General features: G+C 40.0%; 5 protein-coding genes, 1 non-coding gene and 1 pseudogene across 13 annotated transcripts; 6 read left to right on the top strand and 1 right to left on the bottom strand.

The window, feature by feature from the left end:
• The first annotated feature begins 11354 nt into the window (after window positions 1-11354).
• SDR16C5 (short chain dehydrogenase/reductase family 16C member 5) lies at window positions 11355-25304 on the top strand. The gene is made up of 6 exons (XM_016207715.2): window positions 11355-11693; window positions 15881-16012; window positions 18338-18437; window positions 20460-20604; window positions 21401-21526; window positions 24492-25304. Exons 1-6 carry the CDS (start codon window positions 11361-11363, stop codon window positions 24580-24582), a joined length of 927 nt encoding a protein of 308 aa, XP_016063201.2. The 5' UTR covers window positions 11355-11360; the 3' UTR covers window positions 24583-25304.
• A 31814-nt stretch (window positions 25305-57118) lies between these two features.
• Window positions 57119-62484, bottom strand: CHCHD7 (coiled-coil-helix-coiled-coil-helix domain containing 7). Of its 2 annotated transcripts, none has more exons than XM_016207728.2 (4): window positions 62298-62484; window positions 59930-59999; window positions 58006-58104; window positions 57119-57361 (listed from the first exon to the last, which is right to left on the bottom strand). In XM_016207728.2, the coding sequence occupies exons 2-4, from the start codon at window positions 59981-59983 to the stop codon at window positions 57257-57259; spliced, it is 258 nt and encodes an 85-aa protein (XP_016063214.1). In that variant the 5' UTR covers window positions 59984-59999; window positions 62298-62484; the 3' UTR covers window positions 57119-57256. The 2 variants fall into 2 exon arrangements, with proteins under 2 accessions (XP_016063214.1, XP_016063215.1); XM_016207729.2 differs by having other exon boundaries at window positions 57176-57361; window positions 58006-58148.
• Window positions 62485-63322: 838 nt separating this feature from the next.
• Window positions 63323-129194, top strand: PLAG1 (PLAG1 zinc finger). Of its 7 annotated transcripts, none has more exons than XM_016207733.2 (4): window positions 63323-63457; window positions 96801-96899; window positions 99720-100078; window positions 100597-107194. In XM_016207733.2, the coding sequence occupies exons 3-4, from the start codon at window positions 99837-99839 to the stop codon at window positions 101852-101854; spliced, it is 1500 nt and encodes a 499-aa protein (XP_016063219.1). In that variant the 5' UTR covers window positions 63323-63457; window positions 96801-96899; window positions 99720-99836; the 3' UTR covers window positions 101855-107194. The 7 variants fall into 7 exon arrangements, 4 of the variants coding, with proteins under 4 accessions (XP_016063219.1, XP_087681511.1, XP_016063216.1 ...); XM_087825385.1 differs by having other exon boundaries at window positions 89240-96899; XM_016207730.2 differs by lacking the exon at window positions 63323-63457 and adding an exon at window positions 88326-89344.
• A 194-nt stretch (window positions 129195-129388) lies between these two features.
• On the top strand, window positions 129389-130521 carry MOS (MOS proto-oncogene, serine/threonine kinase). Its single transcript, XM_087825168.1, has one exon. It carries the CDS (start codon window positions 129413-129415, stop codon window positions 130478-130480), a length of 1068 nt encoding a protein of 355 aa, XP_087681294.1. The 5' UTR covers window positions 129389-129412; the 3' UTR covers window positions 130481-130521.
• Window positions 130522-134451: 3930 nt separating this feature from the next.
• Window positions 134452-135869, top strand: LOC107533159 (DNA-directed RNA polymerase II subunit RPB3 pseudogene; annotated as a pseudogene).
• A 6575-nt stretch (window positions 135870-142444) lies between these two features.
• RPS20 (ribosomal protein S20) lies at window positions 142445-143910 on the top strand. Its single transcript, XM_016207716.2, has 4 exons — window positions 142445-142581; window positions 142811-142910; window positions 143197-143270; window positions 143692-143910. Exons 1-4 carry the CDS (start codon window positions 142579-142581, stop codon window positions 143872-143874), a joined length of 360 nt encoding a protein of 119 aa, XP_016063202.1. The 5' UTR covers window positions 142445-142578; the 3' UTR covers window positions 143875-143910.
• On the top strand, window positions 143064-143129 carry LOC148091344 (small nucleolar RNA U54). Its single transcript, XR_015715828.1, has one exon. It is a non-coding gene; the product is annotated as a small nucleolar RNA U54 (small nucleolar RNA).
• Window positions 143911-144179: the final 269 nt, after the last annotated feature.

Here is a 144179-nt window from a genome sequence, read left to right as displayed (position 1 = left end):
AAAATACTGGAGAGGAATCAAAGAAAATGGTAAGGAAAATGCACACTAATTAATTAAAATCAACATTTTATAATACCAATTATTAATAATATTCATCATTGTATTATTAAATATTATAATGATTAAAAATAATAATGATTACTTAAAATAGTCTTAAAAATGAAGAGCTGTATCCAGAAGTCACCCCAGGTTCAAATTCAACTCTCAACTTACCAACTTGCTGACCTTCATGCATGTCATTAAAATTAGGTTGGCCTAAACCATTAAGTGTTCTTTCACATTAAAGCTAATTTCCAACCATGACTCTACCATAGTTGATAAATGGATATTCCCTCTATTTTTCGCTTTGTTTCTAGCTAGGTGAAACAGGTTTTACAAGTTTTGCAAATTAATAACTATTATCAAATTTATTAATTAAAAATTAATAACTACTGATTATAAAATACTAAAGTGGTAGTTAAAAAAGCAATACAAAAATATTAAAGAAAAGTTGATATGTCAAACTAATGAGCCAAAACAAAGTTAAACTTACTATTATAAAAAAAAAATCTGACTTTAATTTGAAAATGAGAGTGTTCACACGCATTCCAGTGCAAATCTCACTTCTAAATTCTCATTCTAATATAGAATGAGGGCATGAAACCTGAATGGAGCCTATCACCTGGTGAAAGAAGGCCCTTACAGCGTGCATTGTGGCTGGCTCTGTGCTCATGATTCACCTCAGGAGCTATCCATTTCAGAGTCCAATCATTACCCAAGAGGTTTCCACCGAAGGGTAAAACATGAGTAAGAGTCAGAAAGGTGAGAGGTACTCCCACTTTGTGTACAATAGGACAAAGTTGATTATGGGGAAAGGTGAGAAAGAGGAACCAGCAGGCCACAGGCCAGTTTCTGACGGATAGTTTTGGGAAAGAGTGCATGTGGGGTTTAAAGTCTTGGAACATATTCCCTTAAAATTGTCCCACTCTGTGTACCTCCTCAAAGGTCTTCATGTATACCAAACTTGAAAACGGGAATATTCTGAATACAGTAGTCCCCACCTTACCCACGGGGGATATGTTCACCACCCTCAGTGGATGCCTGAGCCTGCAAGTAGCACTAAACCCTATATATACTGTTTTTTTCCTATGTATACATTCCTATGATAAAGTTTTATTTATAAATTAGGCACAGTAAGAGATTAATAATAACATAATAAAATAGAACAATTATACAAAGTAATGTGAATGTAGTCTCTCTCTCTTTCAAAATCTTATTGTGCTATATTCACCCTTCTTGTGACAATTGAGATGATACAATACTTTATTAAGTTGAGAATTTTCGCTTTTCCTCTTTGGCAAAGCTGAATTGCCAGCATCACTACTCTTGCACTTTGGGGCCATTTTTAAGTAAAATAAGGGACAAGCACAAGCACTATGATACCAAAACAGTGTATCTGATAACTGAGAGGGCTACTAAGTGACGAATGGGCAGGAACTGTACACAGCATAAAAGGGGTGATTCACATCCTGGCAGGATAGAGCAAGATAACTCCAGATTTCCTCATGCTACTCAGAACCGCAGGCAATTTAAAACTTATAGATTGTTTATTTCTAGAATTTTCCACTTAATATTTTCAAACCACAGTTGGCCATAGGTAACTGAAAATAGGAAGCAAAACCATGGACAAGATGGGACGACAGTGTTATTTCAAAACTCAAAAAAAAGGAGGCTTTTAAGAATGAAGATGATGACTTCCATTTCTGATTATACGGGGGACTAGAAGTTCAGAGAAAGTTTTCCAGTGTGGATCAAAAAATTCAGGATTTAAAAATTTTTTAATCTTTTAAAATAATTGTCAGAACTGCTCAGAAAAGGACATAGATAATAACAAAGTAAAAATCCTGAGTGTTAAACCTATCTTGTGCTGGTGTTTGTCAGGAGGTTGGGGAGAAAGATGTATCTGCCTATCCTAGGTGCTCTTACACTGGGCAGAATAGACAAAAACATGAGGCCTGTAAAAGCCACGAGGGTGGGCTGGGAAACATCCACATGAACCCAAAGTCCCAGAAAGGTTACACTGCCTGAGGGGTGAACTGGGGAGAGAGGAGTGTGCCCTAGAGACGGACTGTGTTTGGGACGAGAGTTTAACCCATCTGTGTTAACTCCACTTCCCAGTAAATTCAAGCCAAACTGTTAGTTTAAAATCTCCCAGGAGAACTTACTGGGGTGACGGAATGTACCCCAATAATGCACAACTTATGGTACAACTCTGTAAATTTATTAAATAAAATATAAACTGTACGCTCAAAATGGATGAATTTTATAGCATGTAAATTACACCCAGTAAAACTTTATCTAGTGGGAGGTGAGGGGCAGATGGCCTGTCTCGTTCCTCATTCTGATCACATATCCCTTAGCAACTTTTTTTCTAGCTAATACAGATAGTTAATGCCCTTTGCTAGTAGGATTTCCAATGATCAAAGATAGAATCAAAGGAAAAAAGAAATCCAAAAGGAGAAAGGCAAAATAAAAAGAGGACCTGTGCTATGAGACACTGGCTGTGTATGAATTGTCTTCCAAATGAGTTAAGCAAGCCTGGCATAACAAACCAGGTCAAACCATGGCACTCACGCTATGATTACTCAGAAATGTTTTTTAAAAAGTTGTTAGAGGTGATAATGATCTTGGAATTAAGAGAGGAATAAAAACAAACTTATTACAACATGTCCTTTGGTCCTGTTCCTTGAGAGGGGACTGAGGAGTGTTTGGCTGAGTGACCAGCCCCCTGAGAAATGCTGTACACAGGAATTCCAGTCATGTGCCCAGTGCTATCGCTGCCTTCCCTGGGTCTTACCTTTCTGAAACTTTTGAGTTTCTTTGGTTTATGGTTACTTTGCCCAACAAGGTGGCAGCACAACTGTGGCCTGCCTCCTTCAACTCTTGCATAATTTATTCTTATGTACTGTTTCTCCTACCTTCAGGGAAGTCAGGTATGTTTGTTTCCTCCTGTCACAGCTGACACTGCTTTCCTCCCATCACGGGACAAATAAACGTAGCTTTAAATGCATTCTGTTCTCTGAGAATTTTATAGCCCCTACCAAAATCAAGACACTACTCCAAAATAATACATTTCAGTAAACCTAATACATTTTGAATGTTTTGTAAAGTAATCCCCAAAGACAATATGTTCTTTAAATAAGTGTTTTTAAAACAGAAAGTATGTACATTTCAATCACTATTTTGGGTTTTTTTTATTATTATCTAATAATGCATGACATTAATAAAAAGCCAGTATACAGAAACATCTCTCATAACACAGGAAGCCTCCCTTCATGCACCTCACTCAATTCTGTTGCCCTCCAGGGGTAACCACTGGGAACAGTGTGGTGTGTATGCATCAGATCCATTCCTCTCTGCATTTCCGTCTGTATTTCCCCCCCACACAGATGCACACACAAACAATATAAACATAAATTTAACTTCAATGAAGTAATTCTGTACTATTTTTCACTTAACACACCCTGGAGACCTTTCCCTGTCAGTAAATATAATTCTAAATTCGTCCTTTTTGTGAACTTCATAAAATTCTGTTATATAACTACAACATGGTTAATGGAATAAATGTGCATTTAAGTAGTTTCCATTTTTTTAATTTTTTATTTTTGGCATTGCAGAAAAGCTCCAATGAGAATTCTCTCTGCACAAATGTCAATATTCCTATGCTGGAGCCCTAGATATGAAAGAGCAGAGTCAAAAGGCTCGATGGCTACAGCCCAATTGCCTTCCCTGAAGGATACACCTATTTACACCCCCACTCACAATGCTTGAGAACACCTGTGTTCCCACACCTCCGCCACTCCTGGGTTTATATCTAACTTTTTAATATCTCAGTACCGATGGGTAAGAAAACAAATATCTGCCTGTTCAATTTGTATTTACCTGAAAACCAGTGAAATTTAGCACCTTTTCAGTCATTCGTGTTTATTTGCCTATGAGTTGCCTGTGCATTTCTTCACCCATTCTTCCTATGGCCTCATTCAAACTGGTTTATAGAAATGCCATAAATTATGGGTAATTGCCGATTTCAATTCTTTAGTGAAGATATTTCTTCCTAGTCTGTTGTTCATCATTTTACTTTGCTTATGCTTTTTTTTTTTTTCTTTTTGCTGTATAGAAGTTGACATCTTTATGTAGTCAAATGAATAATTGCTTGGGGGGTCCTTGACTAGCTCCAAATTACAAAATAATTTTCCTACATTTTATTTCAATACTTCCATTGTTTTGTCTTTTTATGTCAAGACTCTTACTCCATCTAGATGCCCCATGTCCTATTTCCACTCCTTGTGTTTGTTTACTGAATTGGAGTTACTCTGGGCTTCTGTCGGGAAGATTGACCTATTTCTGTAGTGCCTTCCGGGGGTGTGTTTTGGGTTAAGGTATCTTTTGCTCTGGTTTCTGGAAATGGGATCCATCTGCTTACCAACCTCTAGTCATTCCTCACTGGTAGTCCCTTTCTTTCTAGCACTATTATGTTTTTATTCACATTTTTATATCTTCTCTTTCGTTTCAGTGGAATTTTGGAAAAAATAGGATATAAATGCATATGCTCAGCCTGCCATCTTAAGTGGAAATGTCTTTGTGGGTTCTAAAAAATATTTTTTATGAAATAAAAATATGTACATAATAGACAATTTGGAAAATACAAAAAGGCAAAGAAAAATCAACCAAAATTCTACTATTCGATAATTAAAAATGCTAAAATGTTGGTGAATTCACTTCCAGCATTTCTACTGCAAGTAAATAAAATTGTCATAAAAATGTAGTATCATATTATATAGTTAGTTTTATACTATGCTTTTTAAACTCACATTATTTGCAGAGTATTTTCCTATATCCTTGAAAAACACAATTTCATAAAAAATGGTTGTAGAGCACTATCTGCACATATTTCTTAGACATTAACAATCAATTTATTTTTATTAATATACTTATTTCCAGAAAGAGTAATACATTTCCATGATTTGAAACAGTGAAAAAAAATCTCCTTTCCAAGCTCTGACTCCTGGTGACCAGTTTCCCTTCCTGAAGTCAACACGATCCCTAATTATGCTGCAAAGACAAAGTCTCGGAGGTGGAATTGGGCGAGAGGGCATATATCTTTATAGCTCCTGATAAATACTTGCTCCCTGGGAATGTATAATTTACACCATCCCTGTATGAAGCCATCCTCTTTCTTTTAACATTTATCAGTTTGGAAGGCAAGAAATGTTTTCTCCAACTAAAAATGAAGTTTGAGCATCTGTTTCATAATTCACTAGCCCATTCTGCATCTTCCATCATAAATTAATTGTCTATTCCTAGCCTTTACCACAAAGGACCCTTTAAAAATACTTTCTTAGCTTCCAGGATCATGGCCAATCCACTGAGTTCCCCCCATGTCAAGTTAAAGTGAGGCCTTCTCAAGCAACAGGATTCTAGTTCAGTTCCCTTAATCATATCATCAGTGAAACCCCACTGCTTTCCACTCATACTTTGTTTTAATGAGATTTCTAATAATGCTCAAGATTTCTTTCTTGAGGTCTGCTCTGAACTTCTGACCAGAAAGTAGACTGACAGCCCAGGATTTTGCTCAGAGGAGCCATGAAGGTGATATAAGGCTGGTGTTCTCCAGTGTCCTCCCATCTGATTCTTGTAGGCAGGTTGTACAGCCCGGAGTCTATTACCCAACTTTTCTGTGCCTTAGTCACTTTCACTCCCAGGTGTTGCTCACCTCCACACCTTGGCCCATGCTGCCTCTGAGGTCTGGAAGGCTCTTCCAGCCCAGCCAAGTGGGCCAGGTGCCCCTCTTCTATGCACAGGAGCACCTGGGGTGCATGGCTATCATCTGCACATGTGCAGTTCATGAATGTTTCCTCTTCCCGCCCCCAAACTCTCTAGCTCCCCAGAGCCATGCACAGAGCCCTACAGAGCAGCACAGCACATGCCTGCCACTGGGTGATTATTGCTGATCTGAAACCAGTGCACACACGCCTGCCCCACTCGCTGTCCAACAGCATAGCTTCTCAAACGCTTTCCACAGCTGGCCGCAGCTCACCACTGCCTACAGAATACAAGTAACCTCCTAAACACCCAAACGACATTCAGAGGCCCCCTGCACCTATTTTTCCAGGCTTAGACAACCTACGTGCTTCTTCTCACAGCAAAATAAAGAACAAAGTGCAGTCCTCACAGAGCCAGGCCTGGCCAACACTGCTCTCCTCTGAGCCTTCATCACTTTTCACTTTTATGCATCTTCCCTACCCCTGGGTGAGTTCCAAATGCAATCTTGTCCGGACTCCCCGTTTTTTCTTCCATACCCCATAATTTGACATTTCTGTTCGTGATGCCACTCATCAAACTCCACCCTCTATTACAAGCATTCAGTGTCTTATGAGGTATGCTTATATTAGATGATTAGCTAATGTTAAGTGGTTTTTATCTTTCTTTTCTTGGCGGATGTGGCATTGCTGCATTTTCTGGATCACTGTACACAGAGAAGATGAATAACTACTGATTGGATGGGAGTGCACTGTTGACTTTTTCTCTTCTTCTCACCTTCACCTTGTTAAAACAAGTTTTTCCCTCCCTCTCCCTCTCCCCTCCCCCTTCTCCCTCTCCCCCTCTCCCTCTCCCTTCCCCTCCCCTCCCCCCTTTCCCCTCCCCTCCTGCTAGCACCCCACGGCTGCCCGCAGCTCTCCCACGCCCACACTGCTTACCACAGCGGGACCAAGGAGGCTGTTAATCTTGACCCCAGGTGGAAGAGCCGGAAGCTGCTGGAGAGCCCCCGCACGCTGCGCAGCCAAGACCAGCCCCACCCGCGCACCGACTCCGCACCTGCCTCCTACGTGTTCTCTGACACAACCGCTCCCAGCTTCGGTGCTGCGAGTGGAAACACCTGGGGCCCTTCCCACTCAGAAATTCTGATTTAATAATCCAGGGGGCAGCCTGTATCTTTATTGATTTCAGAGAGAGGAAGGGAGAGGGGGAGAGAGAGAGAAACATCAAGGACGAGAGGGTCACTGATCGGCTGCCTCCTGACCGCACGGCCCCTGCTGGGGGTGGAGCGCGCACCCCGCGCGAGCCCCGCCGGGGGCTGGAACCGCGCCCTCCTGGCTCCCTGGCGACGCTCACGCTCCGGGCCACGCGCAGGAGGCGCCTGCCCACCGGGATTTTTAAATGCCCAGGGGTGCTTACGTTTGAACTGCTGGAGCGCGCATCTGGTCCTGGCGACCTAACTTCCAGCTTCTAAATCTGGCAGCTGGGGAAAAGGAAAGGAGCGCTGCCCACTTGGCACTGGGTCCCCAGACGGGCCCCACCCCTTGCGCGGCGCGGCGCGGCCGCCCCACCTTCCCAAGTGGCCTGGAGCAGGTGTGGGGACAAACCCTGAGCCTCGTCGGGCCGCGAAGCAGTGCCGGGGTGCCAGCGGCCAACCAGGCGGCTTCTCCGCGGGTGACGAGGGCAGCGTGTCCGGGGTGAGTGGGCGAAGTCCGGGGCCAGGGGTGGGCACGACCTCCGGGAGCGGCCGCTCGTGGAGACCCGAGCGCCAGGGGGCGTCAGCGCTGGGCGGGGGGCGCCGAGGGAGCGGGGGCGAGGCCGAGGAGCGGCGCCCCGAGAGCGCGCAGGCGGCTCGGTCCCGGAGCCCCGGCGGGCGCGGCGGCCCGAGCCCGGGGCGGGGAGCGGCTGGCCTCCCGCCCCAGCGCGGAGCAGGGGCTGATGACTCCCTGGCCTCCTCTCCGGTGCATTCTGCCCAGGTCCCCTGCTCCGGGCTGCTGAGTGCGTCTACCTCTCCCTCCCCGACGCCCCAGTCCTTCCCCCTACCCCTCACTGCCCCCTGCCAGGACCAACTTGCCCGGGCCGGGGAAGCGTACGTCACCGGTTTATATTGATTGCACCAGGTTGGTTCAGCTTTAGGACTAGGAGGCTAGGACATGGGATGGAGACGTCAAAGAAATCTTCAACCTGATTCCATTTAAATTTTCTTTTAAAATATGTTTGTATGGATTTTGAGAGAGAGAGAGAGAGAGAGAGAGAGAGAGAGGAGAGAGGAAGGGACAGGGAGAGGGAGAAACACCAATCGTCCGTTGGCCGCCTCTGGCGCGCCCCCTACCGGGGATGGAGCCTGAAAACCCACCGGGCCTGTGCCCACTGGGAATCCAACTGGGGACCTTTCAGTGCCCAGGACGACGCCCAGCCAGCTGAGCCACTCCGTCCAGGGCCAGCCTGAGTAAATTTAATATGCTGTCATTTCCTAAGTAAGGCAGAGTCTTTACACTAAAATGGAACTTTACATTTGCTTTCGTTTGTAAGTATACTTACTATAACCATCTTTAACTGGCATAGCCAGGGAGCATTAACTTATACGCCAGCAGTAACACTAGCTGATATTTATTTTGCTGTCGTATGTGCCTAGCAAGGCCTGTAACCGGGCAGCCCCTGAAATCCAGCCCAAATCCTCTTGCCCCACCCCACCCCACCCTATGCACTTGGAGATGGCTGGGGAAGTTGGGCAATGAGGATCTCTTTTTTCCCCGAAAGTTTCATATGTGGTAGCATTGACCATATAACCATATAGCACTCCTTAATATTTTACCTTCATTGACTCATTTAATTCCCACAGCTTCCCTATTTCACAAGGAATGGTACGTGCTGGTAGCATCCCCTATTTAGAGGCGGAAACTGAGGCACAGGAGGTGAAATAATTTTTGCAAAGGTTGCAGAGAAGTGATTGGCAAATCCAGAATTCCAACCCAAACTTTAATCTCTAAACTCATTACCTGTGCAGATCCCCAACAGACACCCTAAACCCCAAAGAAGTATGACACCCTCAGGATGTCATACTCTTAAGAAACTAGTAAGCCTCTGCCAGGACACGGACAAACAGTGAACCTGTTTTAGGTCTTGTACTGAAGACCTACACACACATTGAGACTGGAGTACTGGAGCCTAGAACCCCTGGCAGTAAGAACTATGATGTCACCCAAGTCAGTGGTAAGACTCCTAGCCACCTGCCTCATGAGAGAAGTAGACCTTTGTCCTTCTGGCTTGGACTTATATAGCACTGATCCTAAAGGGCGCATGGTCACCTGGTGTTGGCCTCCTCATGGAAGGAGTATTGGCAGTGCCCAGACTGCTACCTGGGGAGGGTGCCCAGAGTATCACAGTACTGTGAGAAGTCTAACCCTCATCCTTACAGGTCTGCAGGTCCGCCCCCTACTGGGGATGGAGCCTGAAAACCCACCGGGCCTGTGCCCACTGGGAATCCAACTGGGGACCTTTCAGTGCCCAGGACGACGCCCAATGCTCCACTATTTAAAGTAAGAGTCCAAATATCACTGTTCACCCTTCAGGGCACATTCTTTCCAAGTCCTGGAGGGCCTGGGATGCTCAAGCAATTATCCAAGCTACTCTGTGAAAATAAATTTGAACAAAGATGCCAGAGAGTTTAAAGGCCATTTCATCCCAAGTATGGTAAAAACCCAGTGCTCCACAGCAGAAAACACTCTTTGTTTAACCAGAATGTCCATGCCTCCTACTCCAGCGTTCTTAGTCCCTGGACAGTACTGCACACACAGGTCAAGCCTATCTTAAGGTTCTTCTGTCCCTCTACGGGGCAAGGTACTCCCAGATCTGTCTACCTCTCACCATTCATCATATTGATATCCCCTCAGATGTTGATTCCCAGCAAATCTCTCCTGTTGCTTCCGACCTTGACCATAATTTAAATTACATCTCCTTTCTATTCTCTATAGCTCCCTGCACTTTTCTTTATAATACCATGGCTTGGCATGATGTATTTATTAATTTAATACTTGTCTTTTCAACTAAATCCTTAGCTCACCAGGCCCGAGAATATGGGAGGCTGCTATCCCTTCAACCCTGGTGCCCAGCATCAATGCTCAATAAACATAATCAGGGCTCAATAAACTGGCCGTGCACTAGCTAGCACAGGGACCTTGGAGAAACCGCATACAAATTCTTTCTGATCCTCATCTGAAGAATGAGCCAAGAAACAGCAGTGTAGGTCACAACAATTTCCGAAGGATCTGACCATGCCCCAAGCCCTCCTATAGATGAATCTATCCACCCATAGTCATTAATAGTAACTGGTCTGTCCTCAACCAGACTGCAAAGTGAGGACCTGTTGTTCTTTAATGAATATCGCCAGCCCTCCTCTGTGTCTCTCAATTGGACACCCCACTCAGGGAAACCTCCCACCCTCGTTACAGTATGCCCCCTGATGAACATGTCTTCTCCTCCTGGGAGAAATAAGACCTTCCCTTTTTTCTCAGCAGGTTGTCAGTAAAGCATGTTATAAACTCATTCCACTGAAGTATGAGTAACTGATAATAGCATATAGCATGGAGCCCAGTCTGAGCTTGTCAAGAGATTTGTTAATCATTCGCCTTGTTGGTGAGCAGCACCAGGAATCAGAGAAACACAGTAACATTTGTAAAGCACTGTGAGCCAGCATGTGGTCAAGCACATCACATATATTCTTATATTCTGCAAAACCACTCTGTGTTACAGAACCAGCAAGTAGAGATGAGGAGACCTCGGTGCAGAGGGGCTGTGGAGCCTACCCCAGGTTTCACAGTCATGCAGGGGCAGGACAGGACAGGACAGGACAAGACAGGAACGCAGACCTGTCTCTCACTGATACCTGACAATCACAGGTGCCATTGGTAAGTGATATGGCACAGGGGCTCAGAGCTGGGGAAAGGGTATCCAGAGCTGACAGTGAACTCGTCAGAAATGGTTTAGAACATCTAATTACTCTTCTTAAAATACATTTTGCAAATAGGATTTTACATTTTTCTCTTGAATCTCAGATTTGAAATAGTGACAGATAATTAAACAACAGTGCAAAGAAGAAAGCACAAACCTAAAAGGAGACAGAAAGAAAACCAAAGGCATAGCCGTTGTCATGAACATTATGGTATGGTCAAGACTTTGAACATAAATCAGCCAACAGGACTCACGATTATTAGGAAGAAAGATTAACTCTGAGAAATAATGAATGCCTTCTTTGGGTTAAATTCGGGCATGGTTACAGTTCCTGGTTAATGAACATTTGTCACCTGCAAAGTTTAGCAGACACGCAGATATGTGCTGATCTTGAGCTTGGTGCTGTGCATGAAAGTTGGCCAAGATACAGTCCTGGGGGGAGGTCCCTTCTTCTCCCTAAGGTCAGAGTCTGCAACCAGGAGCGATGTTTCAATCACGTTCCTCAGTTTCTTTCACTGTCCCAGGAAGTGTGAGCTCCTTGTGGTTGGCAAACTCGGAGCAGACACCTAGGTTTTTACACGAGTCTGCCTTTTTTTATAGGTGTCAGTCAGAATATGGCCCCCAACCTGAACTCAGCGAAGAATGCATTCGTTTTCTTGGGAAAATCAGTGTTTATTCTTCTGGAGACTATGATTTTCACCTTAATCTCCAAGCCACGGAAGAGCGTTGCGGGTGAAATCGTGCTCATAACGGGCGCCGGGAGCGGGATCGGAAGGCTCTTGGCCCTGATGTTTGCCCGCCTGGGAGCCGTGCTCGTGCTCTGGGACATCAACCAGGACAGGAACGAGGAGACGTGCAGCATGGCACGCGACGCCGGGGCCACGCGGGCCTGTGCCTACACCTGTGACTGCAGCCGAAGGGAGGACGTGTATAGAGTGGCCCACCAGGTAAATACTGGGTCCTTACTCTTGGCTCTGGGGAGGAAGAACTCTGTAGTTTCTTTATCTGTTTCCCTTTCTCGGTGCCAATTTTCCTGTCTCCAACATTCCTTTAATTTAAAATTTTTAGGGGAATTGGGAGTTTTGAGTTCTCACTGTATGCAGTACACCACGCTAAGCACCCTGTACGTATTGTATCATAATCCTGTAAAGTAAGGCCTGTTAGTATCCCTATTTCACAAATGAGAAAACCAAGACTTAGGGCAGGTAAATAGCTTACCTAAGAAACAGCTAATAAGCAAAGCTACAGCTGGGTCATGAGTCTGTGGACTCCTGAGTAGGTACTCTAACCACCACTCCAAACTGACTGTGCTGGCCCCTATCATAATATAAGGTAGGTGAGAGCAGCCTTCTTTGAGGATAAAGAAACTGAGGCAGAGATATTACCTATTCAGGGTCTCAGAGCCAGTGCATGGCTAAGCCAGGATATAAGCCTAAAATCAGTCTAATTTTAAATCCAGCTATTTCCACTCCACCACAATGCCTTTCATTTGAAAGTGTATGTCTCTTAAGTTGTCATGAGAAATCAGAATATTTTGTAAAGACTGTTAACCTCAGTCATTCCTTTGGTTATGATAGAGATGCTCGTACAAAGAACGCTTTTGGGGAACCAAAGCTCCAATATGCCAATGGTAAGGGTTTTCTTATTTCGTAGAGGCACATACTTGTTTGCTGGCTGTCTCCTTTCCTTATTAAGGATTTCTCTGCCTTCATGTTGGCACAAGTATTCCATACATGACTTTCCAGGGCCACTTTTTTTGTGTGGCTCCCGGAGTTCCCCCATTTAGTGAGAAGGGAGAAACCAGACCAACTGTGACAAGCAGGCAACCACATTGGAAAGTTCTTGCACAGCTTCTCTGCTCTAACTGAAATCTCCTGCCACTTCCCACCTCACTTCCTAGTGGAAAGGTTTGCAGGTCACTGGCCAGTGAGTTTTTAACTTTTGTCTTTACATTTTACACATCTTTTCTACCATCTCCAATCAGACGCTGCCCAGAACAATCTGGAGATCCAGACTTGACAAACTAGCATGGGCTCACACTGGGACCACCTTGCAAGGTACAGTTGTGTCTTTGCCTGAGCCAACCTCACACATTCAGCTTTTTGCATTTGAAGTACCAATCACCTGGCAGGTTGACTTAGACTGACTACAAACAACTTCTCTGGCCATTCTTAAGCAATAACTGGCTCATATTCAAACACTGAACACCTTCAGATACGGAGCAAGCTAATATGAGGTGCTCCACAAATAATTAGTTCCCTCTTCATATCCATAATTTAGTTCTGCCCAAGATGCTCAGCATCAGAAATGGTCAAACATGGCACATTACTAGCCCTTTGTTCAATTTTTCTTACTTCTGGGTCTTGCAGACAATTAATTATATGCTCTTCTGAATTCAGGAGAAACAAACTACTTTCCACCCTTATAAACCAAGCATTTACTCTTCTTATTCTGGATAGAGGGATGGTACCAGAGAATTTTTAAGAAGTACGCTATGGAGGAGTAATTGAGGTGAAAATTGTTGGAGTAGTAGGCAGTGTTTTATCTCCACTGAGACCCCAATAACCTTGAAAGCTTGTGCCCCTAGCTCATAGTTAGCACTGAAAGTCCAACCTTGATACCTGCCATCCTGGATGAGAGGTCATTTTGAACAATAAACACAAGACCAAGCTGGAGCTATGTAGTCACTTATCCTTAATGTGGCATGTGGATATATATTTACCTATATATTTAATGACTGTGATCTCTTGGACAAGCCAAATCATAATCAGTTTTGCTGGGCATACCTCTAATTGACTGCACTGGTTCAACAGAAAAAAACACCACCTTATTACAGGCATACCTCTAAGATATTGAGGATACAGTTCCAGACCACCGCAATAAAGCGAGTTGGTGGAGGGTCTTGCCTTATTTGTAAAAATGAGGTAAGTTTGTATCTGTAGTGTCTATGAAAATTTTTTAAGGTTTATTACTGATTCCTGATATCCAAGATCAAACTTCAGGATTGCTTCATCTTTTAAACCACATGGCCACTGGTAGAAGTAGACTTTGACCTGTTGCCCACTATGACTCATAAATAGTGGTGGGAACAGTCAAATTGGCCACCCGGGGCAGTGTGGAGTTGACACAGCCTTCCTGTGGGTTCTTGTTGTCGCAGTGTGGATGTTCATAGGTGGGCACAGCTTATGTGCAGGTCTTCCTAGAGGTGTCACCCAGGTCTGGATAGACTGTTGTCACATTCTTACAACAAGGGGAACAATGAATGCAAATAGCAGAAAGAAAGAAAACTAGTAAAACTAGAATCTGTTGCATTTTCCCTTAGATGTTACCCCCCAAGCCCCTTATAAAACAACACAATACCAACAAACTTACTCTCATCCCAGGATGACAGTTTATTGTGTTATGATTAGTCAGCAGTATTAACTAGGTTGTTAAGTCACACACAGTTAAACCTGATCCCTTTTCTCCCTAGCATAGCAGAGGCTGAATACTTGTGATACCTTTTCATGCTTAAAGGAAAAAAAATAGACTTGGGAGCAAGATAATCTTATATATGAAATAGATAAATCAATAGGGAAGAAGATTATTCACATGAAAAATCCTGTCACAAGTGCTTAGTCTAGTACATTTCAAAGCTTGTGTCCCTAGCTTTTTTTATGAATCATAAATATACAATTTTTATATACTGCAAAGATGTGAACCATGGCTAACAAAACCCCCAGTGCCTACTTTGAAATTAAAATCTGATGTTTTTCTCATCAAGTGTTTGATAACATGCTCTATTCATCTGAGAGGTGGGGGTGGAACACACGTCCCTGTTTACTTCTCTTAGATGTAACTTCTAGCTTTGCCATTCTCACTCTGAGCTCAGACATCAGCCTCTAATGCTAGTGCTGTCTCCCAGTCCACACACCTCTCCAGCTTTTGATTCTGCCTCAGGTAGGGCTTACCTCATGGTTTCTAGCCTTGCTGTTCAGTTTGGATTTGACAACATATATCTACCCACTCTCCAAATCAGACTTTGTTAGACTGTTTCAAGTGCTTTTATCTGAAAACTCTAACATAGAATGAGATTTCCTTCATCTCTATTTCACTCTGAATTTTCCCTAGACTACAGACCTAGTTGACTAGTAAATGCCTAACACATGTCATCCTCATTGCTGGGACCCATCCTCCCCTGTACCACACTGCACTGTCCACCCAGGCAGGTGCATACACATGCACACACACATGCAGGTGTGCACATATGTACACACACAGAGCTAGAGATGTAGGTGGTACTACTGTGAGCCTCCCATGCAGCACATGGCAACTGCAACCAGTGGTTTCCTCGGATTTGGGGGACAGGCCCCTGGTGTGTGATATAAATTACAGTAATGAAATTCAAAACACAAAGAGGAGCAAAGGGACAGCACTGTCTCCTGTCATCAATCCTGGCAAATCTTGTGCTCATGTCTGACACAACAGCCAGGGCTACACACTAAAGATGTGCTCTAAGGGGAAGGCTCCAGTGTCCCACCCAGAATTTTTATTTCTTAAATAAAAGTTACTGAATATCTACAGAGTTATAGCGGCCAATAGGACCTATTCTGTTCCTCCCTTCAAAGATCTTATGCCTAAAAATTTGGGGAGGGAGAAGAAAACCAGCCAATTGATGAAAACAGGACAGACAGGTTCTGAACTATGCTGTGTGTTTAAAGCATGGATAGGAGTATCACACTTCTTCCATTTACTCCCTACGCCACCCCATCTCCATGTCTGCTAGGGCTTAATTTATATGACATGACTATAACGGCGTATGTCCTATCACATTGATTAAAATGATATGCTGCTTAGAGCATAGAACAAAGTTACTATTCACCAAGTATAAGAGTAGCTCTAAATGTAGAAGGAAAGCAGCATTGCAGTGTTGGAACTATCATAAGGAGGGGAGGAATCCGAAGAAAAACATCAGACTTGGATCGCCGATACACTGTACACTCAGCAAAGGAAATAAAACGTACTTTGTTTTCAGACTGCATAGACTCAGTCTGTGTTAACAAGGATAAGAGGTGTATAAAACTGGGGGAAAGTAAAACCTAGGTCACATAAGAAATTACTACATTGATGGTGTTGCTCTTGTTACTCAATGCAGGTTAAAAAAGAAGTTGGTGACGTTTCCATCCTAATCAACAATGCCAGCATCGTAACAGGCAAAAAGTTCCTCGACTGCCCAGATGAGCTTATGGAAAAGAGTCTCGATGTGAATTTCAAAGCGCATTTATGGGTAATTATATTTTTCTTCTCATAATAAAGATTAGCCTCTAAATAAAGCTCAGGCTTCTCAATTTTAGATTATCCTGGTCCGCCTAGTCATCTCCTAATCCAACTCAACCCACACCTCCTAGAGGTCCTGCCCAGGGATCCTACAAAGACACACTGTCCTCATGGCACTAATATGGTTTATTCATTGCCAGGCACTATCATAGGCACCTTGGGTATGAGCCTTAAAACAGCTCAGTGAGATAAGGAGTCACAGAAGTTAAAAAGTTTGCTCAAGCCTGGCCGGGCGTGGCTCAGCCGTTGAGCGCCGGCCTAGGATCCAGGCGATCGAGGTTCGATTCCTGGTTAGGGCACATGCCTGGTTGCGGGCTCGATCAATGACTCTCTCATCACTGATGTTTCTGTCTCTCTCTCTCTCCTTTCCTCTCTCTAAAATCAATAAAGATATATTTTTAAAAAAAAAAGTTTGCTCAAGGCTACACAGCAAGTGACAGCACTTAGACATGACCAGGGCGACCTTATCATTGGCCTAAGCTGGAACCCTTTGAAAGTGAAAGGGGGCATTCTTAATAAGCATTAATCAGGTCTGTTCTGGGCCAACCAAGACATTCGGTCACCTGACTCAGTACCTGGTGACTACATGCTGTGGGCATTAAGGGACACAGCCATGTGCCCACTTGCAGACATTTCGTTTTCCTGGCCGTTGCTGAGCCCGGCCATGCTGGGCCTCTCCGGGCCACGCTCCCTCGTCTGCCTCTCCCAGCCCTTGAGCTCATTTCCCTCCCACCCGCTCACAGCTCGCCCTTCCCTGGGCCAGCTGTGCTCCGGGAGTGCGATTCATGAGATCCCCTCCATTCTCCTCACACCTCTCCATGTGGACTTTCCGCCCAACTCTCCTTTCACAGTCTTCAAATGTTTTCTGGAGTCTGTAGGTTCTCTGTCCCCTCATTTCACCAAAAATGTCATGGTGTTGGCAGTACTCTTGGTGTTCTCTTTGGTCTTCAGGAAAAAGATGGAAAGATTCAGAACTAAGTGGCCACCATGCTCCTTCAAGAACTACTGCAAGTGATTTATGCTGTCTTGTTGCAAATGCCCCTCTGCTTCATTAGAATGAAGCTGGAACATACCGTCGGAATGAAGACAATCTCCTTGAAAGTCTCCACTCCCGTGGCTTTCGTGTTCTTTTCCCACCGCTCGGCCTCCCTGGTCTCTTTCATGGCCTCCTCTATCTCTTCTTTCTCTCACTCTTCTTCTAGACGTTCCTGAAATACTGATGTTTCCCTGGCCCCTGCCCTCCCCTCACATCCCCTCGCTCTGTATACTTTTTCCGGGCAAGTCCAAGTACATTCTTTGAGTACTTGCACAGAGTAGACACTTACTTGCCAGAGGGAGAGAGAGCTCATGGTGACAAGGCTCCTGAGGGGAGTGTCCCTGGGGAGAAGCCAGGGTGTTTCACTATGCTGCTTGTTTTGATTTTCTCTCTGCGTGTGTTAGGTTCCCTCTGTAACTCTTTATGATGCAGACAAAAGTTGGTTGACTTTTATAAGAGATCCCTTTTCTCATATTTATTCATATTAGGAAACAAATATGAACTATAAATGTATGAAATAATATGCAGTTATCCATATTTGGTTAATTATGTCTCTGTTGCAGAATACATCTTCTCCCAAAGCTCATTGCTCTCCTTTATCTTCTTTCTCCAAATCCCACATCAAAGGTAAAGGAGCTCTGTAGTCCTCAAACACAGCATACAACATCCCCCTCTTCCTAACAGATATTCTCTTTTATGACAGGGAATAAAATTAAGAAACCATTATTCAAAGAAGTAGAGATAAATTTAAAAACTAAGTGATATTTTTCAACTGACGCCAACAGCAGGATGTCCTGTGAACACTCTTCAGAAAAATTTGAAATTTAAATATGATCCCGGAGGGAAAGAAGGCAATGTAAATCTAAATAATCTCATTCTTGATTATAATCTAAATAATCAGATCTTTGTCTTTTTGGATTGTGGCTGCCACAACTAAGATTCTCCTGTACTGCTTCAATTATTGTCTTAATACTGTGGTTTTTTAAGTCAAATATGAGTAAAAATAAGTCTGAATAAATTATTTGTAATAATATTGGTATGCCATGAGGAAAATGTTGGTTTAATAGGTTAAACAAGTTAAGATGGTTACTTTCCAGATGTTTAAGTTTTTATATCCCAGTGCCTTCAGGTATTTTTATGAGCTTAAAAAAAATTTTTTAATCACAATGACCACATAAACATCTGAAAAAGTGTAAAATGTGGTATAAAATATTAAAAGTTTTACTTTGTTCTTCTTAGACTTATAAAGCCTTTCTACCTGCTATGATTGCTAATGCCCATGGACATTTGGTTTGCATTTCAAGTTCAGCTGGATTAATCGGAGTAAATGGGATGGCAGGTAAGAAAAGTGTGGTATTTCACATTTGCACATTTTTTCTAACTTTAACTTACATAATATCTCTGAGTAACCAGCATTGACTTGATGCACCAATAATAAAGATAATAAATTAAGAAGTCTATTCAATAAGAAAAGTGGGTGAGAACTACATATTGCATCAAAACTGCCATCAGATATACTTACCGGAAGTTGAAGTATGCCCTTGGAATCATTAGGTCTTATGCAATCCCCTGGGTTTAAGAAAAAACAGAGACCTTGTTGAATGTTTTTACACAAGTGATTAGCAAAGTCACCATCCCTCCCAAGTTCCTCTGGCACTGTCATCAGAATGGTAAAGGTGACCACTCTGCCTTCTGAAGTCTCCCCCTGCTGTCAGTTTGGAGATAATTTCTCCACCCCAAGAAACTTAAACTTCACCTCTTTGTTTTCCCACTGGTTGGAAGACTTGCAGGAAGTGGTTGTCATTTTCACCTCTCTTGCAACTGACTTCACATTAGCAGTGGGGAGGGGGCAAAGAGATACACCAGGATCCTCAGTGAAGGTGGCCCAACTCAGGAGCTGGGAGCAGCAGAAATCTCCTCCTTCCCTAGCAGGGCATCCCCTGGAGCAACATTCTGAGTACTGGTTGACACAGATCCCTGAGATTTGGGCATGAGAAACCCTAGCTAGCTGCAACTTTGCCATGCTTACCCATTGGGCACTTCCTTATGCTTCTGAGCTAAGCAGCATAGTTCAAGATTCACAATCCTAGTCTAAGCACAGTTCATCTCAGTTATGTGAATAGGTTTTTCAGAACCACAAGTCACTCAAAATATTACAGGTCTGTACATATCTCCCTGTACCTTGGACCTCCCTTCTTCTGTCATTCTCAGAAATCATCACATATTAGTATTACTTCTCTCTTATGTGTCTGATAAATGATGAAACTCTGAAATAATACAGGTATATTTACAGCTCCTATTAACCCTTTCTCTGACACTGTATATCTTCAGATGGATTCTTCCACCCCCAGCTGACCTTAGAAACAAGTGTAAGCCTTTTGTAACTCCCCTGCATCAGAACCACCAAGGGTGTTATTTATAATGCAGATTCTCTGGTCCTGGGCCATATCTGCTCATCCTAATCTCAGGGGTTGAGGGACTCAGTGAGCTGCAGTTATACCAGATGATTCAGATGATTCTAGAAGCTGGTCAGGGTTTCTCCCCCCTCCCTCCTTCTATGGGCTTAGCCGCCCTCTTGGACAGCAGTGGGCCTGACAGCACCATGCCTGACAGTTATACCCTGGTTCTTGCCAGTTGTGGTAGCTGCTTCTCAACAGGGCAAGTACATATACCTCGCTTGACTGTGTGAGGCAAAGGGAGGGAGAAGCACACCTAAATGCTTTTCTACTCCAAACTTTTCCAAATTCAGTGAACTGAAAATTCAGGTGTTTACTTGAAGTGAGAGTGATTGAAGACAGCAAGCTCAAAACTGACATAAATGCCACTTTCCACTTTCCCTGCATTTTCAAGATATTTAAGAGGTTGAATTTTAAGCTACAGAGGCCTTTGTTTTTCTTTTGGAAGTGGAAGAAAGAGTTATAGTTGGAAGAAAATTCAATCTGAGTATCATGACCCATGCCGCCCTCTCTTACCTAGCCTACATCACTTACTGTATTTCCTCTTTTGTGTGTCTTCCTGCCCTAGCTGAGTTGAAGTTCTTTGGGACAGGGACTGGAAACACACACCATGTGCCCCATATAACAGCTAGCATGTGTCTGACCATTCATTAATGTGGAAGTCAAGTCTAGCAGGGCGACTATAGGAGGCTCCCAGCAGCAGCCATTGGGTCGTTATCAACTGAACTTTATGCGACCTTGTCTCTCCCCACTCACCCCACACACCTCCCAGTGGGAATGGACCAAGATCACACAAAATAAGAACTATGACATTGTTATCCAATTCTCTGCTAGTGTTATGAGGAGACCTTAATGTAATGCCATTTTTAAAACTTCAGAATATCCATCAGCATTGTCTTTTTCAGATTATTGCACAAGTAAATTTGCAGCCTGCGGATTTGCGGAATCTATTTTTGTAGAACTATTTGCCCAGAAAATAAAGGGTATTAAAACCACCATCGTATGCCCATATTTTATAAGTACTGTAATGTTTGAAGGTTGTACTACTGGGTAAGTATGTGCTATAATTTCAAAGAAACTGCATTTTAAAAAATGATCGGCTATCTATTTGATTTTTTTTCTATCTGTTTTTTATTTTTATTTTTATTTTTTATTTTTATTTCACCTGAGGACATGCTTAAAGAGGGAACTGAGCCAGCAACCTTTCCGTGCACAGGATGACAGTCAACCAACTGAGCCTCTCTGGCTGGGTTTTTCTAACTGTGTTTTAAACTTGTTTAAAAAGATGTTTCTTTAGGATTCAGTCTGATTTATAAATGGTTTCAGAATTTCTTATTTCCTCAAATGTGTTTGTATTTCAGATGTTGAGTTTAATGTGAATGGTTTATCAAAGCTGTGTCCCACTCGTAGCCACTTTGTAGCCTGGATCTGCTCCTTTGTCTACCCAGGACTCAACATTCCCTTTCTGCCATCCAACTCCCTCCTCCCCTCATCCCTGATTCCACAGAAGAACTGGAAATCATTGCAGGGACACAAGGGCCCCATTCTGCATCTCATGGAGATGACAGGAAATTAGTTTTCAAAGACTTGCTTTATACTAGTAGACCATTTGTTTAATATGGTTTTACATGTATGCATATTGTACATCAGTGTATTAATCAGAATCATTTTCTATTTCAAATTCTAATTATTATTATGTTGATAATCAGGGAATAAATATAGAAGTAGATCAAATCTGGAAGGGAAAGAAGCAAATGAATGATAATGTCTTACAGCCTTTTTCTTAATTTGTAAGAATTGTTTTTATTAATTTGTTCATTTTTGTTTTTGTTTTTTTACCTCCTAGCTGTCCTTTTCTGTTACCAATTATAGAACCAGAATATGCAGCCAGGAAGATAGTAGATGCTATCCTGCAAGAAAAGGTGTACTTGTATATACCAAAGTTTCTGTACATTGCTATGTTTTTAAAAAGGTAACTATCAGCTTCTATGACTTCTCTAATGTACCAACCAACAACTTTTCCAAATCCTACCAGGAGAAGTGACTAAAAAAATATCTGTTAATGAATTCTGATTCCTTCCTTGTGCCCATTTGCTGACATAATCTCAAATGTGCATAGTTGCAGTGCCTCCCAGGGATCTAGAAAATGGAGCTGGATCCTGCCAGGTTAGCATTATTGTCAAAAAGAAGTGGATTCATGCATGTGGAAAGAAAAAAGGCCATGAAGCTAGAAGTCAGGAGAACTGAGACTTAGTTCTGGTTTGGCTACTAACTTCTGTTTGACCTTGAAGGAGTCATTAATGTTTTTGTTCCTCAATTTCCTCACAATATCACTGTAAGGATCAAGTAAGATATTATGGAAACTCTTTAAATATCAGCAAACCTATTTATTTGGAAGGCAATTTATTTGGGAAGGTATCACACGATTCTAACATCACAAATTCCCAACTGCAACAAAAATCAGAAAAATGTGTGTGACCTATGGTTCTTTTATGGAAACACTTTTTTAAAAATAAAAAGCCTAGGTGAGTATAAAGTTTTCATTTTAAAGGAAGGAGCTGCCATGATTTAGAGAGAGATTTCTGAGGACAAATAGAAAATCCTTTGAAGACTTGGAATTTAAATTGGCACCACTCTATTTGAATTCAAATTTCTAATGCCAGAGATTCTATGAATACCTAAGTAGCATTAGGAAAAAATGCACATCTATTGTTGCCTCTATCTTCTCATCTTTTAAAGACAAAAGTTGAAAGCTTTTTAAATCCTTTTTTTACAGGTTTCCATTTTTCTTCACTGGGGGTATGTATGTGCGGGCATCCTAAGGACACAAAATGTATATCTGAATGTGTCATCCCTGCTAACAATTAGTTTCCCAGCCCTCAGAATAAGCATCAGTCAACCTAGGTTAATGATTCTCAACCCTGGCTGCTTTATCTGGGAGACTTGTAAAACATACCTATATCTAGTCCCTTCTCCTCTAACTGAATCAGAATCTTTGTGGGTGAGGCCTGGGTTATAATTTTGTAAAAGCCATATGGCCTGACACTGGCTTCTCCAGTCTCCTCTGCTACCACCCTCCCTCAGTCCTTGGTATTGGAAACAGCCCCAGGCATTTGCACGTGCTATGCCCCCTCTTAGCTTAAGCATTCCTTCCCTGGCCTCCCAGAATATCCCAGATGGCTCCAATGCACACTCTCCTAGCACCTGACCCCGGCCTCCTTAGAACATCTCACAGCTGCATTGACCACGTATTTTTGAGATTCTTGGATGATCATCTGCCTCCCCACTGGGCTGTGGGTTCCTAAGATCAGAGGCTATTTGGTTTCTGCTCACTGTTTTGTACCTTCAGCTCCAGGGAAGGGCCTGACAAGAAAGAGATTCCTTGCCTGCATAAGCAAAAGTCTTTTCTCTTTAGCTAATTGTATCCACTTTGTACAATTAACCAAAAATCATTCTTACACCCCTTTACTTCATCAGGCTTCACCTAGCACAGGACTGGTGACTGATATGGCTGCTAAAGTCGTGTGGGACAGGGCAAAGGGTCTTTGACAAGGAGATTGAAATCTGGAGTTATAATCCTGCCATGTACTAAGCCTGTGACTCTGAACTTGACCTTTATTCTCCAGGTCCAATTTCATTTATGATGTAGAAATCCATGCTTGTAAGCTTGTGAATGAGTGAATATAATGACTCTATTGGGTAGTGTGCATGTTCACAGTGCAGTGGCTACACTTGCCTAATAGAGGTTAGAAATGCGAATTGTAAAGAACATGAGACTTCATTTTTCTAATTTTTTAAATAATTATAGAGTTGCTATTTACTTTGATAGGCCCCAGTTGAGGGTGATCTGCATAGTTCCTGAGAAGGCTTTGAAAACATTAAATTAAGTGAAGGGATCACATCACACACTCCTTCCAATACTCATCCCACAAGCATTAGAGAGTGCCTAGAGTGTGCCATGCATCCATGCTTTGCTGACCACCCTAGGATTGGGGGTGACAGCAAAGAACAAGAGAGACAAGAGTCCTTGCTCTTGTGGAAATTACCTTCCTAGGGGGTCAGGAGCAGGGAACAAACAAAACATAATAAAGTAAAAGAAAAGGTATGCTGGGTGGTCATAAGAGCTACAAAGAAATACAAAGCAGGAAAAGGAACTCCCAGAGTGGAATGAGCAAGGGTACAGGCTGAGATTTAATTTTCAGTATGGTACTCAGGGGAGATCTCTTGGAAAAGGTAACATTTACCAGAGACCTGAAGCTGGGGAGGACAGGAACCACCTGGATTTCTTGGGGTGCCCCCAGAGGAACAGCGAGCACAGGTCCTTTACTTTACGCCCCCCCCCTTACTACAAGCCTCAGGTGTACTGTGCCTGCTCTGTTTCCTGTGCCTCTCCTTGCTCTGCAGTGTGAACATCAGAATCCACGTGGTCAGAGTGCTCTGTCAGGAGGGGCACTTGGGGTGGAGATGATGAACGGTCTTAGTTGGGTCTTGCCAAAGACCTGAGAAGCTATTGCATCTAATCTTCACAGTCATCCCAGAAAGAAAGACCATGACCTCATTTTACATGGGAAGAAACTGAGGCTCACATGCTAACTAACTTGCCTGAGATGACATTGTAAATGACAACTAGGTTTCAAGCCAGGTCATCAGACTCCACAAGACATCACTGCTTCCTGCCAATCATTACATAGTGTAGGGAAGCTTTGGAAATGGACATGAGAAGTGAGTTGAATCATGTAAATAAAACAAGGAGAGATATAGAGACCCTGGGCTGGTGTCCTCCCACATGGTAGACTAGCCCAGGGTGACTCTGAGGCATGCACATCAATTGTGCATGTGCGAATTCATCTGCAACAGGTTGGTGGCGCTGCTTTTCAGCTGCACGGGTAAAGATGCTCTTATGAATGATAACTGAGAACATTTACTCTTCTCTTTAGTATCCTTCCCGTTAAGTTGACAATGCTCATAAATGAATATCTGGGCTCCCTCGATATAATGGATAACTTCATTGAAAAAAAGAAGAGCTAAAGACCAACTCTATGGCTGATGTCATCTGATACTTAACACTACATATTGCTTATTTCAGGGAAGACGGGGATTTTTGTCTGATGGAATATATCTGGAGACTATAAGTACCATTCTTGTTCTTCTATCTGGATTAGTATTTTCAACCAATACTTTTGAAATAATGTTGCTATCTGCTTTTTTGTTGATTTTTTTTTAATTAATAAAAAGAGCTCATTTTTGTCATCCTTGCTGGCCATAAAAGGAAGGAAGAGAGAGAGAACCACCCACATGATGAGTGTTTAACTGGAGTGTCCTCTTTCCAGAGGACACAGAGCTCTGGATTTCCTGTCACCTTGCTCTCAGCCTTAGCCTTTTTGAACCTCTGTGTGCCCCCTGCTGTAGAAAAAGCCAGCCTCCTGTGTCCATCTATCCAAAGAAGCCACACAAATGCTTACTTGTACATGGCCTGGATGCTCACAGAGTAAGTGCCAATCCTACTGAAGGCACATCAGGTGCCACTGTGAGGGAGCCTTACTGTCCATTCCCTGAAATCGCTAGTAGACTGTGACCCTACATCCAACTCTGAATGGGATCACATTTTTTTCCTAAAAAGAAATCAAAGAAAATGACATTCTACTGAATTAGATGAACTGCTACATATTAATCCAGAAAACACACTCATGTAGTTAATTTCAGGTGTTTAGTATTTCACGTTGAGAGTCATGTTGAGTTGTTTATCCCCACAATGGACAGTTTTATGCATTGGTAGTGATCAGTGCTGCCTCCATTTCAGATCAATTGTATTCTTACAGTTTAATCAACTAGCCAACTGCTCTCAAGCCTTGGAGATTCACCATAAAAGGAAGATTAAGAAAAATGTGTTAGCCCAGCTGGGTGTGGCTCAGCGGCTGAGCATTGACCAAGGATCCAGGAGATCGGGGTTCGATTCCCGGTCAGGGCACATGCCCGGGTTGCGGGCTAGGCAGCCGATCAATGACTCTCTCATCATTGATGTTGCTCTCTCTCTCCCTCCTTTCCTCTCTCTGAAATCCATAAAGATATATTTTTTAAAAAAAGAAAAATGTGTTAATTACCGTACCCTGGAACTCCTTCCCAGGCTGGGCGGGGCACCTGCCTTCCCAAAGAAACAGTAGCCTTTGTCTCTTACCTTCTTTTGTGTGGGGAGCAGGAAAGGATGAGAGGTATCTTGGAAGACCCTGTGAGAGTCAAAAGAAAAGAGTTTAAAAATCTTGAGGGTAAGTGGCTCTTAAGGGGTAACAGGAATGTGGAGTCTGGAATTCACTGTGGACTGGTTTGTCTTGAGCTGTCTGTATGGTTCTGACAACTCTGCCCTTATATTTCCTTTCCATTCAGAATTTTTTTTAAAAAAAACTTGTTATGATAATAAAAATGATAGCTAATATTTATTGTGCCTGGCACAAAGCTAAGCACTTTATACACGATTTCATTAAACAAGAATATTACATCATTACTCAAAGAATAATAAAGCTATTTGGTATATGCCTAAGAATAAGAGGCATCTTATTTCACAAGAGTGATATCCTACTCAACTGTAGATGTGTACTAAGAAGATCAAAAGGCCCTCTGACTAACCAACTGATGTTCCAAATCCTTGGTTAACAAGCTTAATTAACAGAGAGGCACAATATTGCTCCTATATTACAATTCCAAAAGCGTATATTGTAGGGGCCTGTCTATTTTGTTGAAGAATAAAGTAGAGACTCTTAGGGGATTTAGTAGAACAAAGGTCTAGGCGTAGTGGGCATCCACCACTCATAACAGCATTAACAGCAATTAATTCTAATTGGAGAGCCTCTTGGCTAGACTACTACAAAGTCCCAAAATTCAATTGTGGTTTTATAGTACCCATAAAATTGTATAAACAAATTCAGATTTACTTGAAGTACTCATATGAGAAGAGACCACATGTAAATTAGAGGATTCTAAAAGGTAATAAATAACAAGGAGATTTAATACCACTGAGAGCAAGTGTTCTCGGCATGTGTCTCATACAATTTCCCATCCAAAATTTAACCCTAGTGATACCAAGATTAAGAGTCTAAGTAAGCCTTAAGAAAGGGAAGGCTAAAGAACAAGGGCTATATGCCAGGATTGGGCACTCCACCCTCCAGAACGGCATCATATAGCATCCTGTGGTCACCATGCTGCTCAAGAACTAAGATGACTTCTTAGTACTGGAAGGAGTTTGGCTGGGTAAAAATGTGTGACCATGCTCTTCCTTTTTTGTTTGTTTAGTTGGTTGGTTAGTTTTTACATTGTGATGCTATATTCGTCAGCTCCAGCTACCATTACAAGTTACCACAGACTGGGCAACTTAAACAACAGAAATGTATTTTCTCACAGTTCTGGAGGCTGGAAGTCCAACATCAAGGTGCCAGCTGATTCAGTTTCTGGAGAGAGCTCATGGCAGATGGCCCTCTTCCCACTGTCTTCACATGGCCTTTCCTCAGTGTGTGGGCATAGAGAGAGAGATCTGACTCTTCCCTTTTCTATGAGGCCACTAATCCCATCATGAGGACCCCATTCTCCTGATCTAATCTAACCCTAATTACTTCCCCAAGGCTCTTCCTCCAAATACCATCACACTGAGGTGCAGGGCTTCAATATACTAATTTAGGGTAGGGGGCTACAAACTTTCCATCCATACTGATGCCAAGAGAGAAAAGGAAATCCAGGCCACAGATGATCCATATACTCTGCAGTGTCCTAATGCTGAGGTGGCCACAGTTTTTCAAATAAAATAGTTTAGAATCCTGCAGGTAGGACAAATTGGAGAGGCTTGAAAAAAAACCTAATTCCAACTACTAAGAGTCAGCACTTGATAGAAACATGATGGAATTTGGACCACCAAGCAAAAGCTGATGTGAAGCAAGATGCCCCGTGCAAAATGAAGAGAGACAATGGCAGTCTAAGCATCTGCAACATTTCCAGGCAGTGACCTATTTGGGGTTTATCCAAGTGTCTCCCAGTATCACTTTCCTTCGAAGCTGCTGAACAGTTTCCCTTTGCTGTCAGTGAATAGGCCACAACTGGACCACTGAAGAGACCTTGGGGGTCTGTAGCCTGGGTTCCTTTGTTTATATATATAAGCTTGCTATCGAATTGGAAAGCAATCCAATAACAAGTGCCCCAGTCATTGGTGCTCGTCCCTTGGGAAGGCTGCTTGCACGGTGGTAATGGTAAAGTCTGTCACCTGTGCCCATGCGGTACACAGGCACCAAGATGTCCTTACTGTGGATCAGCACTAACTAAAGCTGTGATGACAGGGGTAAGAAAGCTCCGCTCAGCGTCACCAGTTATTGCTTCAAGGCCTAGAACCTCACTGGTTTCCCTCACATTGGTCTTGATCATTGCATTTTACAAAAGCTACCGCTGAACTCACACTGGCCCTCCATGCAAAGCCAGGTAGACCTGTCACCGCTTGGCTCCTCCTTTTTCCCGTCGTGGCCTTTCAGACCTCCTTCTCAAGCCCACCACAGTCTCTTCATCTACGCGTTCCCAAGGCTAACCTTCTCTTCTTCCTCGCCAAAAAACTGAAGCTGAAAAATATAAACTCCCTCAGTTCCCCAAACCAATATCTTCAAAGTACTTATTTCTGCCTCCACCTGCCTTCTTTTTCTCAGCCTCAGGAGAAGCAGTGAACCTGCTCAGACCAATCCTGCACCTGTGCCCCCCACTCAGGGCCTCCCCGGCCCCTTCAGAGGCCTGCTCTCCCATATCTCAATCTCTCCACCATGAGCTGCTCCCTGCATCCTATAAGCATACTACAGACCATATGAAACTTAAAAATGATAAAAATAAACTTTACAAAAACCTCCATCCCACTCTGGCAACAACTCTCCTCTCCATGAGTAACAGCACTTCAAGTGCAGCCTGGATTACATAATGTGTCCATTTCCTCACCTCACATTGGCTCCTAAGCCACCTGGCTTCCACATCCATCACACCACAGCAATTTTTATGAAAATGTCCCTGGGATTTCATTTTTCATCTTAATTTACTGCTCATGACTGCTATTATTAACCTCTCTGCCCTTGGTCCTGGTGTCATCTGCCTACCGGCCTCTCCTTAAATTATTGGTGTTCTTAAACATTCTCTCCTCAGATTTCTCACTTCTTAGGTTCTTTTGGGGGCTCCCAATGATGCCATGGCTCTTTTTCCATGCCCCTGCCAAGGTGTCCAAGCCAGAAACCCAGGTATAAAGCTCTACTTCTGCTCTCACTTCATCTCTCACCTGCCCTCCCATTAGTAATCAAGTCCAGTCCACTCAGCCTCTCAACCATCACGAGCAGGTTTTCCTCACCGTGCCCGCTGCGCTGCCTTAGTTCAGGTTCTTGTCATCTGTTGCCGGCCTCTGCAATGGTTTCCTAGCTGGTCTTTCTGCATCGAGGCTTGTTCACTCTACCATCGAGAATTACATCCAGCTGGGATATCTGAAAACCCCAATATAACAAGTGCTTAGAGAAAGCGGAAGTGTATTTCTCTCTGAGGTTTAAAAAAGCTGTGATACACACAGGAGTGGGCAAAGTGGGTTTACAGTTATGAGTACACAAAACAGAGTTTATTCTTATATTATTATTTATTAATTATTGTATTATTTTCCATATGAACAACTGTAAACCTACTTTTGCCCACCCCTGTATATATAATGGAATATTACTCAGCCAAAAATGAGAATGAAATTTTACCATTTTTAAGAGCATGGATGAACCTAGAGGGTGTTATGCTAAGTGAAATAAGTCAGTCCAAGAAAGACAAATACTATATGATTTCACTTATATGTGGAATCTAAAGAGTAATATAAATGAACAAATAAAACCGAAACAGACTCACAGATACAGAGAACAAACTGATGGTTGCCAGAGGGGAGGTAGAAAAGGTGAAGGGACTGAGAAGTACAGATTGGTAGTTACAAATAGTCATGGGGATGTGAAGTACAGCATAGGAAATATAGTCAATAATACTGTAATAACTATGTATGGTGCCGGGTGGGTACTGGAAATATCAGGGGGAATACTTTGTAAAGTATATAATTGTCCAACCACTATGCTATAGGCCCGAAGCTAAATATAGTCAATAATACTGTAATAACTATGTATGGTGCCGGGTGGGTACTGGAAATATCAGGGGGAATACTTTGTAAAGTATATAATTGTCCAACCACTATGCTATAGGCCCGAAGTTGAATGTAAACTGTAATTGAAAATTTTTCATTAAAAAAAAAATAAATTTAAAAAATAAAAATAAAAAGCCTGGAGGTAGCTGTGCAGGCTAATAGGGGTGCCACAGTGTCAGCAACCCAAGCTCCTCTGTGCATTTGCGATGAGTGGCTTACAGCCCAAACACCAGTCTCTACTATGTCCCCTATCTACACTCTGACCTTCAATTTCTACTTTGTGTCAATTCACTGGCCCTGGTAAAACTTGAAATCTCTTTATGTCACATTTTTATTGATGTTTTTAACCTCAACATTTTTAACCTGTTAAGGGTATTTTAATATTTCACTCTGAGAAGTAGAAGTCTTTAGAGCTATGGATTTTTATAGAATAAATATTCTTTTAATTCTTTGTAGGCTAAAAAATTTGCCTAACTGCCTCTGAGAGTGTTAGAAAAAAGGAAAAGCATGATGCTCCACTTTGAATTTCTACCTATGCTACTGTTTAGTATACACTGTGTAGGCCGTTTATGTGGATATAATTTTAGATAAACTTTGGACCCTGGCTCTTTTCTCCTACTGTTTCTATTTGTTTTTTCTTTCCTCCTTACTTTCTCCTTTCTAACCTCTCTGTCTCTCTATTTCTTTCTTTCAGCGTTATATACTGAGTGTCCGTTATGTTTCAGTCACTTGGCAAAGTACCACGTGCTAGGTATATGAATATATGTCATAGGCTGATAAACTGAACATTATCTTGATGTCTTGAAATTTTGGCAGAAGCCACAAAGCTGAGAATATGGGTGGTATTTTTATGTTAAAAAAGAAAAAAAGAGTGCTAGACTTACCTATGCAAGACTAGTTAATAGAGAACAACTTCAGGTTTCAGGCTTCGTCTTCCAAACTTCAGGTTTCATCTCACACGTGAAGTCATTATTTCCATCTTTAACAACAAAAATCTGGATAAACTTGGCTTATCGGGGTGATCTCTTCATAAGTTATGTAAATGTCAGATCACTATGTTGTACACCTAAAACCAATAAAATATTGTATATGAACTGTAATGGAAGTTTTTAAGATTATTAAATAAACAACTTTTCATTGACCCATCAGAGAACTGAGGGCAAACTGCGCTCCCACAATCTGGAGATACAAGATCATTAAAGGGACACAGTAAAGATCTGCTTACCTGGAGCAGAAGCCACCAGAGCTATAAACTGTCAGGAACACTTAAATGGCAAGTTTTGACAAATTGCTAGAGGCTGAGTATCATTTACCCTAAGAGTGAGAAACTCTTGGGATCCAAGTCCTCGAAGGGACCCCACACTTCAGTGGGCTTTACCTCCAGAAATCCCAGCAGATTCTCACAGCAAAGCTCTAAGGAAGATCCCTCCTGGCTCTGGCAAAAAGGAACCATTGAGAAATAAGCTCAGAGCCTTCCCTGTACAAGTGCCTTCTCTCCAGGACAAAGGATTTTTGCCAAAGTTTTATTCCAACTGGGGGAAAACCAATCCTCTCTACCCTATTGTCTCACCTAAGGAGAAAAAGGGCCCATCCCCATGGGTCAAGGGTTCAAGGAAATATATCGGGAATACTGCAGCCAGGTAAGAGAAAATGGGCAGGGAAAAATCTACACCCCTGGACAAACATTTCTGAGGGCTATAGCTCTGAGAAGCAGGTCCACTAGAAGACTATGTTTTAATCAGAAGTTTATAGCATGTGACCCTTCTCTCAACACCTTATCACACACCAACACAACTCCAGTAGAACAAGAGTGGATTACAGGCTCTCTCTCTCTAAAGAAATACTCAAAACCCAAAGACAGTAGGGAAGTCAGAAACAAGGGCCCTGGTGGGACAGAGAGCCTCTGACACAGCTACGGCAAACATAAATATAGCTCAGCTCCTAGCCAAATTAACATCAATTCTCACACCAACAGCCTATTTACCCCAGTTCCTATATCCCAATGAAACATGTTGTTTTTGACAAAAGATTGCAAAGCATGCCAACAAGAAAAATAAACATAGTCTAAAGAGGCAGTCATTATCAGAAACAGACTCACATATGAAAACAAAAAGGGGGCTATGTAATAAATCTGACAAAGTTTGGTGACCAAAAGTAACCTTATAGGATGATCTCTGATCATAGATTCCTAACTGGGCAGGAGACGGTGGGTAGTCACACCCAGGCCTACAACTTCTTTAGTTAAAGGTTTATCTTTGCCTTAAGTAGATTCTATCCATTGTTCTTGTGAATTTAGATTAGTTAACACAGCTTTGAAATGCCTCTTTCTCAGGCCTTTGAGGGTATAACTACCCTTAAGAGAGCACATAATTTTATTAACTATCCTACAACCCAATCATAGAGATTTCCCTGTCCTGCCTTCTTCCACCTTCATTCAATCTTTCTTAAGTTTCCTCCTTAATTCCAAATGTATAAAACAGACTGCAAAACTATAATGTGCTAAAGCATTTGAGATCTTGCTCCCAGCATGTCATCAGTTTGGCCCAAGTAAACTCAAGTAAACTCTTATAAAAATTCTCTACAGTTCTGACATTCTTACATCAACAGATATGACATAGATGTTCAAATTATCAGGCAGAGAATTTAAAATAACTATGATTAACATATTAAGAGCTCTAATGGAAAAAATATAAGGTGTCCCAAAAAATGTATGCACACACTTATTAAAATACATTTCATTTTCAAAATTGAGCTATCAGCTGTAAAAGTGTATACATTTTTGGGGACACCCTATAGATAACATGCACAGACAAATGGGTAATTGTGATATTGTGATTTATATTAAGAAATATATGTTGCCTGGCCAGCATGGCTCAGTGGCTCAGCATCCATCTATAAACCAGAAGGTCACGGTTCAATTCCTGGTCAGGGTACATTCCTGGGTTGCAGGCTTGATACCCAGTAGGGGGCATGCAAGAGGCAGCCAATCAATAACTCTCTGTCATCATTGATGTTTCTCTCTCTCTCCCTTCCACTCTCTGAAATCAATAAAAAAAGAAAAAGAAAAAAGAAATATACGTTCATAAGAGAGGACGTTCGGAAAGCCCCTATGGAAGGGGTTGGCTGTCAGGGGAACCAACCCTAATTAGAGGGTTGGAACTTTAAGCTCCACCTCCCAACCCAAGGGGAGGCAAAGAGAAGCTGAAGGTGAATCAGTCACCAATGGCCAATGATGCAATCAACCCTGCCTTTATAATGAAACCTCCATAAAAAAACAAAAGGACAGGCTTCAGAGAGCTTTCATGTTGGTGAATGCATCCACATGTCTAGAGGGTGGTGTAGCTCAGTTCCATGGGGACAGAAGCTCCTGCACTCAAGACACTGTTGGACTCTACCTTATGTGCCTCTTTATCTGGACATACACTGGAATCTTTTATAATATCCTTTTTAATAGACCTCTAAGTTGATGCAATTGTTTCTCTGAGTTCTGTAAGCCATTCTAACAAATTAATCAAACTGGAAGAAAGGTTTATGGGAACCTTTAATTTTTATCTAGTTGGTCAAAATCACACAGAACAACCTGCACTTGTAATTGGCATCCAAAGTGGGGAAAGCCTTGTGGGTCTGGGCCCTTAACATGTGAGATCTGATGCTGTCTCCAGGTAGATAGTGTCAGAATGGAGACAAATTGTAGGACATCCAGTAATTGTCTGCTGAGAACTGAAAATAGCTTGATGTGGGAGATAGGGGGAATCTCAAACATCTGGTGTGAGACGTGTTGCACGGTAATAGTGTGAGAGTAAAGGAGAAACACAGAGGAATGTTTCTTTCCAACTCAATTGATGGTGTTGGAAAACACACATCAGAGTAATGTAAACAGAGAGACAAACTCCAAGAAATAATCAAAAGAAATACAACAAAAAAACCACACCATAACAGAAATGAAGAATGCCTTTGATGAGCTCATCAGTAGACTAGACACAGCCAAGGAAAGAATCAATGAGGTTGAAAATAGATCAATAGAAACTTCCCAAATTGGAATGCAAAGAGAGAAAAAGAATGGGGGGGGGGGGACCCAGAACATCCAAGAATAGTCTAGCAATTCCAAAAGGTGTATCTTATGTTTAATTGAAATACCAGAAGGAAAAGAAAATCAGTAGAAAGGAGAAAAAATATTTGAAGTAATAATGGTTGAGAACTTTCCAAAATTAATGGCAAACATCAAACTACAGACTCAGGAAGTTCAGAGGAGAGCAAGCAAGATAAATTGCAAACACACACACACGAATATGATATTAAAACTGCAAAACATCAAAGACAAAAAGAAAAATCCTTTAAAAAGGCAAAAAATACCTTACATAAAGAGGAACAAAGATAAGAATTTCATGGGGCCTTTCATCAAAGACTGTGAGAAAGAAGAGAAGTTAAATATTTAAAGTATTGAAGGAAAAAAATATATCAACCTAGAACTCTATATCTAGCAAAATTATCCCTCAAAAGTAACAGAGAAATAAAGACCATCACAGGAAACAAAAACTGAAGAAATTCATCACTAGGAGACCTACTCTGTGAGCAAGAAATGTTAAAATAAAAACTTTTTCAGAGACAAAAATTATATATAGGTCTGAAACTTGAATCTACATAAAGAAAGAGTGTTGAGAATAAACAAAGGTAAAGTAAAACCTCTTATTTTTATTATTTTTAACTGGCCCAAAAGATAACTGTGTTTAAAATAATAATGACAATAATGTCTTGTATAAAAACCATAACATATACATAAGTTAAATGAATACCAGCAATATTACAAAGAACAGAATTTGGTAATACTGTAACATGGAAGTAATGGTAGTATTTACCCTATGAAGTCGCTATTAAATAAGTTAACATATCGTCAGTGAACATTTTTTAAGCCTGTTATTTGGTAAATCATCTTCTTTATCACCCGCACTGACACCTGGCCCCCGGTTAAAAAATTCCTTTCACCTCACTGATATTTATTTCTCTTTGTTTTCTTTCTCACCTTTCTTTACCACCTCTGAAGTGTAGTGATCCCCAGCATTTCTTCCTTATGTCACTGTGCTTTCATTCCTGCCACCCTCCTTGGTTAGATAGTCAAGTCTATTTCATAAAACAAAAATATCAGCCCCTCTTATTCTTTTAGCAACCACAAATACGCCCATGGCTCCCCTATCAGCATTGGAGGTGATGCTCTTGCCCCTAAGCTCTTTTCCAAAAGTCTGATGGGCCTCTCCACTAACCCATCCCTGCAAATAAAACAACCCTCCTCCCCTTGTATTCTCTGTGTCAGCTGGTGGAACCACTAGCCACCTAGGCACCCTAAAATTAATTCTTCATTCCCTTTCAGCAGGACTGAATTTCCCAATGTTAGGCATATCTAGTTGGTGTTCAAGGCACCAGCAACTGAGAGGCATCTAAAAAAATATTTGAAAAAAGTTTAATATTTGGAATTGCACACACACACAAAAACGTACTACAGGAAAAAATTTAAAAACAGAACTTGGCTGAATTTTCTTATACTCATTATATGGTCCATTATAGCTTTTAAAAAATGTGTGTAATGAGGCACCATAATCATTTCTAATACTTAGCGTCCCTAAGGATCTCAACCTAGTCCTGTCCTTCTCTTTTTATCCCTATTAATCACCACGTCCTGACAATCTGTCATTCTAAATATCTCTGGCATCCCCACTGTCCCACCCCCCCCCCCAACCCTTGTCCTTAACTGCCACCACCCTAGGTCAGCCTCTTCTCCTCTCACCTGGAAGTTTACAAGAGCTTTCTTTGTTATCTCCCTGGCCCCTGTCATGCCATCCTTCCCACAGGGCCCCTGGAGTGGCTCCTCTCAAAAGCAATTCCAACGCCATCTCTGTCCCTTGCAAACAAACAATGAAACAAAAAATAAATAAATAAAACCTCTTTAATGAATGGCACCACACTGACAACCGGGCCCAGCACCTAAGCATGACTCTCAAGGTTTCCCCGATTTATTCTGGTGTTTCTCAAACATGGCTTTCTGACCACGTCACCAGAGTCATTTGAAAATTCCTATATTTCCTGGGAGGGGCCCAGGAGCTCCATATTTAACAAGCGTCTCAAATGTAAAATGTGGAGACTGCTGTCTCCCTCCCGAGCTCGCTTGTCATCATTCACTCCCTCACCAGCAAAAGCAGGGTTTCCCACTCCTGGGAGCTCGTTAAAATCACCAGAAAAAAATTTTTAGACACCAGTGCCCAGGCATCTCCAGATGAATTAAAGAGGACTATCCAGAAATGAAGCCCAGGAATTGGCACTTTTTTAGAAGGTGCCCAAGTGAATCTAATATGCAGCCAGGATTGAGAACTATTAGTAGCACGAAGGGTGAGCTGCTCGGAAAAGTCACTACACACCTCTGATATGTCTCACCTCCATTCCTTTGCTCATAATACTCCCACCTGGAATGAAGCTCAGCCCTGATCTCTGCTGAACTAATTTTAATTTATCCCTTAAGGCTTGGCTTAGGTAATCTAATTCCGAGGACCTCTCCCACACTCCCGCCCGTAGGCTAGATGTGGTCCACTTTCTCTGGGCTCCCATGGCATTGAGTACATATCTCTAACATTATATGAAGTATAATTGTGTACATAACACAATTGTTTCTCTCTGTTTTCTCCCAGTAAGTTTTGAGTTCTTTAAAGGCAAAAACCATAACTCATGCATCTTCTGCATCCTTTGAGCTTAGCAGGGCCTAGCATATAGTAGATACTAATGAATGATTGTTGACTGAATGATAAATGAATGAAAAAGTGAATGACTCAATCTTCTTGTTAAAAGTAGTAGATGGGCCCTGGCTGACATGGTTCAGTGGTTAAAACGTCGGCCTGTCCACTGGAGGGCATCGAGTTTGATTCCCGGTCACAGGCCTGAACCTGGGTTGCAGGCCCCATCCCCACCCTAGCCGGGGTATGTGTGGGAGGCAACCAATCGATGTGTCTCCATCACATCGCTGTTTCTCTCTCTCTCTCCTCCCCTCCCCCCTCCCTTCCATTCTTTCTAAAATCAATGAAAAAAATATCCTCACTCCTTGGGTGAGGATTTAAAAAAAAAATAGTATATGGGTCACCTGGCTAGAGTAAGAGGCCTAAGGTAAAGTTAAAATGTTGGAAAGAGCGCAATATTTGGGACTATGGTTGTAAATCAGCAAGAGATAAATGAAAAATTGAATTTTGCAAATACATTGAAGTAAAATATAGGAGTCAATTTCTTACTGTAGTTAAATATTGAGTTAACCATGAAATCCATTCTATGTGCCAGGCAGTGTAGGTGCCACAGGGCTGTATGCATATAATTAACCAAGACCCAAAGAGGATTTAGTAAGCGTTGTAATGGATTGTCAGCCCTTTACACCTTAGTGTAAATAAAAGCTTTGAAGGTAGGAGAAGGGTGCCATCTACTGAGAAAATGCAGCATAGCAGAGAAGTGAAAGCGGAGATTTCTCATTTTTCAATTGTTCCTAGAAATTGTCCTATCTAATTTCGTGCTCTGTCCACTGCATATTTTATCAAGTATTTTTCTAGATTATTTTAAACACATTAATATTTAAAGAAACTTTACATCTCCTCAATAAATATTCCATGCCCATTTTTAAATACATCATACTTTATTCACTTTTTTTCCCTTAAAACTTGTACTGTTTTTTCCTAAACATCTTTAATTAAAATTTTAAAAATAAAAATCAGTGGATAGCACAGCTCCAAAGACCATACTATTATTCATACACAAACAAAAAACCTACCACTTGTTTCATTAATAAACTCAGGGGGTAAATAATTTGCAATTCACATTGTGTAGCCAGTGAAATCACCTAGATGACAAACGAGAGAGGACACCTGAAGCCCACTCTTTAGTTCCCATGGGCATTGGATGGATAACACTGTTAATGGCTTAAGATATTTTCTCAAGATCTTTCCTTGTATACAAGAGACTCTGCTACCATCCAGGTAGGAGGCTGAACCAAACAGAGTTGGTTCCGTGACATTCCTGCTGAGATCCCCTGGATATTCAAACATAGGTAGAAATAGCATTTATTGAATAGTTTCTGTATGCTGGTCACCAGCTCTTTGCCTTATAGATGGAGTATAATTTAATCAAAATATTCATATGAGATAGATTTTATATTGACTTTAATGATGAAGAAAAAGAGACTCAAAGAAACTGGAACACAACTAACCTGAGCTCACTCATCTACTAAATAGTTGAAATTTCGAGGCCAATCTTTTTTACTCTCAAGGTTAATTTTTCCTCATGTGCCCAGGCTGTGTTGCAAGGGGAAAGTAGGCAATCCAGCCAAGAAAAAGAGTTGTGGGTAGCATCAAAATAGAAACTAATTCTTAGGTTGGGGATAAAGAGTGAAATGCATTTCCCATGAATCTGAATTTTTAGCAATGTCTACAGGGGGTGTTTCTCGAAAAGTTTGACGGGAATACAAACCACTCACAGTGTCCCCATGAAAAAAGGGTGCTGCATGTTCAGTTGGATTTGGGAAGTGCTGCATTCTGTATTTCCTCTTAATGAGTCAAAAAGTTCATTTGTATGTTAATTACAGAGCCCTGAGAGGTAAAGAACTATGTTTAAACTGGTTTGTCCAACATTTCATGCAGAATTTTCCTTGCAGCACATCTAACATCCCAGTGAACACCAGTTAGAAAACGCTGCCCTGGCCAGTGGGGAGTCACCAATGGATTTTAAGCAAGACAGTGACATGGTTAGATTTGTATTTTTGACCCAAGATTCTTGAAGGTGGGGTTTGGGACTGGGAGAGACCCAATATGAAGGTCAGCTGGAACCTGAAATAGGATATTTGGGGTACTAGGGATTGAGAGAGAGGGGAAAAAATGGAAAAATATTTAGGAAGTTAAACTAATGACTTGGAGATGCATTCAATGCAGGAGAGAATTAATAATAAATAATTCACAGATTTCTAGCTTGAGTGACTGGATAGGTGTTGTACCATGAGAAAGAGAAATTGGTTTAACATTTTAAACTCAGTGCTTTCCAAATGTAGTTGTTCCTAACTTTTTTTTTTAGATATCCAGTGGAACTGATGTCCTGCAGACCACACTTTCAGAAATACTTCCGCGGGGGCCTTATGCAGCAGAAAGGGTTGCAAACTACAGCTCTCAGGTCAACGCCTGTCCACCGCCTGTTCTGTAAACGAACATGGCTACACTCCTCATCTCTTCACATGTCATTAATTGCTGCTTTCATGCAACAGAGGTCGAATGGGCTGCAGAGCCTAAAACGTTTACTATCTGGCCCTTTACAGAGAAGTTTGCAAAAACGTTGATCCAGTGAACTATTAAGCACATGGTAGATGCAGAATGATATTCACTGCAACCCGCGAATGTCTAGGCCAATACGTCTGCAGCCCACGTTTCCTCAGGCTGCACCGGCTGATGAGCACAAAGGGTCACAGCGCAGAAACCCACCGTGTCCTTCCCTGGTTCAGCCTCTACCCCGCTTGCAGAAACTGAGGAACCCAGGCCCAGCACAAACCTACCAAAGCCTGTGTGCACTTGCATCTGCCAGCTCAGCCAGCGCCGGCCCTGACACTGCCTCCCATGGCCCCGGCTGCCACTCCCCAGAGCGGGCCGCTGGCACCACCTTGGTGGCCATCAGCTGGCGCGTGTGGGTCAGTTCGGAAGACGTCCAGCGGCAAGTGACAGAGATTCCCGCGATACAGGGGTTTGGTGTTTCCTAAAACACACTCAGAGATACAGACAAGACATCTAGCAGTGGGTGTCCAGGGCTGGTCCCGAGCAGGAAAGATAAAGGGGGTGGAAGGGCAAGGAGCTGAGGGAACGCTCCAGGCAAAAAGTCTTTTTCAACTGCTTTCCTGGTGGCCCAACCTGCTGACATCTCATTATCCGGGACTAGCTCGCCTGGCAGCCCCTTGCTGCCCGGGACCCCGGGAAGGAAAGCGTGTGAGCTTCCCAGCCCATTTGCCAGGGAGAGGAAAGGACATTGGGGATGGCTTTCGAAGCAGTCAAGCTGCAGCATGTGACTCAGTGCCTTTGCTCTGTCCCGTTCTCCCCGACACACTCCCGCCACTGTTCGTTTGAGTGAAGACGATGCCCCCACATCGATGCTGGCCGTGCTCACCAGCTCAAGGACTTGCGGCAGCAGTGGCCTGTGTGCATGTCACACCCCCGTCCTCATCACAGCGGGCACGGGGAAGAGCCTGCTGTGCAACATTCTGAGCAATCCCACCTTCCTATACCGGCTTTACCAGGCCCCCCCTTCTTATTCTAAAGCTTGAAGAAACTTGCAAGTTGAAGGCCTCTTCAAGAAAAGTCTTTCTGATGCCCTCCTCAGCATCTCATGTTCGTTAGTCTCTGGGAGGCCTTCCAGACATCTCCAGACGTGGCTGAATCTATAGGGTGTGTACAGCTTGGGATCCCACTCTGGGATCCTCACAAATCAAAAAGGCAAAGCGAGAGTGGGTGGAAATAGGTTTTCAGGCATACCAGTGCCCAGGGCTCTTAAGCAGGGCTACAGAGGGAGAGTTTATGGAGTAACTACCACTTGCCACAAGCTTAAAATCTATATTTTATTTATGAAATATTAAATTTATTTTTTCCAGATTGGCCCAGCCACCTCAGAAATATGGCTGCCTTAATTACAGGCAAATTTAAGGGCCCCTAGTTGAGGGCTCACCCCAAATATTTTTGCATCCTGCTCCCGGCTACTTGACATTTTTTTCATAAGATGTGAATGTTTCTCTTCACAATTAGAAATAAGACCAAACAAAATGTCCATTTGACAGGTAATATTTTATTGCATTTCACACACAGGTGTGGAAGCAATGATTCAGAGTGCAGGCTCTAGATAGGCCAATGATCCAACATGGGCTCTGCTACAATTAAATATGTTTTCTCACCTGTACAATGGAATAATAATTCTCTCTATCTCATGTTGGGTTTTCCAGGTTTAAATAAAGTAACATTAACGAAGCACTTAGTGAGCCTTGGATCTAGGAAGGACTCAGTATTAACTTGTTTTTGCTCTTGGTCTTGGGCTCATGGGAAAAGGAGAGATACGAAGGGCACCAAGTTATCTAAGGGGCGGAGAGACGTATTCCACAGAGGACAAAAGAACAGCAAAAGAATAGAGAAGTTCCTGTGCCACGTAATGGACAAAACAGGCCAAACTGCGATTTTGCACATTAGCAGGTGGCCCAGCCCAGGGCCCGCGGGCAGGAAGTCTGTGACTCGCCGGGGGAGGCAGTGCAGCGTTTTGCCACCAGATGGCAGCATAGAGCCGCTGCCATTTTCACCGTTGGGCAGCATTGCGGCTTCAGCATCCTGAGCTACACCGTGCGATGCTCCAAAGAACTGAGTTCACAGCAGCGGGACAGGAATTCCCCCAGACTCCCTCTACTGTGGCATCTAAGCCCCGAGCACTGGTCTCCCTGAAATCCTATTGCCATCCACTTTTGCTCCCTTCAGCTTTTCTTCTTGCCATTCTTGGGAATGTAGAATAACTAGTAAATCTGATTTACTTCAAAAGAGAATCATTCTACACCCAAAGCAAAGAATTTCAGGGCCCACTCTGCAGCAAGCATTTAGTTGTTCTTTCTGAGCTTATAGTGGTTCATGTATGGCTAAAACTTTCAGTAAAACAAAACACCTTTGCCATGCTTAACAGCACCACCAGTGATAGGCAAATCACATTTTGAAATTCAAGTGCTTTTTCACAGAAAAGTCAAACATTATTCCAACGTCTTTTTTTTTAATTGAGGTAACATTGGTTAATAACATTATATAAGTTTCAGATGTATGACATTATAATTCCATATCTGCTCTCTGGTGGAATAGAATTAGGTAATTTAAGACTGGTCATTGTAGAATGAGATGATAAATTACTTAATAAAAAGTCGATCATGACTCATACAAGCTATGGAGGAATGACACATCTTCAAATGCTGTAATTAAATAGAATCTGAAACCCAATTCTAGCAGTGAGTAAGATGTCCTTCCTTTATACTTTGAATAGCTTGGGAAGTAAAATAGTCAGTTTTTTAGGTTACTAGATCAATGGCTTTCAAAGCCTGCTCTGCAAGTCTAGGCTAGAGATCAGAGCATTTCACAGTGAGGAGGAAGTGTTGATGAACAAGTCCAACTATTTACTTAGTACACAGGATAGTAAAGACCAGGCTAGTTGAGTGACTTGTGAAAGGTCACACAGAAAGTTGGTTCACTCGAAAACATCTGACTGGTGTCTCACTGCTCTGCATCTTCATCTGTGAAACACTTGTAACCAGTTGGTATTGGGCTGGTCTCTGGTCTCTTACAGACGCCATGGTCATACTTCACTTCTGGAATTGATTCACACCCTTCATCACTATTCATGCTTCTGAGGCTGCCTGTCAGCTTAGGTGGGTCATGTACAAGGAGGCCTTTTGCAGTATTGGAGTCATTCCACCTCCCCGATGTGGGTCCCTCTCTAAAGTGGACCTAGTGGGTACAATCACAGGCAACTCTTCAGACACAATCATTCAGGTGTTTTTTATTTGCAATGGCAATGGGAGAGCCAGCTACATACTTCTCCAAGGGTTTCTATCTCCACCAAAGTGTCCTCTAGGAATTTGGAAAGTTAGAAGAATGCCATTGCATTACAGACCTCATATATGTTCTGAATTCCAACTAACGTGTCAAAGAAGAAAGCCAACCCACTTATAGGAACACTCAACAGCATGTCCCTTCTCTGGATCTGCCTTTAGAGAGAAGATAAAGTTGAGGGAAAACTCTGTGATAGAAGATAATTCCCTTCATCATGGCTATTGTTAATAATAAAGATGGCCTTTGTCACTTGATATGGTGATGGTGGTTTCCATTTACCATGTGATGAAGCAAAACAAACAAACATCATGTCTTGTGTCAGCCTTGCAGGGAGTCTTCTACAGCACCTCTGGTGTAACCCCAGATCCTGCCAAGGCTAGAGGAGAGAGACGTTTTTGCAGCTCACCTCACTCTCCCCAAAGCCTTGGGATCCAGAGAGAGAGCAGCAGAACCTGCTATCACACATCCTCTTGCAATATTTTCTCATGAAAACAGAAATAACATTTTTTATCAGGAAGAAAGGGTCTTCAGGACAAGCAAGAGTGTAATTCCTTGAATCTCGCATTCTCAGTCCTCTACAGTGTCCATGAAAACCTCCCCAATTATCTGGAGGGGTTTTTTTGTTTGTTTGTTTTAAGTATGACTCTCCACCTTTCCAGATCTCTCTGGCTCTTTTGTAATCCATAATATTTCAGAAGAATAAAAATAATTCCTCATCAACTCAAAAGTTTGAGAATTCCTGACCTAGAAACTTGGATTTAGAGGGCCATAAGGTCTACTATTCTTGTCTAGAGAATCTAGATCTACAATTTAATTTGCGAGATGGTTCCTAGGAAGAGGGGTTGGAATCGTGGGGTTCAATTTCCCCCTTTTGGAAATCAGACTTTCTGAATCAGAATCTCTGGTCTTTAACTTACTAGCCATGGGAACTTGGGAGAATCATTTCACCTCTTCAAATTTCATAGATCACTTGTGAAAACAAGTTTGAGAACAACCTTAATAATTAACAACACGTTTCAGCAGTCATCATCATCATCATCATCATCATTAGCAGTTGCTGGGAAGGCAATGTCATGTTCTTTTAGGCTTGTGGGTTCTGAAATTACGTTGTTTAAGTTAAAATCCTGGCTCCGGGGTTGGAGGGGGAGAGATTAACCAAAGAATTTATATGCATAACCCAAGGACACAAACAAAGCTGTGGTGAGGCACTGGGGAGGAGAGTGGGGCGGGGTGGAAAGGGTCAGTGGGGAGAAAAAGGGACAACTGTAATATTTTGAACAATAAAAAAATAATAATTAACAAAAAATTTAAAAATCCTGGCTCCACTTTATTTTCTTTTAATTTTATTTGTTGATTTGAGAGAGAGAAACACTGATTTGTTGTTCCATTTCTTTATGCATTCATTGGTTGCTTCTTGTATGTGCCTGACCGGGATCGAACTGCAACGTTGGCAAATCACGACAACACTCCAACCAACCAAGCTACCTGGCCAGGGCGACTCCATTTTATGTTAATTGTATGACTACAGCAAATTATTTAACCTCAAGTCACAGGTTTTTCTTCTTTAGTATGAAGGTGAAAGTTGTCAAGAGAAAGAAAAGCAATGTACCCACAGAAAGTGCATGGCGCAGTGCTTCATGAGTAGTAAGCATTTTAAAAATATTAGTTATTGTTATTATTAATGGAAAAGTAGCACCGGCAGTGGTAGTAATATTGCTTTATTTGGTAGACAACTTGTAATTATTAATATTGGAATATCTCTGAAAATGTTCTTGGCAGAATTAATGTTTCCATCTTTGGCCGGAGCTACATTACAAATACCCATCTTCTCTGAGCAGTACAAGGACCTTTGAAAGAATGTTCTGGATGAACTGGGAGTGCACAGCATCCAGTAATATTCTAGACGGGAAAACATTTTGTTTTCCCTCCTGAGCTGTTACGTTTGATTTATTAAAAACCTTTCTTGGGCTACTTTAATAGTTGGGATACTAATAACAACAACAATTCCTGCCAATATTTCTAAAAATATAAAAATTTTCACTGGTCTAATATTATGAGTATTTTAAGCATTTACCTCTCAAGAGGTACTATTATATAATAGAAGTGCACTGGATTTTAAGTTGAAACAAAACCAGGCATTTGTATGTTAAATGCTCCTCCGTCTACTTACTTGCTTGAGAATATTGTGGTCCTGGACCATCACTGAGTATTTTTTCACCCATCTCCTCATCTATGAAAATAAGAGCCTTAGTAGCTACCCTGCCTGTCTTCCAAGGTTGTTATTGGAGATCAGAGGAGGAAAAACTTGGATTGAATTATAATTGACGTCGTTGTACAAATTTAAGTTCTCATTTCAAAATCTGAGCTCACTCACCCGCACAAACACTAGTTCTTGGGTTTTGCTTGTACTAACTGAAAACAACGTATTTGGTTGGCCCATTTACCCATCAGCCTGAATATGGCTCCCACGAAGGAGGGGCAGGCAATTTCAGAATGAGCTTTAAGGTCTTCGGGCACAGATCTGTCTTCTCTGGACATAGGAAATCTGTGCTTCAGCTGCAGGAGCCTTGCACACACTCCTGTAAGGAATTTTACCAGGCCTTCTCAGAGCTGTGCACGTGCCAAAACACATATTGACATGATAAACCACAATGGATTTGAGTGTTTAAAGTCAAAAATACACTTTTAAAAATAAGTACTTCAGTTGGCTGATTGAGCAATAATACCTGGATGCCGAGCTGAATTTGTTTAGAATAAACCACAGAGTAAACTTTTTCTTAACATTTTGCACTGAAGCAGGAAAAACCAAAGGGGGAAAACACAATTCTGTGGACCGCTTTCTCATTTCTACATTATGGAACAATTGCAACCAGTAGCAGAGTTGTAGGGCTATGCCAACAAACTCTGACAGTCTCTAAAAATGTTTAGGTTTCAATTAAAATTAAATATGCTCCCTGTGCCCCTGACTCGATCTGCTTCTTTCTGTCTTCCACTTGTCCCCTGCACCTCCTGTAATCCCCTTTCTGCTATCCAGGAAATCTGCTGCCAAGGAATGGCCCAAACTTGAAAAAAAAATTGCAAATAAAAGTCAGGTGCCTATTTTTCACTGGTTATGTGCAGTTTCTATTACACTTTCCAGTTGGCTCCATTGTTTGTTTGTTTCTTAAGATTGTTTTATTCATTGTTTTAGAGAAAGAAGAAGGGAGAGGGAGAGAGAGAGAGAGAAACATCACTGTGAGAGCGAAGTATGGATTGGCTGCCTCCTGATGAAGGCAGCTACCAGGCACGTGCCCTGACTGCGAATCCAACCGGTGACCTTTCGGTGCACGGGACAATGTCCGGCTACCTGAGCCACACCGGCCAGGCCTCCGTTGTTTTAATTCGGGTGGAATATTATGAGTTATTCTGACATGAGCGGCTTCTCCTGTGAGTGGGATGTCTGGGGTGTAGAGGTGATTTAGCCTCAGTCCTTCAGTTCACTGGGGGAACCTCACTGCAGTCAGCATATTCCGAGAAGTGATACATTATTCTTTTATGAGATTTCAAGTGCTGACTTGAAGCATTGGAGGGGGAAAGCCTGTTTCACTTGGGGGTTCATTCAGAGAGTTCTTGTTCATACCACATCCTCCAGTACGAAGACATTCAGCGTGATCACACCGAGCGTGGCCGTGGGAAGGTCCCAGAATTTGCCATGAGGGCCTTTGCTCCTTCAGGCCTCACGAACCAGCTCTCTAGTCTGGTGGGAATCGGAGAGGAGCACCCACTATGGCACAAATGTGTAGCGGTAGATCACAGGGTCACAGATTCTCCCTGTGACTTAGAGACACCCTCCACTTCTTGCTGAGGCCTGTGCTCATCAGGGCTGCTTGCCGCTGTCAGAGGTGAAGGTCCAGTAAACAATGCGTTTAGCATAGCATGGCCTGTGGCAGTCAGGACAATAGGCGGCTCGTCTCCTAAAAGGGGAAAAGGTGTTTCTTCCTTTTACCTGAGACGACATTGCTCCAACCTCAACTGAGTATATTGGTCATTTTATACCAGCCCCCCATCACAGATCTGGGCTTGACCACGAGTGCACAGTGCAATGTCCTGGAGGAAGGTGAGAAACGGAGGCAATCATCTAGGTGCTTGGCATCACGTCAGCAAACAACTAATTGAATTTTTCACTAAGGATCTTAGAATCCCCTGAGGGAAGGGATATTTCCTTACGATTGTTTAGCATTCTATAGATTCAAAATGGAAAATGTTTTTTAATTCCAAAACTTCACGCACAGCCTTTGTTTATTTTATGTATTGCAAGAGCAGCTACTCCCTCCTTGGGGCTTTAAAGTTCATTGAACTTACCCATTGCCCTGCCTTACTGTCCTTTGCTGCCTGGACCCTGGAAAACTTTGTCACTACCTTTTACAGGTGCATTCTCATGAACTCAGTAAATATGATTTCCAAGTTCTTTAAATGCTCTCACAGTGACACTCATATGACCTCTTTTAATTCCTCATTCCAAATCCCAGGAGACATTCATTAGAAAAGCAATCTCAGAGACAATAGCAAGAAGCAAAGTCACCCACGTGGTAGCCAGAACTAACGCCAGGAAGGAATAAGTTTATTGCCCCTGACCCTTGCCATACTCAGTATTATCCATAATTTCTCCCTTCCCTTACCCAGCGTCCCACTTTTTCTCACCTTCAGCTGCTCTTCTCTTGCCTTAAGGGTCTTTTTGTTCACAGCACTGTAACTTCCTAATATGCTGTCTAGTTCACTTATTGTGCTTATTGAAAATCATCTCTCTATATAATTATATAAGTCTTACGAGGTCAGGGATCTTTTCCTATTTTGTTCAGTAATGAATCTCAAGTTCCAAGGACAGTGTAGTACACAGTAGGTGCTCGATAAATATTTGCTGCACAAATGAGTGAATGCTGAAAGACAGGTACTTCTCTAATGCTCAGGTCATAAAGCACACCCTGCTGACTGCTACATCTCGTCCTTACTTACTTTCCTCATCTTCAGGTGCAAAAGTTTGGCAAAAATCTTAAACTTTTCCATGCCTTTTTTTAAAAATTCTTTTTCTCTAACTTCCTCCTACTTTCCCTATTGCAGAGCTTTTATTTAATCTAAACACTCATCTCTTTTGTCTACTCTGACCCATATTCTTCAGTGACCCATGTTTCAATATTTAATGCATTCTTTCCTTTGGTTATTCAGCCCGTCTAAGCAAATCCATCCCATCATTTGTTTTATTGTTTAGAGACATATTCAGAGCCTCAGAGCCACAGACGTTTCAGAAGAAAGGTCTCTATTCAAATTAACATAATGCTCTGGCTATCTTTGTAGATATGCTACTGTTCTCTTGAAGACTGAGTTGCCAAACCATACAATCTTATGCAGCTGACCCTCTCCCTTAGCAATACCCAGATAGCAAAATTACTATAATTAGTCTTATAATCACGCAGTACTAACGAATTCTTACCCAAAATTAGGATGCTATTTTCAGAATATGAGGAGTTCAACCACATGGAAATAGGTAGAATTGCTCCATTATGCCAACAAGTAAAAAGAAAGTATAAGATCCCTGATTTTCAAAATTATTTCAATGTATATTTCATGAGTATCATTTTACTTTTCCTGATCCTCATAAGGTAGGAAGAGAGTACACCCAAGTGCCTAAAAGATTTCACTTTAAGTGGCTATTATTTCCATAAGCCAAATATATATGTTAACACGAGGGGGAAATGCTGTATTTTCCAACAATCAAATATTAACATTTATGCTTTGGTGTTTGAAACTTAAATAATAATACTTTTTTTAAAAAGGCAGGAAAAGAGAATAAAAATGGTTAATATTTATTATTGCTTCCTATGGTCCAGTCACTATGCTAAGCTTTTTACAGACATCATCTTACTCAATGTCCACAACCACCCTCCGAGGTTGGCATTTTAGTTGCAGAACTTAAGACATTCAGGTCTAAGTAATTTATCCCAAGTCCACAATTGGAAAGAAGTGGGGATATAAATCTAGCGAGTACAAAGCAGAGCTCATATGTTCAACCACCAACCTGCACACCTCCCATACTATACCTTATTTTCTCAGCTTTTCATATCTTCCCCCTAATGCCCCTCCACCACCAAAATTATAAATAAATACAAAGATTTTTAAAAAGAGATATAAGTAACGGGGACAAACACTACTCTAACCTCTCTTGTGCTAGATATGGGGGAGTCCTAAGGCTATGAAGGACCGGAGATGTGCACCCTGGGGCAAGCAGGACTGAGGAACGATGAACCAGTCTGGGCTTGGTGGTGGTTGTCGTCGTTTGGTTTGGTTTCTCCCAAGAGGTAGAGAAATGCAGTCTGCTGGGGTTGTGAAAGACATTCTTTAAAAGTGGGAATTATATGCAGAAGCTGTCAAAGGTTTGGAATGCTGTTCTACAAGATGACATGTACATTTCAAGTAAAAGAAACAGGGAGACAAGATGACACTGTAATTGCCAAGTATAAGAACTATAAATTGAAAACACCCCCAATTCACTTCACAACTCCCCGAGTGTTTAAGGAACTTATGTATCTGTCAGGAAACACTTCAATACAACAAAATCACAAAACCAACCTTCTTAGCCAAGAAAAAAAATCCACTCTGCAGATCCCCCAGCCTTTTGCTTTCTTCTTTCTTCTTGTGTTTTTAATGTCAAAGAGCACTGTCATCTCTCGCTAACGCCGCGTCTCACTATTGCTTCAAGAGCAGGGGACGGGGCGGGGTTGACAGGGCACAGAATCAAACATTTTGAAAGGCTCGGTAGAGTCAATGAAAACGCTTGGTAGAGAATCAGTCAACGGTGCTGGGTGCTTGTAAATTCCCTCCTAGAGTATAAATTCACTCATTCGTTTTTACATCCCCTGCAGAAGCCTTTTATTTGTGTAAGGGCTTAATAAGTACTAAATGGTCGAATATTTCGTAATTTGAATAATAGCCACAGTTAGGAGCTGTAAAGGAAATGAAAGACACGGAGGAGGCAGATTCGCCACAGGAAGGGGAGTGGGTTGGGGACCAGCGTGGCAGCTGGGCACAGTGGCCTGAGCCTCTGCCTTGCTTCTGGGAGCCAAGGAGGGTACTGACTTCACAGGGTAGGAGTGACTTTTAAATATGACCTTGCTTTTGATAATACCTTGTAAACTGCAACGTGCTGTGCAAACGTGAAGTATCATAATGGTCTCTGCTTTTGCGAGCCAGTGGGGGACATGACAGATGAGACCTATTGTAGGCGATGCAGGGACAAATGACGGGCGCCAGCAAATAATCAGGGACAGAGTGCGCTAAGCGGCACCTAGGCTAATGCACAGGGAAGGTGGGAAGAGGGGGAGCCTTGTGTAAGTCTGAAGGGTTACCTCGGGGTTAGGAGTAGAGTGGGGTAGAGCTGACCACACCGATTTCACTGGGGGTGAGAAGAGGCTAGAGGTGGTTCCTGAAGGGAATGAAGGACAGCTGTTGAAGAGAAGGAAGGACAGGGCTCCGACTTTAGGTATGTATTAGAGTGGTGGGATATGAGTGAATAAAATTATAAGGAGGGAACATTCTGAACCAAATTATATACTGAAACTGTAAAAGTGAAGCAATGAAATAAAATAACAATCAGTTTGGCTTTTCGTAACCTCTTTTAGCAGAGGTGTTGTTTGGGAGGATTTTTAGCAGGGATTTTAAGGGAGGGGGTCAAGTGAGAAAGTTGTAGTAGTTGATGTTATAGCTCTACCAGAATAGACCAAGAATTAGCTGAGGCTTTCACTTAACACAAGTAAGTTCAATATCTATATAGATGTATTGTCTATATTAATAAAATCTACTTGCATGACACACGTGAAACCTTTTTTGGGTTTCACAAACACCTATAGGATAGTTAGGGCATTCTAATACATTTTTTAAAAATATGTTTTTGTTGATTTCAGAGAGAGAAAGGGAGAGGGAGAGATAGAAACATCAATGATGAGAGAGAGTCATTGATCCCCTGCCTCCTGCATACCCCTTACTGGGGATGGAGCCTGCAACCCGGGCATGTGCCCTAACCCGGAATCAAACAGTGACCTCCTGGTTCATGAGTCAACACTCAACCACTGAGCCACACCAGCTGGCTAGTTAGGGTATTTTTAAAAATACACATTTCACAGTAGAAAAAGCTCTAAAGTATTAAGCAATTTACTCAAGACCATACAGGCAGTAAGCATCATAGCCAGAACTCAACCCCAGATATGTTAGCTCCAAATGCAATACTATGTCCACACCATGTCATGTTTTACTTCTGTGCATTAGGTGGGATTTTTTGGTTTAGGTTCTGACACTGGAACTTGTATTTTCATGCTACATGATCTTTTATTCTTCAGTGCTCACTGCCATCCATAGCCAGCATCCGGCACCCATTGACCCACTCCTTCCTTTTCTCTTTCGACATCCTTTATCAGTTCCTCTCTCTTCCCTTTGCCTAAACATTTTTGCAACTTGCCCCCACCCCCATCCTGCCAATAATGGAGTACGATGCTCTGGAATGACCCTTATTTTTTTTTAGTTCCTTTGGGAGGACTATGAAAACTGGTGGAGGAATCTGAGTTGGTCCCAAACCTATTTGTGATCTGTAAACATAGTGATAGAACAGAAAAACTGAGCCCAGAGACCTAAGTCCCTTCTGGAGACTGGTGAAAGTTTTTGTAGGCAAACAAATTTTTAAATGTCATTTAAGAGTTTTCCTAGAAAAAAAGTAAGTGTCCAGAAGCAGACTTTGCATTTTGTTGTGCAATAGCTCCATCCAGTTGTCGGAGGAAGAGCCCAGCCGCCCGGGGAGAAAGCCAACCCGCTTCTGGAGCCTGAAGGCAGCAGGCAGCCCCGCTTCAGAGCTCACACTGACCATTTGGCAGTCTCAAGGCTGCCAGGCGCTGTCTGACACAACCAGCGACAACAGAAACCTTTCATAATATTGGAACGTGTCAATGAAGATTATTACTGCATTTATAACTGAAAAGCAAAAACGAATCCACCTTTTTTTAGTTTCCTTTTCAGAAGAAAGCATTGGACACTTAAGTGGCATTTCTCTCCTTCTGCAAAATTAAAACAGAAGGTGAAAATTTAAAAGAATGTTTAGGTGACTTCATTTGCCTAATTTTACCACATCCAATTACCAGCTATGCCACAATAGAACCAAAGGGGAGTGAAGAGGTGAGATCGATTCTGATTGGGGATACTGGAAACCCTTCCAAGGGATTACATGTGAGTTGAGCCTGAAAGGATATGTGAGATTTTAACTGTAGCATGTGAGGGACAGCCATTCAGGTCGAGAAGATAGGGTGTGTTCAGGGAATGGTGAGTATGGCAGCAAGACACTGTGATTAGAAGGGATATAGTCAGATATTTTCATGTCTGTCTCCCTCTCTGAAATCTAAGGTCCTTGAGGGCAGAGCCTGGGTCTTGTATCCAAAACCAAACCCCTTCCCAACCTCCTCAAGCCTGCACCCTTTGTAAATGTCCCCAGATCTTAGAGGTCCCTGTACACCAAGGGAAGGAACTGGGATGTTATCCTTAGTTAATGGGCAGGTCCTGGGAATTTAAGCAGGGAAATTACTGTATTTGCATTTTTAAAAGATGCCCCTGGCTGCAGTATAAAGCACTGGAGTGGGGCAAGAATTTATAGGGAAACATTTTAATCAGTTGCAGTGATGAGGGATCATTGTAATAACCTCTCTGCCTCAATGCCTCCAGAATAATCCTGCTTAACACAAAGTGGATTTGACCCTCTCCATCTCAAAACCCTTCAAAACTTTCCTTTATGTTTAGAATAAAGTTTAAAGTCCCTTCATCATGTGAACCTATTCTACCTGTCTAGATTTTCTTTCTCGAGACCTCCCTTCATATACTCTGGTTGCAGTCAGTACAACTGTACACAGGAATACACCTGTGTACGTGTCCCTTGGTGTTAATTAAGGCTACTCATCCGATTGGCAGTTTGCTCTTGGTCTCACTGTGGTGCTTACTTCATTCTCCCATGCAGCCCAGGGAAGTTCTTTAAGAGCCAGGTGACTTATTCATTCATGCTCCTCCACGCCAGTTAGCCTAGCACCTTGCAAATATTTGTTAAGCAGAACTGAACTTTAATCGCAGTACTTGGATTCATTTAACATTTATTAAGCACCAGAAATCATAAACAAAAAGACTGATCCATTTAATTACAGTAAAATGTAAAACACTGTATAGAAATAAAAGTTAAAAGACAAACCAAAAATATATAAAGAATACATCTAACAAAGAGGTAATTTTCTTAATATACCAAGAGTCCCTCAAATTATTCACACCAACCGTCTTATCAAAAAAATGAGCAAAGGGAATAAAACATTCATTCCTTTTCACACACATCAATTGTAGGGATGAAAGAGTTTTGAAGTACATCAGTGGGACTGAGGGTGTGAAAAGACACACAGGCTTTGCTGATGGGATTAAAAATTGTGTGCTCCAAATGAGGGGGTGGGAGTGCTTTTTCAGTATCTGCAAAATTTCATAGGCAGAAACCTTGAACCTAAAAACTGTACTCTTAGAAATTTATCATATAGATAAAAACAGGAGCAAAGAGCCATACACAAAGATGCTTGTGGCAGTTTTGTTTCTAATAGCAAACCCATCACGGGAAGACTGTGCTCAATGATAGCATATCTAAGCAATGGAGAACTGTAGCCATTGAAAGAACACAATCTATAATCAACGATGGAGAATTATTCCAAACTATACCACTAAGTGAAAAAAGCAAGATACCTCCTGCTCATGCACTATGATGGTCCTTTTGTGCAAAACCAGCAAATATGCATACAGACATGTCTGTATATGCATGGAAAACCTTGAAAACTCAACATTGGCTGCTTCTGGGCAGATTTACTTACATTGTGTACCCTTTTGCATTGTTCGAACCTGCATGTTCTCTGTGTGTCCAATTTTAAAAGCCATCCCTCCCCAAACACATACACACTTGTTGAACATTTATTTCACAGTAAAAGCACACCAGAGATTATGGATATAACCGCAAACACATTGTCTATTTCCTCCAGCTTTCAAAGGATACAGTGATTCTCACAGTGTGCACACTCCCCCAGCATGTGGAGAATCTGCGAGATGCTTTCTACAGCAGTGAGATGCACATGAGCACGGTAAAATGTCTTTACCTATTTTGTTAGGTGACAGTTAAAATCAAAGGCTTGCCTAACTCCAAAATTTTTCTCAGCACTCACTAACATCCTGACACAATTAATTTATCAGGTTAATTAGCTTCACCTCTCCCAAAGTAGAATCTTGAAGCGAGAAATACAATAGTGGCCAATTTAACATTGTTAACAAGGCAAACCCCTGGGACTCTGCCCCTCCACAGAGATTAAACAAGATCTTGAACAACCTGGTTACAAGAAGGGTATACTGAAATTATCAGGGTATGTGTGAAGATGCAAACAAGGAATTAGGGAATTACTGTAGACTAATTAAAATTTGACAGCTTTGCCTGGGTGGAGCCTTATTATGATTATACAGTAAGGGTTTGCTGATCAAAAATACCCAAACAGTTTGTCATTAAAAGCACTTTATAGAAAACACATTTATAGAAAACAATCATCAAAGAGCTTTGCATCACTACAAAGCTACAGTATTCAAGACAGTGTGGTGTTGGAATAAGGATAGACATATCTATCAATGGAATAGAACTGAAAGTCCAGAAATAAACTCTCACAATCAATTGATTTCCAACAGGAGTGCCAAGACAATTCAATAGGGGAAAATCAGTCTTCTCAACAAAAGGTGCTGGGACAACTGGATAGCCACATACAAAAGAATGAAATTGAACTTCTACTTCATACCATATACAAAAATTAATTCAAAATGGATCAGACCTAAACATAAGAGCCAAAACCCACAAACCTCTTAGAAGAAAACATATGTGTAAATCTTTGTAACCTTGAACCAGACAATGCTTTCTTAGATGTGACACCAAAAGCAACAAAAGGAAAAAATGGGACTTCATCAGAATTAAAAGCCTTTGTGTTTCAAACTCACAGAATGGGAGGGGAAAAACCCTGCAAATCATGTATCTGATAAGAGACTTTTATCTAAAATACATAGGGAACTCCTTCAACTCAATAATGAAGATACACAACCCAATTTAAAAATGGGCAAAGGATCTGAATGAACATTTCTCCAAAGAATATGTACAAGTGGCCAATATGCACATGAAAAGATGTTCAACATTGTTAGCCATGAGGGAAATGCAAATCAAAACCACAGTGAGATAGATACCAGTTCACACCCAATTAAAGACAGATAATAAGTGTTAATGAGGATGTGGAGAAATTGGAACTCTCATAAACTGTAAAATGGTGCTGCCACTTTGAGAAATACTTCGCTAGTTCTTCAAAAGGTTAAATATAGTTACCATATGATCCAGCAATTCAACTCCCAGGCACATATGCAAAAAGAAATGAATGCCCACACAAAAACTTGTACACAAATGTTCAAGAAACAGCATGGCCCACATTCAGCCAAACAGTGGAAACTATTCAAGTAACCATCAACACACAAATCAGTAAATAAAATGTGGTATATCCATGCAATGACATGTTACTAAGTAATAATAAGGTACCGATGCATGCAACGTGAATGAGCCTGGAAAAGAGGCTACCTGAAAGAGGCCAGTCACAAAAGACCACATGTTGTATGATCCCATTTATGTAAGTGTCCAGAACAGGCAATTCTAGAGAAAGCAAGCAGGTAAGCAGTTGCCTTAGTTTTAGGGAGGTGGGGAGGAAAGGTGGTCTTAGGAGGAAATGAAGAATGTATGCTAATGAGTATACGGTTTCCTTCTGCGATGATAAATATTCTAAAACCATTGCGATGAAGGCTGCACATTGCCAATGTATTACAAACCACTGTATTGTACACTTTAGGTGATTTATATGTGAATTGTATCTCAGTGCAGTTGCTATTTTTAAAAAGAGTTATGCCAGGATAAATAGCTACAAGATGAATGTTGATGTTGGTGTGCATATTTAAAGAGATGACATTAAAATTCCAAACCCTTAAACAAGCATGCTTAAAAGTACTGAAATGCGCCCTAGCCAGTTGCTAAGTGGTTAGAGCGTCGGCCTGTGCACTGAAGGGCCCCAGGTCTGATTCCAGCCAAGGGCACATACCTCTGTTGCAGGCTCCGTCCCCAGCCCAGCTGGTGCTCAAGCGGGAGGCAACCAATCACTGTGTCTCTCACATCGATGTTTCTCTCTCTCCCCCCCCTCCCCCTTCCACTCTCTGAAAAGGCAATGGAAAAAATATCCTCAGGTGAGGATTAAAAAAAACAAAGTACTGAAATGCTTCTCACACAAGTATGTATTAATTTCTTGTCAGGTAATCCATTTTTAGGGCAATCAATACAAATCAAAGAATTTCTGAAACAACCCAGAAATTCAAATAGAATTTTACGCAAAATGACACCACATTTTATTCAGATAGAATCACATTTACCAATCAAGGTCCTGTGGCTTAAAAACATCTGAGCTAAGTTTTGGACTAAGACCAATGAGATGGCTAGTTTGTCGTCAGCAGCCATTAAAATTATGCTCTTGATGATCATGGGCCACCTGAAGAACAGGGACTCAGGGACACAAACTATTTGTTGTTGATTTTCTATGATTGTCTTTTATAAAACTATTCTTTCAATGAAACTAACTGGATTTTAAAAGGTGGTGGGTATGAGAGCAGCTATATAATCCACCCCAGTCACCATACTGAATATTGCTTTGTTGTTTTATCTTTATTGTTGAAGGTATTACAGATGTCCCCCTTTTTCCCCCATTAACACCCTCCCCTGCCCCCACTTTCACTGCACAATTGTTCGTGTCCATGGGTTATGCATATGTGCATGTAAATTCTTTGGTTACTATCCCCTTACCCTCTCTTCCCTCTGAGATTCCTGTCTGTTCCATGTTTCCATGTCTCTGGATCTATTTTGTTCATTAGTTTATTTTGTTCATTAGATTCCACATATCAGAGGGATTATGTGATACTTGTCTTTCTCTGGTTTATGTTTTTATATCATAAAGTGAAGTTGAGCTCTAGCTTCATCCCTGTGTTGCATTCACCTGATGAACTCCATACCCTTCCCTGCCCGTCTCATCCTCAAAATAAAAATCCTAATTCTAAGAGAATCACGTTTTCCCCCATTACCATAGTTCAAGAATACTTTGCCTTCAGAAGGTTATCCAATATTTATGGATTTTAGTCATAGAGTCCTTTAACCATGCCTTTCCTTAAAGAAAGAAAACCAGTTCTTTTGCATGCCATTTACCTAAGGCAACCTTCCCACAGCCCTGCTTCCTGCCTAGTGAATGTATTAACCTAATTAAACAAGATAACTGAGTGAAGTAAAGGCAGGGATCTTAGTGATGAGCCTCAGATTTGAGGCCCATCACACATCTGCCTTCAACTTCAGTCTTCTCTGCCATTACTTCTCCACCCACTTTAAACTCGAGGTGGAACAGTCAGACAGACAGCTCTCTGAATCTGTCTCAAGCTTTCCTTCCATCATGTTGTCGCTCCCATGAAATCCTTCCTTTCACCTCCATTAAGTCCACTTCTTCATACTTTCCTTTTCTTGTCAGGCCCAGAGGAAAAGCCCAGCTCCTCACGTACCCTTCTCTAACACTTCCCTCAGTAACACTCCAGGCAGTATTGTGAGCTCTGACACGCACGGTCAGCAGTGGCACTTAGAGCAAACACAAAAGACACAGTGTCCATTTAATTTTGTCTCCCCTTGTAGAATATAAGATATGTCCAGGTAAGGCTTAAATGGTCTTAAAAGACTACAGTAATCATTTATTAAAAATATTTATCTTCTTTTATGTTAAATAATCAATTTTAATGCAAACATTCAATAGGGCATCTTTCCCATTGCTCCCAAGATTTCATCTCTTTCTGCTGCTGTTGGCATAGGTGGCTTCACTCCATTCTGTCTTCTCTGCATCATGATAGAATTCTGCATGTAGGTATAAAAAAAAAGAGAAGAAACCAAACCAGTCATGTATTAAATGCTAATCATTTTTCAGTAATTTGATATTGCTTCCTCAAAAATGAAATTCTAAAAACCAAGTTTTAAAAAACGATGAAAAAAACAATTGAGCACAGTCCATCAATGAAACAATTGGCTAATTTAGCAGAGAGAAATGAAGCAGCTGGATCCAGTGATCAGAGAAACAGAAATTACATACCAATGTCTTAAGAAAAACGGGACCATTTAAACTATTCTAGGTGCGGTGGGAGAGGAGGCAGAAGTGGAAGCCTAATATGTGTAATGACAGGACAAGCTATCCATTTTGTTCATCTCCAAGAGAAATAAAATTATAACAAGGTTATTGTTTTAGGGCTGCAGATACTTATACACCTAGGAAGACCCCCCTCTATTAGAACTGAATCTTTACACCTTAGAGTAGGATGAGGCAACTAAGAAGAGCTCTCAAGGATTGTTTAGGGCTAAAATAACACACTGAGCAATCAAGTTGAAAATTAAGTTTCCCTGCAGCCATCCCAAAGGAAGGATTGTGGGTACTGATTAATTTCGGGCTTCAGTTTCAAGCCTAAGAGATGAGTTAATACTACCTCATCTCACCAAGCTAGACTTACCCAGAATTTCCGGCAGTTCTTGTACTTCAAGAAGTAATTGGAACACCTTTCCCTGTCATAGTTATTTTCATCCATACATCTGGTAGAAGCATCAGATTCCTTAAATATGTAAGATAGGCATCATGTAAGAGGTGGGATGGGATCTAAAAAAAACCAAACAAACCAAAAAACTGCTGAAGATGTTTCCCCACAAAGCAACTGTCCCAAGCATTCATTCTGCTCAGGGCAGACATCTTCCTTTTCATAGTCTGGGTCAGTTTTTTGAATACCTAATCACAGGGATTTGAGCCAAAGCACTGACTGAGATCATTTAACCCATAACCATTTAACAAAGAAGCTATGGGAAGGTGCAATGTGCAGAAAATCACTGTTGCAGAGCTAGAATCAAAATCATTTCCCAACTCAGAGTGTAGCTCTCTCGCTTTTCCAAGTTCTGACTTTGACTTGAATGTTTGATGCTAAGGCTAATTTTGAGATCCTAAGTAAATTGCTAATAACTAGTCTACATCAAGGCAACTTAAATTAACACCATTCATCTCTGTATTTTTGCTATCATTCACTTAATTACTCAAGTATATACACTATTGTGTAAGCAATTTTAACAGATATCATTAAGATTACTTCAAAACTAAAGTGAGAAACACAGGGCTATGAGTTCAAAGGAGGGTACCTGCCATTTGGGAATGAAATTTAAGCTGGCTGAACTAGAAGTAGATAAGATAACAAACTTCAAAGTAAAAGGTATGATTCTGAGAGGTTACCACCTAAAGGAAAGCTTTAACTAAATGGGAAAGTAATTTGCTTCATAGATCTTAGAAACAATTTCTGTCTAAAGACTTAATACGGCAGTCTAAAACATATAATATACAGTCAAATCTAAATTTCTATGCCAAATAATGAATGTGTATATTTGGAAAATCTATATAGGATTAGGGAATATCATTTTCACAGCACCAGTCTGATGATTACATAATTCAAGGGTGACAAAGCCAGAAGTAAGTATTGCTAGTCATAATAAATGCCAATAAAGCTTACTATTCAACAAAACACTTTGTTTATATATCTTTGTGAAAACCTTTAGACTTTAAATAGACTAATTTCATATCTGCCCCTTACTCTCAACCAGGTAGTCTCAAGGACATGATGAAATTATTGCTATTAAAACATAAATTTTAGTGACAATTTAAAAATATCATACTTTCCAACTTTCCATGTTTGGACTAAAAATGTTCCTCAGTGTTACATATGCCTGTTTAACATTATAGTGACAACTAAATGCTTGCATATTATATAAATAAGGAAAACTTAAAAGAGATAAATCTTAGTTATGCTCTAGTAAAATAAGGATACTCTAGTTAGGAATATTTTTTGTACAGAAATAACTTTAAAAAGAATGGCAGAAAACAGAAACAGATTGATAAAGAGAACAAACTGTTGGTTGCCAGAAGGAAGGGGGCTTCAGGGGATGGGTGAAAAAGTGAAGGTACAAACTTCTGGTTATAATATAAGTGACAGGGATGTAATGTACAGCACAGGGAACACAGTCAATAATATCTTACGGTGACAGGTGGTTATATTAGACTTATTTTGGTGATCACATCATAAGGTATATAAATGTAGAGCCCCTATGTTGTACACCTGAAATTAATATATGTCAATTATACTTTAATAAAAAATAACTAAGTGAATTAAAATAATGATAAATGAACATAGTAAAAAAAAGATCTAAGTGAATATTTACTGGATTTCTGGGTAGGAAATATAAAACTTCTATATTTTTAAAAATCCCATTAAAATTAAAAAGCAAATAAACTGAGAAAAACATTTTTAAAAAAAGAACTGCAGAAAACAGATGCCCACAAAATCAGAAGCAGCCCGTTTTCCCAACTTAACACTCAAGAAAATTAAAAGAAAACCACCTTACCGACAAGCAAGGATTTATGTCAGGATCTCTCAGTCTCCGTGCTACCATTGGCATCCTAACAGTCTTCTTACTGCAGGTAGTAGATGTTGGGGAAAAGAGTTACACAGTGGATGACATAAAATAAATCAATAAATCTCATTAGCCCCATAAATACTTGAAAATTAATTATGGCATAATGATTATCTAGTGAGGAACTTCCTGCAGCCTCTGTATTTTGAAAATAAAGACTTGGTTTTTTCCTTTGCATTGCCATGGTGCCTCAGCACAAAGGCCATATTTAAATGCTGAAATTTTATTATAATGTCCAAAAAGAAAGATAGTTCAGCTATAATTCAAGTTTAGTTTATTATTATTTCTAAAGATTAAGCAATTAATTATATTAACAAAACCTAAGAATACTGCATGCACTCTAACAGTTACTTCCTTATTATACATTGATTAGCATACAAAATAAGTGTGGAATAATTTAGTACAACCCAACTTTAGCAAAAACATTTGTTAACTAAAGAACATGAATGCCTACTCTGTGGCCAGCACTGGGATGGCCAATATACCAAAAAACAAAGCTACTGCTTAGCTGACATTTCAAAAAGTTTTTTAAAAAGTTGGAACTTTACTTTCAGCCCCCATCTTCTATTTAATTGATACTCTGTGTTGAAGGAATCAGGGAATGCTACTGTCATTCTTTAATCTTTTAACTCATGCCTTACAGATACAGCCTACAGAAGTTTTTATTGATTGAAGGTATAACAGTTCCCTAAGAGCTGATCAGTTATTCCAAGACAACTCATATACTCATATAATAGGTATGTGAACTATATCCCAGGATAATTGCTTTCTATAATGGAGTTCAACAGAAATCGGTATGACTATTATCTTCAGACATGTCATAGGAATTAAAAGAAAAAATTTAAAAAACAATAGTTCACAAATATTTCAGTTATTTTTTGTTTCAATATATTGTATACAATGGACGAGCCATCCACAAATATTTTTAAATGCTCTGCACTGTTTGAAGAGCTGATTTAATGTATATTCCCAAAACCTGTTCTAGCTTAATCATCTTCCACTTAAAGATTGAAGGAGAAGCAGCATATAATGTAGTATGACCTACAAAACGCCAAAGAATAAAAAACTGAAGAACTAAGTCAGCATAACCAGACAGAGGTCAGAATTTTCTTATGAAACGGTTTCTACTTTCCTTGCCTAAGATGGGACCATCAAAAAATGTGTCATGTTAAAAAAAAAATAAAGTACATTCAGGAGAAATAATCAAACCCACAAGCTCCTGAAAAGTGGAGGTATTCTCGACCAAAAGTCACGTAGTTTGGTTTCTTCTATTATGGAAATGATCAGGTTGTCCAGGCTAAAAGTGACTAACCTTTGCAAAGAAGGATGGAAAAAAGTTTAGTCATTCTGGGTCCTTTAACTTTTCATGCCCACTACGTAATCCTGTTATTTTTATGATTTTCACTGAACAATACATGAATATAGCTAGCTAACAAAAACATCTTGGCAAAATGGATACTCAAGATGTTATTCAAATATATCTAGAAGCGTTTTCCCGCTGCTGAACACAATTCTTTTCCAGGCTTGACCTCCTAGAGAGATGATGGTACTAAGTAAACGCACAGCCTTGCTTTTTACATCTAGTCTATGATGTGTGAACACACAACTCTGCTTAGCTGTTCATATTCCTCGGATATAATCTGAACGATCAGATGCAGACAAAACTCAGGTTGCGTGCCTTACGTGAAAGTGTCCTATTCTGAATTCTTATGATCAGAAGTTCTTTAAAAACACCCAGGTAACATCATATATATATATATACCCGAATTAGGTTTGCAGCATGAGTTTATGCACATTTCATTTCCTTTCCCCTCCAAATTCTAAATACATGTCAATCTAAGTTTGGATATCACCTTCTCTGCATACATTCCACATGGGTAAACTGGAAATGTCAATTTACAGTGAGAGGCAGGGCTGAAGGGCAAGATAGTGTTCCACTAGAGAGGTCTCATCTCCTTACTTCCTGCAGGTACTAAACAAGTTACAAAGCTCTGCTTGAAGATGAAGGAGGGGCCCCACAAGCACATTTGAGAAACAACTGTAAAATCTTCCCTAAGGGGCAAACTGCTTTAAAAAGTATTTGATTTCCCATCACATCCCCACTGTCCAAGTAGCTTTGCAAGGGAAGGGGGAAGGGACCTTACGTCCATGTGCACAGGGTGGTCAGAGCCCAGGCAGGCTCTGAGGCTCTGACAAAGCGCAGATGCAACTACCGGGAAGCTGGAAAATGTGAGAACCTAAAGCCCTTCACCCACTGCTGGGTGCAGAGAGACGGGGTCAGGAAGTCAAGGTGGCATACCGGAGGGAGGCGGGGAAATCGAATGTTGAAGCCGGAGAGATGCAAGTCCGAGAGCTCGCTGCCTTCGGCGGGGCCGCCTGTCCGTCCACCCGTGGACGGCAGGCACAGGTGAACACACCTTGCTTCAACCTTCGACGGCGCCGAGGGGGCAGGGTGCGAGGAAGGCGCAGGAAACTGGGTGTAGGTGCAGGCAATTACGCTTCCAAGGCTGGGAAGGAGGCTGAAGAAACGGCTGGGGTTGCCGGGGCACGGGTCACCTTCCTAGCCCCCAGCCCGAGCAGACCCGTACCACCGGGAGAAGCGAGGGGAAGGGGCCCGCGCTACGGCGAGGCCTGGTGGGAGCGGCTACGCGCGGAACTGTGTTTGGGCCCCTTGACGGCTCAGCTGCAGCCCCCTATTTCCCCTTCCCTGCAGCCGCCACGGAAGGAGGGTCGCGGGACCACTCACCTCGAGGCGCAGCTCCGCCCGGGACCCGACAGTCTCCAGCTCCAAACACGTCAATAGCTCACGCAGCTGGACCTTAAGTAGCGCGCATCCCAACTTGCTGCCCCCGCTCCCCGGCGGCCACCGGCCCAATCGGCGCGCGCCGCCGCCAGACTGACAGCCGATCCGGGCCGTGCGCGGCGGGGGCGGGCGGGTCTCGCCCCGCCCCCAGCTGGAGGGAGGAGGGCCGAGGAAGGAGGAGTGGGCGGGGCCGTGCGCGCCGCCCCGCCCTCCACCGCCCCGCCGCGCCCCCCGCACCGTGGCCTGCCTCTTAACACTTCCGCTTGATTGGCGGCTCCACAGGCCAATAAACGGGCTCATTCCTGGCGGCGGCGGCGTCTAGTGGCCAGACCCAGAGCGGAGGGCGCGCGGGGAGGGGCGGGCGCAGCGGAGGGTGGGGGCCGGGGGCGGGGAGAAGGGAGGCGGGGGCGGTGGCCGAGCAGGCCCGGGGAGGCGGCGGTGGGCGCGACGTCGGCGGCGGCGGCGGCGGCGGCGGCAGCTGCAAGTTGGGCTGCAGGGGCAGCGCATACACTACAATGGCTGCTGGAAAGAGGCGTAAGGAAACAATTTCCAGGCCCGCCGCGTCCAGCCCGAAATATGAGAAAAAAATTATTAGAAATTCCGCGGGCGGTGTAAAGGCGGCGGACGGGCCGGAGGGAGGATGTTAAAGCCCCGCGGTGAGTTCTCCCGGGGTCCGGGGCGGCGGAGAGGCGTTTAGCGGGAGAAATATCAGGGTTATTTAAATTATGGGACTAGCCGAGGGGGCAGAGGAGCAGCGGCGGCGGCAGGAGGAGGAAAAGTTTGTGCTACTCTCAGCCCCTGCTCAGGACCCCAGAGAGAAAAATAATAATAAAAAATAAAATAAAATAATTAATTGAGGGTGTGAGGGCTCCCGAAGTAGCTTCTGACAGGGCAGGGGGCGATGCGGCTGGAGACCCAAAGGTGAGGTCGGTGGGAAAAAAAAAAAAAAACCTTTATTCAGGGTCTGGAAAGTTTGAAAAGTTTTCCTCCTCCTCCTCCTCCTCCTCTCTGGTGCTGTGAATATTGTGACAGCGGCAGCGGCAGCAGCGAGAGCGGAAGACATTAGAGACCCGAAAAATAAGGGAAAAATTAATATAAATTCAGTTTTGAGAGTAAACTCTCCGCATTTTCCACCAAAACATCCCGGGGGAAGGTCGCTTCCCAAAGGGCCTGGCGGAAACCCGCAGTCGGCAATATTTGGGGGGCACTTTGAGTGACTTGGGGTAACTTTGCCCCTTTTTCAAAAGAGGTTTTTCTTTTTTGGAGAAATGAATTTGTTTTTGCCCTTTCCTCAGGTGGGCGAGTCGGGGTCCGGGTGCGGGGTCTTCGGGGAGGTGTGAACCCTGGATGTGTGGCTGCGAGGGGGGGGTAGGGGGAGGGGGTGCTAAATGAAAGCAGGAGATCTGCACAGAGCAGGGACAGCTTGTTGTCAGTATCATAAACAACCAAAATGGAGGGAGAACTCAGGCATATAACCAAATAAAAATTTTTAAAAAATCGCAAAAAATCCCTAAAAATCCGGGATGCTCCCCCTTTTCTCGCTAAAGGTAAAAGTATGAACCGCCTTTCCCCTGAAGTCCATTTTGACTTTGCAGGGACCAAGGAGTTAATATTTATTTATTTTTTTAAAACTTTCGAAGGGCAAAAGCCTTTTATAACTCAACCGACAATGAGAAAACGTGAAAATCCGATGCAAGAGAAGGAGGGGGAGGAAGGGGGGAGGTGGTAGTGCAGAAACTGCTAAACTTATTGGTAATGTGGACTGATCTGAGATAAGATAAACACTATATTTGCAATTTTATAACTCTCTTTTAATGATCTTTGCGGTTTGGGGGGGTTTGGTGGGGAAAAAAGTGATGCCATTTTTCTTAATAGAGTTAATATGTGTGATTGGAAGAATAAACCTTTCCGGCTCTAGATTGCATTTTCGTCGCATTTATACTTCAGGTTTTGTTAGTGGCTCCCTCCTTTATTTAAACTAGGCTCTACAGAGGAGGGGTAGAGAGGTGATGTTGCACTGAGAGACTGGAGTGCGAGCCTGGAGCACCTTTTGGGGAGGGGTGGGGAGTTGCTTGGCTTCTCCCTTCCTGACACGTTTGCTTCACCTGTTCATCCTCAGTAAAGAATGTTAAGCTGAATGTTTTCTGGCTTTATGTATATAAAAGCATGGTGCCTCTTGCATCACATTGAAGTTAATGGGAAAGTGCTGCTGATGTTGGTTCCACGTGGGATATGGGACAGAGCAGGGCATTTTAAAGGGACAGCCTCTCTTTTCCTATGGTTTTCATCACCTACACAGAATCACTGTCTGAGGACCAAAAGCAGAGGTGCTGGGAGGGTGTGTGGTGATGGAAGAGCCTTCTTTCCATTACTCAAGTGCGCCCACCTTTAGGAGTGATGGAGGGAAAGGAGGGGTAAACAAGCTCAACAGAAGATGGATATTGTGTAGATTAGTTTGTTTCCAAATTGTTCTTTTGTGTAACAAGCCCTCCCAGGAACTTTTCAAGTTACGTTGCTTTGCTTTGGAAGCTGATTTTGGAAGGAATTGTGGAAAAATGGAAATAGTTTAAGGTGTGTGGTGTAATGGTATAGCATTATTGAACAGTTATGAATTCTCTGCAGTGAGATCAAAGAGCTGTGTATGCCCATAATGTGATTTTACAGCCATTTTGTAAAAAGCTGTAAAATACCTAATATTCAATTTGGCTTAAGGTACAGTGAGGACTTCTGGTTGAAAACTGTAGACAGAGTGATGGAGATTCTTTAACACTGTAAGCACTTTAAGGAAAAAAAAACACATACACCAACACCATGGAAAAGTTTACGTGTACCCATTTTTAAAGCCCATCCTATACATGTGCTATAACTCTGTGCCTTTGAAATTACAAGATTTTTAAATCCTGAGAACTATCAGTTTGTACCTTAAGTTAATTTGCTTGTGTTATTTAACAGAAAATGTTTACTGAGCACAAACTACTGTCACCTCTAACAGTTTAGACTCCTACAATATTTTCAAAAATTTAAATATGTAAATTGTTAGCTGTACTCTATTTGGAATTAAGGTTAATCTTGAATAAAAATTACTTGTGTTCCATTTTCCACAGGTATATGGAGTTTCTAGAATAAATGCCTCTTTTCCTTTGTTTTTATGATTTATAGAAGTGGATTAAAAATAGAGCTAGATTTTTATACTTCTTACTCAGAATATTTTTTCTTGCCATACTGTACAAACAAATTACTGTTTTGGAGTCCATTGTATGTTAACTTGTGTTCACAACTGAGCTCTGATCTGCACCTTTCTGTAAATACCTCCATAACAGCATTACATCGGTGTAGTGTTTGAGTACATCATCTTGTGGTTTCTGATTTTGGAAGCAATTACAACTTTATAAGAACTCATTAAAAATGTATCCCATTAACCACTGTTAAATCAAAATTGATTAGAAAGTGATTAAACTATCAATGCAGAAGAGAAGCTTTCTTCCTCCCCGAAACAGTCTTCTGTCCAGAGACTTTAGAATGCTATTAATACTTATAAAACCTTTGAAGTTTATCTTACATTTTTATTGTATTTTGGCTCAAGACAGTGCCATTGACTATAAGTAGTCAGAATTAGGCTATGTATTTAAAATAAATGAGTCTTTTAGATCTTGAATAGTTGCCTCTTTGACAAACCAGATACTAATATCAATAAATTCAATTTCTGTAAAAGTGAAGGAAAAGTATTTCTTCCAATTATTTTAAACCATTGAGTTAATCAGGTTGTTTGGACACTTCAAGTTATGGTTATTGTCAACCTAAATAAAAATGCTGGTGTTGGGGGGGGTTTTCTCTCAGAAAGGGTGGTATAAAAGTTTCTTCAGGTTTGGATTTGACATAACTAGTTACTTGTCTGAATTAGAAAATGCACTCTCAGTGCACAGGTATAAAATCTGTAATTCCTTAGGGAGTCTTTGGATAGGGCACAGCACAACATCTAATTGGAATTGGTTGTCTTGAGCTTTTCTAATGCCTTAGAAATACAATCTGTTGAACCTCCTTTTCTGAAGCTACAATTAAATTATACCAATTTACAGAAATAATCTAAAGATATAATATACTCAAAATCTTTATACCAGTTAGAGAAACCTCATAGTTTGAGATTCTTATTTGAAATTTATATGCCTAATTTTGCTGTTTGCTATAAGAAATTTAGCTGCTGTGGAACATGGTTTATAAATGTGGACTAATCCTGATAAAATTCTATATCTGTATATTTATTATAACCAAATATTTTAATAAGCAGACATCTTATAGCTAAATAAGTGAATTTACTTCTGTCAATATAGTTTAAAAATTTAAGGATGCTCTGTGGTTTAATATTATGCAAAGGTGGGGGGGTTTTCCTTCATTTTTAACAGAATCCTGGTTGTTACTGTATACATTTTGTTTTGGTATTCTGGAAATTTTCTCTCTCAGGATTAAATTGTTATTTGGTAAATTAAATGTAATGTGCCTGTCTTTGAGATTTGAAAAGCCAGATAACTGAAACATATCTATAACTATCTTTGAAGTTTTGTTTCAATAATCACTTGCCTCTTGAGCTATGTAATCAAAATATTGGTTCTTTCTAGGAATGTATTAATCTTTTTATTTACAATACTGTTCTTTGGAAAATTAAGATATATGAAAAATTACCTGTTATACACACACACATAAACACACACATACACTCAAGAAAAAGAAAAAAAGAAGTTTTACTGAATAATTTTACCTCCACTGCCTAGAATACTTGTTCTTTTTGATATGTTTCCAAATGTGTATAAAATACATATTTTTTCTATATATTGGTAATATCTTAGATTATTTAGTTATTTGACTAAGGTAAGAGTTGCAAAAGAAGGAAAGAACAACTGAATCTGTTCAACAAACTCGAAGATAGTGAATATGTTAAAGATAAAAGGGCTATAAATTGTCCCTTGAGCCATTTTTAAATGTTTTAAGAACCTGACAAACACCTTTTCTGAAACATCGAATACTTTCAAAATATATCAAACATAGCATAAAAACAAAAGTGGACCTTTAATTTCTTTAATTTTAAGAGGAATTAATGTAGGCATCATATTTAACCAATTAGTAAGTGTTTAGGTAGCCTTGGAAAAGTATTTACAAATAAGTTAAATGTGAGGGCAGGGTACATTGGATTGCTGAACTGTAAAGTTAACTATGATTTTAGAGTTCATGCATGGGAATTCTTTTCCATTTTACGATAAGACCACTTTGTAGGTAACTAATTTTTACTTTTTGTATTTCTTTCATTGCCTCATTTTTTTGAAATGCCTGAATCTGATATCTACTGTGTTACTATTTTTATTTATAACAGGACAACTTTTATAAATCATTAACAAATTTAATTTTTAAATATAATTTGAGAAATTAAATGAAAAATTTTAGATCAGATTTTATAAATGTATTGGTGTATAGTTATTAACATCTGAAGTTATAAGAAATATACATGACTAAAAGCCTAGTAGAAGTTATTACAGAGGCATAATTTGATTTTTACTTTTGAATCGCTTGGCCTGCTGCCCAGAAGTTTACATTCTACTCAGTGTGTACACCTGTCCCTGCCACCTCTTTCTAGGGTGGTATTGACAAAGATATGGTGATGTGGAACTACCAAGGGTGTTTTGGTATTTTTGTTTTCTGATTTTGTGTTTGTTGTTATTAAGGTGCACAAGTTTTTGCTCTTTTTTATTAATGCTTATGAGAAAACAAAAACGCATTTTTATAAAACAAATAATATTTCATTTTTAAAAAGTGAAGTGGTGTGATACTGCATGAAAATTGTTAGTATTTAAAAGTCCCTAGGTGTCTTGTAAACAGAGTTACTGCAGGATCATGGTATTAAACCAACCACAGTGTGTGTTAGGAATTTGAGATGGCTACCTAAGAAATGTGTGTATGTAGAATGAGTGAACTTAGGCAATTATGTCCTAGGGTTAATAGGATAAGCAATTTGCTTGAAATATTTCCTTACATTTTTTTTTTAAGTAAAAACTATTTCTAAAAACATAGAAAACCTAGAAATGTGAAGGTGTGAGAAAGCAAAAATACTCTTTTCTGATGCCTTTTAAAAGTAAGAGTTTTATGTAATGAAAGTGTATATAAGATTTTAAGTATGGACTAAAATGCCCAAAATTGATGGGAAAGAAATAGGTGGATGAGAATTTCAGAATCAAATAATAATCATGTTAAATTTAAAATTTGACTTAATTTGGATAAAGAATAACTAACTAAAAAGCAAAAATAATAAATTTACCCCCTCCCAAATACGAATGATAATTGGGGAAACTCTAAAAAGTATTTTGATACAAATTGCTCGTTTTATGGTAACCTTTTAAAAATTGATTCCCCCCATATCTTTTCCTCTATATCTTCTTAGATTTGACTTAAACTAAATTAAACTCTAAGAATAATTTGTAGTGGTTGTTAGGAGTTATTAATTTTTGAATAAGGAAAAATCATTTTCTGCTATTTTTAAAAGATTTAAAAGGTTATTTTAAATGTTTACCTAAGTGAAGTATTCTGAAAAATGTTAGAAACTATTGAAAATTATTTTCGTAATTTTTCATCAGAAAGTTTAAAACTTTTTGTTAAGTTAATGAAATAAATTTTAAAACCTTAGTCTAAGAGCAGTGTACTTTGTAGACTTTTTTAGGGCAAACTAGTCATTTCTTTTCAAACTTAATAACATTTAAAAAGCTTTTCACAAGGTAAAGATAAAAACATTCACCAATAAAGTTCTTAATTTCTGGAATGTTTTTAGGTGTATGCTGACAATAAAATAAATTTTCCTTCCCATTTATTAATTAGCAATTGATTTTCTGAAGTAGAATCTAGACCTGTTGTACCATTATGTTCAAGAGTAGAAGTTTCCTTTAATATTAGAAAATATTTTGAGGGTAGAGGAGGCATCTTTTCTTAAAAGGAGACTGAATCCTCTACAGATTGTGAATGATTTGCCATTGCAGAGTCTCAAACTCCTTTTTGAGAGTAAAAGACTCATTTTAGACTTTCAGTGATTAAATATTAGAATTATTGTCCCAAACCAGTGTTGGAATTGCACATGTGCATGTTATTTATGATATTTTATCTTTCCATTTCTGAGTATGGGAATATTCTCAGAATAAATGCTATAGCTAAAGGGTTGCCATTTGACTTTTTTAAAAAATTACATATTTTTAATCAGTGCCTCGACATTAAAGCTTTACTTTTGAGATATATTTTTAGAAACTGTTAAACTAGAAATCAATTAGAGAATGAAGAACTTATTCCCTTTGGCTAAAACACAAAATTAGAAAATGTTTCAATCAGTTTTGTTCACTGAAGATATATTCGTAAAAAGTTGATTCAGTTGTTCTTAATCAGGAGAATTTTAAGAACTTGAATCTGAAAGCTTAGGGTAGTTCAAATGTTCAGGTTCAAAATAGCATCATTTGCATTTTAGTCTGCTAGAATTTTTCAATAACTTGATTTTATTTCCTTGTATTGTCTTAATGCTGGAATTACATAGAGCCCACATCACTTTTCATCATACCGTACAAGACTTATAATAATAGCTTTTCTTTTTATCAACTTTAGACAATGAAATGAAAATACTCCTTTATATAAGTGTACATTCCCTTTCTTAATCTACTTTTTTAATTTCCTAAATGTAATTTCTCTAACTGTTCCATTCCAAAGAAGAGGAATTAGCTCCTTTACTTTAAAACTAAATTTGTTCAAAATTTACAGTTCATGGGAGAGTTGTCACTTTACATATTTGGATAAGATCTATTATAACCTTAAAAATAAACATTAATATGAGCAGCATATCAAATTGTAAGCTACATCTCAAACATGAACTTGCTTTTCTTGTACTTGTGAAATTATTTTTTAAATAAATCTGAGAAAATGTTTTTCATGTGTTTTTCTAATTTGTTATTGTCCAAGGTAGTTTAATTGAGTAAAATTTCAATCTCAGTTATGTTTCTCTTCTAATATTAATAGTATTTTATTTGAAAATCACTAGTTAAATACATACAGTTTTAGCATTAAAATAGATTTAGACATACAATAAAATAGGTTGGTTAATTAGACTAAGAGAGGTGGAAGCAGCCTCAGTAGTTATCTGGAAGAGTTTAAAATGTTTCAGAGAAGGAAAGTGCCTATGAGTCTAGAGCACGCCTCTGACAGCATTTGGTGATATTTTATGCTTTTCTGCTTCATAAAATTTGAGTGTCCTTAGTGCTACTGTCATGCAAACAAATAACTGATTTAACTGTGCCCTGTGGAAAGTACATGTATCAGGCTTAGCTTTTAATATAATTTGCTTTAGTTTACTTTTAATACAAAAAGTAGAAGACATATTTCTTAATAATTTGGCATATGTCACACTTTAAAAGATACTATAAGTAAAATATATTATCATAATTATTTACCCAAATCAAAATGAAGGTAAGCTATCAAGTAATAGATTTAATTAGATATAGATTGGAAGTTTTAAATATTTAACTGGATAACTTAATGTACTGCTGAAATACAGGGAATTTTAGTTGAAAGTTGCCTTTATACCCGAATCTTTTTGTATGCCTAAAAGTTTGTAAACAAAGTGACTACATATAAAAGTCTGGCAGTTTTTAGAAGTTCCTAAACATCTGTCCTTTGAAAATTAATGAAAATATGTGTTTCAAATACACGGGCAAAATTACTCCAAAAATAATAATACACTCAATTATTATAGTTATTTTTCAAAGAAAAATGGTGGTGAATGAGTTAGTACTGTTCTGTCTACATTAATTGATAGCCATTGTATTTGAAAAATTTAATCATTAAGCATTTAATAATCTTAGGGATATTTTAATTTGTTTAAAGTAGTTTTACAGATGTTTTCCTTAAAAGCCGTTCTTTTTAGACATTATAACCTAATTAAGATAGTTATAAAACTTTAACTGCTTTTATTTAATAAGAGCATTCCTGTTCCTAAGATCATGTTATTCTTTTAAAAATTTCTATCTCGAAGCACTTTTAATCATAGCTCAGGTTCTCTTTTAAAATATATACTGTAAATTCAATTGCTCTGCTTAAACGTTGACCTGGTGTAGTGCTTAAATTTAATCATGTTCAGTTCATCTTTTATCAGTCAGTGCAGGAAGAGGAAAAGAGAAAGCAATTGGTTTTGAGAGAAGTGCAATTGATCACATTCATAGGCTGACTCATAAGAGCTTTTCTAAAATGCATGATACTTCTGCCAGAATTAAAAGGAATTTCTTAATTAAAACCAAAATACCCGTGTGTCTCAGAAGTGTTTTCATAATCAGATTTCAGGCACACTTGTATGTCTGCATTGGCCATTCCAAGTGTTCTGCTGTTTGCACGCATTTTGTTCTCAGTGCTGCCACCCTGTGTATGGCAGTGCCTGAGTACTGAATGCACTAATTTTTGTGCTTTTTTATCAAACGATTACGTCCAAACCCCTTCTGGAAAATAAGCATAAATATTACAATAAATTTAAAAGATATTTTGGTATACTCTGCTTCTGTGGCTAATGCTGTACTCCATCCAGATTTTTTAAAGTTACACAGTTCAGAACTATGGTATTCAATAACTCAAAATGAAGTTTGGGACTTTTAAAAGGTAAAATACTTTTATCTGTTTCATCTGTCCCTTCACTAAAATAAGGAGGAATTGGACTAATATTTTAAATACAGCTTGACATTGATCAAATAAGAAAGTGGAAGTTTGGGTGGGTCCTTTAGAGATATGAGAGATATTATAAGATTTTTTATTTTAGGGAAATTTTAGTTAAAAGTTCTCTATAAAAGCAAAACCAAAAATAAGCACAAAAGAAGAGACTGTTTCTGTTTAAAAGAAAAAGAAACTTAACTTGATTGGTTAAATTATTCTTCGAATCATTAGCCAACATGACTTTCAAATTATATCACCCAAAATATTTTTAGTATTAATACTGAGTGTTACCCATAAAATACATTGGCTAGATAGCACTCTTTGCTTTTTACCTGTATTTTATTAAACTTTCATAGCAATCCTGTGAGATAGGAAGTAGAGGCATAATATGTATGCAAGGAGTAATGATTTCAGAAACTGGAATTCTTTCACTTTTTATAAATAAGTCTTTAGAATAGATAGGCCATATAAGCTAGTTAGTATATGTTAATTTGCTAGTGTACACATAAATTTTACTCATATGGAAGTTAACATTTATTTTAAAAATCAATTTGTTATAGAAATAAAATTTTCAGTCCTCAAGTTGACAGTAACTCAAGTTAGAAAGTGCTGCATGTCTACTTATTTTTCAGCTATGCATAGGAATTGGGGGAAATTTTATAAACTTACTGAGTTGAAGGATATTTTTAAAGACACAAACCTCAACTTTGTTTTACAGATTTAATGATCTTAAATAAGTGCAATTTTATCAAGTTTTGCTTTCAAACAAATTTATAGCAAAGCCATCTAGTTTCAGCTAGATAACTGGTGATGGGAGGGAAGAAAAAGAAAAAAAAATAATAATTAAATTGTAAAAAAAAAAAAGCCATCTGATTTCAGGATAATAAGCACCTCTTTTTAAATTTTTGCATGGTCTTAGTTGAATAAACTATAATTCTGTATTGTGACAATTGAAAAATATTAGTTTGTTTCATTTTAGATATTAGGCTTTCAAGATAGAAATGTCACTGATGATCTTATCACATAGGAGAACTGAAAGAATTTAATACAGTATATATCATCCCAGTTACTCCAGAACTGCACATTAAGTTTAAAACCTCTGTTCATGTACGTATATCCATAGGTTTAGGAGATTTAGAAACATCCCACATTTGACTGCGGCCATCCCTTTGACTTTGTGCAGTCTCCCTGCAATGCTCCTCTCACATTACTGCCCACTTCTTAGTTGTCTTTAAGTCCCATCTCAAACTTTCTTCTTTCTGACCTTTATTCTTACCCCAAATTGGAACCAGAAATGGGGAGAGAATTTTCTGCCCTGGTTAGGGTACTTATATTTGCTTCCTACTTTTTCCTTGTGTTTTTTTTTCTTTTTTTGCCTTTGGGTGATGGGTTGATATAGGAAAGAAATCACAAAGCCATTTATTTTTAAATGCCAAGTGAATATTCCAAACAATAAAAACTATACGTATTCAGGGGAAGGAGAGGTAGAACTTGACATGAACTTTAAACAGTGCGTGTGTTAGGAATGGGCAGAAAGAAGTGAGGACATTTAGGTGAAATGAATGGTTTCAGCAGAGGCAGAAATGTGCTTTCTGTCCATGGCCACCAAGAAGACCAGTCTGACTGGAGAGGATGGTTTGTTAGGGAGCAGTCAAGGCAAGACTAGAAAGGTATGCTGAGGCCTGATTGTGAACAACCTTGATTGGCAACCTGAGGAGTTTGCAGTCTATGCTGTAGAAGACAGTGTCGCTTTTGGAGCAGCAGAGAATGAGTTAGGAAAATTAAGTTGATTTAGATATCCAGAAAAATTGAGCCCTTGGGCATGAGACTAGAGTTACAGAAATGTTAATATAACCCAGATTTGAAGTGGTGGTTCACTAAGATGACTCAAATCTTATCACTGGGCCCATTCTCACTACCTAGTTCAAGACCTGTATGCAGCAGGTCCTAGAGTAGCCTCGTTTTGTTCAGCGTCATTTCGTTATAACATTGATGAGTTGCCATAGCAACTTAACTCTTATTTATATCAATTAGTATATGGCAAAATTGATTTCCTTATATGTCATTTCACTTAAAAGTCGCAGAATCTGTCACTGACATTAAATGAGGACTTACTGTACATTCTCAAGGACCTCTTTAACATAGCCACCTGGATGGACGACTGGCATCTTAAACTCTCAACATCTCTAAAACTAGCAATTCAGACTTAAGTACTTTTTTTAATGGCCTTGCCATTCTTTCAGGACCATGGTCACGCAACTGCCTTTTTTACGTTCAGTTGTAACTTGTGTTATAGGTTTAGTACTTCTATTGTGGAGACCTAAAAAAAGTGGGGACACAGAGGAAGGAGCAGTTTATACTGGCAGGTGAATCTGAGTCACAGAGGAAGGTGGTCCTAGAGCAGGTAATGGGAGGGGAAAGCTAAGAACAATGGAAGGATGACTGATCTTGTCATGTGGCACCTTCTGGCTCTACTCTTCTGTTGCTGGAGGGTAGGGTGTTAGGAGTGAGCAGAATGATGGTAGGTGAGTCTAGAAAAGGAGACTGAGGCCAGGATATATTGGATCTTGATTACCTTACTGAAGGGTTTTCATGCTATAGAGAGAGGAACCTACTGAGATGCAAAGCTGGGTCTTCAGTGATATAAAGCGTCTGTTTTAGCTGCATTTCCATTCTCAGTCCCTTTGTTCAGTCCTCTCATCGCTGACCCTCAGCACTTGGTTGAGTCTTGGGGAAGAGTTGATCTGGTTGGGGAGGCTGGGCCCCATGACCTTGAGAGGCTTGCATCATCGGGGTTGCTGGAGGCAACTGGGTTACTCCAGCCCTTACACCCCTCCCATCTTGGTATCACCCATCTCTTCCTCTCCACCTGCAAAGTATGTTTAAATCTTCTTCCCCTATCAAAAACAGAATATTATAGAAGACCTTTGCTTTCATCCCACTACCTCCTCCAGCATCTTTTTTCCCATTGGCGCCAAACTCCCTAAAAGAGTAGTCTGTTGCCTTCATCTCCTTTTAACCCTTCCTGCCTCCCCCACATTCTGTTTGAAGAAAACATCCATCAGTAGCCCCCAGATACCAAACCTGGTGGCATCTTTCCCATCTTATTTCTACTTGGCCTTTCTGTAGTACTTAATGCATTTCTGCTTAAAACTCCCTCTTTTCCTGCTTTTCTGGCCCTACTGTTCCTTCTAGCACCTCCTTTGCACTCTCCTTTGCTGGTGCCCAATCTTCTGCCTGTCCCTAATGGCCAGCATTTCGGCATTTCCCAGAACTTGCAGGGTTCCCTGGTCCACCACCTCTCCTCTCTCAATGTGCACTTTTCCTGAGCACCACTACCTCTCCTGTGGTCTCTTTGCCTTGCTTGCAGCTTTGTTCTCAGAAAGCTTCAGGCTTCTGGGCCCCCATGCCTGTTTTTCTATGTACACAAACATCTCCACATCTGTGTACAGTATACCTCTCCTCCCATCTCTCTTTTTTTTTTAAATATATCTTTATTGATTTCAGAGAGAGGAAGCGAGAGGGAGATGAAAGAGTCGTCATTGATCAGCTGTCTCCTGCACGCCCCCGATGGGATTGAGCCCGGTGCCCTGACTGGGAATCAAATCTTGATCTCCTGAATCTTAGGTCGATGTTCAGCCACTGAGCCATGGCTGGCTGGGCTCTTCCCATCTCTTATTCAGAGTGCCTGCCAGGGGGCAGGTACAGTGCCAGACACGAAGCCAGATCCCACCCTCAGTGAACAATGGAGACAGGCTATTAATGAACAGTTTTCTTGTCTCGTGGCAAGTGGTTTGAAGGAAATAAGAAATACAAGGATGAAGAGTCTTGGGGACCTTGGGGAGAAGGGACCCTTAGAAACAGTGGTCAGGGAAGACCTTTGTGTAGACACCTTAGCGATGAGAAGGAGCAAGCCAGGAACAACGTAGGGCAGGCGCTTCCAGACCCTGTCAGAGAGCCACCCTGCTGGACCATCTTGTGCCCTATTTGGGGACAGCCAGTCCAGACTGTGGTTAGAACTCCTGAGCATCACATGGGTCACCCTTTGCAGGCTGGCTGTCTCCTCAGGTTTCCTCTTCTCCCATGACTTGTTTTTTCATGTGGTTAAAGGGCAAAGCCACCCCCTCCCTCAGGTATGGCACCCTGAGAGTATAGCTCCCTGGGACTAGTGACTTATCTACTCACACCTCCCTCACCCTCTCCGTCCCCTGCTCTTTTGGAGCTCTGAGGCTGTGTATCTGAGACCTGTCCCCAGCCTGCCTGTCTCTGGGTTGGGGTGGCACCTTTGTGCTTGCACAGCTATCTCCATTCACTGCTCTGGGATACTGTCCCCATCCTGTGCATGTTCAGCTATATTACTGGGCTGAGCCCTGGTCTTCTCCCTTCTTTCTCTCTCTGAAACCAAGCCCATAGTTTATATCTGGGGAAGAGAGCTCTGTTCTCAGGGGCATACTGGAGGGTCACCTGTGGCAGAGGGAAGCTGGCAGAAGTCTGTGTGATTAGTCCCCCAAGAGGGTGTCCCAGCAGAGTGTCAAGGAGAGGCATGGCAGGCAGCACTGAGCCCTATATAGAGGTCAGCAAGAAGAGGCGTGGGTGGGCCCTCAGTCAGTCTCCTCGTAAGTATGAAGTGAAGACAGCAAGGCTAGGAGGTGGGGGGTGGCTTGTCTCATCCTGCTGCCCCCACCCACCCTGTATCTACCTCTCTTCATGGCTTGAGCCTTCCTCAACAGGTATAGACAGACCCCCCTCAGCACCGCCGGGAAATGAACCCTCACCCACAGCAAGCCTTTCAGGGCTGCTGTGGAGACAATATGCATCCCCCAAAGAAAGACACAGATAGATGTGTGTATGGGGGGATAGCCTGAGCACCCAGGGCCAAGGGAGATCCAGAATTGCAGAGACAGAAATACAGACACACAGACCTAAACACAGAGGGGGTGGGAGACACATATGCCAGGAGACTATATGTATGTATGTGTAAATGAGTGTTTCTATTTCAGGAGAGAGAGAGCAGGAAAAAGACATACAGAGGGAGGAGAGAGAAAAGTACACCCAGCTCATTACCAGAGAGGGGAAAGAAAGACAGACAACTCTGTGCTTGCCTCTCCCCTGCCTGGGGGAGGACACGGAAGTAGGGAAGGGCACTTACTCCCACCGGTGGGCTCAGGGGAGAGAGTGATACTCATCTAGAAGGTCGAAGAAGGTGAGAGGTGGAAGAGAGACAGACTCCACAATGGGGAAAAACACACACACCCAGAAGGTAGGAGGAGAGTCATACTCACACCAGGACGTGAAGGGAGACATACTCACACTGGGGGTTGAAGAGAGAGACACATTGACTCTAGGCACACTAGAATGGGGGGAGAGAGGCACACTCATTCCTAGAAGGAGCTAGTCACACACACAGACATCCAGAGGGTGGGAGAGTCAGCCCCCTAGAGTAGGGGGAGACACCACATATGTACACCCTCAGCAGGAGAGAGACAAACTCCCAGACAGGAAGAGAAGGACTCACACACACACACACTGGTGATGAAACACATACACACCTAGGGATCTGCAAATGCAAGTTCCCAGAGGGGGAGAGGGGAGAGAGATATACACACCCCCAGTTAGGAAAACAAGACAACAGAGAAATTCAGAAAGGAGTTGGCACAGGTGAGTGCACACACACAAAACCAGACAGCGTGGGTGAGAGAGACACACAGACACCTGCAGAAGAAGGTGCACAGACACCTGACACACCAAGAGGGGAAAGGGAGGCCAACTTACAGAGGGAGGGAGAGAGGGAATCCCACACAGAGGAGAGACCTGGGTCAAGCGAAAGAAAGCATACAGGGCAGTGAGAGACACACAGCTCAGGCCGCACCCTTGGCGTTTGCGCTGTCACATAAGGGAGTCGGGGTGGGAAACACTCAACACTCGCAGTGCTCCTCAGTCCCACGAGTAACATGTCCTCTGCTGATGCCTCCACTGGATTTTTCACAGAATCTTTAATGGAGGTTATGGCCTGATCACGGAATACCTTAAACTCTGGTTTCTCCTCTTCAAGTCACAGACCCCACACAGGTCACACCCTATTCCTTTTGCCCTAATTAAAATACTAAAAGTTGTTATACATCCACATAAAACTTTTTTTCTGAGTATAATGTACATTTTCATCACGACCGTCTTAAGGGTAGATTTAAGAATCCTTTGGTTCACTTGCACCATAGGTTCATCTGAAACACTAACACGTGATCCCACCCTGCCCTTGGCCCCTGAGCTTAGGATTCTCTTTTCCCACTTCTCGCCAGACAGTGTCCTCTCAGGCCTGCCTCAGTGGTTCTTCTCTCTCTGAGAGCCCTGTTTTAGTGCCTGTGTTCCAGCCCTGAGCACACAGCCTGCTATGACTTATTGTAGGGGATGTCCTCTCTCCCATCCACAGGACTAGTTCTTATTTATCTTGATATCACCCTTCACCTTCACACAGCAAGCGCTAGGGAAGGTTTGTGAGACTTCAGCCTCCTGAGCTGTAATAGTTAAAGGAGAGTCATTGGTGCCATCTTCTCACCTACCCAGAGCTGCGTGGGGCTGGCTCCTTCTTGCTGGCACTGTCTCCTGTGCCCCCACAAGAAGCCAGGCTCTTGAGCTCCAGGCGCCCTTACTTCCTTGGAGTTGGGCTGAGAACACTTCAGGCTGGAGGAGCTGCACACACTTTCTCCAGCTGCTGGGAACGAACTTCCAGACACCCTCAGCCACCCTCAGACCCTGAAGCTGGTGCCTGCTCCTTGGCTCCACTGCTGCCCTGCTGCCAGCCTCTCTGACCGCCTGTTTCCTGCATATTCTTATGCTTGTGCTGCTCGCTGCCCATCACTGGCTATCCAAGGGGACTGGTTAGCTTCTGCAGGGTGCTGTTACTGACCCCTGGGGAGTTATCTCACCTCTCTGGAATAGCAGTATTACCTGACATTATGAAGAGCTTACCCTGTGACTCCCTTAATTCTCCTGACAACTAACTCCATCAGGTAGGTACTGTGCTTATCCCCCATTCACAGAGGAAGGAAATGCGGCTCAGAGAAGTTATGTAACTAAGTATTAAATGAGATGATGCATGAAAAAAATTTCAGCCTAGAACCTGGTTCATATAAGTGCTCATATGATTTTTGTTTTTTAAACAACTTTGTCCACTCTGAAATTCTAGCTAATAATGACGATGGTAATAGCTCTCTCATAGGACTAGTATCTCTTAAGAGTCTAATAGTCTATTAATAGATTAATGTTAGACTATTAATATTTTTATTTATAGTCTCAATATTTAATAGACTAGAAATATGTAATATTTATGTTCTAATAATTAATACTAATCTATTAATAGCTAATAGTCAAATAGAGATTCTTAGGATCTATAATAGACATTAGGTAAGTTTGCCCCAAGTTCACTGAGAAAATTGAGTCTATCAGATATGCCCTATCAGCAGTCTGTTTCCTGACCCCCAACCTTATTTGCACCCTAACCTCTTATTTTTTTAGCTGCTGAGAAGCTCTATGCTGCTGCCCAAGATGCACCATCTATTTTATTGTCCCATTGAATATGGAATTGTGTTCACCCCATTGGCTCCTTTTCTTCAGCCAGTGGAGATATTCAAAATTCTCTAAGCCAACGAAGGAAAAAAGGGGACAACTGTAATACTTTCAACAATAAAGATTAAACCCATTTAAAGGGGGAAAAAGGTTCTCTCCAAGCCAAAATGGTTGACACCCTTCACTTGACTCTGCTACCTCCACCCAGCCATCCTCTTTCTCCTACAGACCTTTAAGAATCTTTACCTCCTCACCTAAACCTCGAGAGTTTGGGCAATCTTTGTCTGTCTGTCTCCCCCGCCCCTCCCCCGTCAAATCACCAAGTTCAGCAAATGCCTTCCCCTCCTGCGTGGTCTGTTTGGGGCCCTTCCACTCTGATGCGCCCGTTGCCTCCATGAGCACCACATTCACCCCCCTTGCCACAGCCTGACACAACCTGATCTTGCTACGCTAATTTATCCCCCACCCTCATTAGAGGTAAAAATTACCCAGTCGTCGTATACTAAATGATTGCTTGAAAGCCTAAATGTGAAAACCATCTCCCAAAGCATTCTAGAACATCCTTTATATAATTCTAAGGCTGCGACTACTAAGGATATTGTTACTGTGTTACTTTTGCACCCGCTCATACCCTAAGAAGTAACTGCCTGGCTTCAGGAGAGTAGCATAGATCAGTTGTTTGGTCTGTGACCTTTGTGGCAGGGTCAGGGTTTCAGAAATGATCATGCGCATTCCCTGGATCACAGAAGTTGTAAGCATCATAAACTGCACATAAGTAATTTCAGACTTTGTTATTATCAACCAGTTTTTATTAAGCACCCATAGTTTGTAGTGTATCACATCTAGGGTTACTGTGTAGGTTAAGTGTTTCTGTGACAGTACAGCTTCCTTGGTTTTCCTCCTACTCAGTAGTGTTCCTTCTACCCTTCTACTGACTACCCTCTTCTGGTAGAGTGGTAGAGTTCCTCCTTTTGCCCCTCTCCACACTCCTTCCCCAAAACACCTGTGTATTGTGAGTTGTCCCTCCCGCCTCTCTCCCACAGGCCATCTTCCCTTCTGGTCCTTACCTTGCTCTTTAAAACCTGTGCTGCTTCTCCCTTGACTGTTAAATAAGCTGCCATTCAACGTCTTCACGTTATTAGCTGTAACTTAACATTAATGCTGATCACTGTGGTCTGCGCTGCTTATACAACAGTTATCCCCCACAACAACCCTGTAGGGTCTAATTATCTCACTTTTCAACTGAGGAAACACCAGCTGAAAAAAAGGTAAGTGTAAGTCATTTACCCAAGGCCACACAGCTAGTCCATGGGACACCTGTAATTACCAGGCAAGGTTGTTTCCACAAACAAAACTACCTTTTTCCTCTCCTGTTCAGCTTCCTAAAGCAGAGGCCCTTTCTCATTGCCCTAGTCGGCTCCCAGCCTTGCCTTCCTATAGCGTCCTTTCCCACTCCTTTCCTGAAGGCACTGTGGGGTCCAGTCAAGGAAGTAATAACTGCCCCTCCTGCAGTCCACACACTAGCAGGCCCTGCCCTTTCTGGGCTGCTCCTTCCCTCCGCTACACTCCACATCTTACCCTCTTTCCTTGGTTCAGCTGGCTCTTCTTCCCCAAATTCTCATCTCAGAGCTTGAAAGAATCTTTTCTTTCTGTGAATTCCCATTGCACCTCATCTATACTTTATTGCATTTTCTACCTTCTACATTGTGTTATGAGTAATTATACAAGTATCCTCTGGGATACCTCCCCTACTAGATTACACACTCTTTGATGGTACAACTAGTCACTGATAAATCTTTCTGTTTTCCATGATATATTGATAGTTAAATTAAATAATAGAGATTTATTTATCTGAAACTTTGTTTTTACAGCCCATTCCAAGAGCCTCTGTGCAGGTAGTGGGATTATACTGTTATGTTGAGGAAGACGAACTTTCTAGATACGACCACCAGATGGCACAGTGACTGCAGCGTCCTGCTGTCTGTGAGGGTTGGCTAAGTCAAGAAAGAACAAGATGTTCTTGATTGCTGAGCACTCTAGGGAAATACAGAAGAATTTTCAAATTTAAAGTATTCAGTAAATTCCTAATTATTCACAAAAGTAATCAAGTAGGTTGGGCAGCTGTTTTCTTCCACAGATCCATTTGTCCAACAGAGTGGAAAGCTTCCCTCCTTCCCTCTTCAATTCCTCCTCCTGTTCATTCAACAAATATTTGAGTAACTCTTTTGTGCATCCACTGTTCTAGATGTTAGGGATATAGAAATGGATAATAAAAGGCAATATGTTTAGAAATATTTCTTCTGCAAGGGATGAGCAAGTGTGTAAAAATAGTACACACATGATCATTTAGAAACATCAAAAATCCCACATTGCTTGTTTAAAAACTATGAGAAGTTACTGTCTATTAGAGCAGCCCCTTTGTGGTATAAGTCTTAGTTGGGTACTCACGTTTTTGCAGTATTGGCTCCCCACTTCCTCCCTGTGCCTTCCCTCTATACCTAATCCGTCCCCCAGCCTGACTCTGCACATCAGGATTCAGTTCCCCACTCCCCTTGCCAACCTTTGCTTCAGTTTCAGGATTGAGGGTGGGGGATTAATTTGAGAGACAATGTGAAAGAGATGGTCCCACGTTGTAGAATACATTGTGGAGTTTTGGTGTGCTTATGTACTTCAGCAGAGTACTTTTCAAAAAAATTTGTAGCTGTTTTCTCTGATTTTTAGTAATACTATTTTCAAAGGTGCATTATAATCTTTTACCACAGTTAAGCCACAAGCAGAGGTCAGTCTGTCCCTGGATGGTCAATAATCACACATTTCCCAAATTACCGTTCCATTCAACATGCAAAAATGACTTCTGACTCCACATAGATCGGTTTTATTTTAGGTGTGATTTGGGATTATCTAAGACTGTGAGCACCATAAAACTTCAGGTACGCCCTATTTGGTCACAGATGAGAACAGAAGTATACCGCTTCAGCAAATATGCTTTTAATATAAGTCTCACATAACATATGACTGCAAGGTCATCTTCACATAGAGTAGTCTCATTGTTTGTTCTTCAAAGATTCTGTTGGCTATGATTCTATATAAAAGCCTGTGCCAGGGAAAAACAAAACAAAACAACGTATTTTTAAGTACACATTAGGCCATGTGGGGGCAGCACTTATTTCTGAGTAGCACACCAAACACAATAGCTGCATTTTGAGCCCTCAGAACTATGCTAGAGATTTGATGTACGTAGCCTTGTTTGTTGTTGCAGTAATGCAAGGTAAGTATTCCTGTTCTTCAGAGAAAAATGCTGAAGAGAAATCAAACTGTCCAAAGTTACACTGATAGTAAGGGTCAGTCAGGCAGAATTCAAACTCACTTTTGATTCCCAAAAGCAAGTCCTTGCCTGTGCACCGGTGTTCCCTTTACTGCTCTCCACTCTGTGAAGTGGTGTCAGGATTTTTATTTCGCAGCCCTCTCCAAGTCAGAGTTTTAAAGGAGCAATGTAAAGATGATTGCCAGAACTGTACTGGTGAAGATTATGGAAAGACTTTCTCTCTGTGACACATCTTCCCAAAGTTGGGGCAGGGGGAGCAAACCTGAGGGTGTACCCTGCAGTGGAGAAGGAGCTGCCCCAGGTCCTGGCTGGAGCTTCAAGAAAGAGGACCCTGAGGCCTCAAATTGATGGATTTAAACCCCTTTTTGTTAATTACCTGTCAGCAAATGCTGCAAAGGCTTGAGTTTATAATTGAGGAAGGTCAAATTTCTTCTAAAAAATGCTAACCAAAATAAAAATTGAAAGACAGATCACCACTTAATTCTGCTTCATAAATCAACAAAGGCACACAGAGATTGGTTGTTTTCTAATAATCTAAAAACAGCTAAAAATGGGAGTAGGGGAGCAAGTAGCACAGGCACCTACATTTAGGATAATTTGTAAATTATCAGAATTATTTTAAATTTGTCAGCCCTTGGTAACATGACTCATACAAGGCTACTCCACCCCTCTCCAGTCTTATAGCTCCATTCTCTCACTTTTGGCTCCAAAAATAACAGATTGAAGTTACCCAGACCCACCATACAGTTTCTGACTAACCCTGCCTAGAATACCTGCCCATGCTTGGCTAACACTCTTGACTGGAGTGTTACTTTGGTTATTTTTTTAATCAATGGCAGGCCTACCAATTACCATGACACTTCTTTCTTTTTAAGGCTGCCAATGATTAACATATTTAAAAGGTCTATATAGAGGCTGAATTGAGACACTTCAGTGGGTACTTCCTTTGGTATTTGATAAATGGAACTTAGAACTATTTATTATCTGCAGGTCTCAGTTCCAGTTAGAGTGTATTCCTGGAGCACTTAAATCATGTGTATGATGTGCCAGTCTGTAAAGCAACAGATGAACTGCACTGGCTTCCTCCAAGGGCGACAGCTGAGAATGTGGCTCTAAAAACTGCCTAGAGAAAGGATTTGAAAAGACATTTCTCCATAGAAGATATAAAAATGGCCAATAAGCACATGAAAAAATGATGAACATCATTAGTTATTAGAGAAATGCGTATCAAAATCAGCGAAATACTATTCCACACTCACTGGGGTAGCTATAATTTTTTTAAAGACAGACATTAACAAGTGTTAGCAAAGATCTTGAGAAATTGTAACACACTTCTGGTAAAAATGTAGGTTGGTGCAGCTGCTTTGGGGGACAGTTTGGCGTTTCCTCAAGAGGCTAAACAAAGTTACTCTATGGCCCAGCAACTCCACTCCCATATATGTACCCAAGAGAAATAAAAACATCTATCTATACAAAAACTTTTGCACAAATGTGCATAGCAGCATTATTCATAACAGCCAAAATGTAGAAACAAATGTCCATCAACTGACAAAGAAAATGTGTTATATCCAAAAATAAAAATAAAAACTGCCCAGACGTGTATCCTTTCTAGTAAGGTTTGAATGTGACTCTTAGTTTAAGTCCAAATTCCTCATCTTTTTTCCCTCCCCTGAATGGGAAGGAAAGATTTTAGTCATTTTGAGTCATTGCCCTGATAAAGGATTTTAGTTTGTCAGTTCACAGAAAGTTGTTTTGGGGTTATTTTGCAAACTTAAGTAAATTCATATTTGTTTTTCATCCTTCTTAATTTTAAGTTTTTCTCGATATGAAAAATGTGCCTTTTGTAACTTCCTGAGTTATAATTGATATTCAATAAACTGCACACATTTAAAGTGTGTAATTTACCAAGCTGCGGCATACGTCTACATTCCTGGAACTATCACCATAACCAGCATAATAAATGTAGCCATCACTCCCAGAAGCTTGCGCGCATGTTTTGTGAATGATCACGCCCCATCCCCAGATAACCACTGACCTTCCTGTCACTACAGATTAGCTTGCATTTCCTAGAATTTTATATAACTGGAATCACATAGTCCTTTTTGGGGGGTCTGACTTCTTCCATTCAGCATAATTATTTTGAGGTTCATTTATATATGTTACTGTGTATATCAAAAGTTCATTTTTTTTATTGCTAATTAATAGTTTATTATCTGATTCTTCTATAATTCGTTTATCCATTCATGCATTGATGGACGTTGGGTTGTATGTAGTTTTTGACTATTGCAAATAAAACTGCTATAACTATTCATATACAAGTCTTTGTATATGGCTTTCATACCTCATGGGTAAATAATAGATGTGAGATGGCTGTGCCACATGGTACGCACAGGTTTAACTTGTTAAAAAACTGCTGAACTAAAGTGATTGAACCATTTTTACGTTCTCTCCAGTGGTGTATGGTTTCATTTGCTTCACATCTTCACCAGCACTTGATGCTGTCAGATGGTCAGTCTTTTTCATTTTAGTCATTCTAGTGGGGAGATAGCGGTATCTTATTGTGGTATTAATTTGCATTTCCCTAATGATGATAATGCTGAGCATCTTTGCATGTAGTTATTTGCCATCCATTTATCTTAAGATGTCTATTCAAATATTTTAGCCATTTTTTAATTGGGTTTTCTTATCATTGTGTTTTGGAAGTTATCTCTTCTGGATACAGGTTCTGGATCGGATATATGCTTTTCTTCTAGTGGCTTGGTTTTTTTTTCATTCTCTTAACATTGTCTTTTGAAGAGCAGTTTTGAAATTTAATGAAGTTTAATTTATCAATTTGTTGTTTTATGGGTTGTGCTTTTAGAGTTGTGGCCAAGAAATTTTTGCTAACTCAGTATCACAAGATTTTTGTCTGTTTCCTTCAACAATGTTTTATGGTGTTAGGTTGTACATTTATGTCTATGATTCACTTAGTGTTACGTTTGTATATGGTGTGAGGTATACATAGATCCAAGTTCTTTTTTTTTTTTTTTTATGGACAACAAACTTTTCTAGCACTGTTTTTGAAAAACTATGCTTTTTGGTAAAATATTTTTTTCTAATTATAAAAGCAACACATTTGTAAAATACAGAAGAATATAAAGCCTGTATCTTGCTAATTTTTATTTATTTATAACTTATGCAAGTACATTTAAGTGCATTGGTGGGGGTGGGTATATTCTGTGTTCTCCATTTCAAAAATTTACAATTATATCAGTGTTTTCCCATGTGATTTTATTAAATTTATTATTTTTAATGGCTACATAGTTAATATATTTTACCTCTTTTATTAGACAATCAGTTTTTATTATTAAAATATACTTTGAACACATACTTAAATCTTTGTTTCTCATCATTTTTCTTTGTAGCTTAAATTTGTAGAAATGAATTATCAAGTCAACATACGTGAACATTTAAAGGCTTTGATTACTTATTTCCAAAGTGTATTCCAGATAAGTTTCAACAGTTTACATTTCCACCAAGAATAACTAATAATTTAATTCTTTATGGCAAGTTTCATTTTGTGAAACCGTCCAGGGTGCCCCTGGACACCCCCTCTCGTTCTCCACACGGTCGTCTACTCTTCCTCTGGTCCACAGGCCGAGTTCCTTGCCCTTCCTCATTCTTACAGATATGACCCTTTTACTGGGCACTGGTGAAGTTAAGCAAACTCCTTGCATCCCTTGCCCGTTTTACAAAAACCTTACCAGGATGAATATGCATCTCTCCTAGGTCATAAAGAAGCCCCTTTTCTTATCTGAGATAAAAATCTCTTCCTTTCCTCCCATTTTGCCTTGTCTCCCAAAATGCTCCATTTTCTTCCCGGCCCCTTCATCCTCAGCACGAAAGCCTTCATTTGTCTTTCCCCTGGCATCCTGAGTTCGCCTTTAGCCACCACCCTACCTTTTTTCTTCTCTTTCTGTGCAAAGCTCTTTGGAAGAAAGCATACTCTTGCTGGAAGTCAAACTTCCTTGTCACTCAACTAGCTGTCCTCACTTAGGGGTTTCTCCCTTCCGTTTTCTCACTTCCCCCCATCCCACCCACTGTGCTCTTTCTTGCTGAGGTTTGGCGTCTTCATGCCTAAATGTTGAATTCCATACACAAATTGCAGAATGGTTCTATAACTCTTAGCAGCTTTATCTTGTGGATTTGGCCACCTTTTTCTTTCTTTTCCCTTGAATCCCTTTCTCTGCCCCCGCCCCCCTTTAAAGTACCTGGCTTCTTTTTATAGTGGCAGTCATTAGGCTCCAACATGAGTTATCCGGTTATTTGGTTCGAATCATTCTGTAGAGTAAGCTATACGACTGTCTTTTCTACCTTCCTCTTATCTCCTTTGTTAATATTGTCAGTGGCCTTTCTTCTAGGAAATGCTTGTTTTGCTGGGTTTTGCCTCTGCTTTGGACTAATTACTCCAGCACCCATCCCCTGTATCTCATTCAAACAAACATTCCCTGTAACCTTTTCCTCTCCCCTTCTCACTCCCCCCCTCCCCAAGTTCTTGTTCCTAGTGCTTTTGACCCATGCATTGTTTCACAGTTGCCCCACTTCTCATCATTAGTACACGAGTGTTCAATATGCTGGACATTTGGGCTTCAGTGCACCTTTCTCATTTGAATCCTTGCAATGGCTAATGTCTGTGGTACACTCCAGCCAGAGGGTCATCTTAGAATCTATAGTAATCTAGTAATCTGCAGTTTTAACTTACAAGTTTCGATGACTAACTGCCATGTCCCCCATACACGTTTCCTCCTCTCCTCCTTTCTTTATTGTATATTCTTCAAGGCAAAAATCCATAGTATTCTTTTCCTCTTCTGACCTTCTATGGTACTTGTTTATACCATATAATGTTTTTGCTATTGATTTGTCACTTTAATAGTGCCTTATGGCAGTTTCTATTTAACAGTCATAATGCTTAACTTGACATTAGGTATCTATCCTGCCGCTACAACTAGCTTGTATGCTCCTAGAGAAGAGGAGCCATGTCTGTTTGCATACCCACTAATTCAGATTGGTGCCGTGTATACGAGGGTTGGTAATATTTTCTACATCATTGTCAGGTGTTTATCTAAATAAAGTGGTAGCCATGTATAACTGAGCATTGAGTTTCTGGCTTAGGGAAATGAAGCAGATGATCCCTGCATAGAGTGCCTGCCATTCCTTTTCTCTCTTGGCTATTGCGCATAGAGGTAGGTCTTCACTACCTGCACCCGCAGAACAGAGCTGAGAATCCAAAACTGTGATTACTTCAGAATACATTTGGGGTTTTCTTTGTGTGTTGTTGAAGATGGACTTTCCGCCTGTGAATGCACTTTAAGATGAGTACTGTCTCCTCATGAAGAGTTATGTCCATGTCCTTATCTGCACTCGTGGTTTGCACCCTTTCCTGGGAACAGATGCCTAAGGGACACACTCCTCAGGAAACCAGAATCTACATCTCAGAAGGTTTTTCCCAAGACTGTTATAAAGAAAATAGTGATGTTTAGAATATAAGTGAAAAAATAGCAATTTTGAGAAATAGCAGTAGACTTCAAATAAAAATATGAACAGTTTAGATAACTTAATTGTGACTCGGGGAAAATATGTTAATATAGGGATACTGATTTATTTACTTTTCACTTTTCAATGTACTGTAAATATTTTGTTTTACCTTTGTTTCTAACAAGATTTAAGATAGATTTTCCAATAAAGATAAAATATAATGAATATGAATAAGTGATAATGAAAAAAAAACAATTTGGTTCATATGCCATTGACCAGATTTGGTCTGACTTTTGGAATTTAAAACTAACTCTTCTTTTCTTTTTAGGTTGCCTCTTGGTGCTGCTTTGGCCGTATTTGGCACCCAGAATGCTTCATTCTGTCATGGTCTATTAATAAGGTTACCTTGCTAGAGTTTGGAGCAGGGGCTCAGGTAGGTGGCTTTTATCATTATATGGCATGGCTTTCAAAGTGATCAATCACTCCAGTTTCTAAATAACATAAGATAAAATATTAAAGCTTTGAAAAGCATGCCACATAATAAGCATGCCACTTACTGTCTTAAGGTCTGTCTATACATATTGTGTGCAGTAGGACTTCATTAATAGTTACAGTCTGATGGAAGGATTGGAATACTGACAAGGAACAGTCTTCCTTACTCTGCACAAAATGCATAACTGCTTAAATAAGAACTTATTTAATCATGTCCTCAAATAGCCCACAGGTGAACTCTTAAGCTCTTCTTTCTCAGGACCCTGCTCAGAGTAATTATCCCATGTTACCACTATATCTCTTTCTGTCTACTGGGAAAGATCTGCTTATCTATAAGCAGGTGGGGAGGAAGGCTAGCTTTGCTTGCCGGGATGGGGCAGGTACTAAAACAAGGAGCTCAGTGGGTCAACAGCAGTTTGTTAGCGCTTGTTGGAAAGAGGACATACACAGGCATCTAGATTTCCCAGCCTGTAGATGCAGCTCAGTGGCACAGAATCTAGGTGTAGCAATACTTGGAAATAAATGCACATGGATTTCACTTCAGGTAAGTCTGTCAGCAGGGCCTCCAGACACAGGATTGAGGTTTAGAGGCCAGGACTGTCAGCCCTAGGGTGGGAAGAGTGGTAAAAACAAAGATGGCTGTGACAAGTGCCAGAGGATGGGCTCAAACTCTACCGACGGTAGGCAGGGCCTCACAGTCTACATGAATAGAGCTTTATAATCAAATAAAAGGTACATTGATTAACCTGATTAAAACTCTCTAATCACAGCATTCTATGGAGATTAAGTATAAAATCAACTTAGCATAACTTTTTTGGTCACTTGTATATTATAAATATTTTTTAAATGTATGAAAAGATGTTAATGGTTTTTTAGTGTTTCAAGTTACAGATATTTTTTTTCTTTTTCTACTTCATTGTAGTTTTTAAACTTGTTTTAACGAAGCTGGTTTTTTGGCAGCCAGGAAAAGAAAAAAGTTTTATTTCTTTTACTTAGTCAACTACATTTACATAGATTTTCTCTCTTGATTTCTCTTGTATATGCAATCAGTCAAAGGTTTTCTCTGATATTTTCAATGTCCTCCTCACATTTTAATTCACATGAACACGTCCTCTTTAAAGATTTTGAATTTGACTTTGTCCCTTTTTCCGTCCCATAAAACTTCATTGGCTATTTCCAAATGGTAAATTGTTATCAGTAGAGGTGACATGTGCTTAAGGAGATATGAAACAGAACATTTGAAAACACAAATGTTCTGAAAAATGCCGACCAACTAAGTGCTGCCCAGTGTGTTTCTGTGCTTGTCAGGATGCCTGCAGGCCTCTGAGCAGCATGTGCCCATCTCCCTAGTTTCTGACATCCACTGACAGAAACAGGACAGACTCCAGGTGGTCGTGATGCTCCCCTGAATTTCCACCCCTCTGTCAAAACAAACATTTCATTCTGTGAGGTTTGTCTTCTAAGCTTGCATTAAACCAGCTTGAGATTCCAGGAACCCCAAAATGTGTTTACCTGCTTGTTTGGTTCCTAAAATTCTTTTAAGGGACTATAGTTATGTTCAACAGATATTTATCAAATGTCTACTGCATGCCAGGTCCCTGACCAGGTGCTGGGGATATAAAGATGAATAGTAGTCTCCCTGCAGGTGAATTTACAATCCTGCAGGAGAGACAGGGGATTTCAAGAAGAGCTTTACAGTCCGTATTTTAGAGGTAAAAGGCTCAGAGAGGTAAAGTTCTGAAGTTCATTCTTGCTCAAGTAAAATTAAAATTGGTCAAAGAATATGATTGTCAAATCTCTTCTACTTGTGACAGCTGGAGGAATGCATGGGTCCTCTGCAAGTGGAACAGGGAGTAGCCACCCCTGACTTGACAATTTTGCATAGAACTGACCCATTTGCCTTCAATTATGTGGAAATAAATACAGGTGGTTGTCTCCACAGTGATTTTGTCCTGGACAGCCACATAGGCATAACTCGGGGAGGACAGAGTCATGGCATGTATGGCGCCTTCCCAGGATGTGGGTTCTGCTTCCATTGGATTGTTTAGTGCTACTAAAGATTTTCCACACACACTTAACATTCATACCTCATGTATAGCATAGCACAAGCCTATATTTAAAGTGCACTTTACTTTGAGATGGCTTAAAACTAATTCTCTGCATGAGCTTTTATAATTAAGGAAAACCGTCTTTCCTCATTACTTTGTCTTAATGTGTATTATTTCTGCCTTTTCATTTGAATTTATAGACAGATTCAGTATGAGTGCTTGGAGAGTTCTAACATGAAACCTGGATTATGCTGTATTTGTAATTTTAATAGCATTAGACAGTTAACCATAAATGAATGGAGACATGTCCTCCAAGTGTTTAGGGTTCTTCAGTGTGAACATGTTTATAGTTGGTATTAAGCATTTTTATTGTAGCCCCAGCAATTTAAGGGGTCAGTGGTACTAAAAATAAAAACAAGTCTGCAATTTGGAAACTACGCAACTTTCAGATTGAGATGATTTGTGAGCTGCATACTTTATAATCCTAGCCAGAGCACTAATATTTTGGAAATGCTTTATACGAAAAAACAAAAACAACAACAACAACAAAAAACAGACAAAACCAGGAAAACTTCTAAAAAATGGTTTAAGTTTTCATTAAGCAGTCCTAGTTTGTATAAAGATATAATTGCGACTTATTGCTCTCTCATACATCATTGCTTCCCTCTTGCACCATTTGTCTTTCATTTCTTGTTTGCAAATACTAACTGCCCTATGTGAAGAAAATGAAAACACCCCTGATGTACCACTCATCTGTATTTTTTCATTTTATTTTGATAAGAATATACAACCAAAGGGGGGAAATCCCCCACGTAGTGGTTAAAATGAAATGCTAACTTCTAAGTTATAGACCTTTAAAAGAGAGTTTCTAAAAGGAAAGAAACCTTTTTAGCCTAAACATTTTTGCTCTATAAAATAATTAACCAAGGAAAATATTTCTGAATTGGAAGATAAAATTTATTTAAATACTCCATCATCATCAGAGTGTTCATTCTCTCTGGGCACTCAACAAAACCATACCCAGGTTTAAGGTGGCCCCAAAAGGAACATCCTAATTTACAGATAAGAAAACTGACATTAGATTTTGTTGGTTCTGCTTTGGTGGAATTCATTGATTTTTTTTTCCCCTGTTGGTTCTTAAAATCAAATGCTTCTGCTATTTTCCTTCACTTCTCTGTTTGCTTTTTATTTGTATATTAGATATAAGGCTTTCTAAATATCAGTTAAGGCTAAATTTTAATGGTAAATTTCAAAAGGGTTATCTTAGATGTGCATTTTAATGAATTGCTCAAACGTTGAAAATATCAAATACAGCAATTCAAAGAAGGCACCCCTGTTTTTAATTAATTTTAGTTAACTAGGACACCCACTATAGGAAACTAAGTGCTGAATTTTCAGTATTCCAAGTATAAGATGAGTTAGCTTCAGCTTTGGCGGGTCAGGCGCAGACCCAGTGCTTTGCTCTGTCTCCTGCTTTGCAGTGGGCACTCCAGCTCCTTTCTCTTCTCCTCTTGAGACATCAGCAGCCCTGTCTAACCAGCTAATCATCCAGCCATCCTTCATGCTCCATGCCAGGCATGGATGCAGGGACTAGGCATGTTTTCACTTCAGAAATTTTTATTTGGAATGGGAACCAAATTGATATTATCTTCTTGTACTAATTGATTCCTTAGCAATAAGATCAATGAGAGAAGGCTTGTTTTCTGAAACAAAACAAATATTTTTAGACAGCTCTTATTACAGTTGCTATTGTTTCAATCTAAGACTTTACAAAGCTAAGTTTCAAAAATGCCTTTCTAGTGGCATTTAGTTTGTTGAACCAAATTGCAGCCATACTGTTTTATTTTTTACTTGAACATAGATGTGTATATTCTATCCTGGGTCCACTATAGTGACTGAGCAAGACTATATTTCATTTGCTGGAAAACACTTGCCCTCCTTTAATTATTTGCATTCATTCACCAAAAATTTTACTTTTATGAGAAACAGCAGTGAATAAAACTGGCACAGCTCCTGCCCCAGTGCTGCCTACAATCTATTTTTAATTCTAAGATATTTTACAGTTACAAGATATTTTTTTCCTTTTATTCTTTAATAAGTAATTTTACAGTCCTGCAAAAATTGAGTACTGTAAAAATTTCCACATTACTATATAGGATCAAAAAAATATTTCTAAGTATGCTGTTGCTCTTCAATTATATTATCTTGTTAATAATCTATTTCACATTATTCAAAGCTTTATTGTGTCTTACATATGTAAATTAAAGTATTAACTACTGGTAAGTTTCCTTTTGCTACCTACTTATTTACTCTATATGAAAAACATGTTTCAAGCAAATGTTGACATTTTCTGAATTGTTTTCTAATGGTGTTTTATGATTAGCATAAAGGAGACTAAAGCTTTGATTATGAATGACATTTGCCCTTAATTAGCAAAGTATATGTTTGACTTTTAACATAAATATGAAGGAATTATTGATGCAGGTAAGTGTTGTAAAAATTCACAGCTAGTAGAGAATGACTTTCAGAACTGTGGCATTTTAAGTATAGAAACAGTTTCAATAGACGTCTCTTCCTTTGCCAGCATCCTCATAGGAATTTGTTTTAGTAGACCCTTTATGTGTGATTCATTTTCACTTGTTATTTTTCTGTGAGTCACTGTTTTAAAATGTAAAACATGGAAGATAAGCCTGTGCACACACAATATCCCCTTTAATTATTATTTTTATGTATGCAAAGTTGCCCTAGGAATAAATGCCTGTCCTGGTATCAGCAAAAGCTAGAAGGGTATTCTGAAGTGCTGTTTCATCTTAGGGTAGTTTGAAATGGTTATATGTACAGTTTCTACCTTGTTTCACAATTCTTCAGATCAAGCTAAGGTGAACTTTAATAATTTGAAAAGCATAGTAACCAATGTTTAATATGTAAAAAGAAAGAGTACGAATTTTGTTGTGCACTTTTCAGAAGAGTAGTCACTGTTTTCCTTTTTAAATGTTTTTTAATCCTATAAAAGAATACACAAATAATTTTAGTTGACATTTTAGTTATAGGTTTATATAAATGCACACTATATTTTTTTATGTTTATTATACTAAGCCAAATAATAATGAACTCTAACCAGCTCCTAGTTTCTTTTGTTTAGAGAAATAATTAGCAGTCCTTTGAAATTATTTGGCCACTTATAAGAACTCAAAATAGTTAGGTCAAATTTAGGGAAGTTATCGTAATATTGGAATTATGTTTTGTGATAAAATGAATGAAAATGATCGCTTTATTTGTGATTTCATTTCAGACTATAAAATATGTAACAGGTAATTTAGACCTGTAATATTTCAACTCAAGATGTTTAATTTTAAAGTATATTGAAATACTTCTACTCTGAAGGATTTTTATAAATGCCAATGGACAGTAAGCATAAATAAAATTTTTATGAATGTATTTGAGATGCAGTAAAAATTATGTTGGTCAGGAAAAGAAGAAAGAATATATGATTTGTTGTTTACTAGTCAACTTTGGTTTTAGATTTTTTCCTACCCAAATCACTACCCATTAGACAATTATACTAGTCATTATTTTGACTGTTACTTATATTATTTAAAATTTACTTTGCAAACTGTCTTTATTAAAAGAAGCCTTTTAAATCGTAAATGTATTTTCCTTGGGGGATCATATTGGCAGCTCTGATAGAGAAGATAGGCACTACCTCCTGTTCTTGTTTTTTAAGTGGAATGACAGAATTTATCTACTTGCAAATGGGTTTGCCAACTTGCTCTTTTAGATTGCATTAGAATAAGAGTGAAACAGGAGTTTTAGGGCATAAGCCCCTGTTTAACCACAAATACGCTGTCAAGATGTTCAGCTTCTCTGGGCCTGTCACCTTAAAATGGCAGTGATGATAAATGTGTCCACCTCTCAGATCCATTGAATTCCAGGGAGGTAATAGAGATGGAAACGCTCTACACTTGTAAGGTATTTATATTATTTAAATAACAGAATACACAAAACAGACTCATATTCTTAATTACTCTACCAAACACTCAGTATGTGCCCTGGGCAAGTAAGTATTTACAAAGTTAATTTTATTTCGCAGTTTTGATGTGCAGAATTCAGCTCTTCCATTTATGCATGTCCTTGCTTTACAAAAGAATGGAGCTTTTGCTTTAACTTTTTAAATATCTTTTATTAGTCTAAATTTTTACTTTTCTTGTCTTAAACCATGAGAATAATGCTGCTTTCAAATACACCCTTAGTATTTTTGTAATGATGCTTGAATGTGCTCTATTAAATATTTTACTTACACATCATCAAATTCTTTAAATACATGAAAATTTGATTTCAAGGGAAATTAATTAGATTTGTGTTTAGAACATTAAGTAATATTTTCATTTATTCTGTCATTTGGTGAATCCTTATTGTATTTTAGCTATTTGATTTATATTATCCCTCTCGAGTTCCTTTAATCATGATTCTGAACATTCATCTCTAAAATACTCAGTTTACTAAGCTCTCTGTGCCCTGTACTCTCTCTAATAGATCATTCCAGTTTTTTCTGCCTGTGAGCACTATTTTCACACTTACTTGTACAATCAAAAATTATTAACAGTTTTTTTTGTATACGTGGTCTTAGTCTCCTGAAGATCATGCTGCTAATAGGCATTTTTAAGATATTTTAAGATTTTTAGCAGTGAACTCTTAAAACCAGATGATGCTTTCTTCCTGATATCCACTTCTTCTATAGCAAACCTATATTTAAATTCCCTTGCATGCTTTTGAAATATGAAGAGCACAGAGTTATTGCTACATTTCAGCAATCCTTGCAGCATTCAGAGAGATAAATTGACAGGTATTGCAGGTAACAAGCCCAATTGCACAAGCATGTGCAGTGTGGGCATGTGAGGTGCTGTCATCAGGAGGCTGCTGTTCTTTGGTGACGTTCCATATGCATTCCAAGAGAGAACTGAGTTTTTCTCTTCCATAATATTAAGCTTAATAAAACTTTGATCCATTTGATTTACAAATAATAACTCTAATATCCATTTCTCTCAGTAGGCAAGTTAGATTTAAAAAGTTAAATTAAATTTGGGAAAGAAGTAGGGAGTCATTCAGCATCACAAAATGCCATTTATGTAGGTAATACTATTTTACTCTTTGTTTCTGCATTTATTTGGTCGTGTAAATGTGCTTAGAACTAATAAATTTGCAATTGGTGAAAATTAATGCATGACTTGTCAGCAGAGTATGGAATGTAAGCATGTGCCATGAAATTGCAATTCTTTTATTCTTTATTTTCCGTCATTTACATATTGGTTCCGTTTAGAGTGTAGTACATTCTTATTTTTTGTTTCATAGATTGGCCAAAATGGGAAGGACTGGATTCTGCTCTCTTCCACGAAGAGTCAGTGGGACTGGCTAAGATCAAGGTCTGAGGCTTTTTCCATCTGTCATCAGGTATGCATTGAACAAAAATCACTACAGTTCTATGCATGTATCTTTAAAGTAATTGATTGATATGCATATTATAAATGTGGACTTTTATTTGATATTGAGCTCATAGCCTTATATTTATCCTGTAGTGTTAAATGCAACAGTAACTAATTTGAGCTTTGTAATATATTGAGATAAAAAGATATTATTAGCCATGAAAAAATTTCAGCTGGTCTTAGAAAAGTGTAATATTTGAAATCTGCAATTCTTCATTGCTCAGTATGTACATCCAAAGATAACAATTAATTTGTTACTCCATGTTGAGTATCACCAATTTTTATATAATTAAATGTTTGTATATTGTTTCATGGTGTACTTTTTATAATTTTTTCAATAACTTAGAAGTTATCATTTTTCTCAACTGGAATTCTCTGTCTGTTATGGTTGGATCTCATAACACAATGACAGATATGACCAGTCTTTGAAATATTTTCAGATATTAGTTATATACAGGGATTTAGATTCTTTGCATTGTCTTGATTTTATAGTTGAAAAATGTATTAGCTTGTTTCCTACAACGTTCTAAATAACTGCATGAAAGCATCATATTAGGAAATCAGAGAGTCAAAATTGCTTTTTTCCCCCTGCTTTGGGAGATTGCTTTATACCAGTTTACAGTGTCATTACTGGTTACAGCAGAATAACTTTAGATATTTCTGAGAGAGGCAGAGAAGGTATGTCCTGAATGAGAATATAACAGGAAAAGAACAAGTCCTTGAGATTCCAAACCCAGTCTTCAACCAGAGGGCACATACTGGATTAGCATTAGTAACGTCAGTTGCATTATTATATTATGTTCATGTCACTTTTAAGCTGCAGTGAAGACTTAGACAATCTGAACAGCATGAAGAAAGGCCTTGCCTGTGTTTGCCTACTGATGAAAAAGTATACATGAACCAAACACTGATTAACTTACCCATAAGCTTTACATTTTAATCATGAGTGGATAATTACTCTATTTTACCTGTTTAGTGACACCTCTACATTAAAATACAATAGGATCTGTTGTAATATACACTTAATTTTACAAAAATGTAGGTTAAATTTACAACCTCTTCAAAAATATAACTGTAATCTGAGGTCAGTGTCATACCTCTAGCTTGTAAAGACAAGTGTGAGTCTTGTGCCAAAGACAAGTGATGTGAAGGAATTTATTTTCTTTTTTTTTGAATATATAATAGGATTAAAAAATCCAATTGATTAATAGTTGATAACAGTAATTTAGCCATACTCAGTTTTCAGTTTAAAAATCAGATCTTTTTAAAAGAGGTTATAGGTATTTTCATTTCTATGTCTTTTTTTAAATTTCTCTTTATTGTTGAAAGTATTACAAATGTCCATTTTTCCCCCATTGACACCCCCTTCACCCTACTCCTGCCCCCCCCCCCAAGTCCTTCACTGCACTATCATTTCTGTGTTTCTTAAAAGTATATTGCTAGACTAACATTCATGAACCTCAAGGAATCATTGAATTCTTTTATGTCAGTTGAATCTTTGGGGGTTTGGTTTCTTACTCTGAGAAATACAGTTGATAATATTTACTCTCTCATGTCCAAAAATTTTCAAAGGTTTCAGTCCTTTTTAAAATTTTTGTTTAAGTAGACATACTCTTTGTCATACAATATGTTCATTTCATTCTTTCTCAAAGCACCGATAATGAATTGAAACTCTGACACGTGTTTTTACAACCTGAAACGCCTCCATAATGATGTATCCTTGCACAGGTATTGTGCTCTAAGCCAAAAGTCCCACTGGTGTGCTGCACATGGGTTACAGGTGTGTCAAAGACTGACCCCTCCGCTCTTGGGGAGGCCTGATGACTCTGGCTCAGTCTGCCCAATGAACAGAATCATTTTCTATGATGCGAAAAGCGGTGAGGAAAATCACTTCGACCAAATCCTCCTTCCCTCCACATGACATGGAGCCATGATCCTCACCTAATGTGACATCAAAACGCTTTACCATGTCAGGAATGCATATTTGTTATGAAGATAAGTCATTTCTACTCTTGACTCAGAAATTCCTCTGCATGTGATGACACTGGTATAAAGAATAAATTTTCATTTTGGGTGATGCATTCAACTCTTTCAGGCCTCTGGTGTCTGTGCCTTGAATAGGTCTTCCATGGACTAAATGGTTCACAAGGTGCCTAAAAGAGTTTTCAGTTGCTTATTTATATTTTATTTTCCTGTAATAAAGAATGTGACTAGAGCCAACTTGTACAAATTAAAATGATTTTGACATTAAATATTTGTGGAAACGTTTTTATGTTCTCAGTCAGATTTATGTTCTCTAGTCCCTTGTAAAATTTGAAGCATAATAAAGTCACTTTTAGTGTCATGTTTTTTGTTTGTTTTTTTCATAATTCACAGTTCTGTTTATTCTGTGATGGCATATAAGTCACAAACAAGACACTAAAAACAAAGAAAAACTATAAACACCACCAGTGGAGGGATCTGTTAGAACCATGTCTCATTGGGAAACTACTGAAGTGCCTTGTAGATTAGTATCATGTTTTGATGCTTCCTGAGAGCTTCTGAAATCGCTACTGCTTTTCCTCAGTACAACGTTTGTCAGGTGGGATTTCAAGAGATGTATGAACTGTTCATTCTGAGCAATGCATTAATATGTATTTTGACAATATAAAGAAACCTACAGATATTACATTAGACCAGCTGAATCCATTTTATGATTTCTTCTTTAATTCAAAAGCATCACATAGCAAATAAAATTTTTTAAATTAAATTTAGTTACAAACTAGTTGTTTCTTATTTTTTTTTCCAGTCCCTTTTTGCTTTCTTTTACGACCACATGAAACTTGAGAAGCCACCTAAAGCTAAATCATTTAGTGGAGTTGGGCAGTTCCCAAGTGTCCAACAAGAAGGCCTGATTTAGGCTGCGATGGCCACTGTCATTCCTGGTGATTTGTCAGAAGTAAGAGATACCCAGAAAGTCCCTTCAGGGAAACGTAAGCGTGGTGAAACCAAACCAAGAAAAAACTTTCCTTGCCAACTGTGTGACAAGGCCTTTAACAGTGTTGAGAAATTAAAGGTTCACTCCTACTCTCACACAGGAGAGAGGCCCTACAAGTGCATACAACAAGACTGCACCAAGGCCTTTGTTTCTAAGTACAAATTACAAAGGTATTAAACTCTATTTGTCTTTCAGATTATATTTGCTATGATGTTGGCTATGTGAAGCCAGTGTAAACGTATATATTTGTATACACATTTTTTAGCTGATTTGCAGAGAGGAAATGTTAAGTAGATTAGACATTGGCTAGTTTTAGTATTCTAAATCACATACTTTTATGTGTTAGTGTCTTGGATTTTTTTAAGTGAATGCTTAATGAGAATAGAATTTCCGTTTGTACAAAGAAATTACAAGAAAAGGTATGGACGTTTACGTGAGTATGTTCAGTCTTGCTCATTTGCTTTTGTAGTAATAGCTAAAAACCAGCCAGTGAAAACTAAAGTGGCAACTTAAATGACTCAAGTTCTGCAGTATTTAGGTATATTAACTATCCTTGTAGTATATGTTAAGTTTAAAAGTGTCCATTATTAGGGAAATTCTGATTTAGCTTAGCAGTTTAGCTTCCATTTGAAAAGTGAATACATACCATTTTTGTCATGATACTTACAGAATATGTCTGTGTTTAAAGGCACATGGCTACTCACTCTCCTGAGAAAACCCACAAGTGTAATTATTGTGAGAAAATGTTTCACCGCAAAGATCACCTGAAGAATCACCTACATACACATGATCCTAACAAAGAGACGTTTAAGTGTGAAGAGTGTGGCAAGAACTACAACACCAAGCTTGGATTCAAACGTCACTTGGCCTTGCATGCTGCAACAAGTGGTGACCTCACTTGCAAGGTCTGTTTGCAGACTTTTGAAAGCACAGGAGTGCTGCTGGAGCACCTTAAATCTCATGCAGGCAAGTCGTCTGGAGGGATTAAAGAAAAAAAGCACCAGTGCGAGCATTGTGACCGCCGGTTCTACACCCGGAAAGATGTCCGGAGGCATATGGTGGTGCACACTGGAAGAAAGGACTTCCTCTGTCAGTATTGTGCACAGAGATTTGGCCGAAAGGATCACCTGACTCGACATATGAAGAAGAGTCACAATCAAGAACTTCTGAAGGTCAAAACAGAACCAGTGGATTTTCTGGATCCATTTACCTGTAATGTTTCTGTGCCTATAAAAGATGAGCTCCTTCCGGTGATGTCCTTACCTTCCAGTGAATTGTTATCAAAGCCATTCACAAACACTTTGCAGTTAAACCTCTATAACACTCCATTTCAGTCCATGCAGAGCTCGGGATCTGCCCACCAAATGATCACAACTTTACCTTTGGGAATGACATGCCCATTAGATATGGATGCTGTTCATCCCTCCCACCACCTTTCCTTCAAATACCCATTCAGTTCTACCTCATACGCAATTTCTATTCCTGAAAAAGAACAGCCATTAAAGGGGGAAATTGAGAGTTATCTGATGGAGCTACAAGGTGGAGTGCCCTCTTCATCCCAGGATTCTCAAGCATCTTCATCTAAACTAGGGTTAGATTCTCAGATCGGGTCCCTTGATGATGGTGCAGGGGACCTCTCCCTGTCAAAAAGCTCTATTTCTATCAGTGACCCCCTAAACACACCAGCATTGGATTTTTCTCAGTTGTTTAATTTCATACCATTAAATGGTCCTCCCTATAACCCTATATCAGTGGGGAGCCTTGGAATGAGCTATTCCCAAGAAGAAGCACATTCTTCTGTGTCTCAGCTCCCCGCACAGACACAGGATCTTCAGGATCCTGCAAACACTATAGGTCTTGGGTCTCTGCACTCACTGTCAGCAGCTTTCACCAGTAGTTTAAGCACAAGCACCACCCTACCACGTTTCCATCAAGCTTTTCAGTAGGAGTCCAAGACATGGATTTATTACAGAAATGTATGTGTAGCCCTGCCTTAGATGACCATTTTTATTTTAGTGCCTACTTTTAGACAGTATAAAAGTTTCTGCTTTTTGTATAGTACCAGTTTTCAATAAGCCAGTATAAAAATAGAAACTAGCTTTGGAACCATTGGTGTCCAGTTATGTTTACCTGGGTATTTCGTCCTAATTCACTGCCAATTGTCATATTTTAAGATTATTTCTCATATAAGAAAGCCGTTGTTATTAGTGAAGTCTTACAAATCCCACATTCAAATTACTTTTTGATCTTAGAATTTTTATTTGTGTCTATTACTAATGGCTCTGCCTTTTGACATTTGGCTCATTAAAAAATTTTGCAATAGAATGTATATTTTCTAAAATGTATATGAATAACCCAAGAGTTTTTTAAATCTTTGCTAGCCTCTAAATGGATTCATAAATCAAATGTTTCAAATGAAATAAGAATCCAGTTTTGGGAGATAACAAATGTTTCTTAGATATACAATAATTTCAGGTCAGTATATTTTGAAGACTTGCTATTGTCTGGCTCAACTATTTGCTGTCTTTGTTGTGCACATATAAGGAAAACAAAACTTAAACACAAAGCACCAGTATTTATAGCAAAAAGAGACTCCTGATAAGGTGACACAGCATTCCATGTTACTTAATAATTGGCCTTAAATTAGTACACAGGATATTTTGCCACATTTCAAACTGCTTAACTTGCTCTCTTTCCATTTAATAATACTAATGTGTATGGCATTGGAGTCTTCAGAGTCAATATATAGACAGCTCTCTTCAATCTTCCACCTTTCAAGGCCAAAGGGTGGGTCAAATACAGCCAGCAATTTTATTTTCATTTAGTCCACAGTTAGTCCAGAATATAGAGCCATTGTGGAACACAGGCGTTAGGTGCATTTACCCCAGAGTGGACTGTCTCAGCTTAGATGGAGTGATAAACATCCTAAGCAGGAACATAGATGTGAAGCATACAGTTCCAACTTGCGCCCAGGGGTCATGCCACCCATTGCCAGAATCAGACTGTTTAAAGCAAAAGCCTATCGCTTATATCACTTGTAGCTAAATTTAATAACATTTTCTTTCCCTTAAGAGCCAAAAGCAAAAAAACAACAGTTTTGCCCCAGGGTATCTTTCTTATTCAGTGTTAATTCACCTTTCCTAGCTATTTTCAGATGGAGAATTTAAAGTGAAATGTATTAGAAAACTATTTGAGGAATGACCACAAAGTTTAAGCAACTGAAAATATATACAGTAAAACCCACTTTTACACGTCTCTGGGAAATGCAGGGAATGTTGCAAATAAATAAGTTGAATTTGTAGAGGGGGGAAAAAGGTCAAGTAAAACAAGCACTATCTTAGTTAATGTGAAAATAACCGAGAATTTTCTGTTTACTGAATAAAATAGTTATGGGTTTTCCTCATGTTAGACAATGACCATAATCTTCTGAAAGGTCAAATTATTGTATTTTTCTAATTATCAGTAGGGACATCAACCTAAAAACTTATCTGTTAAGCACTTGTTAACACCTTATTTGGGAGCCTGTCTGTTGGGGCAGGTGGGGGGTGGGATGAGGGAGGTTATAGAAGAATATATATCTCTTTAAAAAAGAAAAAGAAAAAAAATTTTTGAGCACTCAGCCCTGTATGGAAGCTTTTTTCTCTTTTATAGGGCCAATTATTACTGCGGATTGCAATGTTTACCAAGAATTTCTAAAAATGAGTGCAGATTACTGAATATAATGCATTATTTAAAATATTTGGAAGTAGAATAATTTGTGGAGGAATGTACATTGTAATAATGTAAATGGGGGTTTCACTCTATATATATCTACACACACACACATTTATCGCACTTCATAGAATCAAAGTTGCTCTCTTAAGGAACTTTGGCTCCTGATATTTTATGCTCCTATTTTTTTTAGTCCTAGGAGCAGTAGTTTTTATACTTATGTATTTAAATTTTATTATTAAAAATTACATTTTATAAAAGTGTTCCAAAGGCATTAAAATTATATATGTTAATAAGGAAATACATTTAAAAAATTTTTCAAACTGCTCCTAAGCTTTTGATTAGGAGAATATTTGCTCTGAAAGTAGGCTTTTAGCTCTGCTTTATTACTGCTTCCTTTAGTTTCTATGAAACAGATTGCTTACCGAAATCATTAGTTGAATGATTAGTGTTCAATATTGCTTTAATGACCATTTTTAAAAATGGAAAAAGGAAATTTGGTGACAGAGCACAAATAAATAGAAAACCTATTTTTTAAATAGAAATCACAAATACAAGTGTGGAAACACTACTTTATCTAAAATTTGCTAAAGGAAAAGTCAAATTGATTAACTGAGACGTTGGCCTTAGTAGGCTGTATTTCACTGCTAATAAAAAATTAAAAAGGGAGTACCAGGATTTATTAAGTAAAGCATTTTAGAAGTGGGGAATGGCGCCATATATGTATATATATTTTTAGCCTAATTCTCGCCCTACATGGGTTTCAGATACATGGAGGCACATCTTTCAGGGCACCAGTGTTAAAAGTGTAGTCTTAATTTTCATACATACACCTCTTTGCCTGTTGCTGCCGCACAGACTTAAAATAACATTTCCAAGTAAGAGGGAATTCAGCTAATTTGTTTTTTAAATTGACTGTAGTGGTCACTAAACCTTTTTGGAGAGAATTTCTATTAAAGATCAGGCAGACTCACTTATTTTAGCTTACAATGGTCTAACAAGTATGCAATACAGAATTGGCTTTTTTTTTCTTCCTAGAAAAAATTTGACATCTGTTTTTATGTCAACTGGATATGATTAAAAATAACTATTGCCAATGCTGTTTTTATTCTCCAGTGGCCAGAATCATCATCCTTGAAATTTCTAGTAGTGCCTTTGCTTGGTTAAAAAAAAAAGGATTATCATTAAGTAAAAATGTTTCAGTTTAGAATTTGGACCTCAGACAAGATATTGAACCTCATTCAGTTTGAACTTCCACCAGGCACGGAAGGATGGCTGTGGAAGGATCTTGGCACAGTAAGCAATTACTATCCATTGATATATGCAAATATCATCTTTATAGTTAGTTATTGGTCACTATTAAAATTTGCATTTTTAAATCCTATCACCAAGTTCAGTTTTTCAAAACTTCAGTTGTCCTGGCTGATCATGCACCACTCTTTGTGCAGCTTTTAAATTTCATTTAGTGTTTCTTCCAAACTATGTATTTTGCCTATTTGTTGCTTGTGCTTTATTATTCTTAAGTCATTTATGTTAATTTGGACAGTAGCGGTTTTTAAAAACCATATACTGACTGAAACATGAGCCAGAGCTGATTGCTTTATTAAGCTAATAATGAATGTTAAAGAGTACATATTTTCAGGATCATTCATCTAGTGAGCAATACACATATATAGGCCAATATATATATATATTTTTTAAATAGAGCTTGGTCAACCTCTATACTACACATATTACAAGATATAGCACTTTCAAACAATCTAAACCTTTACAGAAACTTTCTTATAGGTTATGCCTTTTATTTTAAGACTTACTATGATTTGTTTCAAGTGCCATTAGATGACATATATGTAGGCCTTTGATATATAATGCTTTGTGTTCGAAAATGGTAGATGATATTTTAAACAGGTACATTTTTACAGTGTTTTCTTATCAATTTGCTATATTGCACAGAATCAGTGTGTGTCTTTTCATAAGGTTTTACAATGGTTTATTTTTTTACAAGGTTTACGTGTCTCAAAACACACTGTCTTCCCAGTATGTAAATGTAAAAATACCAGTTCGCCCAAGTTGCTTCTAGCCTACTGAGATCCATGTGGCATTGGAGGAGATCTTTTAAATGTTGAATATTCTTCATTAGTAATGGCAGACTGTTATCTCTGACAAGTGAGTGGCTAAGTTGACTTTTGTCTTGTTTTACTCTGTATCAGTAGTCATGTCGACAACACAGTTTGTTATGATTACATAGGTCCACATAAGTTGTGTTGTGTAGTCTTGTGCTAAGACCCAGAAGAGCTCCTTTTTGATCATATAAGACAAGATGATACTACCAACAAAAAGGCACGCTTAGATCGCCCTAATCCCCTCCTACAACATTATCAACCCTCTGAGGATGGAAGGCAGTGTCTTTTGATAAGTTATCTAGCTCTAGAAATGACAGAACTATTGCTAATGTATCAAACACTTCATTATATAAGCTTCAGTGGTACAGATGAACCAGAATGAATGTTTATCTTCTCAGAAACACTCCTTCAGTTATGTTGGATCATGCTGCTAATGTAACTTGGGATACAACTCTTCATGGTGCTACAAACGTCTCTTTCTCATTCAGTCGTATTTTTTTATCCATAGGAAAAAAGGACTTCATTAGGTGTAAAGGTGTACAATATATTTTTATACTGTGACTTAATTTGTCATTAACAAACTTTTACACCACCCACCACAATGTATTCATGTGCACTTGCAAAAGGAAATCTTCGACATGCAAATGTTACCAGAACAAACCCAGCTTTTGTCCACAAGGTGACTGTAACTCAGAGAGAAAAGTGGGCTTTATAATATGGTGTAGAGTGAAGAACATGCTGTGTGTTACTAATGGCCCTTTGAATTTAACAAAAACTGGGAATCCATTAGGAAATGGATTGCATCGTGCCTGAACGTAAGCTGGACTGCTGAAATTGTATTTTTAGCTGATGAAAAAGTGTTTGAACTAATATTTTTTAAATGTTCTAATGATAAAGTTTTGAGTCAAAATAGAAAAGTAAAAAAATCTGCATTCCAGGCTGAATTTTGTATATTTTTATTGCATTTTAAATTGCTATTCTGTGATATTGGGAAATCAAGTGGCTTATCCTGTATATCATGTACTTAAAATGTATTCACAAACTACTGTTGTATTTGTATAAAATATAGACAAAGATCGTATTTTTTGTGTGTGTATAAGCTCTGTAAAATAGCAGTCACATTATGAAGCTGCAGTGATACTACATTTTAAACATCCACACCCAAAGAAGCAGGCTATTTATTGTCCAGTTACTCAGATATAAAATATTAATTTGCTGCTAATTAAACAATAGTACTGCAGCTCCGTGTGGCCTACAGTGTTATGTTTGCTGTAAGAAAAAGATATGTGAACTCCACAAAATATATGAATAAAATTATAGAATGGCTTTAGATATGTAGATCTTCCTGAAATTTTAATAGAGGATAAATTTCTATTTGGTATAACTTTTTTTCCTTCACTTTGAATTTTAAATATTTTCTCATTTGATAAATATAAATTTCTAATAGCTGGCTCTAAGACAACAGTTTGTTATTGAAATGAAATGTAAAGTTCTAGGGTTTCTATTTTGCTTTTGTTTTTCTAAAAACTTTTGTATGTTTAAAGGAAGGATAGAAATTGTAAATAAAAAAGTCAAAACATGATGCATCAAAACTTTAATCCAGGAGAGAATTCAGAAAAGAATTCTAAAAAGGCTATCAGAAAGTGTAAATTGATAACATTTTTTTCTTATGAGAGATAAAATTGGCATTAAGCATCCCTTTAACACTATTGTCTGTTAGTATTTAAAATTATCCTTTGAGAAGTTCCCCTGGGCTGTTTGTCTAAAATTTTGCTGAAAACCTTCCCTTGACGATTCATCTACACCAAAACAACAAACACATATCATGTCATCTAAAACTCCTTAAACAGTCAGCAATGCAGCTTCAAAAACATATTAATTCTGAAAATTCAATTAATAATCTATCCAGGAACCAATGATAGATTTTTTTTTTTAATGTATCTCATAGCACCACTTTCAGTATGATAGGGAAAATTCCTCCTTTACCTTTGGCTTTCCTGTTTCAAGTCTCTCCAACTTTCAGAGAGGTAAAGAAAAGGAACAGTAATTCTAATGTTGGCAATTTCTCTTTTCACATGCTTAATCCCAGCAAATCTAAAAGTATTTCTTGATTAATTCTTAGCATTAACATTAAATACTTTTTTATTTGAATTCATACATATGAAATATGTGAAAGACTGTTTAGAGAAGGAAAATGCTTTTGCCTTTTTTTTTTAATCTTCACCCAAGAATATGTTTATTGATTTTAGAGAGGGGGAAGGAGAGAGAGAGAGAAACATCAATTGCTTGCCTTGTACATGCACCAGGCGGGGACAGAGCCCGCAGCCTTGGTATGTGCCCTGACCAGGACTCGAACCCGCGAGGATTCGACGTCTGGGGGGACCCTCCAACCAGCTGAGCCACACCGGCCGGGGCTGCATTTGCTTTTTATAGTTAGAATACTCTGAAAAAGCATAGGATTAATTCCCTTAAGGTATTATCTCCCTTATGGAAAAGTAATTAGAAATGCAGTTTGCTTAGACCCAGTGAGACTAAAAGACTTTCATTCATGTATTATTGTTAAAAATGGAAAGTTTGTACTGGTGGTTTTCTATTAGGAGGAGAAAGTTAAGTCTGCCTACAGACAGCTGGAGTTTTGGTATCATTTTCCCTTAATTGAACACTTAAACATTTCTTAAGCAAAGGCACCACTTTGTACTAGGTCCTAGGGGTGTTTCAAAGAAGTCGGCTTTATAGAAAGAAGGTTGTGTCCTGATTAGGCATCCTAGTGAAGATGGCAGCATCAATGCAACTGCAGAAAAACCTCAATATTATGTTGAGCCATACCCAGTCATCCTTTTTTGTAGATCAAAAGTGGTCAAATATTGGCAATTTCAGCCTAAAACTGAAATTTTATGTAGACAAAACGCAGACTGTCTTTTCACCTGCATTTTATTCAATACAGAGGTCAAATGTTTCTACTCTGAAGATGTTTGACTCTTGGCTAGTGTGATGGTTAGTTTTATGTGTCAACTTGGCTAGGCCACAGTAAGTGGCCAGTTTCAGCTGTCATTTTTTAAAAATTGATTTTAAGAGAGAGAAAATAGATTTGTTGTTTCACTTATTTATGCATTCATTGGTTCACTTTTGTATGTGCCCTGACTGTGGATCGATCCCTCAACCTTGGTGTATCAGGACAATGCTCTAACTGAGCTGCTTGGCCAGAGCCTCAACTGTCATTCTTTAGAGGTGCTGGTTTTACCTGAAGGACGTGGAAATATTTTTCTCTCCGATACGCTTATGGCAGAGAACATAAATTCCCAGGTTCTGACTGCTTTAGAGAAGAAAGGGAAAGGATCACCCTGCTTAATGGAGATGGCATCCCTAAAGGAGTTCTCAGAACCTCTTTTCTATTCTGTTGTTCTGGATGCCATTATTGCAGATGAAATTGGGTTTTTTCCCTAATGAACAAGTTTTCTTCTAAAAAAAAAAAAAAATGTAAACAGAATAATCTTGCTTTACACAATAGAGGCATACTTGGAATATAAACCAGTGTTACTTATAAATGCACAAGTGGAATCATTTGTAAATTGAATCTCTTTTGAACACAGGCATATAGTCCACTTATAGTTATATCTCAGTGAAGGCCCTGGGGTTTGAGGGGATGAGGGTCAGAAGTGTAATGGTTCCTCACATAAGCTATGAAATTTTCTGTTTTATAATATCAGAACTTTTGGAAAGGTTTAACTTGTGGCATATTCTATTTGTAATTTAAAAACTTTACTCTTTTTCTTGGGGCCCCTTTCAAAGTGTTGTCAGTGCAGTTGGTAGTCCCATTGGAATAATATTGGTAAACTGCTCTGTTTCTGGAAATACATAACCAATCTGTTATTAGTATTCACACACATCTGATGACATTTCTAAGAAGGCCCCTGAAACCAGATATTCATGCCCTAGGAATGTTCATTGTGTAAGTGGGTTAATAGCCTAAGCCATGCCTCATTCAAGATTTTAAGGGATGTCCGCTTTTCCCACCCCAGAATGACTGGTGATTAGTATATACTCTTCTAGGTATCTTGAAGACCATTTTGTTTAATGACTTTAGGCAGAAGAGTTTAATTCATTTCCAGACTTAAATCATCTTTTTAAATTAAATCATCTTTTGCTGTAGTCAAATGTTACTGCTTACTGTGGTATTTTGGCTCGTAAATTCTTTCATATTTATTCCTGAGTTGTACCTTCATGTTAGTACTAGTCAGTGCTTTGAAGGACCCTGAAATTCTCTTCCATTTGTAACCATGTCTGCCCATTTCCTCCTCTTCTGTCATTTTCATATGAAGTTACTCACCGTACCTTGTGCTTATTCATCCCTTTGTCTTCAGGCATCCTGTTCTCCACCCCTGAATGCTCGCTTTCTCTGTTCCTGCTGTGAATTCCACATACCAAAGTCTTATCCATCTTGAGCATTTTTAATCATAGCCCCTCCTCTGGTCTCACCCAGTGAAAGGTAACATTTTGCCTATGAACATTTATTATAGCTTATTAGATCTTTTCAGGAATCTATATATTATATTATACATATTACATATTTATCAATATATATTTCAGGGATAATATATGTTATATATAGCTATATATTATATATTTCAGGGATATAGGTATTATATATATACTCATCTGAAAAGTATTTGTCCACATAGTTCCCTGCACATGGCAGAGACACCTTTTTAAAAAGAAATACTCTTAAAATTTGACTCTAAAAAATTTTGTAAATAGTAATTTAAACACTTGGGTTGCCTTTGTTCTATAGAACAAAGTGCTTTCACTGCAGTGGACCAAAACTAGAGCATCTTTGAGAATTCTAATTCCTGTAATTTCAAGAGCTCTAACCATGGCGTCTTTAGCTCTAAGATTTCTACAAGTTGTGTAACTGTTTAGATATAGGCATCAGTAGATAGGGTTCTTAAGATGTTTTTTCATCAGGTACTATGGTAAATTCTCACCACAGAAATTACCATTTTGAAATCTCCTTAAATAGTATTTAAATTATATTTTTCCTTTTCTCCTTAGCAATTAGGCCAGTGAATAAAAAGCCACCAAGGGGGACCTTTCATTTGCTTATTCTACACAGACAGTGAAAATCAATTTGTCTTCTAAAAAAATCAAAACCAAACTTCACAACTAAAACAGACCTTTGAAGTTGCCACTCCAGTTTTACAGATTAGTCCAGGGAATTAAGGCTGCTGTCCAGGGCCATGCATCCAAGTTCAGGGCCCAGGACTTGAGCTCCTTCTGCTTTCATATGTCAAGCTTCCCCACTGGAACCAGCCCTATTTGAAGGGAGAGGCATAATATAACATGCAAGGCTACAAGCAGACATTTCTTAAAAGTCTCATGCTTTACTTTAACATTCCAAATTCTGGGCAGATAACAGAAGTACTCGCTTCTCAGTGCTATTACTATCCTCACTGCACAGATGAAGACACTAAGGCTCAGAGACTGTGACTTGCTAGAAGTGATGGGATTTATACCAGGTGAGTTGACTCCAGACTTTACCACTACAGTTTTAGGAGATCCAATATCCAAGCATCCAGAAGAGGAGAAGACAGTAGGGGGTTGAGAGTTGGGGAGACAATACTCCCAAAATAATATGAGCAGTTTTCCCTGGGCTCAAAAAACATTCAGTACTTGCCAAACAGGATTACCCAAAAAAGATCCTTTCCATCAAGACAATGAAAATACAATGAGCATCTTCACACCAAAAAACCAGGAGCAAAATACATGGAACAATAACTTAGAAATACAAGGAAAATTTGATTAAGCTACAATCTTGGTTAAAAAAATTGTAGGAATACAAGGATAAACAAAAAACATAGGTCCCAGATGCCTATAATCTGAAAGAGAATCAACCAGAGCTGACACCAGACTTAGCTGAAACACTGAATGGGAGACGTCTTGAAGCCATATTCCAACCAAGTTGTCAAACAGATGTTCAAACAAAATAGGAGTTCTGACATGTAAGAATTCAGAAAGCAAGTTGTATTTTTTTATTTTAAAAAAAATTATTAAAAAACCCAGAGAAGCAAAAATGGAATCGATATAGACATCTTAAGGAAGCAGAAGTAAGGAGCTGGTGAAAATAATGGTAAGAACTCTTGGTTAAATCTAGTTTTGATCATTTGCTGGTGACTAAGTATTTGAAACATAAATCCTAATGTAATGCAGATGTCCTCAGTGGTATTTGGTCATCATAAGAGTGGCTAGGGCTTACATACCAAGTTCTGATCATACGTGAAAAGAGTAAAATGACTTCGGAAACTGACATAAAGCCATATAACAAGTAATGGAGTAATACTTGGAAAATCTAGTTTGGTTGGGGAACAATTAAAAGCAAAAAACAATACTAGAGAAGCTCAACCTTTAAAAGAAACCTGGAGAGACCTCCAAATATTGCTGTTAGGAAGAAGAGGGGAGGCAATGATGGCGGCCGTGCAGGCATCAAGATTAAATGGCAGGGTTGGAATCAAGTACAGCAAGTCTGATTTGGGGGACTGGATTTGATGCAAGTGTGGCTCAGCACTCCCTGCCCAAGTATGATTTCCTGAAAAACAGGATCCAGTCATTTTCTTCATTCTACAAACATTGATTGGGCACCTCCTGTGCATCAGGCATTATTCCAAGTGCTGTGCATACTATATTGAACAAGACAAGTTCCTGTTCTCATGGAGGTTCCATTGTGTTGGTGTGAGTTCCCAAGGAGTGAAAATGAGCAGGTTCCCTGCTCCTGATCAGAATGATCCAAAGTGTACTCACGACCCTGGTGCTGAGAAACTACACCTCCTTGTCTGCTTCCAGTATATACGATCAGGTCTCAAAGGTGGACAGCTTTGCTCACCAAACCACACCCCAGTCTCCACTCATTCCCACCACGGGCATCTTCAGTTCATGAGGACCCAGTCTGAATGGGTGAAAGGGAGATGCTGTGGTTTTTAGAGATTACACTCATGATGCAAATGGGGATGAGCTGGGAAGGGAGCAACCCCATTCCTCCATAACCCTCCCTCCCTGTATCCACCCAACCCCAAGCAAAAGATCTTGATAGGATTCTGGCTTACAGACTATTGTTTGATGCAAGTAAGTATAACTTTGAGAGAGACCAGTTACAGGGCCAAGTATGGTCAAACCCAGGGTGTGAATGTCAGGAGCAGCCTTGAGACAGCATGCGTGTGGGCAGCTGCAGAGCACTGTGGGAAAGGAAGCTGTGGTACGGCACGTAGCATGTATGGAAATGAGGAATCTGAATGTTCAATAGGCATATTTGAAACTTACATGAGACATAAAAATTAATGATATATTGAGTCACACAGAAAAAACAAATTCACCACCACCACCCAAAATAAGATAATTCAAAACACAGCAGAATCTTGAATTCCACAGATCCTCAAATTCTGATCAATAATGTCAGATTGCCCTCCAAAATAGTAGCACCAATTTACATTTGTTTACTTTCTTCCTAATTGTTGGTGAAGCTGAGCATTTTTATACATTCTCTAAGTTGCTATTTATATGAATTTATTTTCCAGATGGATGTCGCTATCATATTGTCACTGTATTATTAGGATCTTGAAATATCCACCCAAGAGATTTTGGGGGCATAAGAGGAATACATATTATTATTGGTTCAAGTTCTCAGCTAAATATATAATTTATAACATGTAGTAAGCAAAATTTTCCAAACAAATATTGCATATCTTATCAAAACTTATTAATTATATCTAATACATCAACATTAATCATTGAATACAAACATATTTAAATGCATTTGCTTAAACGTTTAATCAGAATGCTAGTGATGGGCATTAAGGCTTCACTACTCACCTATTACCTATTCCTCACAAGAGGCTCAGTTTACCTCCCCCACCCACACATCCCCCACCACACTCCCCAGACAGCTCCAGTAATTTGCAAGCATAGTCTAGCATTTGTTATTTTCCATAACTCTGTATGATCATCTAGTGACATGTTTTCTTTCAATATTGCATTTTGAAGTTCTAGAGTTTTCATTTGGCTCTATTTTATAATACCTGTGTCTGCAGAAGTCTTCTATGTGTTCGTTCAGTGGGCGTATTTACTTTTATGTCCTTGAGCATAGTTTTCTAACTCTTTTCTGCTAATTCTAATGACTGTTCATACACTGTCGATCACATCCTTCACAGCCTCCGTTGATCCCCTTTTCTCTTGTCTATGGCACTCACATGTTCCTGCTTCTTGTATTTTTAGTGATTTTGTGATGTTGTTTCTCTAGAGCATTGGGTTGGTTGGTTGGTTGGTTGGTCGGTTGGTTGGTTGGTTTGAGCCCTGTCTCCGCTACGGTGGGCTGCCGGTGATACAGAGGTCCTGTTATCCTGAATTGGGCTGCTTTGTGGAGTATGCCAACACGTGTATTTCAGGAGCCAGATATGTGGGCAAAGGTTATACAGAGTTTGGCTACAATTCTCTGGCCTGTCTCCTTTCTGGGATTCTTCCCCTTCACTTTCCAGCTATTTTCCCTCCAGACTCTGCCATCTGGTTTTCCAAATCAGTAAGGCTGCAGAGTTTTATCTGAGACTTTGTTGCCCTTGGGAGTATAATAAACTTGGTAAGGAAATTTTATTTGCTTTGGTCTATAATACCTGCATCTGAACAACCAAAATCCGTTAGCTATGAAATCTGTAAAATCTTAGGAAAGTTTCCTCAATTTTATGGGTATATTTCCTTGGTCTGCTGTTTATGGCCTTTCCCTGCACTATGAAGGGTTTATTCTTTTTCTCTGTGCAGTCTGTCTGGGTAGCAAAGATTCTGTGCAATAACTAGATTGTATCATAAGACTGCGATTAATTTTATAATAAAATTGCACACTGTCTTCCAAAATGTTGCTTGTGGAAATGGGGTCCTTGCAGTGTCGTGAGAAAAGCATTTCCCGGGACCCACATGGGAAGATGAGGTCTGGCAGTAAGATTTATTTGGGTGGAAATAGAAGGCTGCCCCCAGGTGTTCAATGTCTCATCTCTATCCCTCCCGCCATGAAAAAAGTCCAACCTTGTCTTCATCAAGCCCAGGACAAAGGCCAAGGTCCAAAAGTTCTATGCCACGCCAAGGCTTAGTCCATGTCTGTCCTTACCCAGCTAGGTTAGCTCCTGTTCCCAGCCATGTTCTGGCTGGCACTGTGCCCAGGCCCACACTTGCTGCTGGGACCCAGGTGGCTGCTAGGGCCACATGGCTGCTATGGAGAGAGAACACGCAAACAAACAGGGTGATGGCACGGTACTGAGCAAGAGAGAAAGTGAGAGCTTTTTGTTAAGTTGGGGTTATGTTATTTCCAACTTTAGAAAGACCAGACTTCCTTTCAAACTAACCAGTCAACTTCCCAAGCTTTTGCAGGCTGGTGCTGGACCACCCCCCCAACCAATCTATTTCCTAGATTTCCCGGGGTTCTGTGTTCCTCAGCCAACCCATCCTTTCCCCAGGCTAGAAGGACAGGCCTTCATGGTTGCTCTCTTAGCTCCCACTGCGCATGCCCCAGAGTAGAAGCACCTCCCCTTCGCCATCGTGCCTTCTACTGGGCATGTGCCCAGAGGAGGAATTTCCCCTCTATTGTTCTGTCCCTCCCCCCAGCAATCCTTGGGGAATGGATCAGTGGTTCCCTGGGAAATGTGTAAAGCTGTAGTTTTCCTAGTAGCAGGCCCAGTATTGGATTCAGCCTCCCAGTTTATTAGGCTTCTTAATGTCTGATTCCCCTTGCTCACTTCCTTTATTAATATCGAGTTACCTACACTTAACAGCTGTTCCATATTTTTCATTTCCATGACTGATGAACAAGAGTTCCTGTGACACCAGCATCCTATGGATAAAAGTCATAGCTAAAGTCCATCTAAATGTGCAAGAGCATGTATTCATTTATTCTGTAAACATTTACTGAGTGTTTACCACCTGTCAGGCAAAATTATGGCCAGAGTGAAAGAGCAGTGAACAAAGATAGTCCCCACCCACATGGAGGTTACATTTTACTGGAGGAAGACAGACAATAAATAAACACACAAATAAATACATATCGTGATGATAAATGCTGTAGAGAAAAGCAAAACGGGGTGTGGGAGCCCTGACAGGGTGGCTCTTTGGTTGGAGCGTCATCAGATACACCAAAACGTTGTGGGTTTGATTACTGGTCAAGGCACATACCTAGGTTGCGGGTTCGATCCTGGTCAGGCGCTACAGGAGGCAACCTATTGATGTTTCTCCTTCACATCCATGTTTCTCTTTCTCCCCCTTTCTCTAAAAGCAATAAAAACATATCCTCGGGTGAGGATTTTTTTAAAAAAGAACCCTGGCCGCTGTGGCTCAGTTGATTAGGCATCCTCTGTGTACCAAAAGGCTGCTGGTTCAATTCCAGGTCAGGCACATGCCTCGGTTGTGAGCTTGATCCCTGGTAGGGACCATGCAGGAGGCAGCCAATGGATGTTGATGTTTCTCTCCCATCGATGTTTCCCTGCCTCCCTCCCTCCCTGCCTCCCTCCCTCCCTTCCACTTTCTCTAAAAATCAATGGAAAAAATACCCTCCAGTGAGGATTAACAGAAAGAAAAAAGAAAAAAAAATTACTGGGTGTGGGAGATAGTGAATACTCCTAATGAGAGTGAATTTCCCTAATGGCAGATTTTTGTATGTGATTATTTGTAATCTGCATATCCTCTTAGGAGAAATGTCTCTTCTGTTTTGCCCATTTTTAAATTGGATTGTTTGGTTATTTAACTGCTGAGTTTTGAGAGTTTTTGATATATTCCAGATACTAGTCCTTTGTTGGATGTGTGGTTTGCAAAGGTTTTCCCAGTCTGTGGCTTGTATTTTCATCCTCTTGGCAGGGTCTTTTGCAAAGTAAAAGTTTTAAATTTTCATGAAGTCTAATTTACCAATTTTTCCCTTTATGGATCATGCTTTTGGTGTTCAGTCAAAGAATTTTTGGCATACCAGATCTTGAAGATTTCTCATATGTCTTTTTCTAAAAGTTTTGTAGCTTTATGTTTTAAATTTAAGTCCTTGATGCATTTTGAGTTAATTTTTATATAAACTGTGAGACTTAGGAAAAGGGTTTTTTGTTTGTTTGACTTGGGTTTTTTGCCTGTAGATGTTCAATTGCTCCCACAATCATTTATTGAAAAGGTTATCTTTCTTCTTTTGAATTAATTTTAAATCTTTGTCAAAAATCAGTTTGGTATATCTGTGTGGATCTATTTCTGCATTCTCTGTTCTGTTCCATTGATACATGTGCTTATCCCTCCACCAATACTTCACAGCCTTAATTACTATAGCTATATAATCAGTCTTAAAATGGAGTAGATTAGTTCTTCCCATTGCATTCTTCTTTATCAGAATCATTTTTGCTCTTCTGGTTTCTTTGCAGTTCCATATAAATTTTAGAACACTTTTTATACCTACAAAAAGATCTTGCTGAGAATTTGATAGGAATTGTGTTAAGCCTGAATATCAATTTGGGGAGAATTGACATCTTTACAATGTTATCTTCCAATCAATGAACATAGTATATCTCTCCATTTATTTAGGTCTTCTTTTATTTCTTTAATCAGTATTTTGTAGTTTTCAGCATACAAGTCCTGTAGATGTTTTGTTCGATTTTCTCCTCTCCTCCCTCCTCCCCCCCTTCTGAGTGAAAGTAAGTGGGATTGTATTTTTAGTTAAGTGTACTTCGTTCTTTGCTAGTACATAGAAATACAATTTATTTTTGTATGTTTGTCTTGTATCCTGTGACCTTGTTGAACTCACTTACTAGTTCAGGGTTTATTTTATTTTACTGTAGATTTAAGGGAATTTTCTCATAAATAATAAGCATGTCATTAGCAAATAGGAACACTTTTATTTCTTCCTTTCTGATCTCTATGACTTTTTCTTTTCTTGCTTTATTACACTGGCTAGAACTTCTAGTACTATGTTGAATAAAAATGGTGACAGCAGACATCCTTGCCTTGTTCCCAACCTTAGGGGAAATACATTCAGCCTTTCACCATTAAGAATACTCTTAACTGCAGGTTTTCATAGATGCTCTCTATTAAGTTAAGAAAGTTCCCCTTTATTTTTAGTTCATAAAGAGTTTTGTCATGGATGAGTATTGAATTTTTCAATTTATTTTTCTGAATCAGTTGATATGGTGATGTGATTTCTTATTCAACCTGTTAATATGGTGGATTACATTGTTTAATTTTCAAATAGTGACTACTGAGCTTTGCATTCCTTGAATAAACATCATTTGTACAATTTTTTATATGTTGTTGAATTCTATTTGTTAATATTTTGTTAATGATTTTTGCATCAGTGTTCATGAAGAATATGGTCTGTTGTTTGCTTTTTGTGTACTGTCTTTGGTTTTGGTATCAAAGTAATACTTGCCTCATAAAATGAATTAGAAAGTGTTCCCTCCCCTTCTGTTTTCTGGAATAGATTATGTAGAATTGGTGCTAATTTTTTTTAAACCTTTGGAAGAATTCTCCATTGAAGCCATCTGGGCCTCAGGATTTCTTTGGGGACAGTTTTGAAAATAAGGATTTGATTTTCTTAATAATTATAGAATAATGCAAATTATGTGTTTCATTTTGGGTGAATCAGGGTAGTTTGTGCTTTTTGAGGATTTGGTCTATTTCACCTAATTTGCCAAACTTACATAAAAGGGAGTTGTTTGTAGTATCTCTTATTATCTTTTTATGTTTGCAGAGTCTGTAGTAGTACTGCCTGTTTCAGTCTTGATATTGGTAATTTGTCTTCTCTTTTATATGTCAGTCTTACTAGAGGTTTGTCAATTTTATCAGTCTTTTCAAAGAGCTAGGTCTTGTTGCATTGATTTTTCCCTGCTGCTTTCCTGTTATAATTTCATTGTTTTCTGAACTCTATTCTCTTCCTTTAGCTTCTTTTGGGTTTATGTTGCTCTTCTTTTTCTAAGTTCTTAAAGTGGGAATGTAGACTATTCATCAGAGATTTTTCTTCTTTCCTAAGCATTTAGGGTTACAAATTTCCCTTTTAAGCAATGCTTTAGCTGTGTCCCATAAGTTTTAATATGCTACATGCATATCAGTTCAATGTTGGTTTTTTAACTTCCTTTGAGATTTCCTCTTTGACATATGGATTATTTTGAAGTGTGTTATTTGATTGTCAAGTGTTTAGAGATTTTCTTATCTTTCTGTTATTCTTTTCTAGCTTAATTCTTTTGTGATCAGAGAACACACTCTTCCTGGCTTCAGTCTTTTACATTTGTTGATGTCTGTTTTTTGGTGGTTGTCTTATTGATATATAGGGTGTCCCAAAAAAATTTATATACACTTTAACAGCTGATAGCTCAATTTTGAAAATAAAATGTATTTTAACAAACACTGCCTTTATAATTATTCAAAGTGTGTGTGTATACATTTTTGGGGACACACTGTATTCCATGGACACTTGAAAAGAATGTGTTTGCTGCTGCTGTTAGGTGAATATTCTAGCAATATTAGTTCACTAAGTTTTATAAACCTCCAAATGTTTCCAATTCCTTAAAATGGCTTAAAAGGCCCTCCACAATCCTACCTCTACCTCTTCTCCAATCTCAATTCTAAAAACTCTCCCCAGCACTCAGGCTTTTCTCCAGCAAAATACTTCCTTCAGTTCTTGGAGCCGACATATTCCTTTTTTTTTTTTTTTTATGAGTCTTCACAAATGCCATTTATTCAGCCCCAAACACTCGTACGACTCTTCCCTGTTTACCCTCAGGTTTTGTGGTTAAATGTCATTTCTTCTGGGATGCCTTCCCAGACACCTAGTCTAGGTCTGGCTCCCCTGCTGGATGCTCCACAGCACCCTATCCTTGTCTTTGACACTGATGAGTACAGATATGGAAGACAACTACTGTGAGTCCATGCTTGAAAGTGCACCTAAAGGCACCCATACCCATTCCCAACCTTCATGCCCGCCTCTTCTCCCAGAGGTGAAAAAACTCTCATGCCTACCTGTACTCCAGGAGGTGAGAAAAGCCAGGTACCTGTTTTTGGTTTGGGGTTTTGTTTTGTTTTGCAGCTACCCCTGTAGCTAATGGTAGTCATGTGACCGTGTTGTGGCAAATGAGAGAAATAAGGATAAACTGCTGGGTTACTTCTGGGAAAGCTCTTGCTTTCCTAGTAAAACAGATGGGCATGGCTTGCTGTTCCCACACCCTCCAACCTCCTGCCCTGGATGTAGATGTGATGCCTGAGGCTCCAGAGACATCTCCCAACCATGAGGTGGCACAGTAACAGGACATTAAGTCTTCCACCAGCTCTGCCTGCCTCCTCCTAAATTTCTGGTTATGTGAAATATTTGCCTTCATTACATAAACCAACATTAGTTAGCTATTGCGTTACTTGCAACAGAAAGCGTTCCATGCTGATACATGACCTCACACATCTGGGAACAAGTAGGAGATAATCCTCAAAGGACAGGAATTCTAATCTGGGCATCGCACAATTCTGATTGGGTGAATGCAATTCCTCTTCGGTCTCCTTCCACGTCTTAGTTCAGAACAGCTCCTACAGGACCCTTCGAAGGTGGTATCTGTGTGGATAATGAGGACTTACAGAGTCAGGTAGGCTAAACTGGAGATTTGCGCTTAACAAACTGCCCTGAGTGTTCTGCATGGTCCTCTCCCCCTTTCTCCCCAAAGGATCCAGGAGGCCACTCTGCTGTGCAGAGGTGGCCCCCAACAGTGTGTCCTGCTGTGCCTGTAATGTCACAGCTTCATGTGATGAATCTGAGTGAAGTTCAGAGTGGTTTAAAAATTGGGGGAATAATCCCCTTTAATCCTTTTATAATTGCTACTGAATCATAAATTTCTTGTAATTAATAAAACCAAGGACCAGTTGTCGATGGCAGCATTTTTCAGGTCAATCAGTGGAGTAGCAGTAACATTCCATGCATCATATAGATGTTTGACAGAATCAGCGTTTCTCTAGGGACAACTGTATACCTATTTCACCCACCCCCAGGGATCAGTCTCCTCAGGCTTTGTGCTGCTTGTGCCAAACCAACAATTGTAGATAATGAATAGCCCCAATTACTTTTCCATTAACTGCTGGAATTTGGCAGGTGCCCCAGAAATATCTTGGGATATTCATTCAAAATTTAAAACCACAGATGACACATGAAGGCAGCTCTAGCTTTGCCCCCCTCAGCCCTATGTATATGTTAATACCCACCAATTAAGTCTAGTACTGAGAACTAACAAGCAGGTGCAATGGTGTGATCTCAAGGCTCCTACTCTAAGTGCAAGAGTCTGTGCACATTCATCATTACCCATTATTGCCTTGGTTTCTTCCTCACCACTGCAGGCTTAGTGAGGTTTCTAAGTTTTACACGTCATATCACTAGTTAATCACTCTTTAATAAGATTTCATGAGTCCTAGATATAATATACTTTTCAAGACCTCTCAAAAAGTCTACAGAAGTTCAGTTAAAACAATTGTTGAGCAACGTGGAGAAAACACAGGTTCTATTCGTGAAGAAGGCAATTCCCTTGGCTTAAGAATTTCATTTACAGTCTCCTGCTCCTCAGAACCAGAGATTTTCTCAAATTGAAGATCTTGGATTTGGGCTTCTGCTCAGCCTCTAACTTCCCATAGGCATTTGCTTTCAGAGTGTGAAGATACTGGATTGCCAGATATTTGGCACCTGCCTGCTGGCCACTGTTAAAATGTTGAAAGTTGTTTCAGGTGGTGCCAGCACTGTCCAGATGTCTGCCCAGCTGGAAGAGCAATTGTGGCATTATCTCCTTACTGATCTATATTATATTATCCCTTTGGGAAATTCCAATCTAATCACATAATCTAGGAGTTAAACCACTGAGACTCAGCACTTCCAATCTCTATAATGAGAGGTGTTGAGATGCTTCTTATAAAATGAACACTGGTCTCTTAAGAACATCCTTTATAACTACTGCGTTTCAGACTTCCTCTGTTTGCCCAGCCACCTCAATCAAGAGCCCCAGCAGCCACTGTGAAGGAACACCAGCCTAATCAACCCGCCTAAACCCACTGTGTCAGGTCCAGGAGGAAACATGGCTCTTGGGCACCTGTGTCAGTTCCCCAGCTGTTCCTAGTGGCTTCAGCCTTCTAACTAGGGCTCTACCTCCAAATCTGGGCCCTGCTCCAAATAGAGAAGTAGAGGTGGAGCCCTACTCAGCAGAGTGCTGAGAACTCCGTGCAGTTGGCTCTCATTGGGGACCAGGACACTCTACCTTCTGAAGGCCTGTAGATCTGCTGTCATATTACTGTGGGGGAATTCAGTGTAAAACTACTATTGCATAAACCATGTGTTTCATATCTAGAGATGATAAACACCAGTATAGAGACAGATAAACACCAATCTTCTTCTTAGGGACTGTTAGATTTTGGAGTATCCTAATAAACTTATGATGGAAACATACATCAAAAAGTTGTTAAGGGATATAAGAAAAAAAATTATTGGTGAAATTGATGTCTTCAAGACATATGCTTAGTTACAGACCCTAAAAAATGAAAAGAATCTCTTTAGTGAGACGTATGGAGAAGTGAGTGTTCAAAATGACTAAATTGTGCTCACATTCTATGTGGGCCAGACAGGACTGGTGAATTTAAACTTATGGCCAAATGTAGACCCAAATATTATAATTACCCATTACATTGATAATGTATTGATTGGGGGATATAAACATGGAAGACAGAGTATAGGTTAATTACACAAGAAATAGACCAAAGAGTAGTGTAAGTTAAAAGCACTGGAAAACATATGCTTGAACAAGAGACAATACAACCTAAAACCCAAAGCCATTCGGAATGGAGACTTATAGTTAAATTCATTATCTCTAGTATGTTTCCCTGACCCTGCTTCTTTTGTTAAAAGTTGGAGTCATGATTCTACTTCACCTGGATTCTTTTGGGTAGAAAAATGACACAAGTTACAGGATGTCTGCTATCTTCTTTGGGGTCATCTGGGACGAATTATTGTGTAGCTACCCTTCCTCCTTGGGTTGGGCTGAATGTGGGGACCAGTATGGAGTCAAATTATTAATAACATCTGGTCATATAATTGGACATTGTCTGTAGGCAAGAGCTGGGTCATATGGGATTACAGTCAGTTGTGGAAGGGACCAAGCTGTTCTTTTTTGGTAATTGGTAACTTAATGGTTCTTAAAACTTGCCAGTGATAATTGGGATATATAAACCCTCAGTCAGCTTCCAATTATTTGCTTTGGTCCATGGATATAAAAATTATACAGTAGTGATCTAATAAACACAAAAGCCTAAATCAATGTCTCTATGAATAAAAGAACATACAAGTGTTCACTAGTATCGTAAATTGAAGATCCAGGGAACCCTCAGGTGAAGATTCTACTCATTTCTCCCAGAAGCACCTGCAGCTACCATATGATACAGGTACCCCTTCCCACACACTTCATTGTTTGAGTTGAGGACCCCTCATCAGCCATGCTGAACCTTTTAAGAACTATACTGCAGGCTAAGACTCTTCACCCTACCTTCCTTCTTTCCCTCTGTCCTTCACAAAGGTCAGACCTGTATCACGGTCTGACAACTTTCCAGCCACCCCCAGAGATGTTTCCTCTAGCAAATCTCCTGCACTTCTAATCCTGTCTTGCTATCTGCTTCTCGGAAGACTTGGACTAACACAGTCTCCTTTCTTAATAAAATAGAATTCTAAGATACTACATACTCCTTAAAATCTTCCTGAAGAAAGTAAAGATTTTGGCATTGAATTGTGATAAAACCAACTTAGAGAATCATTTTGGATTTATACATTCTAAACTTTGGTATATTACTTTGGTAGAAAATGTTATATAGTGTAAAAGGAAGCTAAGAAGAATACATTTTAAAGGCTTTAACATCATTTATTTAGTGAATTAAATTTTAGTGGAATGCGTGAAACTATGTAGGTTCTAATATTACCAGCAATTGAATAGAAGACAGAACTGGGCTTCCCAGACAGAACTTGCACTTATGAATCTTATGCATGAAATACTCCATTTGGTCATTAAATATGCACTGGATGGTGGCTAAACGAAACTTCCACAAAGAACTTGGGAAATGCATTTGCTTGATTTCTGCTTACACCGCCCCCCCTTCCTCAACTCAGAAGGTAGACTCAGCTAAAGGTTTTACTACCGTCCTCCAGGGTTTGAACACCACACAAGCCAAACGAACTCTTGGTGCAAGTCATTACCTTCTAAGAAATCTGCTAGTTATTTATGCTCATAACCTCCCAGAAGTGAAAACAAATTAAACTAATCACATGTAATATTACAAAGCCTCAAAGAATGGGCTATTATGAATATCACAAGAAAATCATTTGACTGCATATCCTTAGTGGCATTCAGTATAAAGATAAAAATAATTGCAAAAAGTCTTCAATGTTATTTAATAACTTTGTCAGATAAAAGAAGTAATTATATTAATTTTGTTTGGAATGAAAATTTTAAGTATAGGAGAAAGGGGAAGGAAATTATAAAATCGAACTTTTTGAATTTGGAACTGTAACTTTAGAACTGAATCAGAAATATCAGTATGAACTCATGCTTTTGAAAGAAAGGAAAAAAGGTATGTTTTCCAATGCTGTCAGCTAAAATGAGCTGGGGACAAGGGCTTCGATAACCTAATGTGTAAACTTCACTGTTATGATTTCTAATGCCATTTTCCCAGGATACCCTGAAGAAATGGCTGATTCCATGTCTGGGTTAGGGTGGGTTATGAGCCTGAGGGAAACCTGCTATATCAGGAGACAAGAAATAATTCAGATTAATGGGACTGTGTCAAAAGAACATAAGTGTTGTAAAAGGCAATAATCATTGCACTTGGTTACATCATGTTGGATCCATGGAAAGCTGTGAGTGCATAAAGGTACACAGAAGAAAAATTACATAAAGTCAGTAAAGGTAGTGAATTGAATAGCCTATATTTTTATCTTTTTCAAACATGTTGTTATTCTGGTTCATTTACTTTATCAGTGAAAAATATAAGATTTAATAAATGTTAATCACATAGTTAACAAGCATTTTCTGGCTTAAGGGAGGATGCCAGTAGAATGATTTCATAAATTCTGACCATCAGTTAGTCATTCAAGAGTTCCAAATTTCAATCAGATACAATTTCAAATATTCAAGAGCATTTTATGGTCTTAAAAATATGAAAAAATTGCAAGATACCATTTAGCTCAAAGGTCTTTAAAAACCAGTTTGAAAGGCATTTCCATGTCTTAAAATCCTATCAAGTTAAAAGGTAGAGAGCTTAGAACTTAGTATATGTTACTGAAGTAAACACATACAGTATGCATCTTAAGCCAAAATTCAGAATTAAAGTGATCATCCCAAATAATAGCAATAACCTCCATGAATGGACAGAATTCAAAAAGCAACTTCCAAATATGCAATATTATAAACTATCGTCGCCATGCTGTGCATTATATCCCCATGACTTATTTTATAGGTTTGTGCCTTTTGACCAAGCCCCAGCCCCTGATTCTGATAACCACCAATCCATTCTGTGTCTACGAGCTTGCTTTTGTTTCTTAGATTCCGTGTGTAAGTGGGATAATATGGTATTTGTCTTTCTCTGCCTGACTTTTTTCACTTAGCCTAATGCCCTCAAGGTCCATCCATTTTGTTGCAAATGGCAGGATTTCATTCTTTTTCATGGCGGGATAATATCCCATTGCATATACATACCACCTCTTCTTTTGTAATTTGTTGTGATTTCTCATCTAAGTAATACTCACTTCCATACCTAATTTTTAAATATTTTCCCTAAAGAGGGTCCCCCAATTTGTAAAACTTTTGAAGCCCCACAAAACTTGGATCTGCCCCTGACCGTGTTACTTTACAAAAACTACAGTAGCTGTACTGACGTGGAAACAAGTATGTTATATAGTGCGAGGTATGAAATTCAAATTTCAGAATAATATCAACAGAATAATTCTACTTAAGTAAAAAGAAAAATGTTTTTCACGTCTGACTCTACGATCTTTATTTCTTAGTAAAACACATGTATTCATTTATATCTGTTTTTTAGTTCTAAAAAAAAAAAAAAAAGCCACTGTGCATTCTCGACCTCGGTTCACGCGGGTGGCCAGCGAGAGCGCGCGGGGAAGCCTGCAGCCCGCCCCCCCTTGTGACTTTCCGCGGCGGGGCTGGAACCCGAGCGCCCCGGGAAGCCGGCGGGACGCGGGGTCACTCGGCGCGCTCGCTCCCGCGGCGGCGAGCCCGGGCCCTGCGGGCGGGCGCCGCGCATTGTTCCGGCCGCGCGGACCCTCCGGGCGCCCGCCCTGCCCGCGCCTGCAGGAGGGTGCGTGATGGCTCTGCCTCGAAACGAAGGGAAAGTAAAACGCTGCGTACGCGGAAGGGCGAGGAAACCGAGCGGCTCGGCGCACCCTGGGCGTGGGCAGCACATCGCCTTGGGGGGCGGGGGGGAGGCAGCCTCCTCCGCGCGCTTCTCGCCGCCCCCGAGCCCGCTGGCCCAGGGCCCCTGCGCCGCGCCCCGGCTCCCGAGAGACGCGCGCAGCCTCCAGGGCCCGAGGCCTCGGGCGCCCCGCGCCGCTGGCCCGGCCGGGAACAGCAGCCGCCGGGCGCCCGTACTTCGGGGACGCGGGCGGGGAAGGCTCCTCCCGACGCCGCCGGCGCGGGGCCTGGCCCGCAGCGCTAACGCCCTTGACGTCGACCGCGAGCGCGGAGGGATCCCCCGCCGCAGTCAGCGCGCCGAATCGGGGTGCAATCACTTCCCTGCGCTACCCATTCCCATACCCGTCGTCGCGCCCCGTGACCGACGTGCTGCCGTTTGCCCGGTGCCGCCGACGACAGCGCGGACAGGAGCGCGCAGCCTGCCCCTGAGCTCCCGGAGCCCTTCGCGCCTCGGTGGGCGCACAGCCTTTCCCGACTGTTCCGTCTGCAGTTCCCGGCTACACTGCCTGCCCTGTTACCAACAGATTTTATTCTTGGCCGTTCTTTAGGGGTGACAGGGTTATTACATTTGATAAGGTGACTGTTAACCCTCTGCATTTTTAGCAGGTAACAATACGGCAAAATGCTCTTACATCTTTAACCTCAAATAAAATTGAAGTGCACGAAGAAAATACTCAGAATTGGTTTAGCTTATAATAAAGTGCATTGCCTCAGCCCTGGTAGAGTACACTTTAAACCAATGCTTTCTAACAACTTTGCTTCTTATTGGTTTAAACCCATGTACATTGTTGTTGTTTTTATGAGTTTCATAAATAATAGCATCTGTAGGTTGCTTATCAGGCCCTGACCTAAGTATTTGGAATTCTGTTAATCCTGACAACAATCCTGAGGTAGGCATATTTTCCTCATTTAGCAGATGAGGAAACAGACAGTAAGAAACTCGGGCCACTTGGCCCCAGAGGCTGTTTTAAAGTGGATATTCAATTAAATGATCACGTGTGGATAGGCAGGTGATTCTTTTTGTTATCTAGTTTCTTTTTTTTCTTTTTCTTTTTTGTTTTTAATTGAATGACACAGCAATTCCACTTCTGGGAATATATCCAAAGAAACCCAAAATATGAATTCAAAAGCATATATGCACCCCTATGTTTGCTGCATCATTATTTACAATAGCCAAGATTTGGAAGCAGCCCAAGTGCCCATCAGCAGATGAGTGGATAAAAAGCTGTGGGACATTTACCCCATAGAATACTACGCAGCTGTAAAGAAGAAGGAAATGTTACCTTTTGTGACAGCATGGAGGGACCTGGAGAGTATTATGCTAAGTGAAATAAGCTGGTCAGATGAGATGACTGTTCTAATGAAATTGGGATGTGTGAATGTACAGAGTATCACATTTTCATTAATATTTTATGTATGTAATAAAGTCAAACTTTGAAAAATGAATTGTTTATTATCTTAAAAATAAATTATATGATAATCCATCATTTTGCCTTATGTGTAATACCAAGGAGGTTAAGGTACTCTTTTGCTCTTATTTGGCTAATAAGACTCCTAAGCCTCCTAATACCACAGAACAGGATCAGGACCCTAAATTACAATCCCAACAATGTGATGACTATTGAATAAATTTTGTAATATACACTTATGGCAAAACAGAATTTTATTGCTTTCTTATTTTACGCTATTCACTGTCATCCTTTTATATTACAGATTTGATACAACATATAACTGCATTTCTACTAAAATATTTCATAGTTTACATGTTTTAGATTTGTGCTATTATTAATCTGGATAGGGCTCCCCAACTTTTCTTCCAAGATTGTAAATTTTACTTCAATAATGATTATCCTCATTTTTTAAGTGAAAAGATTGCAGCTTAAACAGGTTAAATATTACACACAATATCACATACTAAGGCAGACAGGTAGTATAGAACAGAAGTCCTATCCTAGGGCTCAACAGAATTCAAAAGGGCTTGTGTATTAATATATCTTTTCAGAACCAATATATTTCAGAAGCATAGACCTATCATCATAAAAATGTGGTTACATATCACCTATATGCTCTAAGTACAATAATTCAGGATAAAACTTACCATTTTATTTTTTTAATGTCGATCCTAACATCATGCTGTGATTTTTAATGAACAGGGTAATATTGTTGGTCTTTCTTCCAAAAATATGGAATGAAAATTCGTTTTTTTATTATAACAATTAGAAGGAAAAATTTACAGCTGGACAGCAAGACCCTGAATTTAATTTCAACATCCTGGTTTGCCACATTATATACAGGCACTAGTGATTCTGTGTCAATTTTATTTCTTCAGATTTTTTTCCTTTCCCAGGATTCTCTCATATTTGTTATTACTTGAAGCTCTGATCGTGGCTCTGAATCATTTTTGTTCTTTTTTTCCTCCCCCAACAGCTGTTTCAAAACTTCTGCAACTCATTTGCCGCGGAGTCTAGAATCTCTCTTGCAAGCGAGCTTACTGGGTGGGCTGAACTGCCATGGAACAGAAGGATTGTTAGGAAGTCAGTATGTTGCTAAGAAGTCTTGCTAAGTTTCTCTGCTAAGCTGAATCTGGAGTGTCAGGGAATTTTCCTTTCCCGTGATGAACTTCGGAGGTGTGTGTTTTCACCTGTATCAGTGATTCTAGTTGGACCCATTACTTTAAGGTTACATTTTTTAACCCATATATGAAGGTTGCACCCAATTATCCCTGTAATCAGATAAACAAGTGTCAGCTGTTAATATTTCAGTGCTTTCTGCCAATAACTGCTGGAAGTGATTTAATGCAGCTGGAGACTAACACTGACAATCATTATAGCCTGCAAAGTGTGAAATAATTTCATTGTGGCCTTTTCAGCCTGATTACTGATAATGTTCAGCGAATGAGTGTAAAAGGGGGTGAACGCTGGGGCGGCTCAGTGCTGTCTATCTGAGAGCTTGTTATAAGAATTCACTGTAAGTGTTGAAGGGAAAGGCTGTCACCTGGAGATACTGTGCTTCCTTGAGATTGTTTCCCCCTGGGATAGAAACCCTTGCCGGGCGCGGGCACAGATGCGGCTCAGCGGGGAAATGAAAGGAGAAAAGCCCTGGGGTGGAGCAGAGGTGCAGGCAGGCCGTCGTGCTCACGAGCCCACGGGAGAGGGTTCCTTCCTTCCCACGCCCCTGAGCGCCTCTGGACCCCTCTGAAGAGGCCATGCCCTCGCCTCTCCCGCGGCGCGGTCGCCTGCAGAGCGAGGTCTCGCCCTCTCTGGACTCCAGGCCCTGCAGTAGCCCCGCGGAGCTCCCAGGTCGCGCAGGGAAGCTCTTCCCGGGGGCCACCCCTCCCAGGACCCCACGGCTGCCACGCCGGCTGGCCTGGTGCTCCATCGACTGGGAGCAGGTGTGCTTCCTGCAGAGGCTGGGAGCTGGCGGCTTCGGCTCGGTGCACAAGGCGACCTACCGCGGCGCGCTCGTGGCCATCAAGCAGGTGCACCGGCGCACGCGGCACCCGCGGGCGGCCCGGCGCAGCTTCTGGGCGGAGCTCAACGTGGCGAGGCTTCGCCACGAGAACATCGTGGGGGTGGTGGCCGCCAGCACGCGCACGCCCGCCGGCTTGCAGAGCTCGGGCGCCATCATCATGGAGTTTGGTGGCGACGTGACTTTGCACCAGGTCATATACGGAGCCACGAGCGGCCCGGAGGCGCAGGACGCGGAGCCTCACTGCCGTGCGGGGGAGCAGTTCACCTTGTCCAGGTGTCTCAAGTACGCCGTGGATATCGCGAGCGGACTGCTTTTCCTGCACTCGCGAGGCGTTGTGCACTTGGACCTGAAGCCGGCCAACATTCTGATCAGTGAGCGGGACGTCTGCAAAATCGGCGACTTCGGTTGTTCGGAGAAGCTGGAGGATCTCCCGAGCTTCCGGACGCCTTCCCACGCCGGCGGCACGTACACCCACCGGGCCCCCGAGCTCCTGAAGGGCGAGGCCGTGACGCCCAAGGCCGACATCTATTCCTTCGCCATCACGCTCTGGCAGATGACTGCCCGGGAGGCGCCCTACTCCGGGGAGCGCCAGTACGTGCTGTACGCGGTCGTGGCGCGCGACCTGCGGCCCTCGCTCTCGGCGGCGGTCTTCAGGGGCTCCAGCCCCGGGAGGAGGCTCGGGGGCGTCATCCAGGACTGCTGGAGGGCCAGTGCCCCGCGGCGGCCGAGTGCACACCTCCTCCTGGCCCACCTTGGCTCGCTGAAGGCCGAATTCGCTGACTCGAAACCTGTATCAAGATAAGCTTTTGTCTTTGTCGTCTTTGTTTCTATTTATTTTTAAAGAAGATGTAGGGGAAAACATATCCGTAGGACATATTTTTAGAAAATAAAGTTATTAGAAACTCCTTTAGTCTCAAATGCTTTTTCTAAGAGCTACAAATCTAGTAGTGTTCTCAGTAGTTGGTAACTAACTTATTCCTTTATGGTTAGGTGCTTTGCAGTCTCAGCGAGTGGGCTTACTTTAACAGCTCCCTGGTATTGCATTTATTCGAATTTGTTATTGATAAAACCAAGTTGTCGAAAACTGAACTGAATTGTAAAATGCTAAAAGTTTCCCAAAAATTCTCCACCTGAGTTTAAACTATTAATAGTTTACTTGCTCCCATACCAAATAAGTAAAAACCTTTTTGGGGAAAGATTGTTTCCTGCTCCCTCCAAAAAAAAATGTCTTGTTTGTGATGACTTTCAGATATAAAATTCACAAGTTGAGGTAAATTTATTTTTCTTATTTTTAAAAATATGTTTTTATTGATTTTAGAGAGAGAGGAAGGGAGAGGGGAAGAGAGAGAGAATCATCGATGTGAGAGAGAAACATTGATTGGTTGCCTCCCATATGCATCCTGATCAGGGACCAAACCCACAACCTAGGCATGTGCCCTGATCTGGAATGAAACCAGCAACCTTTTGGTGCACTGACACTGCTCAACCAACTAAGCCACACTGGCCAGGGTGAGGTAAATTTATTTTTAAAGAAATAATATCTTAAATGATTTCTTGTAATATTTTGAACTTGTGCATACCATGAGTAGAAAAATTTTGTTATAATACTTCTAAACTGTCTCTTTTACCTGTTATTTGGACTCAGAAATAGATGGCAAAACAAAGAACGATTGTGTGCTATGGGAAAAAATGATAACCTTAAAGAACAGTAAAATTTAACACATGGATGAAGGAGATCAGACAAGCAGAACAGAGTGTCCATTCTAGAAATCAAGGCCATGGCTGCTGGTACATACGATTTAAAAAAATGAGGTGACTGAATCTTGTCATTAGGACAACGCTGACTTCTATTGAGCAACAGCAGTTTTGGTGAGTGGTGGAGGGTAGAGCCATTACAACGAACCGGGGTTATGACAAGGGCTTCCCTAGAAGCTGTGCCTGGCCTGTTAAGGAAGAAGGGAGAAGCAGGGACCATAAAAGGGGTAAGATGCACAAAAATGTTTTTGAATTTTTGGTTTGCTTTAGTTTAGTTTTAGGATGAAGGAAGTGAGTTTATTTGAGAAAGGAATAAGAGGAGACAAAGATAAATGATAAAGTTTAAAAATGTGTGGAAGATGTGAAAACTAGTAGCTAGGGAAAGAGATGGTAGCCTTAGAGAGAAAGAGCGTTTCTTCCCAGATGTGAGCAAAGGAGTGTGGCACTTCCAGTGAATAATAAAGGGCAAAACACATTCATGTATCTGTTCTCCCTAATCCCCATATGTGACAGACGAATTTTTTAAAGCATTCATTCACAAGGACAAAGAGAAGGAAAGAGAAAATTACAGGAACAAAATTTTGGAAGCTGGGAAGTTCAGTATGCTCTAGAAAACTTAAGCCAGCAGTAGGGGAACCTGAAATGCAACTTGAGTTTTACCGCAGAATGCCCCAAAGTTTTAGCATTGGTTGTTTAAGTTCACAGAATCTGGCAACCAAGCTGATATCCTCTAAGCAGGGAAATATAAATAGTCCAAGAAAATAGACCTCAAAATACTGATAATAGAGGCAGTAAAACAATCAGAATAACCTACAGTTAGGCTTTCATTCTTAAAGGTCCATCCACATCTGCAGAGTTACCAATTAGCTTTTTTATTGCCCTACTATTAAATGGCAGCATACAGCCCACTTTATTTCCAAAGAAAACCTTTAACATGAAAGAGGAAGATCAAAAAAATCTTAACTATCCCTGGAGAAATATAAAAGGAGCTATTGGCTACGTGAAAAAAAAAAGGGGGGGTTCTTAAAAAAAACAACACAAAAATTAAAAAAACCTAGAAAATAGTAAAGAGCTTTTGGAAGTTAAAACTATAATTATATACATGAAAAATTCATTAGAAAAATTGATAAAGATAAGTAGAGGGAAAATAAGAGATTGAAAGAAAGCAAGACAATTGGAGGATCAGTCTAGGAAGTTTAATATTCAAATAATAGAAGTTTCAGAGATAGAAGATGTAGAAACAGGAGAAAATTATTGACAAACAATTTAGGAAACAAAAGTTTCCAGATGGAAAAGGTATAGTGTTGATTGCCCAGACAACAAATAAAAAAACAAACCAAAAAAAGGCACATTACCAAAAAATTTTGGAACATTAGCAACAATGAAAAAACCCAAAAAGCTTCCAAAATTAAAAAACAAAATCACATACAAAAGATAAGGATCCTAAAAGATAATAGAGACTACTACTTCCAAAATTCTGAGGGAAAATCACTTCCAACTTAGAATTCTATACTTAGCCAAACTATCAATTGAATGTACAGGCTGGCTAAAGACCTTTCAAGACAGGCAAGGTCTCAAAAATTTACTCCTATGCACCCTTTCTTAGGAAACTACTGGAGGGGGTACCAAAGCAAGTGTATAAACCAAAAAAGAAAACATAGTATCCAGGAAGTAAACACAACTCAATAGAGAGGAAAAGGGAATCTCCGAGGCTGATGGTGATTGAAGATAACAAGCTATCAATTGTGCAGGTCTGATGACTCAAAGAAGAGAAAACTAATGAATACCTGTGTTTTAATGGATTGAAATGATATTCTACAACTTGAGGAGAGTATGGGATTAACTTAATGATAAATACAGAAAAAACAAAGCAAATGAAACAAAAAGTTTATTAACTTTAGGAGACACAAAAAGCTGGGCAACACAAGAAAAGCAAATATTGTATAACAGATGGGTTCAGTTCAAATAGCCTTGTATGTTGATCTAACCAAAGGTATAACATGATGGAAGGATGAATGGAGAGGAATTGTGACTATAAGTATGGGGGATAGGAGTGAAATAAAACTAAATTCTAATCTTCCAAAAAGAAAAGTCCATAGATAACACCTAAAATTAAAAAAAATTAATAAGGAGTATCCATATAAGTACGTTATTAAGAGGTACAGATTTAGATACCAAAATTAACAGCAAAAGGGAGTTGAAAGTGGTTACAAGACTCCAAGAGTTGGTGTGGCGTCCTTCAGGCTTTTGGGAGGCAATAATTCTAGTGCAACTATTTGACTCTTTAACTGCTGTTCATATATAACTTATGAAAATTAAAACTCATATCTCAGAGGGAAGAGGGAGGGAAGGGATTAACCAAAGAGGTTCTATGCATATATGCATAACCCATGGGCACAGACGATAGTGGGGTGGAGGCCAGGGGAGAGGGTCAATGGGGGGGAAAATGGGACACCTGTAATACTTTCACACAATAAAGATACATTTTTTAAAATTTTTTAAATAAAGAGATGAAAATGAGTATGTGGTGGGTCTCAGGAGAAGGTAGAAGATAGGGATATATTTTAATGTGCTTTTTCTACAAAATGAATTTTAAGAAGTAATATCAAAGTAATTAAACTAAATATTCCTTTTTATACATGTGAGTCAACTCACTGTGAAATCCACACTTTCTTTAAAATACAGTAATAAAACAGTACAGGCTCCCTCAAAAGAGAAAAAGCCTAAAAGGGGAAACAAGCTACCCATTCAGCTAAGGAAAGCAGAAGCAGCGAGAAGGGTGAAACTAAAGCAAGGCAGCTTCCTGAACACTGCTGAATAGCGCATCGAATTACAAAGAGGGAAAACCTAAAGGTCTGTGGGATAATAGAGTGCAGCCAGGAGAAATTTAAAGGGAAAGGAGAACAAAATTTGACAGAATAATAGCAGCCGATGCCAGAAGCAAGTCCCCTTACAGAGGAATCAAGTTACAGAAGTCCCTGACTTCAGAACTGGAAGTAGGTTTTCCCCCTTTTAGGAATGGTGAATCATATTAGAACACATTGTACAGTGAGTCTGACCAAACATTTGTCAAACAGTGAGTAATCTTTAAGTCTTTAAAAAATGCAGATTGTGCCACAATCTGAAGAATAAACTTTTAAAGACAGAAAAACCACCTGTTTTCTCCCCTGTTCCTCTGGTGGTGTGAGGAGGGTCATGCCAGTCTACTGTGGGTAAATCATACAACTGTCATTGTCTACTGGGGTGTATCTTTCCATAATGATTTCAGAATTTCCTGCTATTGTAATTTGAGCTAGAATAACCCATCGCTAGGACACTTCTGTTTCTGTGATAGAGTCGAGTGAATTCAGGTTTGAGTATGCAGTTGCTTCAGGATCTCCTCTCCCGGCTTTCTTACTGTCCATGTTTTGGCCGTTCTGTTACTCATTAGTATCTCCACTAGGGTGTTAGGAGAGAAAACGATGGAGAGACATTCAATAGTTTATTTTTCTATTTTTAAACAGGTCTACTATCCAGTATTGGCTTTAATTAGATTTGAGGATTACTTTTAGATTTAATTTATTTGTATTCTCCCCACCCTCCCTATTTTATAGATTCCTCCTTAGGAAATACAAATTCCGTTTTAAAGGGATGGGTTTTTCCAGCCATTGACTGGGTTCAGATCGATGCCAGTTCTTCAGTCCTTCATGACGAGTTCATTGCTCCCAGGCTTGGACCAACCCCCCTCACTAGTGACGACACTGTGGACAGGCTACTCCTCAGACTGCACTGTGTAGAGTTCTGCCCCGAGGGCCCAGTGGAGTTCACTCTGGACGTGTGGTGCAACGCAGACCAGACTCCTCAGGTCACCTCTTGAGACTTCATCTTCAGCAGCCCCTGGGTCATCCCAGTGACCCACTGGAACTGAGATAATGACCCTACGACTGTGTGGAGCAGAACGACATCCTCATGGTCAAGCTGCGAAAGGGCCAGGAACCAGACTTCGAGACTTCATGCGTATGCCAAAAAGGGCTTTGGCAAGAGGCATGCTAAGTGGAACCCGACTGCAGGGGCACACAGTGTACCCCAAGCCAGAGGAATGGCCAAAGAGTGAGTACTTAGAGCTGGATGAGGGTGTCACAGGCTCCCCGCAGCCCCAGCGGAGAGGCAGAGAGGTTTTACTACACCGTGGAGTCCTGTGGCCCTCTGTGCTGAGGCCATTGCCTCTCGGCCCTCTCTGGGTTGAAGAAGCTGAGTGACTTACAGACGCAGTTAAACCAGATATCCAGAATGACGTCCTCACCACAAACTAGCTGCAGCTCACCTGCTTCAGCAAAAAGGGATCCGAGCCAGCCCTCCTGAGACTTCTAGCTTCTGGGGTCTGGACAGCTGTTACCTAAACTTCTTGGCAAGCCATCTATACCAACTAGAGAGGTAGCAGTGGCAAAGGGTGCCCATCCCAGCCTTGCTTGGTCACAGATTACCAGAGGTACCACTGGTATTTGAGGCAGGACAGTCTTTCACTGGACATTCAGCATCCCTGGCCCTACCTGCTAATTGCCAGTAGTCTCTCCAGAGCCCAGACCTCCCTTCCCATTTCCTAATCATACTGCTTCCCTGTGAAAAACCACTGAGCTGGACCCTCCTCTTTGGGTCATTTCAGCTCTTTACTTTCTGTCCAAAAGTTGGATGTTTTACAGTTGTACGTTAGGTTTCTAGTGTTAGGATTGAGTGCTAGAACCCTCATTCAGGCTGCCTACAAACCCAGTCCCTGCCCTGCTGATACTTCACTCAAATTCCCAAGTGTCCCTAATCTGAGAACCCTCTGAGAACAATGTTAGATCCTGGCTGCCCCTGCCCTTCCCCCAAATAAACCCTATATTTCATTCTCTAAAAATATATATATATATATAAAGAAAGAAAGGAAGAGTTGGTTATTACTATTATTATTATTATTATTTAATGAGAGTCCCACAGGTAGGCCTGTAGTGGGAACTCACAACTTCAGGCATCACTGAGGGTAGTGTGTGTGCCTGATCGGGATCTCATTTAAACCAAGCCTCAAACACTTGGTTTAAATGGAATGGATCTCTAAGAAGTTGGGCTAATAGCTGGCCCCCATCCACGATCGCTCCACCTCCCCTAATCAAAAAGATAAAAAGGCAATAGCCAGGAAATAATGGCTTCTTCTTAACTGAGGAGGAACTGTTCCAATGGAAAATAAATCTGTCCTGAAGAGAATATAAGGGAAAAGTAGCCTAGTCTGCCCTAGGGACTGAGGAGATCTTTTGAGGTGCCTTCCAAGAAAAATTACCGGTGGGGAGGGGGGAGGGTTATATGAACAACTGAAGTGAGAACAACTGAAATGAGAGAGGCACAAGGGGGCTCACAGGGGTAGCCTTTTCCCTGATTCTGTAAGATGTCCCCAATGGACAAAGGGGCAGCAGCCCTTGGGGAGATGTCATGATGCTAGCAAGGGGACAGGTGGGTAGTGCCCCTGAGCAGAGGGAACTCATTTTCCCTGATTGTAGCTTGGGGTGCTATTCCCTGAGGGAAGAGAGGCTGTGTTCAGTGATTCTTCTGTCTGGGAAAGTCAAGGAAACCAGAGTGAATATGTCATGCTTCCTGTTTTCAAGGAACTTTTAGCCTACCACCAACAGTTCTACTAAAACTATATGTTTTTTAAAATAAATGCCTTACATACCACATGCCCAAATCATTTCCAGATGGATTAAAGAGCGTCTGTAAAACTGGAAGGAAAATGATTTGAATAGTTAATACAAATTTGAAGGAGGAAGGAATTTCTAAGCTTTTATAAAAGCAGTGAAAAAACTACAAAGGAGATTGCCTTTTTCATTACATAAAATGTATAACTTCTAGATATTAAAATATAAATAAATAAAATACAGACAATGGGCTGAGAAAAATTTGTTGAAAATGTGACTAACAGATTAATTTTTTCTATAAAGAACACATACAAATAAAAATGAAAAATAATCATGCCCTAATGGAGAAATGGACAAAAATCTTTTTTAATCCTTACCTGAGGATATATTGTTTTTTTACTGATTTGAGAGAGAGAGAGAGACAAACATCAATGTGAGAGAGAAACATCAACCAGCTGCCTCCCATATGCGCCCGACCAGGGATCGAACCCATAAACTTTTGTTGTATGGGACGATGCTCCAACCAACTGAGCCGCCTGGCTAGGGCAAGAAATGGACAAAAATCTTGAAAAGTCAATTCATGATAAACAAAATGCATATGGGAAACAAAAAGGAAAAATAGGAAAATGTTACCTCATGAGTACTTGAAGAATTGCAAATTAAAAATAGGGTATCGCCCAGCTGGGTGTGGCTCAGCGGTTGAGCGTCGACCTAGGATCTAGGTGATCGGGGTTCGATTCCCGGTCAGGGCACATGCCCGGGTTGCGGGCTTGATCAGTGACTCTCTCATCATTGATGCTTCTATCTCTTTCTCTCCCTCTCCTTTCCTCTCTCTGAAATCAATAAAGACATATTAAAATAAATAAATAAAAATAAAAATAGGGTATCTTAAAAATATACATTCACAAAATTCTTGATGCTAATGAAGCTGGTGAACTGATCTTCCAGATATTGCTGGCGACAATATAGATTAGTACAAGTTTTTGGAAAGCAATTGCAGTTTGGCAATGTATGTCAAGAACCTCGAAAATATATCCACTGACTCAGTACTTATGCTTCCGGAAATACAACCTAGGAAATACTATAAAATAAGCATTCTAATTAACTGAATGTTCACTAAGAGCCATTTATTCTAGAGAAAAAATTGAAACAAGGTAAATGTCCAAAATGGTTAAGTTATAATACAACAGTTAATTCAAAATGTGATGATGATTTTCACAACATAGAAATACCTATGCTACATTAAGTGAATGGGGAAGAACACAAAATTATATATCAATTTGATTATAACTTTTCCTAAAGTCAACAAATTTTTCTTAAAACACACAGAGAAAAGACTGAAAACAAACTTTTGTTTGGGTGGGGGATGACTCTGGATATCTCTTTTCTTTACTTTTTTAAACAAGAAATTGCCTCCACATTTTACTTTCTACCAATACAACATGGGTAACCACAAGAGAAAGTTTTAAACTCCCTGGTTTTTCTTAAATTTCAGACTTCAACATTTTAACAAATTTATTTAGATAAAAAATTCAGCAAATAATTTTCAACAATAAAGATAAATTTTTTTAAAAATTCAAGCAAAAAAAATTCAGTGTCTAAACAGATTCACTCACATTATTTGACATTTTGCCTTTATAATTTATAATTTTATTCATAAATATACACATGTACCCTGAATTAGTTTTTCACTGCTGTTAATTTCCTTTTGGAAGTAGTATGATGACACTGTCATTGCAGCAAAAGACCAGTAGATGGCTGAACACAGAAAGACACAAATAACTGCAGTAAAAGTCTTTACAAGATAATTGTAAAAGAACTGCAAAAACTGGTAATGGAAGGTTATGGCTAGAAATATTTAAAACAAAGTTTGTAATGGTTTTAGGAATATTTTTAAATTTTAAAAAGAAACAAAATCTCCATTATACTCCTGGAAGAAGTATCTATTTGGGTAAAACATTCCCAGAGGGCAATTTACCTATTTTAAATACCAAAGTATTTAAAATATGTGTATTCTTTGATAAGCTGTGAAAGGGTAAGTATATCTGGCAATTGATCTAAGACATTAAAAATGAGCTATTAGATTCATCTACAGTGGTTCACATGGTGCAGGGCCGCAGGGGGCGTGAATATTGGAGACTTGTTTGATTGTCACAACTGGAGGGGAGAGGTTGCTACAGGCATCTAGTGGGTGAAGGCCAGAAATGTCATTACACATTCTACAATGCATAGGGTAGCTCCCCGCAACAAAGAATCATCTAGCCCAGAATGTGAATTGTGCTGAGACTGAGGAACCCTGGTCTAGTAGCATGGTCTCATGATACTATTCACAAGAGTGAAAAACAGAGAAACACCCTAAATGTCTAAAAATAGACTGCTAGTTCAATAAGTTATGAATGAACCATTCATGCAATTCAGTCATTAAAGGGAGTGTTGCAAAATTATATTTATTGTAACAAAATACTCTGTGAATAAAGCAGCTTACCAAACTGTGTATAGAATATAAACCCATTTTTTAAAGAGGTATATACACACCTGAAGAGATAATCGGTGGTTTATCTCTGAATGGTGGCATTATATGTTTTCTTCTCCTTTTGTGATTCCTATTAAATTCTTTTTCTTCAATGAATATCTTACATCTAAAATTAAAATATTACATATTAAATTAAAATTTGGGGACTATAGCAGCTGCCAACTTTCAAGAGAAAAGTACAACAAAATATTTGAAACTAAAGCTTATCAAGTTAAAAATAGTGACGTTTTCATTACATTTGTCTCATATTATCTTAACCAACTGTTTCCTTAGTTCCAGTCACATCAACAATTTTTCCCACGCATTCCTGGCCACATTTTGCCTTTGTCTATACTGAAATTCTTTTTCTATGGTCAAGGAAGTTAATTTGTTCACCATTTTCTTAAGTGCTTGAAGGGGAATGTAAGCCTAAGAATAGATGTACCGAATTTGTTACTGAAACAAATCACCAATGTACTTCTCAAGCACTCTATCATTGAATTTCTGGTTGTCCTTTGAGCACTGGTAAAACATGAATGCTGCTGTAAGCTGTCTGAAAATGCACATTCACCTTCAGTACTAATGCAAGGGTGGTTAATCAGATCCTGGGGAGCTTAGGCAATTGCACTTTTGTTTGCTGATAACCCTACTGCTAAAATAAAGCCCTAAATTATGAAGTCTCATTTTGGTTACGGTCAGTAAAGCAAAAGTGCAGGTTTTTGGATTTTCTGCTGGAAATCCTACCAATATAGTATTTACAGCCAATGGATGACATTTTAAAATAACTCAAGTGGACAATATCCAAATTTTCACACATAAATTGTTAAATGGCAGCAAAATCTAGTATATACAGGGTGTCCCCAAAAATGTATACATATACTTTGAATAATTATAAAGGCAGTGTGTATTAAAATACATTTCATTTTCAAAATTGAGCTGTCACCTGTTAAAGTGTGTATACATTTTTGGGGGACACACTGTATATTCTTTGTAAGCCAAAGAAAGCCAGTTATCACCAAACATGTAAGTCAATACTATTATTTGATAAGAGTTTCAAATATAATTTCCTTCGAAGGAATACAAGAGAAAGGTTCAAGAAAGAATCCTAATTGGAGGGGTCAGAGCTCTGTCCTTCACCAATTCCTTGTGTCTGCGCAAATAACTCTTCTGCACTCAAAGGTTCACATGTAAAATAATGAAATTATTTACTCTTCCTTCTTCCCTGTATTTCATTCTATTTAAACTGCCCTTCATGTTTAGGTATAGTAAAACCTCAATGTAACAGACTAATTCAGGTGACGGGGTGTCCATTAAAGCCTAAAGTCCATTATATAATAAAGTAGATTTTCTGAATGTATATGTTAAAAAATTGACGAATTAGTTTACCTGTTTTCACTTAAGTAGACACATTTGTGTAATTAAATTAAGTATGTATGAAAAGTTTAATTTCACAGAAAAGTTTTCCATATGTATTACTGTAATTTTAAACTTATACTGAACAGGTCTAGTAAATGCATACATTCACCAGTCACAGAGAGTAAACAAATACACAGGGCTGAGGCATGGCTTAGTGCACTGGGAACAGGGAACATCAGCGGGCACTCTGTAGAAAGCCATGCCAGGCGACATTAGCGCAGGAGATGGAAGAGGCCGTGTGATTGTGTGCTAATCATTCGCGAAACATTGTTTAAGAATGACGATTCTTTGATTTAAATATGAAGGCTATAGTTGTAGATATGTAATATTTAGTTATGTCGACGAAATCACTACAGTGTTTTTTCCAACATATATGGCCTACTCGCCATAATGTGTTAAAAATAACAGTGAATTAGTAACAAAAATTTAACCTGTTAATTATAAGCCAATCTTGGTTAAAAGCATTTAAAAATTAACAGGGTGTTAATTTTCACTTATGACATACGGATCAGAAATTCTGTCAGTTAAATCCAAAGTCCTTTAAATCAAGGTCCAAAACATCAAGGGTTTACTGTAGGTGGGTCCCCACTATACTCGCTCCTGCCACCTAGGAGGGTTGACTGCTCTTTGGTTTTTCCCACTGTACTTTGTCCCACATTTGATTATGAACAGATGCTCAGTATTAGCAAGACCTGGAAGGGTCCTCTCCAGCGTTACTTTATCAGAGGAGAGAGGAGACAGCGTGATTTAGAATCAGGTAGGTAATCTGGGTCTCCAGGCTGGGCCTCCAGATGTACAGCCCGCTCCGGGGAATCCCCGCGGCCTGACACTTTGGCCCTCACTTTCCTGGAAGGGCAGAACCTTCCAGGAAAAGCAGGTGTAGATGCTTCTACAGGTCTGGGAAGCCAGAGCTGAATTACGAAAGGCTAGTTCAGGCTATAAAAAAATAACTGCCTGTTAATTTTTTAAATAGCATGCCTAGGTTATCAGAATCACTTTTCCTATCACCCACGTGAGTTAAGCTCAGAGAAGTTATCCACTTACTCTGAGAACGAGGGACTCGGTTTGCACGGGAAGCCAAGTTTGCACTGTACAAACCACAGGAGTCGTTCCTGACGGCGAGGAAGCGGGGGAGGTAAGATCGCCAGAAAGAAGTTTCTCAGGTTTTAAGGCAGGCCGCTTTCTCTTTGTCCTGGCTACTGCGCTAGCAGCCCCCCACGCTCCCACCCCCCATCTTAAGGGGCTCTGATTCCGCCAGGCCGACAGGGGGCGCCGGAACCCGCACCTTTCCCGCCAACTGCGCGCCACTCCAGCCCGGGCTTGTGCAGCTGCTTCTAGAGCCTCCAGAGCCCACAGAGCTCTTCCTCTTCCGGGGCAGCGCGGAGAGACGCGCAGGACCCGGATGCAGACGCGGGCGCGGCTATATAAGCGCCGCGCAGACCGCCTGCCTTTCTTTTTGAGGAAGACGCGGTTGCTGCTGCGGTGGTGCTGCGAGCCGCCCGCTCCTGCTCCTGACTCACCGCTGTTCGCTCTCGCCGAGGAACAAGTCGGTCAGGACGCCGCGCCGCAGCCATGGTGAGGCGGAGGGCGGCGCCGCGCGGTAGTGGCGGTGGCGGGCCTCAGTCCCGCGTGTCGCTCTCCTCTGGGGACGGACGCGGGGATGGGGGGAGGCGGTGAGTAAAGCGCACTCACTGGTCAGGGAGCTCCTGAAATGGCGGAGGGGCCCGGGGAAGTTTTGATAACGCTCGTCTCTAGAGTTGGCAGACTTTTAATACTTTTGGTGTTGTTCTCACTTGTGCGTTAGGCCTTTAAAGACACCGGGAAGACACCCGTGGAGCCTGAGGTGGCCATTCACCGAATCAGAATTACTCTGACCAGCCGCAACGTCAAGTCTCTGGAGAAGGGTCAGTACAGTAGTTTCAGGGGAGACTTTCGGGCCAAAAAGCGATGAGTTGAATTTGTTTTGTGCAAGATGGACTCAGAGAAGTGACAAGTGTCTTACCCAGAAGAGAGGAGTGATCCGCATCTAGTTTTAACTGTGTCTCTTACTTCGTAGTTGGCGATGAGGAGATAATTACTTGTTGAATTCCCGTGATAGTTTTATACGCTATTCTGAGCCAGCAGCAGTTAAAATGTAAGCAGATTATGGTTGTTTTGAATGAACTGAAAGATGTTTGTACTTCTCTGTAGTGTGTGCTGACTTGATCAGGGGCGCAAAGGAAAAGAATCTCAAAGTGAAAGGACCAGTTCGGATGCCTACCAAGGTGACGTAAATCGGGCAGGGGGAGGGGTTGCTTTTTGTTGTCTGAGTCCCAGTTTTTACTCTTTAGGTTTAGGATAAGGGGTTGGCTGCCAAAAGTTTAATATACTGGTGCTAACAATACAAACCAAGTAAAAATTGCTGTTAGAGGTTGGTTCATACTAGGTGCCTAACTTTTAAGAGGTCACAGTTGAAGCCCTTTTGCTGCGTTCCCTTGGTGGTGCTTTACAGTCGCCTGCTCTCAGGAGGGCTGAGTGAAAAGGGACTTACCCTTACAGACTGACAGGGCCTGAGAGCCTGTTGGTGAAGAGGAATGATGCCCTGGGGAATTTTCAAATGGAGTACTTCAGAGTAGTAGTTTTCCAGATGTCCTAGAAATGACCATAAAACCATAAATGCTTGGTTTCCTTTGTCTTTTGTTGCAGACTCTGAGAATCACTACAAGGAAAACTCCCTGTGGGGAGGGTTCTAAGACTTGGGATCGATTTCAGATGAGGATCCACAAGCGGCTCATTGACTTGCACAGCCCTTCTGAGATTGTTAAGCAGATTACTTCCATCAGTATTGAGCCAGGAGTCGAGGTTGAAGTTACCATTGCAGATGCTTAAATCAACCTTTTTAATAAATTGACTATCTGTTGTTAAGTTTTGTTGGCTTTTATTCATGATACTGGCAGATCTTAGGGATATACATTGTACGATGAATTTATTCTACATTTTAAGTAGAATAATCAAAATTAGATGGGTAGGCTATGGGGGTCTGTCTACCCTTTTTCGTTATGTTTCCAAGAGGCCACTAAACCAGTTTACGTTTGGAATCATGGGACAACTAAGTTCTGTTTAACAGTAAATGAGACCTTATCACTGAGGAACATACACAGTATAATGCTTCATATTGGAGCTTTTCCAAATAA

This window comes from Miniopterus natalensis, chromosome 16 (genome assembly GCF_054644295.1).
Source record: "Miniopterus natalensis isolate mMinNat1 chromosome 16, mMinNat1.hap1, whole genome shotgun sequence".
Taxonomy (NCBI): Eukaryota; Metazoa; Chordata; class Mammalia; order Chiroptera; family Miniopteridae; genus Miniopterus; species Miniopterus natalensis.
Note: the sequence above shows the minus strand (reverse complement) of the source record. Positions and strands in the feature narration are given on the sequence as shown.

Coding starts and splice junctions, on each gene's coding strand:
- SDR16C5 (XM_016207715.2), top strand. CDS start 11,361: ATGGCCCCCAACCTGAACTCAGCGAAGAATGCATTCGTTTTCTTGGGA. Junction 18,438..20,459: donor CGGAGTAAATGGGATGGCAG/GTAAGAAAAGTG, acceptor TGTCTTTTTCAG/ATTATTGCACAAGTAAATTT. Junction 21,527..24,491: donor ATTGCTATGTTTTTAAAAAG/GTAACTATCAGC, acceptor TCTTCTCTTTAG/TATCCTTCCCGTTAAGTTGA.
- CHCHD7 (XM_016207728.2), bottom strand. CDS start 59,983: ATGCCAATGGTAGCACGGAGACTGAGAGATCCTGACATAAATCCTTGC. Junction 58,105..59,929: donor ACATAAATCCTTGCTTGTCG/GTAAGGTGGTTT, acceptor TACATATTTAAG/GAATCTGATGCTTCTACCAG. Junction 57,362..58,005: donor AGAACTGCCGGAAATTCTGG/GTAAGTCTAGCT, acceptor ACCTACATGCAG/AATTCTATCATGATGCAGAG.
- PLAG1 (XM_016207733.2), top strand. CDS start 99,837: ATGGCCACTGTCATTCCTGGTGATTTGTCAGAAGTAAGAGATACCCAG. Junction 100,079..100,596: donor TCTAAGTACAAATTACAAAG/GTATTAAACTCT, acceptor CTGTGTTTAAAG/GCACATGGCTACTCACTCTC.
- MOS (XM_087825168.1), top strand. CDS start 129,413: ATGCCCTCGCCTCTCCCGCGGCGCGGTCGCCTGCAGAGCGAGGTCTCG.
- RPS20 (XM_016207716.2), top strand. Junction 142,911..143,196: donor CGTCAAGTCTCTGGAGAAGG/GTCAGTACAGTA, acceptor ACTTCTCTGTAG/TGTGTGCTGACTTGATCAGG. Junction 143,271..143,691: donor CAGTTCGGATGCCTACCAAG/GTGACGTAAATC, acceptor CTTTTGTTGCAG/ACTCTGAGAATCACTACAAG.